At 38.6% G+C, this 144,179-nt stretch overlaps 5 protein-coding genes and 1 pseudogene across 10 annotated transcripts in view; 3 read left to right on the forward strand and 3 right to left on the reverse strand.

The window, feature by feature from the left end:
- Nucleotides 1–5,015: 5,015 nt before the first annotated feature.
- On the reverse strand, nucleotides 5,016–73,979 carry LOC127626406 (zinc finger ZZ-type and EF-hand domain-containing protein 1-like). Of its 3 annotated transcripts, XM_052102161.1 has the most exons (54): nucleotides 73,436–73,979; nucleotides 69,856–70,000; nucleotides 69,242–69,436; nucleotides 66,913–67,096; nucleotides 66,168–66,367; nucleotides 65,131–65,341; nucleotides 62,208–62,324; nucleotides 61,739–61,917; nucleotides 61,211–61,309; nucleotides 60,971–61,062; nucleotides 59,874–60,019; nucleotides 59,446–59,551; nucleotides 58,762–58,980; nucleotides 58,465–58,556; nucleotides 58,133–58,329; nucleotides 57,330–57,463; nucleotides 57,143–57,213; nucleotides 55,547–55,661; nucleotides 55,145–55,304; nucleotides 53,825–53,946; nucleotides 53,459–53,581; nucleotides 52,589–52,758; nucleotides 52,266–52,347; nucleotides 50,772–50,973; nucleotides 50,144–50,286; nucleotides 49,791–50,034; nucleotides 48,821–48,900; nucleotides 48,625–48,715; nucleotides 47,930–48,446; nucleotides 45,513–45,677; nucleotides 45,269–45,388; nucleotides 44,949–45,110; nucleotides 34,763–34,892; nucleotides 33,526–33,664; nucleotides 33,110–33,275; nucleotides 32,205–32,467; nucleotides 31,783–31,940; nucleotides 31,536–31,677; nucleotides 30,516–30,682; nucleotides 30,057–30,337; nucleotides 29,663–29,837; nucleotides 29,324–29,456; nucleotides 25,711–25,946; nucleotides 24,812–25,123; nucleotides 24,486–24,586; nucleotides 23,446–23,581; nucleotides 22,972–23,331; nucleotides 21,399–21,542; nucleotides 21,033–21,201; nucleotides 19,831–19,929; nucleotides 18,798–18,963; nucleotides 17,117–17,267; nucleotides 11,303–11,374; nucleotides 5,016–7,424 (listed from the first exon to the last, which is right to left on the reverse strand). In XM_052102161.1, exons 1-54 carry the CDS (start codon nucleotides 73,877–73,879, stop codon nucleotides 7,344–7,346), a joined length of 9,108 nt encoding a protein of 3,035 aa, XP_051958121.1. In that variant the 5' UTR covers nucleotides 73,880–73,979; the 3' UTR covers nucleotides 5,016–7,343. The 3 variants fall into 3 exon arrangements, with proteins under 3 accessions (XP_051958121.1, XP_051958108.1, XP_051958112.1); XM_052102148.1 differs by lacking the exons at nucleotides 66,913–67,096; nucleotides 69,242–69,436; nucleotides 69,856–70,000; nucleotides 73,436–73,979 and having other exon boundaries at nucleotides 58,465–58,535; nucleotides 66,168–66,359; XM_052102152.1 differs by lacking the exons at nucleotides 5,016–7,424; nucleotides 11,303–11,374; nucleotides 66,913–67,096; ... (1 more) ...; nucleotides 69,856–70,000; nucleotides 73,436–73,979 and having other exon boundaries at nucleotides 17,125–17,529; nucleotides 66,168–66,359.
- Nucleotides 73,980–80,727: 6,748 nt separating this feature from the next.
- Nucleotides 80,728–83,814, forward strand: LOC127624762 (uncharacterized; annotated as a pseudogene).
- A 5,034-nt stretch (nucleotides 83,815–88,848) lies between these two features.
- Nucleotides 88,849–90,910, forward strand: LOC127628848 (neuferricin). Its single transcript, XM_052105791.1, is given in 5 exon segments — nucleotides 88,849–89,252; nucleotides 89,329–89,469; nucleotides 90,103–90,251; nucleotides 90,253–90,290; nucleotides 90,392–90,910. Coding segments are annotated over 5 exon segments (801 nt in total). The 5' UTR covers nucleotides 88,849–88,957; the 3' UTR covers nucleotides 90,570–90,910.
- Nucleotides 90,911–90,941: 31 nt separating this feature from the next.
- On the reverse strand, nucleotides 90,942–119,640 carry ankfy1 (ankyrin repeat and FYVE domain containing 1). Of its 3 annotated transcripts, none has more exons than XM_052105781.1 (25): nucleotides 119,599–119,640; nucleotides 116,738–116,942; nucleotides 115,292–115,410; nucleotides 115,026–115,161; nucleotides 113,767–113,890; nucleotides 110,156–110,305; nucleotides 109,869–110,034; nucleotides 107,033–107,237; nucleotides 106,842–106,910; nucleotides 105,480–105,679; nucleotides 105,296–105,393; nucleotides 103,652–103,862; nucleotides 103,449–103,547; nucleotides 99,769–99,922; nucleotides 99,395–99,563; nucleotides 99,032–99,150; nucleotides 97,215–97,371; nucleotides 96,747–96,947; nucleotides 96,390–96,566; nucleotides 95,193–95,340; nucleotides 94,982–95,072; nucleotides 94,553–94,677; nucleotides 94,244–94,390; nucleotides 93,911–93,961; nucleotides 90,942–92,624 (listed from the first exon to the last, which is right to left on the reverse strand). In XM_052105781.1, the coding sequence occupies exons 1-25, from the start codon at nucleotides 119,606–119,608 to the stop codon at nucleotides 92,584–92,586; spliced, it is 3,372 nt and encodes a 1,123-aa protein (XP_051961741.1). In that variant the 5' UTR covers nucleotides 119,609–119,640; the 3' UTR covers nucleotides 90,942–92,583. The 3 variants fall into 3 exon arrangements, with proteins under 3 accessions (XP_051961741.1, XP_051961721.1, XP_051961732.1); XM_052105761.1 differs by having other exon boundaries at nucleotides 90,943–92,624; nucleotides 93,871–93,961; XM_052105772.1 differs by lacking the exon at nucleotides 119,599–119,640 and adding an exon at nucleotides 117,067–117,100 and having other exon boundaries at nucleotides 90,943–92,624; nucleotides 93,871–93,961.
- Nucleotides 119,641–120,710: 1,070 nt separating this feature from the next.
- Nucleotides 120,711–131,551, reverse strand: LOC127633453 (ubiquitin-conjugating enzyme E2 G1-like). Of its 2 annotated transcripts, none has more exons than XM_052112557.1 (6): nucleotides 131,393–131,551; nucleotides 129,410–129,512; nucleotides 129,041–129,138; nucleotides 128,019–128,197; nucleotides 126,881–127,006; nucleotides 120,711–122,409 (listed from the first exon to the last, which is right to left on the reverse strand). In XM_052112557.1, exons 1-5 carry the CDS (start codon nucleotides 131,436–131,438, stop codon nucleotides 126,920–126,922), a joined length of 513 nt encoding a protein of 170 aa, XP_051968517.1. In that variant the 5' UTR covers nucleotides 131,439–131,551; the 3' UTR covers nucleotides 120,711–122,409; nucleotides 126,881–126,919. The 2 variants fall into 2 exon arrangements, with proteins under 2 accessions (XP_051968517.1, XP_051968528.1); XM_052112568.1 differs by lacking the exon at nucleotides 131,393–131,551 and adding an exon at nucleotides 130,109–131,299.
- Nucleotides 131,552–134,262: 2,711 nt separating this feature from the next.
- The window catches only part of LOC127620621 (protein spinster homolog 3-like), a 28,074-nt gene continuing 18,157 nt past the window's right edge, over nucleotides 134,263–144,179 (forward strand). Inside the window, exon 1 of the mRNA XM_052093805.1 lies at nucleotides 134,263–134,417. The gene's annotated coding sequence lies outside the window, so the exon portion shown is untranslated. The remainder of the gene's footprint in view (nucleotides 134,418–144,179) is intronic.

Below are 144,179 nucleotides of genomic sequence, written 5' to 3' on the forward strand. Positions count from 1 at the left end.
ATGAGGTCATGTGACAACAATGCAGTGTACTGCAGTTTGAGATATTCATCAACTACACAGCACACATATTGTTTTCATATATTTTTTTTATTGTAGATTGTATACTAACACCAAGCAGTACATTAGTATTCCATTCTGAACCATAGACAGAGAGAGAGAGAAAACAGGGAAATTTGGTATTCATTCTCTCCATTATAGTTTTATGTCTAAAACTGTCATATTGCAACAATGAAATACAAAAAGATGAAGCCTGACTTCTCTTAGTTTGGCAGAAGGAAAAGTATTTCAACTGTGCCTTAGGCAGACTGAAATGCAGTGTATTGACAAATGGATTTCTCAGTTCATCACAATGAGGTGTCTCTGTGTGTGAGAAGCTCTTCTAAAGTGTGCTAGGAGATGAAAAAGGGGCAGCTGACTCCAGAGGAGCAGAACTTTCCCTCAGATCCACCTAATCTGGCCCTGCACTGGACTACAAGCTTTTCAATGGAGCTTGACATGAGAATAGAAAACAAAGGCAAATCCAGAAATCAAACCTGTGGATTTTTACATTAGTCCAATAGCTGATTTATTGCTATTAGCCAGCGCACACTCACTGCATTGCATTTCATTTTAAACACCTCTTTCTGCCTCTGTCTCACTTTGTCAGATGGACATTAAAAAGACATCAGGGCCCAGGCTATACTTACAACCACCAATACAGTATTTTGGACATTTGAAAAGGAAAGAAATGTGTACTAGGAGCAATTCTGTTGAGCTAGTTTCTAAGTGATCATGTGTAGTAACCTCTAAATCATTTGAGATTTTTTTCAATGTTTAAATACTTTCTCCAATACCAGCTTAATATGCACAGACAACTAAGTTAGACAATTAAGTTAGCCATTGGTTGTTGATGTCCTAAAAGTTTAAACAGCTCTGTGGTGCTATCAATGCTAAACATAGCTGTTTCTTTTACATCTCAACCTGACATAACAACATTGGCTCATGTGAGTTTTGATGTGAGGATTTGATGTGAGTGGCTTTTGGCCAATCAGTGGCAGAAGGGGGAAGTGTTCAGTAACCCTGTTTTGAAATTATATTTGTATTTTGATGTTAGGAAACACTAGAGGTGCATAAATTATACACTTTACCACATACATAAAAGTCTATTATTAGACCACAAAAGTACCTGAAGCCTTTTTCAAAACCTGCGCTTGGTCCAACATAAGATGTTGCACCACTTACACATCAAACAGAAATAAAAGTAAACATGATTTACTAAAGGTACATTGTACTGTTGATGGCAAGGTCAAAAAGCAGTTATACTCCCCAAAAAGGAATGCAATAAGACAACTGCACAATCAATTAAAGGATAAGATCTACCAAACATGTAATTCTGTCATCATTCTCTCCCCATAATCTCATGTTACTTTCTTTCTTATGCAGAACATGTGATGTTGGCTGAATTCAATTTAATGGCAGTACATAGAGACTCACTTTAATGCTTAATAAAAGGCATGCAGCTTGTGTGTCCTATAACAAGTCTTCTGAAGTCATACGATCACTTTGTATGATGAACACAGACTGTAATTTAGGTCACTATTCACATGCAAATCTCTAATTAATTAGAAATAAAGTAAACATAACCAGAACCCTTCTACCATGGTTAGCATAGCAATTCATAACGCAGTGGTCTGATAGACATTCTGTGGGTGGTACACTGGCGAGGAGAAAAGAGGCAATTTTTTTTTCTTTGGAGGAGGTTCTTCAGTGTGCTGAATAAACTGCTTTTGTGAGGAAACAGCTTGTCACTTTATGAACTGACCGTCTGTTATTCTTCAACATGTTTTACACTAAACAATCCTTTTGGACTGAACTGTGTGGAGTGTACTAAGATAAAATTGCTGTTTTATAAGAGAAGTCAAGGACAATTTTTGCGACAGGTAGGTGTCAGTTTATGACACTCCGCGATAATTTGAACGGTGTCCACAATTGGTAACTTACTGTTGATACACGCTAGTGAACCACTATCTAGTATGGTTAAAGCATGGAGATTGTTATCTATGCATAGAAGATCTCTGACATAAACACAATAGTGAAATCCATTATGGCAGCTATGTCAATAACATCAAACCTCATTGGTTCTTGTGTCATTGCGTCAAGACATTTGGTCACGAGAGATGCAAGAACCAATGAGGTTTGAAGTTATTGACGTGGCATTCATATTGGATTTCATAGGTATTTATGTACTTTATTTATGATTTGGTTTCATCATATTTTGGGTGAACTATTCCTTTTACCTTGTGCGTGCGTCCACGTGTTCAGAAGTGCGCCCGCATAGTTTTTTGGCTTTGCTATATTTAATGCATAATTTAAATGAATTTAAACTGACTGATCTCAGTTCAGGAGACTCTGTGCTGTCAGTAAATAGTTAAACTTTCGACGTACAGTCATGTGACCAAACAATATGGCGTCGATCACAGCGGAGCTTGTCTTTGGGAGAAACTGCAACAAAACTACATCTGGAAATAAAATTTACACATTGAAGGCTGTTTGAGTCAAAAAATTTGAGTCTCTAGTTTCATATGATATGTCATTTTTTAAATGCATTGCAAAACAGCACACTGTCAAACACAATGACCACGTGGACTGTATGCTCATTTTCATTTAAAATATCCTATATTCACTGTGCATTATCACATTGAGAATCAATGGATGTATAAAAAACCTGGAAATTTTGCTTTCAGAGGCTGTATACAGAGTTAGGATGACAATAAGGTGCATTTAAAACTGTTCTTATACCAGTGCAGACAGACAGCACACTGGAGGTTAAGTCATTCACTAAATAGGGAACAATAGCATTCAATCCAAACTTCCTATGAAAAGTTCAGTTTCAGGCTACAGAAGATGTTAGGACCACTCAACATGTTTGGCAGACATGGGACAATAGAATTTTTAATGCTAAGTTTTAACATGGTTGGCAGTGATTGGATGAAGCTTGCCATTACTTTGCATAAGAAATTACCATAAATAATTCATTTAATGTTGCAACAAAAACATGATAAACAATTTGATATATAAAATTAATCTTACATTAATGGTATAATTTGGTATAATTATAATTTTCACAATTTAGTCTAATTGTTCACATATGTGGACATACATTTTTAGGAAAACCATTTGGCATTGAAAGATGCACACAGGAGACATACTTGGGTCCCAGGAGGTTAAATATGAAGTGTGTCCTTTTTGCACTTCCTCGCATCATCAAACAGAATTGCAAAGAATAGTGGCTGTCTTTAAACAGGGTTATCAAACACTGCTCTCATTTTGCCATTAGTTGGACTGATATTTCCACCCCATACGTACACACCATTGGTTTTGCCCATGATGTTTACACTTTTCAATGGAAAGTTGTCACTGCATATTAAGATGTGATAGTATTTTACCGTCAAAAAAACTACACTTTTACTGCTGCATTAATGCAGTTAATCCTGAGTTCAACCTCTTATCCTGCATCACATAATAGAACAAATACATGAGTCATCTGCTTTGAAAGCCTCATTAATCCAAACTCATCTTCAGCCAACCTTTCCCTCTCAAAACGCTATCATCTGCAGATCGCCCTTGCTCCATTTTTTACTTTCCTCCTTTTTTTCTCCCCTTTTCCATATCTGATGTGTAGGTGTAAAGAACGAATTTTGCGCCATACCAGAGTCAAAGGCTATTTATACTTTATCAAACTCACAGTCTCATGTTCCCATTGGATGATTTCATCACCAGCCCCCTCTGCAGTCACAGTTGTAGGGTCTTATTGGTGCTGTCAAGCCCCGCAGGAAGGCAGGGAGCCGTGGCTGAGGAGAGGAGCAGGTGGGTGGGGGCTGTGATGGAGAGCTGAGTCACAGGGAATGTGGGGGATGTTACAGTTCAGAGAGCCTCTGAATCATCAACGTTTCCATCAGCACCCCCAACCACCCCCCCCCCCCCCCATTCTTCAATGGCATGTACTTCATTTAGTTTTTCTGTGAATGGAGAGAAAGATAGGGGGACAGAGAGAATGGGCTGACAGATTTATGGGGATTGAAAGAGAAATAATTGACAATTATGATTTTTGTCCTAACCCTGTAGCTCTACTTGAAGTTATCCATATTTATTAAGTGAGATGACTTATTTCTAATTCAAAAGGCAGGGTGTGGCTCTGTCACAGGACGACTATATAAGGTGAATGGTTATAATAAAATACAACAGATGGTTTACATTCTAGGAAGGAACAAATATTGCTGACATAGGAGGGACTATTTGTAGTACTAAAGGTAGGGTTGATGTGTTTGCCAAGTCAAAGCACAAACATATACTGTAGACGTGACATCTTGGGTACGATATTTGTTGTCTCTGTAATCAATTGAAATGGGACACTTGGGATGTTGTGTTACTTTTCAAATGGAAATGGGAAAGGACCTTCAAGTGTAAAACATTTTTTGTTTTGAGTCAAGTTTCAGAAAAGTTGGATTATGTGTAATTTAGTGTAACTCCTAGAAGCGTGCCACATTTGATGGCTCCAGGCTGCAAATTTAAGGAAGTTTTAGATTAATGGTTCCTTTCAGCAAAGGGAAAATGAACAAAGACCATCAAATAAAGAATAACAGATAAAGTGCAAATGTCTTGCAGAAACTTTAGGCTATGTTGGATAAAAACTCAATTTGATGACTTCTGTTTGACAGCAAGTCTCTGTAAATAAAACAAGGTTAAACAAGTTTAAATACCCAGGATGTTCTATTGTTTCAGCTTTAAAAGTTAAAGGGGGTATAATGTCTCATTTTGAATAACTTCAGTACTTTGTCAAATAAGTAATAGAAGGCAGTACAAGAATGTAGTACAAGTTGAAGCAGCACATCTGGAGTCTACACAAGTAGCCAGTAGATAAATAAGACATAACATGTTCTTTTACTGAACAGCCATTTTTCTTTAAATTAATTTAAATTGACTTTATGCAAATTAATAAAAAGCGAGTGAAACTCCCAGGCAAATTGATTTGCACATCTTGCTTTTTTAATTAAAAACAATTCAACAATCAACCCAAAGCAGTTTTGTTGTGACATGGCAAATAAATTCAAAAGGAGCTAAGTGTATTACAACAATATAGTGAATTCTTCTGACATTTCTTTAATGTGGAGGGGTGATATGAAAGATTATTTTCATATAAGTTATTTATGCAATTATGAATATTCACAGCTATGTACATTCATGTCAGATTCAAAGCAATATGAACTCTGAAACAGAAAAGAAATTCATAAAAATAAAATAGATAGAAAATGCTCCAAATTAAACTAGAATTTTCTTAAAAATGTAGTTGAAGAGACAATCTTTACAATGATATGAAGATTAAATTAAGATTGCTTCATTTTAACCATAGGCACATAGTTTGTTAATATCTGAGGCTTTAGAGAGACCAGACGTCTTCCTGGCAGACATTTTGAAACCTACCCAAACTGAGGTTGAGCAGGGACACCAAAAGTAGCCAGTGCTCCACACTAGTACTTGTGTAAACAAAAACGTTGAGGACTAAAGGATCTTGGTCTGTAGCTGGAGCCCATCTCTTCAATCAGAATATCAGATCTCTGGTTTATCTCGATTACATCACCACCATCAACCACCCCAATATAAGACCCCACAAACCACAACAACCAGTTGTTCTGGAAGATAAATATACATTTCTTTGTGTTAGATTCTTATTATTATTTTTTAAACAATAACAGGTTCTTTGGCATAAATATCCATCTTTCTTAACCCACTAAAATAAAGTGAAATTGAAATAAAAATGATTATATCATACCTGAAGAAAATCATAAATGGCTTCTACAATATTAAATAAAAAAAGAGAAACATTGGCTACATGGGGGAAAAAAAGAAATAAAATCTACTACTTATACATAAGCATTGATTAGAACTACAAACCAAAAATGGCAACAAATCTCTATTAGCCAATCATACGTTTTACTCAAGATCTACCCAAAACATCCCTGTAATAATAACAATAATAATAATAAATTATGTCTTTTAAAGCAACACAAGTTTCATACCTTCATCCATGTCACCACTGTTAAAATACTGATGCATGTCTATCTAACTCACTAGGAGGGAAACCGTTTCAGTGGATGAAGTTTATGATTATCAAGTTCTTTCAGGTCAATTCTGTTTTATTTAACTGCAGGAAATTACAGTATATAAAACGGCAACCGCTGATTTCACTCAAATATAAAGCTGCTTCAGTCATGGACATTATGGTTCATGAGACCGTGTTGCATGCAGCGAAACACAAAGTGAAACTACTCTACGTGGTGCTCTAAATTTGCTCTCATCGAACTGATTTAAAGGGATAGTTCCCCTGAAAATGAAAATTCTGACATAATTTACTTACTCCTAATGGACACTGAATCATTTATTTCTTCCGTGAAACACAAAAGTAGATGTTAGGCAGTATGTTAGTCTCAGTCACTCTGTCATTCTAAAAAACACTTTTCTTTGTGCTACAAGGAAGAAAGAAATCAACACGGATTTGTAAAAACGTAAGGATTAGCAAATGACAGAATATTTTTATTTTGAAATGTCCCTTTGATAAAATGACTCAGCATTCACATCAGCTCAATAGGCTGCAATCAGCCCACAGAGGGTGACTAGAGAGAAGGCCCCGTGGTTGGATAGATATTGATATATTGTGAGTAGTATATGTTGTTTATCTCTCGCTTGAAGTCTCAGGCCACTCTGATGGATGAAACTGCCCTGGCAGCTTTGTATTTTTAGGCGTTGTGTCCAGGGAGAGATGGTGGAAAGTGTGTGAGGCAGGGAGTGGTGACCTGCTTTCACTTTGATCGATTGTCTTACCAACGATGGCTTCTCCAAAAAAGAAAATGGAGCGGTGAGGAAAACGTGGAAAGCTTACAGATAAAAAGCAAACAAATTAGCACACCTCACAAAACTGCTCTCCTTGTTACAGCTGATGTAAAACAGGTAAGGTGAGCTGAAAAACATCCTTCATCTTAATTTCTTCCATAATCTTGTGACCAGAAGGTACTGTAGTTTCAACAGAAGGTAGCTCAACAAAGGCAGAAGTTTGCGATTAGGAAAGCCTTGTCTAATTATATGTGATGATTCAGAAAGAGTCCCATGGTATCCATAATTGGTACCAACACAACTGGGAGACGTCACTTTGCCCCTCGCTTTACGATTAAGGGGTGGGTTTACAGGTGGAGTTTCTGGAAGACAATATGTGAAGCTCTCCCGCCGCAACCATCAACCACAGAAGGCTGTTCCTGAGGGCCTCTGGCAGGATTCCCTTCCCTCATCTGCCTCTCTCTTTCATCCCTCTTTCAAGGGGACAGGTTGAGCTGCTTGGTGGATTTATTTGGGTAATTAATGGCCAGGCTGATGGCTGCGATGTTCTTCAGAGCCTGGGCAATAAAACAGGAGAGAGAAAGATATAAAGAAAAGTGAATGAGTACAGGATGGATAAGAGGGGAAGATATAAGGGAGCAGAGAGGTAGAAAAGGAAAAAGAGAGCGAGAGAGTGCCATTAAGCAAAACACTGTGGGCAATTTATCAAACTGTTTAACACATGTGGCCCTCAGAGCTCAGCAAAACACACCCACACGCATGCACGCTCACACAATTATCAAACTTTAAATACGGCTCTGTTGTGCCAATTAAAAAAAAGGCACATATACACATGAACATGTTGGTGAAACACAAAACATCTTACCTAAAAACAAAAAAATTACAGGCAGAACCTGTTTTTTTTAATGGCTAAAATGGTGATTACAGGGCATTAATCCCATCCTACACAACAAAATATGGCCCTTTCCTTCCACTCTACCGGAGATGAGGCTGTGCCACACCAAACAGGATAATGGGGTTAATTACTAAATGCAATAGAGTTACCTACAGCCCACACACAAACACACTCAGCCATACACACATACAGAGGTTTGTGATCAAAACGATGGTATGGTGCAGAACTCTTTATCAGGCCCACACAAAGTCTACGTCAACTCCGAAGGTTGTGCAAATTTCTACAGAAATCAAACGCATGTCATTTACAAAGTTCTGTATATCCAATGCACCACAGATTTTCATTTATCAAAGCTTGATTCTGTCATTTCTGTGCCATTAGTTTGACCGGTTTCCCCAAACATACACCCATCTGCCGAAGTTGGACAAACAGACAGTCCCACCGCAATCACACGCCTCTGGTTGAACCACTGTTGCTGTAGGGCTGGCTGGTATTCCCAAACAAACAGCAGTGTTTTGACCGAGCCAGAGGAGTTACTTTACTGAATTTACTCCGTTGCACTACTTTTGAGCATGATATTAATCTGTGTCTTATTCACTAACCACCCACAATCTAGTTTAAGCAGGCATGATTTATACTTGGTATATTAAAGTGTTTACACTTTTTGGGGAAAATCAACCTTAAAGTGGCTTATTTATATCTAGTTGTTTGTGCAAAATTATGCTGGGATAGAAGAAAATATTTGACCATAAAAAAAAATAACACATTTCGGCTAATTTGATTGTGCTTTCAGTCATTAAGTGTGTAGTACTCCGCTGTTTCACATTTTGAAATCTATTCTGCAGAATTCTTTAAAAAAAAAATCTTCTTCGCAGAAACGTGCTAAAAAGTCTGCAGATGTTTTGTAGGCCCGATATTTATTTAATCAAGCTGCACATGCATTTGTATCAATATTCTTTCTGTTCACCTTTGTTATGCGGTTACATTTGTTGCTTTGTGTTATAATAATATTTAGATAGAGCAGCCGTGTGATGAGAAGTACAAATATTTTTTCAACCGAAGGCAATTTTGCACTAATCCCATTATCCATAACTGACATGAACAAAGGTCAATCCCATTTATGCTTCAGACGACTCATGGAGAAAAGAGATAAGTACTTTCCCAAATTGATGCTCGCATTGCATTATGTTATTGCAACAGAAAGGAGGATCTCTACACAAACAAAGTGAAATACTGTATAAACAATACTGTTTAATAGTGAAACCAAAATACTCATCAAACTTTCATGAATTACCCATACACTTCACAATGGAGTGGAATAACTGTCAGTCAGCATGGTTTGTTATGAAAGCAAACCTATGCTTTAAACATCATAATAAATTATAGGATCTTCCAAGTCATTGTCACTCAAATATATGGTGGGACATTTGATGCAGCCATCCATTAGGTCTATACATAAAAATAAAATAAAAAAAATCACCTTTACACTAAAAACTGTGGAGTAGTTTACTGTGAATTAGCAGCTTTGTGGCACAAGTTAATGCAATACTAATCTGAGTCACATCTCACTACAATGTGTGGTCAACCAACACTACTGAAAACCCTTTGTGACTCCTGGCATACATGTACTCATTTGTAATGCATGAGATCTTAATATGGTAGACATTGTCTATCATGTGGAAATAAGTTTCATCACAAACTGCGAAACCTTTTGTAAATTGTATCTCAAAGTCTGTTAGCCTTCTTTTTCTATTCGTTGATTTACCGTGCGTTCAGACCAGAGGCGGCGAAGCGTAAAAATTTGCTCAGGCTGCCCTGCCAACAACGCTATTGAAAATTTGTGGACGCTCTGACGTATTTGAAATAGGCGGCAACGTCCGTTGAGAATGCTTGGTTTTGTGAACTTTATTTAAAGGGGCCACAAAACATCCAGACATGTCGACCGGTATCTTTTTGACGACATATCACAAGTAGCGTGATATCCTCATGAAATATTTTTATATATTATTATATAATCGAACCATAATATCCACTTCATCAACTCACCTGGCACACCAACAATTTCAGACACCTTTGTCCACGCATCGTTTTTGTATTTTAGTTATATCCCTGTAAGCAAACAGGGACAGGTCATATATTACGGGAAAACCCGCCACGGCAATAATCAGTTTCTCCTCCAATTTGTCTTCGGAACTATTGTTTGGTGGGAACCAAAGTTTACACGGTTGTAAACTCTAGACTTCGCTACAGCAGAGCACTTCTATATTCCAATAGGTTGCCGCCAAACCGCGTCAAAGCTCATTACCATAATGTTGGCTGCACTTGAACTTTCATCTGATGCCCACACAACCCAAGACAAGCCGCGCCGCTTCTCGCCGCTGAGACACACTGGCTGTCATAGAAAATGAATGACTTCGGGTCGATTTGACGCACTCGACGCCTCTGGTCTGAACGCACCATTATAGTCAATGTTATGTTTATTCACAATGGCATTTTTAGAAAGAATTCCTGGTTAGTTATCTGTATTTATAATTCTAAAATGTAATAGTTATAAATGATGTGCTCATCATCATCGTATGTATCTTTCCCCAGGTAGGCGATCCCAGATCCAGAGCACTCAACATTTTTATGTTCATTAGAGTGTAGCTTCATTCATTTTGTGTAATTTCATCACTTGTATTAGTCAGTTGTGTGCGTGTGAGGAGCGCTATTTAAATTATCCGCGTAGCTGCCGCCTATGTAGATCGTTTCAAGTCGCTGTCTTATGAGGCATCATTCTCCGGTAAGGATGCTGCCATAGACGACAGCTGCCTATGCAAGCAGGAGACAGTGTAGATCGTGCTTACTAGGGATGTGTACGTGCATGTGAATAATTTCACTTGCCTTTTCAGCAGATTCCTTCAATGTGAATTGCAAAGGATCAAAGCAATCTACCAACCTACTGATTTACCTTCATAGGCAGCTCACTAGGTTTTGGGGAAAAAAAATAGACTCCATTTTCAGCACTTACAAAATTTGCAATTAATCATGATTAACTATGAAATATTATGCGATTACTCACGATTTAAAAAAAAAAAAAAAAGTAATCATTTGATAGCACTAGTATTTATGCAAAAACAATTTTGCTGATAGTTCTTGGTAAAGAGATTTAAATCTCAATGAGAGTAACCTGGTTAAAAAAATAACAATTGCTCCATTTGCAAAACCTAGTGAGCTGCCTACAGGGACAGCATTTAAGGCATCATAGGGCTAACCGCCGCATGTTGAGAAAACTTGGGCCTCAAGCGGACAGTCCGTACAAACTGTACTGAAGGCGAAACTTACGTCACGCATACTGTGCACTTTCTGATCAGCAACATGAAAAACCAAAGTACACTTTGGTATTTATGAGGTATCTTCATGGTTAGGAAACCTTAAAAACCAGCTCCATAAGTAGGCAAAAAGACACTAGGTTTTGGAACAGAGCTAATATAGTTAATCTAATATGAAGATAACTAATATATACTCTCTGTTCGATTAAAGAGACTGTGGTAGTCTTACCTGTGCAGTGCGCCCTACTAGCTGTTCATTTGTAGTGAGAGCAAGGAGGTACTCCTGCAGAATGCCCTGGTCCTGATGGACAAATGAAAAGAAACAGCAGATTCATTATTAAACCACAACATACATTTGACCCATTTTGCCATTTGTAAAGGTCATTGACAGACTTTACAAAATGCTTAACTTATTCTATAGCTCTTGCCAGGAGCGTAATCTTTTACAAGAGGCTGGTTAGAGACACTATAAAGTTCAAGGCCAGTTAGGCTAAACAGTTATTCACCAAAGACTGGCTTACGCTCCTGTGGCTCAACATGAGCTGTTAATCTGGGGTCTGGAACAGCACAATACTGTTGATGACATGACTCTGAATCAAACCAGACACCATCTAAATGACATTTGCTTCTGGCATCTAATTTCTGCTTAAACCGCTTTCCGGAGGAAACAGTATTTACACTATTCCAGGTCATTCCCATTGATCAAAGTCTATACTGTTTAAGTAAGCATTGTTGTGTTATATAATGCTGTTATATTATCTGTGTGGTAAGGTTTGAGGGAATATAGTGGAACCTAGAAACTGCACAAAAACAAAATCTGAGAACATGTTCATGTCAAGGTAAACTTTGAAAACCTCTCAAAATGTTTTTTGAACAGATGGTTCAAAAAACAGTTAACACATTTAGTACACAGGTTCAATTACACAGATGACTTGGCTAATGCATAGTCATGCACTTATTGGCAAGAATTAGCCTTAGCGTGTTTAACCATTTGACCATGAACTCCAGATGGCACACATGACTGTGCACGCAAGTAATGCTTATGACAAAGGACAAACTGAACAAGTGTAGCACAATTGGTGTTTTTAGGTTAAACATTAAAAGGGAAGTTCTCATACAGATATCAATGTTCATTTTAGTTTCCCCTTTCTATTTCATTTTAAAGTAGATAGTTTGTGTAACAATGCCTGGTAGAAATGCACTAGTAAATGCAGGAAGCTGCAAGTAAAAACCTGTTTAATGAAGCGTTCAAGTCCTTATGGGTACTTTGTATATATGAGGTGCACCGTCAAGATCATTATGTACATAACATTATTACTAATAACAATTTGCTTCCACCATGATTCTTAAATCGAAATGCCAGAAGTTGTCGTGTCTGGGCACTCAAACAAACAGAGCAATGCTTTGATAGTGCCACAGTGCCACACTGTTTACACTTTTTAAAAAAAAACAAATAAAATATGGCAGATAAACAAAGATACAGTACATGCATGCCAATAGCCAGTTCAGCCTTGCTTGCCTTGTAAAACAAGTTAACCTCCCTTACTAAGAGCTCAGCTCTGATGATTTAAATGTTGAGGAGTTATTATAAATTAAAACTCCAATGTTAAATTGAACTGCATCTAGACATCTCAAAACACTTCTTGACAGAACTCACGAAAGGCTGCGGAGAGGCTGCAACCTTTTGAAAGGCTTGTTTTTGTCATGTCACAACACATTCTAAACCACTTCCTTTGTGAAGGAGTGGTTTTTATCATCCCTCACAAATGAGTGTTACTACACTACAGGAGAGGAAGAGAGAATGAGTCTGAACATCTTATCTGTTTTTTTCCCTTTCCGTCTTATTTCTGACTCTAACTGTGCAAGGGCAGATTATCTAAACATTAAAACTCTGTTGCAAATAAATGCCGTCCATCCCTCAATAGTTCAGTAGTCTGAACCAGGGTTAAAATTAAACAGGGCATGGGGCCAAAATGCCACAAAAAGTTAAATAAATGATCCAATGTTGGGGCAAAAATAATACAACAGAGAATTGATCTGTTATCTAACATTTGATATTTAATAATAGTCTATGATGCTTTGATAATAGCTTATGTAGTTATGGGTTTAGTATCGGTTTATTGCTTGAAGACATCATAGTGACTTTAGCTTTGAAACACAGTTTCTCAAATAATGCCAGAAATAGTTTTTACTTAATGTCATACAAAGTCCAGTAAACATAAAAAAGCTAAATTAATATTTGGTGTGACCACCTTTGCCTTTAAAACAGCATCAAATCTCCTTTGTACACCTGGACACAGTTTGTCTTGGTTGTTGGCAGATAAGATGTTCCAAGATTCTTGGAGAATTCACCACAGTTCTTCTATCTATTTAGGATGTCTGAATTGCTTCTGTCTCTTCATGTAATCCCAGACTGACTCATGACATCTGTGGTAGGTCTCCCTGTTCTTCTATTCTATTCTTTTCTCTTTACAAACGTAATGTTTGGGAGTCTAAAATATATATTTCCTGTTGATGCACTGAAGCTGAAGATATAAATAACCATCTTAAGACAAATGTTTTTGTGAAACATCTTTAGTGCCCAAGACTTTTGCACAGTAATGTATGTATTCACGTGAAAGGGACTTGTTGTTAAATGTGTAGCTAACATGAGGTGATTTGTAATAAATACAATCAGCTTTGAAAAACGCTAAATATAAAGAAAACCCTTCCAACAAGACCTACAATGACAGTAAAATGTAACACTTTGTATAATCTAACATAGTAACCGGCCAACTATTGAAAATGTATTCTAGCATAGCATTTATTGTGTTACTGTATGTGTTATGAGTGCATTATTTCTGTTGATACGACATAAAGCAACAACCATTTTTTGTAATAACCATAATTGTTTAGACTGAGAATGTATTTCAGTTAGTTGAAATTCAATTGAAATATTTGACATATATATATAGCATGTTGTTTTTATGTGACTAAATTATTAAATGGTCAAAAATGCCCCTAATTTACTTTGTAACAACATGAGGGTAGGTAAATGATGACAGAATTTCCATTTTTGGGTGAACTATCTACTGAAAATAATTTCCAGGGGGCTAATATTGCCCTTTAATATAAAGGTTCATTTCTGTCACTGGTCTGAACCCATTTTTAAAAAGTAAAATAAATAGACCACTCAACTGGTTGCAAGGAAATTGTCTGAACTCTTTATGGTCAGTTCTGAAAAGTGCAGTGGTTGTGGCGAGGGATTAAGGCTGACAGCCTCTTTATAATGAGCCTCAACAGTGCTGAGAGTCTATTGGTGTAATCACTCAACACTTCATCCATTTTCATGTCACTTCACCAGACTAATGCTCACTTAAACATATCCCATTCGAACACACACACAAACCACTTCACATTCTTGTCCAACTTGGCTGTTAAAGGATTATGACTCAGTGATGAAAGGGTATTGTCGTAAATATTTCCCTCCCTTTCACAGGCTAGCAGAGAGATGGAGAGCAGTCATTTACTCATCATGAAGGTTTTACCTGAAATGACTCTCTCTCTATATAACATACTTTACATGTTCACATTGTGTCTTGATTACAATGTGTTCTTGAGGAACATTTGGCTTACTTTGAATATAAACAAGCAGGTGTGTTAGTGCCCTCTTGTGCCCCCTTTTCTGACTTTCTCTACCACACACTCATATATATTCACATGCAAAAAAACTATAAAATAGGCCACAATCATAGCAGTGCTTCTGTCACAGACACTCATACACATAGATCCTGACATTTCAGATTGAATGAAGTCTGATGGTGTCCCTCGGATACCTCCTATATTATTTCTGGCCTCTTTACAACTATGTTGCCATTTAGAGAAGTTGAACTATGTTTCTCAAAACAAAATGATGCATTTCATTATTAATGAAGGGCAACCATCGAGATATTCTGCTGCATCCGAGTCACTCTGAAGACTGTTCTTTATCATGTCAGAACTCAGTACAGTTAACTTGTATGAAAGCTATGTGTTCTTATAATTCTAAACTAAGCAGGGATTGGCTAATAAATTCAGATGCGCTAAAGTCAAATGTGTGGATTTAAAGAGGTCATATCATAAGGAATTAAATGTAAAGGAAAAAAAGTTCAATAAACTATGGAAACATATTGGGATTTTCAGAACGTAAAACCTTCCTCTCAGCTGCCATTAATCAAAACCAAGCTACAAAAAAAAGGTTCAATTCATACTTTGAAAAAAAAAAAAAAGCTCAATATGGGTGCCCGACCAAATTAATTACGTTTACATCCATGGACTTTTTTTTCAAAAAGTTTTAGCCCATCAAAATTAAGCTGATGGAAACGCAAATATCACAAAGATTTCACAAGAGTCAACGTAATATTTTTCCGTTTAACTCTAGTGCATAAACTGTATGTCCATACTTCAAATGTCGTGAAAAGCTGGTTTGGTTTTTGTCGAGAAGATTGCCATTAACGCAAAAATGTAGTGTACACATGACTGTGTTAATCATGATGACAGTATACATCCTTGAAAGCCAATTTATTGTGCGTGATTATTGATTGATCTTAACGGCATAAAGATCTGATGCTGCAAACATGACAATCCAGGAGTGCCAACACTAATATCTCGTATTATGCACATCGACAAGTGCACGGAGAACAAATTAATGGCCACTGTTTGTGATTCATTTAATCGTGGTAGCCATAATAGACTGCAGTCATGGAATTAGCCTCTAATACAAAAAAACTTTTCTGTGCACAAAGATGTTTTAAATTAAAAATAAATACACACTACTAGGAGAGAAGCTTCAGTGTGCTTTACTGGAATTGTTTAGCTTACTTTATAAAAAATGCCGGCAAAATTCCCTGTTTTAAATTAAAATAATTAGCCTACCAAATGAATAAAGTATTGTTCTTTAGGCAAAAAAAGTCAGCTGAATGACATTCTCAGAATATTCTACACTTTTTTCAAGACTATAAACTATCAGAACTATTTGTCCAATGCTGAGTTCACTTTCAGAAAATGAGCTTTTGAACATTTTAAAACATTTAAATATTTTGAATTTAAACCTTTTTACCTGTAAATTGCATTGTCATCTCAAATTAATTTGAGATGACAATCAAGTTCAGTTGGTTGTTAAACGTTGCTTTACAAATGTGCGGGACATAATGATGATTCAAAATAGCCTATTGAATATCAGGAATGTATCATATATGTAAACCCTGATATTACACCGCATCAATTTTTCTTTAATAGCTGGGCACATGGCGTATACACATCGATGGATGGTCCTTATACGAAGACTGAAACAGGCGTTGCCCCAATATTCAGGACCAATATTACAGTCATATCAGAAGGGCAACTGCTCCTTTTTGATTGTAATTCCTCGTCTTCTGATTGCATTTAATTGTTAATTAAAATGACAGTAAGCCGGCTAATTTAAATGAATTTTCTTAATACTCTCCTCATTTTACCAAAACTTCAGAAGAATACAAATTAGGGACATCTGGGAGGTGAAAGGTACGCAATTATTGATATACACACATTTCTGTATGGAAACGGCTTAAGGGCAGATTTCTTTTGTGATAAACCAAAACTTATGCGATAAAGTGTTTTTTAAGGCATGACGTCATCACACACACCATTTTTATCGATAAAAGGCCATTTGAATGGAAACTAGTCTAATGCAATCAGAAAGAGAGAAAAGATTCTGCACGCCACGGCTCCAAAATTTGAAAAAAAATCTTTTTATTGTTCTCAACTAAAATATTTCAATTCATACTCCCTAAGCTGCAAAGCACTGTTATACACTTCACATGCAAAAAGGGCATTTACATAGAAGTCTTAAAGGCACAGCAGTAAGGGTCAGAGAGAGGGTGAATAATGGCCATGATCAATTCATTTATTACTGTTTTTTTTGAACAACTGATCAGAGGTAATGTGAAAAATCTGTGTAAGGTGAATGGTTTATCTGGATTGTTAATTCATAAATGTTCTGCTTAGAAGACATGCTTGAGTAAGGAAGAAGAGGACAGTCACTAACCATGGCCTTGGCTTCAGCAATGAAGAAGAGCTCGGTGAGAGCACGATGTAGGGGGAGGAGGACTGTGATGCTGGTGGGGTCCTGACTCAAGCCGCTTTCCATAGTGGTGAAGAGTTGCCATAGCGGCCGCAGAAGTGTAAGGTCACAACCCCTGCAAACAGACAGAAAAACACACAAGTGAGGTCATTGCCACTCTGAGCTTGGCATTATCATTACTCATATTTTAAGTATGTGGCCAGCTGTTCCGCCCTATAATGATCCTTATGCGATGAGCAGGTGGGCATTTGCATGGGCTGTTCCTCTGAAACCACAGGTCCAACTCTTTATTTCTCTCTCACACACTCGGTCTGTTGATGATGATGTAACTGTGTCCAAACACCATGGAAATCATGCAAATCACCCTGACATGTGACCTTGTTGCCATGGGAACAATCAAGGTAGAAAGCCATTGTCAGCTGTATTATGCAAAAGCTTTGTAAATCTGGATATGCTGCACTCACACAAAACACAATGACAAAAGGAGTAAAATGTAATATGAACCCTTTCAGAAGTGGTTTTGAGGAAAACCACCAATAAGATAATACACTACCCTATTGCTCTCTTATGGGAGAAGGCAATTTGCCATATGATCGCAATTTACACCATGAGTTTCACAAGGGATCAGTTCGGAATGGCATACTAGTCCACACCATTACCATTTATGCCGTTTATATGCATAGCAGAAATAGTAAGAGTAGTATTGTAATATGCAATTCCGATCACAGCTAGGGTCTCAACAATGTATTATTAATAGAATAGTTCACCCAAAAATTATAATTCTCTCATCATTTACTTATCGTTATGCCATCTCAAACTTTCTTCCACGGAACACAAACGAGGATATTTTGATGGAGATATGGTGTGAATATACCATACAACTCAAGCCAAAGGGGTTCAAACTTTCAAGCTCCAAAAAGCACATAAAGGCAGAATAAAAGTAATCCATATGACTCCAGTGGTTTAAACCATGTCTTCTGAAGCCATCAGATCAGTTTTGGGTGAGAAACAGGTAAAAATGTAACTCATTTTTCACTGTAAATCTTGCCATTGCAGTTTCCTTGGCATGTTCATGAGAGAAGATCAGTTAAAGTGTTAGGAAGAGTAATCATGCATCGATTGGATCATTTCAGAAGATATGGATTAAACCACTGGACTTGTTTGGATTACATTTATGCTGCTTTTATGTCCTTTTTTGATCTTCAAAGTTTGGACCCCTATTTAATTGATTTGTATGGATATATTCACATCATACTCCATCAAAATATCTTTCTTTGTGTTCCGTGGAAAAAAGAAATAAGTTTGAGACAGCATAAGTGTAAATGTTGAGAGAATGATCAATTTTGGGTAAACTACTACTTTAAAAGTATTGGTCTAGAATGAAGTATTTATAAAAGTTAAAAAATAGAGTGAGAGAGCAAGAGAGCGAGAGTACTTGAGGCTTGTTAAACTAGGCCAAGTTGCACCTGCAGTCCACAGAGTACAGAACTGACCTGACAGAACAAGGTTTCTAAAAGGAAGCTGCCACCTCATCTTTCTAGAACTGTGGAAAGGATGTAACCACTGCTGGAAAGTGACTGCATTTTTTTGCTTTTAATAAATATTGTCAACATTTTTTGAAGGACCTATCAGAAAAGAGACACACCATTGAGACGGACACTGCAGGAGTCTCAGTAGCAGGTGAATGGCTTTCAGCCGCTGATTTCCTGTTTGACGGCAGGCCACACCGACCTGCCACTCACAGATGTCAGACAATGGTAGGTGAGTGAGGGCTTGCTCATCAGCTAGCATCTGCTTCAAGATCTCAAATCCTGTGTGGGTTTAAAGAGATAAATGCATAAACATTGATCTAGCAAACATTAAAGACTCTGGATAGTGCTACAGTCACCCTTCACTTTCATTGTGTGGGGGAAAAAATGCAATAGAAGAGAAGGGTGACTGAGGCTGTTATTCTTTCTACCATCTCCTTTTGTGTTCCCAGGTAGAAATAATGTCATACAGATTTGGACTAACATGAGGGTGAGAAAATGATGACAACATTTTTATTTTGGGGAGAACTATCCCTTTAATGTCTACTGTGACTGCACCCTAATCCTGCATATGTTGGACTGCTTTCTCTGTATTGTTTACCTCTTCAAACCTCATCTATGAAAAAAAATAATGAGCTGGCAGAACCCATAAACTAGGCATTCCTTCTACGGCTGGGAAACCCATTTCATATTCCATTAAAGAATAATAATTTCAGAAGGTGCACAAGTCTATTATTTCTTTGATTAAATGTGGACGAGGCACAGTGAGTTCACAGCTACTCGTGACAGAGAACTGACAGCTGTGATCAATCACATGCTCAAAAAGCTTTCATAAGGTGGGCAACAGGGCTGAGGATTCCATAATGGATAAACATTACAGTTCACATGTAGTTTCAGTGCCGTCAAGATCCTTAAAAGACTAAATGAATGTAATTCCATCAAAATGTTGGTATGACTGCTGACATAAGAGACAAAAGGAAAAGGTCGAAACAATTGTTTTGATGGATTATTAGAGGGTAATCTTGATTATCTAGGAGACAGTGGCTAATAATGATGATGGCAAAAGTTGAAGATTAACTGTGGCTAGAAGACAGCAATGTTATTAAAAGTAATGTCAATAGGTAATAAATAAATGAATGGAAAAGGTACCAGTCTGGAAGCGTCCTCGATGTCCACCAGTCACAGTGAATTTGTAGCCCCATTCTGTGTTACTCATATCAGTTACAAACCTGTAGTAGAGGGTGTCCCCTTGAGGAGAGAAAGAGAAAATACTGGTCATATTTTGTTCATCCAGTAATTAAAAAGTTAAAAAAAAAAAATTATCCTATCATTTACTCACGCTAATGCCTTTCCAGATGGGTATGACTTTCTTACCTCTGAACACAAAGATTTTTAGAAGAATATTTCAGTTCTGTTGGTCCTCACAATGCAAGTGAATGGGTACCAACATTTTGAAGCTCCAAAAAGCACCTAAAGGCAGCATAAAAGTAATCCAAAATCCAATGGTTAAATCTATATCGTCAGAATCAATATTATAGGTGTGGGTGAGAAACAGATACATTTTAAATTCGGCATGGAATCAAAATGGACAATTCTTATTTTCTTATTGGATGTTGCTGTTTTTATTAAAAACGATTGATCCATGCACGGTATTAAAAAAACTTGCATTCAGATCTGCCAACACTCCGGTTTGCAACGCCCACTTTTCATAATCCAATCAACAACCGATGGATAAAATCAAGTCCCCACCCTACATTCTTTTCTTGTTCCATAAGCCGTTTCACTCTGAAATATGTCACAATATGGAAGTAAAGTCAGTCGTATCAAGCCAACTTAATTTACTTTTTTAAAAGAAATTCGCCTCCCTGCCCAGTAGGTGGCAATATGCACAAAGAATGTGAATCACCAAAAACAAAACAATGTGAAGAACAATGTGAAAGTGGAGACTGATAGTTTAAAAGAACTTGAATATTGATCTGTTTCTCACCACCACCTATCATATCGCTTCTGAAGACATGGATTTTACCACTGGAATCATATAGTTTACATTTATGCTGCCTTTATGTGCTTTTGGAGCTTCAAAATGTTGGCACCTATTCACTTGCATTGTAAGGACCTAAAGATATTTTTCAAAACATCTTTGTGTTCAGCAGAGGTACGAAAATCATACACATCTGGGAGTAAATGATGAGAGAATTTTCATTTTTGGGTGAACAATTAATTTGACCTAAACAGATCAATAATATGTACATCAGCTAAATCAAAACAAAACACAAATTTCTATTATAATTTATTGATAAACCATTGGCATAGACTCACACCCAAACATGTCTTTTTCTTCAAATTCTCACCTGGAATCTCAAAGTCTGTCCATTTCTGGTGTGAACCACTGAAAGTGTGCAGGTCCTGCAGGAAGTCACAGCTGCTGGCCATCAGGAGCTCATCACATCCTTCCTCTGTGTGACAGCACGAGTCAAACTTCACAGACAAGTAGATCGCTCCAGGGATGTGCACCTTATCCTGATGTAAGAAAAAATTTACAAATGGGAAAAGAGTGGTCCAGATTCCCATTTTAGTTATTTCAAGACAATTTGAAGTATAAAAAAAAACTGTAGCTTTAGAAGATAAATAAAATACCACTTTAAAGGACAGCATTATTGCCAATCATTTCTTTAATTTGGACACATCCAGGGATTTTGTGTAAAAATAATTCTTACCTCAAAGTTAGTGTTGTTGTCGTAGGGGTGTTTGGATTCGCGGACCTGCACAGCCATTCCAGGCTCTTCCATAAATTGACATGCTGTCAGCGACAGATTACCCAGCATGCTCTGGCTGCAGCCCCTCAGAACCTTCTGCAAGATCTGAGACCCAACAAATGAGGAAGCATTATACATGTGCTTATGTTCACATAAAATCTTAAGTGACACGCAGTCACCCAGTTTGAAAGCCACTTCAGCAACTTACAGTACGAAACCCAGCATACATGCTAATTAACATATCATACACAAAAAACAATGATAGTGAAGAAAAGAGATGAACCTTATGTCAAAAAGGTTGCTAACCCCTAGGGTTGGGCGATGTCCCCTAAATTGGCAGTTGACGATGTTGACAGTAAAACATCGCGATGGACGATGATATAGTCGGTGGGGTGGGGCGGGGGGGATTATATAATTTCATATAATTTTCAAAAATTATATGAAAAATTATAATTTCGTTATTTTACTAACCCAAGTAATGACTCGTCGGCGCTTTATTAGTAGGTTGCACGACACGTGAAGCATTTTTTTTTTTAGCTTTCACTTAAGAAGAGTTGTGCACTTTTTATTTTAATATATCTCTTTACATAAATAATATTTTCCACTTAAAAACTATAATTTCGTTAGTTTACTCACTGATGAGCAAAAGGTCGAGGCAGAAATGACCATGTACCTGCAGGAAATGGCCATTGATGGGGAAGAGGACCCGCTGACTTGGTGGAAAACGTCAGTGTATACAAGAGCTATGTGACAATGAGCAAGATTTTCTGAGACACTACAACTACTAATAATTAATTAATAAAGTCTATTTTCTTGTAGCCTACAACATAAAATATTTTAATCTAAATGTACAGTGTAAGACATGTAAAAAAAAGACAAGAAGCTAACAATGTCAAGATCAATATTTGTGTAGCCTGCCTGACACGGTATTTTAACACGTCACGTCTCTGGCATATACTACAGTATTTAAAATAGCATATATGCATTAGTTATATTCTCAATTTAATTTACAGAGCAATCCCTGCAAAGTTTTTAGGTTAACTATAGAAGAGACTAGGATTAGTGAGTCACACTAGCAAGACTCGCAAAAGGGGGCGTGGCATCACGATGGTGGCTCTACATCGTGATGTTGGTCAGCCATCACGATGGACGATGATATCGTCCAACGGCACAACCCTACTAACCCCTGTACAAATACATTGATACTAGAGGTCGACTGATAGTGGAATTTGATTATACCAATAACTAAAGTGGTGGAAAAGACTCATACCAGATTAAACAGTAGAGTAATTTTTATAATCAATTTATAGAATGTAAAAAAAAAAAAAAATTTAACCAATGCGTTCTAACTGTAGAAAACTCCAGCCCCGGCCACAGAGGAATATGGAGGAATTAGAATAATATATTATAATTAGATATATATCGGTCTACCTCTAATTAATATATTCTAACAATACAGTTCATACACTGAGACTTATAATACAGAGAGTTTACCTAATGATCTACAAATCCACACATTCTTTACTCTGCTCACCTTCTCCCACATTGGTCTTTCCTCTAGCTGCATGAGCATGTCCAGTATGTAGGCCATGTGAGAAGCACCACTCAGCTCCAGATCGTCCTCTCTGATGGGCTTGTCAGAGGGCCAGTCGGCAAGCAGAGTCGCCAGCACGTGACGTGCATACAGTATAGCAATGGCCTCATTCACCTTGAAAAGGTACTGTCGCACAGCCTTGTTACTACGCGCATCTAGCTCTTTGTGCAACAGAGCTGAGCTTTTCGTGCGCCGCTGTTTGGTGTAACTCAGCTGTATGTCACTCTCAGTGTTGGTGATGAGTTTCTGTGTGACAACGTTTGTCTCTTCTGTGGCTTGTTCACACCGGGTCGGTTTTGACTGAGGGTCAAAGAAGGTCAAGTGAATGATCATTAACTTTAGAAAGTACAATGGGAAGAGGTTTAATCTTAAACTTCATTTTATTTTGTGGTTTATCATTTATCTTAATCTTACCACATAAGGAACAATAATTATATCAGTATCTACAGCCTTGGCACTCCTCTCCTCAGAACGAGGTCCTTTAGATGGCTGCCACTTCTGTGCCAGTGTACGAATTGTCTCATCGGTTTTTATAGCATCACCATCAAACCTGGGAGATAATATGTTAGAGAAAAGGATTATGTGAGAGATCATAGTATTTAAAGTCTTTGAAGTTATTTTTACCCTCTTGTTGTGTTATGGTCATGGAAAAAAAAAAAAATTATGATTTATTTTTTAACTTAATCCAGTTGGAAAAAAAGTACTTTGTTTACATATGGTATCTAAAAACAAAACAAAAAATTGGACCATTTTCTTTACATTTTATTGGTTTTATTTCACTTTGTTCCACCTGCTGCATTCACCGGTCAAAAATTATCGGCCATTGGAAATGAATGGATTAGACTACAAACATCAGAAACATAGATGAGCACATATGTGGATGTGTGTTTGCACACACAATGTCCTCGGACATGTGCCCGCAAGTCTTTGTGCATCTTCTTTCCAGGTAAACTCTTTAAGGGATATTTTAAGATCATCTTATCATATTATGTTGTGCTTGGGCTTGTTTGAATCGAGATAGGGGGCTGTAAGACACGATATGTTATTGTCTAAGTTATATGTATGTTTCAGGAAGTTATAAGGAAAAACGTGACAAAAAGACACTCCAGTTTATTATATTTATTTGCGTCAGTGGGATTTTTATAAGCTAATGCTCACTGTAGTTTGGCTTCTGAGAAAACAATTGGCTAATTGAGTTTTACTAATTGAGACATTTCCAATGGTATAGAACACATGGCTATGTCATCTTTTTTATGTTTTTATAATTGTTGTAATAACACATTTGCTAATTATGAGATCAAAACAGTTCTAATTTGTCAGCCAATTAAAAATAATTATTTAAGAATTGGTAGGATCAGCTATAAGCATTCCATGAAATAAATCATATTCCATGAAATAAATGATAAAACTTGGCTATGTATGCAACTGGAATGAAGATTTAAAGAGTAACTCACCTCTTCTGTACCTCAAGGAAAAATGAGTCAGTCCTCTTCATTTGGAGCTCATACATGGCTCTCAAGATGTGCAATGGGGCATTGAGAGCATCATGGGTAATCTGGGAGCAAGACAAAAATCAATCATTCCCAGGGTCCAAAATTAACCATCATTAGTTTATCCAAGATTTCAAAAGGTTTTTTCCCTCCATAACAACACATTTGTGAAATACTCCTCATATTAAGCCACCGAAACAAAAATATGAAGGACAAGGCTCTCAAGTAAGTAATGTAGAGTGCTGATAAGGGTTCAAGACTAACAGAAGATGCAAGAGAAGAACTCTGACCTGGAAACAGATCTTGGTCTCCTCATCCAGTCCTTCCAGTGGATCAGGTCTGTTTAGATCAGCATCATCGCCACAGCAGCCAGAGTGATCAGAGTCATGCTCTTTTTCCTTCTCCCCAGCCAAATCTGTGTCTCCATCCTCTGCCATGGAGTGGATCTCTCGCTTGGAGGAGTACAGCATGATGGAGAGGATCTCCAGGTCTCGTAGAAGCCACATTTTGCTGAAGCCCGTGCCCTTGCTACACTTACGGACCAGAAGTTGCATTAGGCCTGAGCCTTGGATGGCTTCCTGGGCTTGATCCACACCATGCTTCTGCAAGAGACAGAGATCCTATTTACATCTAGTATTAACATCAGCATTGGGTGATCCGATCACAAGTGGTCAGGTAAGACAGATTGCCATTTAGCCCCGTTATAAGCACGCATCTCAAATGCATCCTGTGACCATTTGTGATCAGATTTGCATGATGACAAAGCACAAAAAACAAAGATGCACTCCCTAATTTTTTCGCTACTTGCTTAATAAATTAAATTAATGTACACTCACACGAGAAGAAGACTTATCACATCAGTCTTCGTGAAAAAGCTGCTTCATTCTATTTATGATGTTGGGTACACATTCAGTAGTGCCGCCATGTTGAATTCACATGACCAGCCAAATTATTCACTTTATCTTAATAATTCCTTGTAATTAAACAATTTTACTCATGAAATACATCAATCATGGCTGACTGTGAATATTGCTTTTCTACAATGTCATTGGTAACTGAAAACGTGTTTTTTTTGTGATACTAAATCTACGGCACTAAGTGTCAGCACAACATAAACACAAATATTACAGAGTGCAACTTTAATCTTTAACATATTTGCTATAACAGTTTATGTGTGTCTGGTGCAAACCTTGAGAGTTTTATAGAGTCCTTTAAGAGCCAGAGAAAGCGCCCAGGTGGCCTCCACAGCATCTTGGGCGCTGCTCTCCACCCCCACCTGCAGCAGGTGGCTCACGATGGAGGTGAAGTTCTTCAGGTAGCGGCTCAGGTGGGAGGAAGTTGGGGAAACAGCCTGACCATCAAAATGTCCCTCTGCATTACTGTTGCTGCTGCACTCATGTGCCTGGACTAACTGGTAGTCTTTCACTGAGAACAATAATGGTAGACATGGAAAGTTAAAGGAATGTTGCAGGTTCAATACAAGTTCAGCTCAATTGACAGCATTTGTGTAATAATGTTGATTCCCACAAAAATTCTTTAAAAAAAAATGCAAGTTGTAGGTCTAGTGTGGCACATACATTAAAAGTGAATTGGGCCAATTTTTGGAGGGTTTAAAGACAGAAATTTCAAGCTTATACATTTTTTAAAGCACTTACATTTTTCTGTTAAAAGTTGTGCATTATTTGGTAAAGTTGTTTAAATTATTAGTGTTTTTAGTGTTACATTGTCATGGTAACAAAGTTGTATTATTGGATATAATTTTACACAGAAAAGGTTAGTAAGCAATTTTATCACATTAAAACCATGTTAACATGCATATTGTTTAAGTCTTGTAGCTATAATTTTGAAATAGTGACTATTTTAACATTTATGGATTGGCCCAATTCACTTTCATTGCAAATGCCTCACTGAAACCCAGATTTTTATTTTTCAAGAAAAGGAGGGACGAGATGAAATACATTTTTGGGGTAATCAATATCATGCCACAAATGCTGTTGATTGAGTTAACCCGGAATATTCCTTTAATACACCTTTTTACTGTAATTGAGTGGCTATGGGTGTGTCCGAAATGTTAAAAATGCTGCCTTAAAAGCAATATCCAGAGGTAAGAAGGCATCAAGGAAAGTCCAAAGCGAATGTTTGTGTAACATCGTGTCTACTGAGATGCCTCCACATGTTTGATTTTTCAAAGCAGCATAGAATCTAAAAGGGGCCCATGAGAATCACATGAGAATGATTGTAACAGGTGTAACGATTCACTCATCTCACGATTCGGATCGGTTCACGATACTGAACTCATGGTGTGGTTTGGTTCTTTAAACTAAGCCTGAATCAAGAAAAGTTACAATTGAAAGTTTTCATTATTATTATCATTATTAAAGGCATGCAATATAGTTCCTTACCTTTAAAATTTAGCAAAAAGTACTTTTCTTAAAAGTGATAAATGATGGGACTAAAAATTAGCCCAGAACAGGGCAATGGTGACAACAAAAGGAAATACTAGCTAATAACTCTACTTAATGAAAATACTGAATTATGTTAGATACATATGTTGCTTACACATTGTCACTGATTACATGAAATTAAATAATATAATATTAAAATAATATTGTCTCTGAACACATTTAAATATTATAAATACTATATAATAAATATGAATTAGTATTACATTAATATGGCACTATTATTAAACCACAGTAAACTTTCATTTTCTCTCGCGCAGTTAGAGCACATCACGCTTGTGCTTCAAATGTTTACTCAAGCAGAAAAGGTTCAGATTTCTGCAGTTTCAGCCAAACTCATTTTACAAAACCTCTGGCTGCTAGTGTGCAATTATATTTTAAAGCTCCTTGTGTGCAATGAAGCGATTTTCTGATTTTGTAGGCATAGGATGTTGCGCATCTTGAATAGAAAAGATGCTAAAAATAAATGTAAAAAAATCCCATCTCCACAATGCGCTGCGCATAGTCACATTTTTTAACCATGATGTATCGTGCCACAATAAATTGTTACACCCTGTGGCAGGGCGGAGGGCGGGGCCGGGTCGTGATCCTACACACCCGGTCCCGTATTAGGCTAATCAATCATTTAGAAGATTAAATGAAAATAATTTTTTGCTCTGAAATGAGGAATGAAGTGAGGAACAAAGGATCTGTTGTGGCAAAGTATATTCAAAAATGTAATATAAACTCCCCGTCAAAAGTTTTGAAACACTTCTTAAAAGTCTTTTGATCTGAAGGCGTATGCTAAAATGTTTGAAATTAGTTTTGTAGACAAAAATATGACTGTGCCAACATATTACTTTATTTACTTATAAAACTAAAATGTAATTTAAAAACAAAAACGTTTTTGAAATTGATGACTTGGGACCAAATAATAAAGAAAAGCAGCCAATAAGTGCCCAACAAAGATGGGAACTCCTTCAATACAGTTTAAGAAGCATCCCAGGGTGATACCTCAAGAAGTTGGTTGAGAAAATGTCAAGAGTACATTTCTGCAAATTCTAGGCAAAGGGTGACTACTTGGAAGATGCTAAAATATAACACAGTTTTTAATTATTTTGGATTTTGTTTAGGTCACAACATAATTCCCATAGTTCCATTTATGCTATTCCATAGTTTTGATGACTTTACTATTATTCTAAAATGTTAAAAAAAAAATTATAATAAAGAATGAGTAAGCATTTCAAAACTTTTGACCGGTAGAATATTATTAGAATCTAGTTAATAATCAAGGCATGTTTTCCACTGAATAATCACAAGGAAGAATAATAAAGAATAATTTTCATTAATATGCACCAATCTACAATAAATAGTAATAAACTGCAATATTTGCCCACATATATTATTAAAATATGAAAAATACCAAGCTGAGACTTGTCAATATTTTTGAGCCATGATGAAAATGAATCACCTGAATCAGAGTTTTAAATCGATACACTTAAATGAAATCTGTAAATTAAAACTTCTCAAATCACTGAGATCACATTTTTCCCCATTCTGATGGTTGATGTGAACATTAACTGAAGCTCATGACCTAAATCTGCATGATTTTATGCTTTGCACTGCTGCCACACCATTGGCTGATTAGATAATAGCATGGATTGCTGGTGTCAGATGGGCTGGTTTGAGAATTTCTATAACTGCTGATCTCCTGGGATTTTCACACACAACAGTCTCTACAATTTACTCAGAATGGTGCAAAAAACTAAAAACATCCAGTGATGGGCAGTTCTGCAGATGGAAACACCTTGTTGATGAAAGACATCAACAGAGGATGGCCAGACTGGTTTGCACTGACAAAGTCTTTGGTAACTCAGATAACCGCTCTGTACAATTGTGGTGAGAAGATTATCTTCTCAGAGTGCTATTCTGAGATGCGGGTTGGTGCTGATTTGGCGGCACGAGGGGGACCTACACAATATTAGGCAGATGGTTTTAATGTTGTGGCTGATCAGTGTATATCAAATATATTGACAAGCCCTTCATTGTAACCATCATATATTTGCTTGGTTACTGTATCTCTAAAGCCTTGGAAGCAAGCCAGTTTACTAAAGCAGTACCTTTATACAAAAACACAGTTTGTTTAGTGACTGCGCTGTGAAGCAACAAAGCAGCTTCCTTCTGTTTCAGACACACCCTGTGCAAATTAAGGTGGCTATGAATGTTAGTGACTAATATGATTTCCGATTGTGCTGTTAAACGTCAAAGATTCACACAGCTTCGGGCTGCCAGAAGTGGTATTGTTACAGTTGAGAAAATGTGTGAATAGTGTGAAGACCCTGTTGACAGCTGCTCTCGCACCTGTTCTCCTTTTACGAGTCTTCACATCCACCACAGCAGCTCTGTTCTTCTCAGTGAAGTGTTTAAGCAAGATCATGCTGTGCCGTTCATTGGCGTTATCTATGAACACAGCCTGAGTCCCCATACATAGTACCTAATATGAGAAGAAACACATTTATCATAAGCAGCAGAATAAAAATGTCATAAGGGCTCTTACATCTTCAAATTGGGTTATTAGGATATGATTTTACCAGGAATTGTTTTAAAATAATACTACATATTACTACTGAAGATTTCATACCATAACTTTCCAAAGGCCTATATTAAGTGAGTTAGCATGTGCATTTGGCATCTTCATACCTCAGGGAAGCCCACGAGCACCAGCAGTGTGAAGAGATTGGTTCTCTTGAGTTGCTGAGGTAACTGTTGGATGCAGTGATCAGTAAACGCTGCCACAACCGCACACCACTGAGGACAAACGTTCAGGTTCCGCAAGATGTCTGCCACTGAGCAAGCCCAATCCAATCCAATACGGCTAACAAAACATAAAAACAGATGTAATAATAATCATCTGAAATCCAAAAATGGGATCAAGCACCATTACTCCAATGTGTCCCAAGCAGGTATGTTACCACTGCACCATAGTTACAAATATATGGTGTGCAATTGGTGATATACTGTATATTATTACATTTTTTGCATTACATGATGCCAATATAATGTTACACATTATGAAAACATTCTATTAAACTACCTGTCCAGACACACTGCACTCAGACTGAAGAGCAATTGAGTGGTCTTCCAACCCTGAACATCAAAAGTTGCTCCATCACCGAGGGTAAGTAAGTCAAATTTTTCGGTGAGTGCCTCAGCCACGGCTGCATCAGCCTCCGCAGGCGAGATCCTTAACAGAAGCTTTCCCAGAAGTCCCAGTGTCAGGTGGTACGTTTCATTTAGACAGCCGGCGTTGGAGATGACCACTCTGAACAGCAGTGGCAGGATAGGATGCAGGCTGGACAAAGAGAGTGTGCTGCCCTATAAGGGGTAAAGGTCACAGAACAAATGTGTGTATTAGCATATTCTGTATTACTATGGAAATGTGTTTAGGAAATGTGAAACTGTTTCATATTAATATTAGGTAACACACAAACTAAGCAATCTATAATATGAAAAGTTTACAATTACAAAGTAAACTGGAAGGTTTTGTTGTTACCTGTTTGGCCGCAGGCAACATGGCTGCCAACAATCCCAGAATTCTCTCTCTGGAGCATTCAGCAAACACATGTTCCTGTACGGGCCCTCTGGCAGTCTTCTCCTCTGTGTCTTTATATGCATCCATGTCCTCTGAGGTAAGAGATGTGATGGTGTCCCCACCTGACTCTGAGATAAATAAACAAAAAACAGTCAAATTTACAGCCCTTGTAAAATAGCCCATATATATATATATACACGACTTGTGGCTACTAGGGATGTGCAAAACATCATGGTTACTGATGGAGGGAACGAGACGTTGTGTCGATGAGTTGACACTAGGGGTCACCCTTGGGAACCCAGACATCTCTGATCTTTGAGAAAAGGCCAATGAGATTTGGCATGTGGAATTTACATGCCACTCCCCCAAACATACGGGTATAAAAAGAGAGCCGCTTGTAAACACACACTCAAGTTTCACACTGAGGAACCAAACCCGGCCATTTCAGCTGTTGGTCATGGTCCGGTTAAGGCCTCAGAATGACGTGAGAGTAAGCCGGACCAAACTCCAGGCACGGTTCACTGACAGAGAACGCCTGCAGGTCCCCTACCCTCTTGATAGAGGTGAAAAGACTATAAAAAAATAAAATAAAAGACGCATAAAAAGACTAAACCTAAAGTATTAGAGAAACGAAACGTCTTGCAGAGTGATTTACCATGCTGACTGTTATTCACTGTTTCAGTAAGTACAGCAACCTATCATCAAGCAAAACACTCCAAGAAGCTAGTCTCTGTAAACAAAACTAAAATATGACTGCGGGCTATGGTCAAATAATTTTTTTTGAGGTACTCTCTAAGCATGTCAACTATTTTGCATATTCACGAGCAGCCCATATATGGGAAGCAGGAGGCTAAGAGCATGGTAGTTATTCAAAATCTTTGACAAAATGAGGTGACAAATATCTCCTCTAAAAACCGTAGTGTCAATTGTTTAGGATTATTATTAGGTATTAACAGTCAATGATACCAGCACAGCTCTCACCTCTGACTCCAGGGGACAGTGTGACCTCACTAGACAACGAGGGTGTTTGACTAGCACTGGACGAGTCTGACGTATCCTGAGAGACCAGCTTCTTTTTCATCCTCTCATCACACTCTGCACCCAGTTCTTCCTTTTGGGGTTTCTTTTAAGAAGAACACAACAAGAATGAGATGTTATATTGATAGAACTTTAAAAAAAAATATATATGTGGTCTTAATGGGTTCAGAACTGATGTGCAGTGACTGACTGTGACTCTAGGTAGCAGTGGGGAGCAGCGAGCTGTGGTGCTGCTGGGCAGGGATGAGGTGTCTGTGCTGCTGATGTCCTGAGAGGAGCCAGGCGTTGCACTCTCTGTAGCTGATTCATTAGAGGAGAGCTGGGACAGCAAGGCTGAGGCTCGCAGACCTACACAAAGACACCGAGGACAGTTGATTAGATAAAGTTATAAGGAGTGAGAGAATTTGAAATATTGCACCATTTTCCAAGTATGATTTCAAGACACAAAATATATAACTTTTACTACTATTACTACAAAGCAGTTCATTTCTCATCTCTTCAAGGTTTGAATATACAACCTTTTTTACAAGCCCAGATCTGTAAACTCTCGAAAACACCACTCCCAAAAGGAATTAATGTGAACAGACACTACAAGTACCCGTATCTCCCAACCTTTTCCAGTTTGTCCCTTCAGCATGCACTCATTGATGAGGTCTGAGCAGTGGGTCTGCAGAGCGCTAGCATAACCGATAGTGATATCATCCAAAGGCTCTCCCTCATGCTCTTTCTCATTGACCAGCTCCGAGGTGAACAGGGCAAGTGCAGAAAACAGAAGCCAGGAGTAGTTGTGGATGTAGGGTTGGATCAGCCTGTGGCGGTCGCTGATGCGGATGGTGACCATTGGATAGACAGTGATACGGTGGGTGGGCAGATGACTAGAAAGAGGGAGAAGCAGAACAGAAAGGTCATTCAGTGACTTAGTTGCAACAAAACAGTAACTGCTGGACTCAGAAAGAATCTGCAGAATTTTCTGAGCTGATTTTAGGGGAAAATTTTCTGAATTCTGCTGAATGAATTTAGACATGTTCAATAATTTAGACATGTGTTCAACAGAGCTGAGAGTACTACACTTTAATTGGTAGCTGAAAGTATTATCAACTTATATCAATATTTAAGTCCTTTTTTACCATTAATTCTCCTCCCTGCACAGTAGGTGGCGATATGTATGAAGAATAAAACAAAAACAAAAGAAGAATGTGAAAATGGAGAGAAAGGTGTCAAAATTAAACAATGTATCTCAAACTCCTATACACCAAATTCAGAATACTGTACTGTGATGACCTCTTATTGTTTCATTCGGAGGCTAGGTAACATTTTTATTCTTCTTTCCCTAACAATTAATTCAGGTATCCAAACTTAGAATATACCACATCAGAGAATAAACAGAAATTTGATTGTTGCACAAAACTAGAGTGAATAGCTTTGGTTTGAAAATGTAATGTTTGTTGTTTAGTCACATTGTACTTGTGTGTGAACAGGCAATAAGTGCTAGCCGTGGTCTGCAGCTAGAGTTTTACCTGTCTGGGTACTTTTTAGCATTGTAACATCCAAAGCAGAGGTCAAAGTCTTCACAGACATTACAGTGGATCCTGCTGCCTACAATAAGGCCTTGACAGTGGTCACATGCATACTCCATGTTTACCATCTCATGGTCATCCTCATGGCCTTCTGGTTTAGCACCACCTGATCCGGGAGAACAGAGCTGGTAAATACAGTACATACTCTAACAGTTGAAGTATGTGAAAAATGTACTGCTGCACACTTCAAAGTCCTTGCAGTTAAGACTCTAATACAGAGTGTTTACTACAGAGTAATTATAGTGTCTAGCTTGAAAAGAAAAATATACATGAACTTTGTTTTCTTTACTATGAAAGTTCAAAAAAGATCATACACTGATAATGTTTTCTGTCTAGTTTTCTGAAAATCCACTCACTAAGGAAGCATGTTTTGCAGAGGTCCATGTCTGTACATTGCAGGCACCGGTAACGATGCCACGGTGCAATTCTTTCGCATCCGTCACAAGAAATCTCTACATTCAGCAGGTCGCAGTAACATGCAATGAACATGTGCATCTGCAAAGGGTAAATGTCAGTAAATTAGCACCAAAATAGTACAAAACAAGTGCATTTATGCTTGCATATGTGGTTCTGTTACAAACAATATAATGCAGTATGCAGTGTATATTTATGTTGTAGGCAGAGATTTAGCAGTATATTTTTTCAGTTAAAGTGAACGTGTCTGTGCCTGAGCAGAGAACATGAATTAGCAAACACTCTTTGCAACCAAGACTTTATTCACATGTAGCCTTTTCTGTTAAACTGGATTCTCTGAAGAAAGTTGACTTACAACATAATACTATGGTGCCTGCTAACTGTCTGAGACCAATATTTGTTTCAAATATTTGTTCTGGATGAACAAAGTGACGATCTATGTTTAGGCATTAATGTGGGTGCGGACATTTGCTAGTTTGCTGGGTGCAAACATTGAGTACAATCTGGTGTAAGAAGTCAGTTTAAACAATGGAAATAATGTGACCTCCGCCCGAACAATAATTGTTTTTAAACATGTTTATTTCTTTTCCCGTCCCCTTTTCTCCCCAATTCGGAATGCTCAATATGCTCCAAGTCCTTGTGGTGGCGTAGTGACTCGCCTCAATCCGGGTGGTGGAGGATGAATCTTAGTTGCCTCCGCGTCTGAGACCGTCAATCTGCGCATCTTATTATGTGGCTTGTTGAGTGCATTACCGAAGAGACCTAGTGCTTGTGGAGGCTTCATGCTTTTCTCTGCGGCATACACGCACAAGTCACCATGCACCCCACTGAGAGCGAGAACCACATTATGTCGACCACGAGTAGGTTACCCCAACATGACTCTACCGGGCCAACTGGTTGCTTAGGAAGCCTGACTGGAGTCACTCAGTATGCCCTGGATTCGAAGTAGTGACTCCAGGTTTGGTAGTCAGTGTCTTTACTTGCTGAGTTACCCAGGCCCCTATTTCTTTTTATTAAAGCTTTAAAAAACAATTATAAAAAAAAAAATCCAAGACTGAAATTAGATAATCTTTATGATCTACAGTATGATATCTTGTATGAGACTTTATTGTACTGGAAACATTAATTTGTAATGGAAGTGCTCTTTTAATACTGCTGTATATGTAGTTCTATCTGTACCTTTCTTTTCTCCTCCAGTGAGGCCTGGCCGATCTTGTCAAACCATTTCTCAAACATGCCATCCAAACATTCGTCCATCCACTCACAGTTCCTCTCGTAGTCTGCAATCTCATCCTCTTCTGTCCACTGACTACACCATCACAAAACAACCGCAGAGAAGATGACAGAAGAGAAGACCAGTCACATTAACCCACATTAACATTACTGACTGCAAGAGGCTGTGTTAAAGAGCTAGGGTTAAGGGTTAGGTTACCCAAAAATGAAAATTCACTCATCATTAACTTACCCTCATACCATCCCAGGTATATATGACTTTCTTCTGCTGAACACAAACAAAACATTTTAGAAGAATATCTCAGCTCTGTAGGTCCATCAAATGCAAGTGAATGATGACCAGAACTCCAAAAAGGAGATGAAGTGAGCAAAAAAGTAATCCATATCACTTAAGTGGTTTAATCAATGTTTTTGGTAGCAATCCAGTTGGACAGACCAAAATATAACTCCTTATTCCCTTACAGTAGTCTCCTTGGTGACCATAATTTCAAGATCAATTACACTCTGCACATGCGTCAAGCGCTAAGAAGTGTAATCGAGCTTGAAATCATGATAGTTCCTAGAGACTGCAATGGCAAGGTATACAGTGAAAAAGGAGTTCTATTTTTGTCTGTTCTCACCAAAACCACATTGATCGCTTCAGAAGACACTGATTAAACCACTGGAGCCTTATGGATTACTTTATGCTGACTTTTTCTCCTTTTTGTAGCTTTTGGAGTTCTGGTCACCATTCAGTTACATTGTATGAACCTACGGAGCTGAAATATTCTTCTAAAAGTCTTTGTTTGTGTTCAGCAGAAGAAAGAAATTCATACCCATCTGGGATGGCATGAGGGTAAGTAAATTATGAGAGATTAAACATTTTTGGGTGAACTATCCCTTTAAGCACTAGTGAATTATCGCCACGCTAGACAGATTGGTTGAGAGAATATCCTAACTGGTGATATGGGCTGAACTCTGAAGGTATATAAAGAGCCCTTCTACCTCTGCCTACAAGTTTAGCATAGCAATTGCAAAATGTGGCAGCCCCATAGATGTTCTATAGGCGGTACACTGGCAAGGAGACAAAGAGGCGCTCTGCCTCTTTTGCTTTCTTGCCTGATAAGGATAGGTCATTTTTCTTTTGAATGATATTCGCACTGTTTAGTTAATCTTATTTAGAGCAGCGAAGCTCTTCCACCATTCAATGGATTCGGATTACCTTATCATCTAAGATGGCAGCACGCATAGATGCAGCGGCCACTCTGGGTTTATAAAAACTGGTGCATCTGTTGTTATTGCTTGCACAAAGGATTCCTGGCGAACTGAATTTTATTTTTCTTTCTGCCCTGCAAAGTAAACAATTAAAATAAACCTGATTTTGATTTTGGAGTTCTTTATCGGTCCATGTATCATCCGATCATTCGATTATTCCATTTAATCTGGCAAACCAAAAACGAAATAACGAATCAATGTTTTGTTTTTCTGTTTTTCTGTATGAACCAAATATGAAAATTTTAGTTTGTTTGATTGCTTTCAGCTCGAAACGGGAAATATAATAAACAAGGAAACCAAAACGAAATAATGGGTCGAATATACGTTGTCTTTATTTTTCTTTATTTGTTTTCCTATTTCCCACGGTGGAATCAATTCTGTTTCGCGCATGCGCAGTGGATAGTTTCAAAGGAGTAGGTCGCTGAGCCCAAAAGCGTAGGGTTCGGTCCCAGTTGGTCAAACTTTCCAGTTCAAATGGCACTCGAACCATACATGTCTTTTATTGAGGACATGTTTATGAATGGAATGCCATATCATGAGATCTCAGTAAAGATGCAAGAAATGGGTGTCCAGCGTGGAAGCTCTGAGATCAGCATCCGGAGACTACTTGCCAAGCATAATATGCGGAGAAAAGGACACACTTCTAATTCAGACCTTGACATTGCTGTCTCTCGAGCAATAAATGAGGTAACGTTACGTGATATAAAAAAAGTAAAACATGTTGCATACTAAACTAGGGTGACCAACAGTCCTGTTTTCCCAGGACATGTCCTGTTTTCACGTCCTGTCCTGGCCGTCCTGGCTGTTTTTTATAAAGTGATGAAAATGTCCTGGTTTTCAAAAAACTGCTGGGAAAGATCAGCTCTACAGCCAAATATAGATGGGCAAACAAGGAGGATGAGGAAGAAAAACAGGATAAAGAGGAAGAAAACTAAAGATATAAATATATTTTGTTAGTTCGTTTTTGTAAGTTTGTGAGAGCTATTTTTGTTCAATTTGGAGGTATTTCTTTTAGTCATTTATTATTTATATATTTATTTTTCTAATACAGAAGAGACATTATTTCATTCATTATTTTTGAAACCTGTCATAATAAAACATGTTGAGTAACCTCTGAGAAGCCTATCTGAATTTGTGTCTTGTAATATAACAATTTTCTATCCATACAGAGGAGGCATAGCCTACTTTAAATGTATTGAAATTAATAAGGCATCTTTGAGTAAACTTCGAGTATCATTTGAGTATCTGTTTGCCGGGCCGAGTGTCCTGGTATTTGGTAATCAAAATATGGTCACCCATACTAGACCTATCACTAGTCTACGTGATATGCAGGTAGCCTATACGATATATACCCACAAGGAATGGTCAGATATTTTCGTATACCCACTTAAAATAGTGAGCTGATATGTAACAACATTGTTTTTTTGCAACAGAACAACAGAACTTTCACGCGTTCATTCATAAATTCACCCCGTCTGGGTTGCGAAGCACTGAACTGACGTTTTCGGCTTCGTGTATGTGTGTGTGTGTGTGTGTGTGTAGTAGTACTAGTAGTAGAAGAAGAAGAAGAAGTAGTAGTAGTAACAGTTCCTGGAAGCTTGCTCATTCAGCTGATACAGTACATAACCTCAGTTTGACAATGGTTTTGGACGATAAATGTGCTTGAGATGATGTGGACACTTTTTGTGTCCTCACTGTTAATAATATTCCATAATGAATGAGTGTTGGTGACATAACTGCACATAGGCCTATGTTCATTGTTACTGCTACTGATAAGCCTCAGCTTTCAATTATTGTTAATAATAGTTGCAACTTGCACTCTTAAATGTGCAATGAAAATTGCCAGCTGATAAAATCTGTGCTCCAGGGACCAGATTCATAAAACATCCAAGGCTTCATGTTGCGCCTAGTGCCATTTGAACTGGAAAGTTTGACCAACTGGGACCGAACCCTACGCTTTTGGCTCAGCGACCTACTCCTTTGAAACTATCCACTGCGCATGCGCGAAACAGAATTGATTCCACCGTGGGAAATAGGAAAACAAATAAAGAAAAATAAAGACAACGTATATTCGACCCATTATTTCGTTTTGGTTTCCTTGTTTATTATATTTCCCGTTTCGAGCTGAAAGCAATCAAACGAACTAAAATTTTCATATTTGGTTCATACAGAAAAACAGAAAAACAAAACATTGATTCGTTATTTCGTTTTTGGTTTGCCAGATTAAATGGAATAATCGAATGATACACGGACCTTTATCATTTTGGTGAATTTTATGTTTCACTAATGTGACATTTTCTCGGCTCGTCAGTAACACTTTAACTTATCGGTGATATCGATGGCTAGTGTTAACCATGCTGATATGTTGGCCGTTCCCTGCTAACTTAAATATCTCTCCAAACCGGTTTGTCTTTGTTTTTTGAACATTTGTGATACTCTGTGTCCCACAGTGCAATCCAGCAGGCAGTTCTTTTGAAGCAGTGGATATAATCATTCATATTTCTTTCCAGAAGCATTTTTTTCTTGAGATTGAATTGCCTTTCGGTTCTAACCAGGGGAATTGGGTTACTTATTTCTTGCCTTTTATGTCATCGTTAATTATCACACTACTATAGTTCTAGCATCCGGTTCTATCCAAGGGTGTTTATTAATCAAAGTGATCATGGCTCACAGCTCTATTGCCACCGGCTTCTGGCCATCCTGTAGATTTTGCAGTAGATGTTTTACTTCCTGATGACGATAACGTGGAATTGGATGATATTGCTGTTCAACCCAGGATGCATTTACTGGTTTCTCAGTGGCAGGAGGCTCTAGTGCAACAGTTACTCTTAGCGGGCAGTCCATGGCAGATTCCTCTTTAGGAAGGAGATGGAGGGCTGTGTTTGGCACCCAGCCCAGTTATGCTACTCCCAGATATAGTACAGATCAGGTGGTGCAGCTGTAAATACCTAAAAAAAACTGAGATCTAGGAATCCCAAAATGTTGAACCAAATCTTCAAAAGATCTCAACACTCCACTCTCATATAGGTCACCGAGTGTAGTAACCCCCCTCACAATCTACTCTGACAAGCAGAAAGGGGACTTATTAAAATATAATTTGGGGTTCAGCCATAAACTTGAGGCAACATTTAAATAAACGTCCGAATTAAACATTCTGGACACTTTTGTCCATACTGAGTGCAAATGCGAGATAACGGGGTGTAACTTAACTTCTCCAATTAGTTTGATAGAAAGGCTTAGCAAAAATTGTGGGATTGATCTTGCAAAATGTGATAGTCTTGAGCTTTCTTCAACATCTTTTGGATGATGGCAAGGCAGCCTCCACACTGAAAGTGTATGTATATATCTTTTCTTTCGAAAGTCCTCCTTCCTCAGTTCATTTTTCAGTCCAATGACTTGGCTACTTTCCAGCCACTTTCAGAATCGAATGACTTGTCCAGTATGTGCCTTAAGGCATTAAGTGGAGACTACCACCCAATTCAGGCAGTCAGATCAACTTTTTGTCTTCTATGGTGCTGTGAGGAAACAGATTGTCGCACTGTATCGTGGAGGTAATCACCATGCCATTCAAGAGGGACTATAAACCGTCATCCTGTCACTCTACTAGAGCTATATTTTCTTAATGGGCTGCCTTCAGAGATGTCTTTTGACAGATATCAGCACTGCTGCCACCTGGGCTTCTCCTGTGCTGCACAGTCTCTTGATTTTACATGGGTCATCAACTTGTGCTCAACACTGCCACTGGCAGTCAGTAGGAATTAAACAGAATGCTAGTTACATTTGTAACTGTGGTTCTCTTAAGTACCAGAGATCTTGGTCACTGGGATTGCACGAGAAAGGCGTACTGAAGTGGAGTGCTGAGCTATTGCAGTGTGTATATACCTTCAGAGCACAGCCAATTTCTCCACGTGAATTTGTTTGTATCAGGGATTAAAAACGAATTGTTTTTTATTTTGGTTCGTTCTGAGCAGAAACTGTATTTTTCATTCCGGTTCCAGCATTCTGGGCTTGCCTTAACTAAAATAAAATAATAAGCAATTACATTTTTTATTCCCATGTGGGGGAATCATCAGCAAAAAAATCCTAACAAGCAAAGTATACAGTAGCCTATATAAAATAACATATTTTCCAAAATTGTTTTCTTAAAATTAAATTAGATGGATTTTTGTCTTCTGGAATATTTTTTGGAAGACATTGTAAAGATTAGGTCATCTGCTGCAATTATGAAACAGCCGGCTCACTGAACATTCGTTTGAATGCCCAAGGAAACTGTTTTTATTTTATTATATATGTTAGAATTATTACTTTTTTGTACGTGTTGGTTCGGCTAGAGGCTGGAGCTTGTTTTGGGGAGGAACACACCTTTTGAACAGTATGTGGATGAATTTACACGTTCTTTGTGTTTATTCTGCCTATTGGCTGGAGTTTATTTTATATATTTTCTTCTGTTATGTTATTCTGTCTCAAAAAATGTGTATAGAAGCACCGGACTTGAGCAATCCAATGGCAAAGTTGGGGGCTCTCGTAGGCGTACCTGGACTTTTTGAGTTTAGAGGGATGGATGCTGGTTGGCGTCGTTGTGCACGGGGTTAATATGCACATTTTTCTTTTTTCTGTTTGTTTGGTTCTGGGGGAAGTTCGGGGTTTGATTGTTGCACTAATGTTGGAATGTGGTCTTTATAATCTTGTTTTTGACACACAATCTATTTTTTCTAATATGTCAAATGTTAATATGAGTGGATTATCTCTCTCCAAGTGGAATGTGAATGGGTTGGGGCACCCTATAAAAGAAGGAAGGTCATTTCTCTTTTTAAACATAAGAAATATGATATAGTGTTTCTTCAAAAAACGCATCTTTCCCCACAGGAAGCTGAAAAATTTGGCAAGATATGGGGTGGACATGTTTCCTTTAGTGCTGGCACAATTAAGAGCAGGGGAGTCATTACAATGATAATTAAGCATCTACAATTCAAATGTCTCAAACAGATTAAAGATAAATTAGGAAGTGTCATTATTGTTTTAGCAGAACCTCAGGAGCAAAGGTTGATTTTGGCTAATATTTACACACCAAACACAGATGATCAGGGCTTTTTTATAGATGTTTAAGGGAAGTTGCATCCCTTTAAGGGATGTTTAATGACATTAATAATACTTATAAAGAATTCTATCTTGATCTTTATAGTTCCACGTCTTTGTGGAACTATAAAGAATTTCTAAATATTAGAAACTTTGTGGAACCATTAGAATTCCCTAAACTGACAACAGAGCAAAAAAATTTTTGATGACGAAAAATGATTCTGAGATTACTTTAGAGGAGCTTGGCTAGGTAATTAAGGCCTTGCCTACAGGCATGGCTCTGGGGCCAGATGGCTTTGTTGCTGAATGTTTTAGACCTTATGATACAGAATTGGCTCCACTTTTGCTAGAAGTTTATACGGAATAATTAAAGAATGGAAAGCATCTGCCAACCAAGCCACAAGATCAGTCTGATACTTAAAAAGGACAAAGATCCAAGTGAGTGTAAAGCTACACCAATTTCCCTGATCCAGCTAGACGTTAAAATATTGTCCAAAATTCTGGCTAACTGATTGATTTATGGCATCTCTTTTGCATATAGATAAGGTGGGGTTTATTCAGAGCCACAGCTCTTCTGATAACATTAGTTTTTTCATCAATATCATGTGGTCAGTGGCAAATGATCACACTCTGGTCACTGCCATTCACTTGATGCTGAACAGGTGTTTGATATGGTAGAATGGGATTATCTTTTTTTTATTATTTATATGGATCGGGAATACTTTTATTGGATGGATTAAGTTACTTTATAGACGCCCAGTAGCAGCGGAACAAACAAATGGATTAATTTCAGATTATTTAAACCCAACCAGCAGGGTTGCCCTCTTTTCCAATTATTGTTCTGTCTTGCCCTGGAACCATTAGCAGCCACGATAAGAAGGGAAGATGATTTTCCAGGGGTGATGGTGGGAGGTGTGGCGCATAAGTTTTGCTTTACGCTGATGATATTTTATTATCCGTTTCGGACCCCACTAGATCTATGCCTTCCCTCCACTTTTTCTAAGTTCTCAGGATACATTGTCAATTGGTGTAAATCTGAAGCTTTAGCTCTGACAGCGTACTTCCCAGTAATGGCTTATCAGCCACACCTTTCAGTAGCCCAAACAGGGCATTATGTATTTGGGCATATTATTCCCAGCAAATCTAGACTCCTTAATAAAAAGGTTTTCAAGCAATGTGGGCAGGTGGGCTTCATTACATGTATCTATGATTGGGATAGGTTTAATGATTTAATTGTATTAAAATGAATTGTATTCCAAAATTTAACTACCTGCTCTCCATGTAAATGTCCCCCTCTCTTATTTCAAGCAATTTTATAGCATAGCGAAATCCTTCATTTGGAATGGTAAGCGTCCCAGATTAAATTTCAATAAATTACATAGGCCGATTGACAAAGGTGGGCTAGGTCTAGCCAATATTTTGTTTTATTATTATGCATTTGGACTTAGACATTTGGCTCATTGGTCTATTCCATCTGAGAGAGACCCTCTCTGATTTTATATTGAAAAGGAAGTTCTGGCTCCTATTTTACCATTGCAAAGCCTTTCTATCAAACTAACCAGAGAAGTTACACCCCATTATCTTGCAATATCACTCGGTGTGGACAAAAGAGTCCAGAGTGTTTAATTCTGACATTTATTTAAATGTTGCCTCGAACATATGGCTGAACCCCAAATTATGAATAAACAAGTTCACTTTTTGCTTGTCAGAGTGGATTGTGATGGGGCTTACTACACTCGGTGACCTAGATGAGAGTGGAGTGTGGATATCCTTTCAACGTTTAGTTAAACTTTTTGGGATTCCCAGATCTCAGTTCTATAAGTATTTACAGCTGCATCACCTGCTCTGTACTGTTTTTGGGAGTAGTTTACACCCCCCTAAAGCAGCAGATAGGGAGTGATGATTACTGCTTTTGGAAGAGATCATGAGGCACCAGTGTATTACTCCCTGCTAATTCAGAGTCCGGGGATGGAACTTCCACTTCTCTTAAGAGATTATTGGAGAAAGATCTAAATATGTCTTTTGGGGATGTGTTAAGATCCAAGAATTTTGGTTGAAGATTCAGAGTATGTATGAGGTATTGGGCTCTCAAATTTTAATTTGCCTCAGACTCTGTATTTTAGGTGATGGGGCGGTCATTAATGTGGAGAAAAAGGACGTAAAAAAAACTGGGTCATAACTAGCATTAAGATTGCCAGACAAATAATTTTAAGGGGTTGGAAATCAGTTGGCGTGCCCCTTTTCAGGAGTGGTGTTCGGAGATGGGCAGAGTGTCAGCTTTTGAAGAGGGGCATCCAGAAGACTGGGGAATTTAGACTTGTTTGTGGAGAAATGGGGCAAGTATCTGGCTTTTCTGGAGGGCTCTCGGGGAGGGACAGTGGAGAGAGGATTTTTCCTAGGTGTGGTTGAAATTTCATTCAATCACAAACGTAACATTTCAAACAAAATTATCTGTTGTGTTAGTGCAGGACCTCTGTTAGTTCAGCAGCAGATGTGTGTGTGCTTGTCATCTTGTCAACCTGCATGATGATATCAGACAGACACACTGAGGAAGAGCCGTGAAGTTCTCATGCTTGAGTATGTAATCGCTTTTTCAAGTTGTCTGATTGGATGGTTATTTATTTTTACATCTGCATGCAAGTTTAAACTTTTGTTCAGTACTGCAGTTGATTGAGAGGCATGACGCATCATTCAGGACAGTGTTTACACATCAAATGTGATGTGGTCACATGTGTTTTTGACTTTATCAGTATGTGTTTTTTGTTTTCCAATCACAAAATGTTTTGCACCCTGTTTATAACTATATTAAGCGCTGACCATTTGCGATCGGATCTTCCAAAACACATTTTATTTTCAGCTGTAAACAGGGTCTAAAATGACTGCAGCCAAAGCTAGCAAATAATATAGAACGACTTCCGGAGGAAGATGCACCCAGTCCGTTTTCCCAGTAAAACCCAGAGGAAAAAGGTGGATAGGATTTACACTTTAGTTTCATAAAAAAGAAGCAATTATCAGAATGGAATTTACCACTTATTAACTGGTTACCAACATTTAAAAATAAGTTTCAGTCCCTGGTTGGTATATTCTCTCAACCTATATGTCTGGCATGCTGATAATCCTCTAGTGCTTAAAACTGCTCTTGGCGGTCATCTGCAATTCACAGAACAGCTGTTACATATGTAACTAGTGTTTCTGTAATCAGGCTAAAGTCTACTTTAAGGTTTTTCAGAAAAGCCTCAATAAAAGTGTAGAGAATGCAAGTCACAAACTAAGCTCAAAAATGTACACATAAGATGTGCTCAATACATTTAAATTAAACAATGCTAACAGGAATAGTTCACCCAAAAATAAAGGTTTTGTCATAATTTACTAACCCTGGCGCATAATACACAAATGAGATTTGAGAGCTATGGCAGTGGGAAAGATTATGAGAAAAATAGAGCTTAAATTTTGGCCTGTTCCTCACATGTCCTAAAAACACTGAAACATCTTATATGATACTTTTACTGTGCTTTTTTTACCTTTTAGAAGCTTGGTTATATGGTTTACAATCCACTTCCCTTGTACAGAAAACAGAAGCTTGATTGTCTGCGTAAGATCTCTTTTTGTGTTTCACAGACTAGGCTAAAGAAAATAATGCAGGGTTGAAACAACATTGGGTGAGTAAATTATGACAAAATTACAAATTATTGGGTACACTATTAAAGTTAAGATTGTTGTTCTGAATAACCACACAAAGGTCGATAAACAGCATTTATATTCTCAGTGTGTGGGTTCTGATTGCCAAAGACCTTTCCCATACCTGATGGCAATGTCATGTACACTGATGTTCTCCTGAGACATGGTGAGCAGAAGATCAGGCAGCTTGATATCCAGAAACAGTGGCAAATCCTCTGCATCCCAGCTCATATCCAGCAAATGCAGCAGACAAGTCTGCACACATGACAGGGCAGGCAACAAGACCCTGATGACACAGAGAAGAAATGTCAAGAGAAAGGTGTTGACAGAAATAAGTCAACAGCCAAGTCAAAATGTTTAAAAAGATATAATAAAATGAAAAGATACACTAACTCTTACTGTAACAAAGCTATAATGTTTAAAAACAGGGGAAAGAGAACCAACTTCTCATTAAGTGTGTTGAAGCCTTGCACTGCCTCCACAAGCATGAGAACCAAGCGATGATACGAATGTCTGACCAATTCCCTCATCTCTTGCCCACTGCCCACCAACAGAGAAAAGTAACTGAGAAAGAAAAAAGTTATAATAATGATATTAAGACATTACTTCAGGCATCTATGACACCAGAAATTAACTAATATTATTTTTTTCTTGAATACCCTATATATCATATTAATGGGGGCCATACTTAGTGAAATCTTTCTGACAAGCCAAGAGTTCCTGGAGAAACAGAATACAGGGGGCCTGGAAGAGGTGCGGTTTGCCCAGTGTTAGTATACACTGCTGCACGATCTCTAGAACCTCACATACACTCAGAGCCTGAGCCTTCTTCAGAGCCAGAGTATGAAGAACACTGCATACACAGAGAGAGACACTTCAGTACAGCTGATTGTGGAAATGTATTTTTAAGGGATAGTAACACAAACATGGATGTGATTTGAAAGCTACGGCAGAGGGGAAGATTTTCATTGAATAACAACCTTAGTTTTGGTCTAAGTTATTGTATGGTTTCAGAATATGTGGAATATAGGGCACAAGTCATATGGACTTTTATAATATCTTCATAGTGCTTTTAAATAGCGATGAATGATTTGGATAAAAACATTTATTTACCTGAAGCTACATTGTTGCGCATTCAAACAAACGTGTTTGTGTTATTAATAAAATTACATTTGAGTTCGATTTGCCATCTCCCGCTTCCTCAATCCTTGAACCTGTTATAATGATTATTTTGAAAAATATTGCAATTTTAAGCTGTGATATGACTATTAACATTAAAAAGAAACAACCTTTGATATTTGAACTCAGCAGCCAAACAAACACACCCAGTCTACACGACTACAGTTGCCTTTCAGAAACCAATTAGTCCAATTAGCATTTTTATGATGAGGATTTGGTTGATGCCTCTGTGCACTGCCCCAATATAAAGTTTATCGTTCAAAGTCTTATCATTCAGTCTGTCTCTGGCACCTCTAGTTTCTACGAGATGTATGAGTACAGCCCTGTCTCTTCTTTGGTCCAAAGGCATGAGACTCCTGTCCTATTTAGACGATTGGCTGCCTGCTGACAATTGCCCCAATGAGACTACATGCTCATCACAACACCAGGATACTGCTAGAGCATAACCAAGAGCTGGACCTCACTATGAATGAAATGAAGAGTTGTCTGGTTCCAGTGCAGTCCATAACTTTCATTGGACTGACTCTGGATTCTCTGGCAAAATCTGCAAAATAGTCACATGTTTGGACAGTCAGTTTTCGTCATCTACTCCTCAGATTCAAACTGAGGGCAACATTCTTATGGTGTCTTTCTACAGCAAATGGGGGTGTTGACTGATGACTCCTCTGTGATACTATTGGGTTTACTCCATCTCAGGCCCTTTCAGAGGTGGAACAACAGTTTATGGTTGAACCCGGTGCACTTTTGTCCAGCAGACACTGTTATGTTGAACATCATCTCAGCTGCAGTTCTTCTGAAGTGACCTTGATGATCTCAGGTGGGTGACATTCCTCGTGACTGTGTTGGTATGTGTCATCCACTAGTGCTAAGCACCGCCTTTAGCAGTCAAGTGGAATTAAACATATCACTAGTTACGTATGTAACTGTGGTTCTGAGAATTCCAGATGACCACCAGAGTTCCTTGTCATTCGGAATGCGCGAGAAAGGGGTTCCGAGGCAGGGCACCAAGCTGCTGTGGATTTTATACTTGCGGCTCGGTCTGCGTCATGACTTTGTTGATAAATTTTTTGATCTATCTGGCTACCGCTGCGATTATCCCCTAGTGCTAAGCACCGCCTCTGGCAGTCATACCGAATTCACAGAACCAGTTTCTTACATAACAAGCGTTCACATTTGAGTCTTCTTGAAAAGAACCAGACTAAGTAAATAGAAAAATATTTACTTCACATTGTATCTGTTCACTGTGTACCTTTTTTGTCAACTTTATGATAGGTTCTTAACCCACTTTTCATAATTATTTTTTGGAAACCAATAATAAGTTAAGACATTTTTATGGAAATATATTGTTGTTTAATATGAACAGCAACAACTATTATTATTATTATTATTATTATAAAACAATAACATATTTATGCAATATTTGATTAACCTGCAGTCGGCATAGCTATGCAGGCCTTTATTTTGGTGGTACACTGGAGGAAGACATAAAGGAAGAGAAATGCTTTGAGTATGTGAACACTACAGAGAACAGCGCTGCGCACAGACAGTAAGCGCAGTGAGTAGCGCGTGCAGACTGTTTATGTATTTAATTAAATCGCAGACTTTGTAGTTTGATATTCGCAAATATCATATTGACTTTTATTTAGATTTATTGTTCAGCCCTACTTTTTCGCCATTTTGGGAGCTTGAAATCCCAGGTCCTCATTCACTTTTACTCTATGGAAAAAACCCAACAGGAAATGTTTAGGAAAAAAGCCAATTAGCACAAGAAAGAAAGTCGTACAGCTTTACAGTGACATGAGTAAATTATTAAATAATTTATTCATTTTGGGTGCACTATCCCTTAAGTTCTTAAGCCAAAATCTGTTGAATCATAGAAACATAAATATAAGCATTAACTCGTGTCATTAGATACTTGGTTCATACCTGCTTTCACTGATGACCATGTCCTTCACAAAGTAGAGGATGTGTTTGAGGATAGGGAAGCGCTCTTTAATTGGTAGCACCACGCGAGGCTCCTCCATTGATCGTAAGGAAAGGAGCCTCAGACGTCCCCGACTGAAGGGTGCTTTACGTGGGAAGACTAACGGGGACAAGGGCTCTCCAGTTTGGGACTGAAGACTTTCTGAAGAGCCTGTGGCACCCTGTGCACAGACACTGCTGGAACGTCTAGCATCTGCTGAAGCAGAGAACGCCTGGTCCTGTGCCCGTTCACACCGAGCAGTTCCTGGAGGAATCGCTGCTTCTGCTCCCTCGGGTGTCTGGGAGATTGAAGGAGAGGGACTGGGCTGGAAGTCTCCCTCTGATGTGGAAACTGATCGGAGAACAGGACCAGCACAAGCACCCTCTTCTGCTCTGAAGGGCTCTTGATCTGGAAGCGAAGAGCTTCCTCTACTGGGATTGAATCTGAAGAGGAACAAACTTCTACTGATGCAAATCTCAGCTGTAGAGAGAGAGAGAAAGAGAGAGACAAAAAAAACAAAATATAAATCAGGGTTTTTCCCCAACTGGAGATTTGCGAACACACTGGGGTTCTAAATGAACAATGTTATTTAAAAAAAAAGTTCACGCAGTATTTTTGATATGTATACTTTTGGAGTCTTTTAGGCAGAAAAGCTTACCAAGTGACTCCATAGTAACCTCATTCTGTCCTTCCTCTTTTTCCTCTTGTCCATTCAATTTATCCACAAGGTAGCGCTGTTTCATCTCCAACTACCAAACGGGTAAAAAAAAAAAAGAGGTAACAATTAAATTATTATAATTTTTTTTTTTAAACTACCATTTATTGTCAAAGCACGAATCATAAGCCAGACTCACCATCCATGTTTTGATGCCATCTGCCAGTGCGTAGACCTGCATGAGGTCATCACTAAGACTGCTCTGACCGCTTTTAGCAACTAATCCAGGGGAAAGGAACATTTTAAATTGGGTCAAAATTACACATTTTAAAGTTCATTTGAAAGATTAGATATGTGACTTCAATAAAGTGGGTGGATGAAATACAACATTACATGAACATTTGAATACTATGGCCACATAAAAACTTTAGATTTAACATGTCATGCATTTGGTAGATGATTTTATCCAAAGTAATTTACAGTGTATCCAACATATACAAAGTAAATACATTTAATCAGAGTTCCATTTGAATCGAACCCATGACTTTTGCATTGCAAGGGCCATGCTCTACCTGTTGAGCTACAGCAACATAAACTTAGTAAAGCTGCTGTCTTAGTCTAAGAACTTAAAAGTGCTGTAAGTGATTTTAGCCATTCTAACATTTTCACAAGCTGAGCTGTTGGAATAGCCACGCCACCTTTTCCAAACCCAGCACTCCAAAGAGACCAAATGAGCTTTTTACAGACCGACACGAGCAGAAACAGTTGTCAAATAAATAGTGCCCTCAACTGACAACTGTTATGAGCAACATGGCATAAAAATGGCATTATGCCTCAATAAAAGGCTGCAACTACAACACTACAAGAATGAACAAAATTATGGAAAGGCAGAAAGCGTCAAGAGACTGTGGCCTACAGACACATTTTTGTTTGCGAGTCTAGAGCTGTCACAGAGACCGATTAGATATCTCAGGACACTTAATCATTAATATATTTCAGGGAGTGGGACATTTTTTAGCATACCTTTACATAAAAATAAAATAAATTAATAAATTAAAATAGCTTACAGCTCCTTTAATTGTCCCTAAAGAGTTCAAGGGTTTTGGTGACTTGTCACTTATTGCACAGATGCAATAGCATCTCTTATATGAAATAGAGCCTTTATTTACCAAAGCTCCTAAGACTATGGTGAAATGCTGGTGTGTGATACACCATGGCTGCCCAGGTTGCATTCACAGCCTGGTCCACTTTGCATCCTCCAGCAATCTCGTTCCTGATTAGCTGCTTCTTGCATGTCATCATTAGAGTCCTCATAAGCTCTGCCCTGCCATCAGAAGAATCCTGGGAAAGATTCCAATGGGCAAACTCCATGAGGAACTCCACCAAATCATCTTTTAAAGGAGCTGACGCTTCCTGTGGAACATTAATATTACACGAAGCATAAATGTTATTAGAATAATTACAGATGCTTTCTTGGACTTAAACACACTCACATACAGCAAGTACACTTTTGTACCCTTACTTGTGCACTTTCCAGACTGGCCAATGCTAACTTTTCTCTGCCGGGAAAACCATTTAGTCCATGTCTGAACAGAGGCTTCCATAGAGGAGAGGACAGCACATGATTCATCAGGCCTGCAGGCAATTCCTTCACACCACGGATCTCTTAAAGAGGAAGACAAGATCATCAATGAAAATCTGTGTATGTTTACGCTGCTGCTACCAGAAAGACCAAAGGTGTTGTCTTAAATTGTAAGACTAGACAAATATAGTATGAGAAAAAAAAAATATATCAAGGTCCCTCCCTTACACTGTGTGCTGACCAGGCACAACAAATGTATCTATCAACACTAAAAGCGAAAATAATACATGATATGACACAATAAGTCATACAGTGACAGACAGTGGATGGAGCTACCCACTGCTACTTCACCTAAAAAAACAGCACCTATTGTTGTTTTATAGCATCATGTCTGGTAAGTGTCTCATAGTCTTTAGACAATTTTGTATCAGTATGCATGACAAAGCCCTTGCCTGTTTTTCAGCAATCATTTCACAAAAATAAATGATTTCTGGAAATGAAAATGTTCTGTGTTCTGGAGGAATGCCAACTGCCGAAAACAGACCCTGCGGGGTTTATGTACTCTTACCGTAAGGTGATTTCAAAGCCATGGTGCGTGAGGCCAGTCGGCCCATCAGCCTGGACACAAGGAGCTGCAGATCAGAAGTCCAGGAAACAGTAACGTCTGGCAGGCCGTATGCAGTCACTGTAAACTTGTAACCCCACTCACTATTACTGCTGTCTGAGTGGAACAGAAACTGAAGCTGGGGACCCGCTTTAAATGTCACTTTCTGAAAAGAAAACACTATTTATTATACATAAGACTTAACTGTATTATTCCTCAGGATATGGCAGCAGACTGAAACAGTTCATTTGAAAAGATAAACAGAAGACTAAAAGAATTTTAAACATAAAAACATTAAAATATTGAAATGTGTTTAAATAAGCAACAGATCTACAGTCCCAGCTTTAAATTTTACAGCAATAACCCATCAGGGGCCATACGTTACAGCAGTGGTTCTAAATTGTTTTGGTCATGCCCCTTTTGAAATAAGAAAACCTTCGCAACCCCACCACCCCATAATGTGATCGAAAAGTAATACAAAAAAAGTATTGTTTCCAGTTTATTTTAGAAAATACTTTTAAAGGATTAAGTGCATTTTTTTGTACTTTATTTCACAAAATATTACACATTTAAAAAAATACAATGAAATGCGAGATAATGGAAAAATAAATCCTTCATTGAAAAAAACTAAATCTTAATGAACTATTTGTCACTAAGACTACATTGTTCTGTTATTTTATGTACACTTTGTGTCACACAAACATTTTTATAAGGCCTATTTACTTGTAAAACATCCAAAAATACTAAGTGATACTGCTGCAGGAGCAATGTTAATATTTAGTAGCTCACACATTTCTGTCCATATCACTCATGTGCTACAGTATATTTAAATTCCTATGAATATGCGATAGTGATGTGTTAGGAACAAACTGAAATGTAAGTGTTAATTCACCTCTTCACCCATGCAAATCTGGCACGCACAAAAACGTCTTTGTTTATACAAGCGTAGCACAGTGACCGCACCTGACAGCACAGAAGTATAAATGCCTCAGGTGGATGAAAGCTGCGCGCAGAGGACGCAGGCACTGCAGTGCCAGGCAAATGTATAAACAAAGCTTTAGGGGAAAAAGGTGGAGGAAATTTTTTTTACACATTTGTTCTTGCGTGTATTGTGACTAATTTTTTGAATACATGAAAGTGAATGACATTTGAGAATGGAGCAATCTTACACGCACCCATTACAATACCGCCCCACACTTTGAGAACCACTGCATTACAGTGATTTTACCACAGGACTGCTTTAAAACGACAGTACTGATAAAAAATCCAATGTTTAAAGATTATGGTAACCAAGCTATGTAGCGCATTATTATAATGTGCAGTCAGAGATGTGCATTTATAGTCATTTTAAAACTGTTTCAAACATGACTCGTACATTCAGAATTTAGAGTTGGAACAATCTGTTTTATGAATATACAATATTTATAATAGACTAATATAAAAATGATTGCACTGTACCTTTGGCCATTTCTCTGTGCCGACCTTCATGTCGTATCGCACTTTTCCACCCCTGGCATCAGTGAATTCCAGATAGTCGTATCTATAACAATAACACACTCACATTAGTCAGAATAAAATACATAGATACGCGTCTTACTTCAAAATTTCCATTTAATTTTCTATTTAATGTATGTTTTTGCAGTGGTTGATCATTTCAACCAATCAGACACATGTCCATTGCTCACTACTGTATATGATTTATTACAAATTTGAATAACAGCTTTGCTGTGAGTTTGCTTGAGTCCTGCTATTGGCAGGTGGCAATAGAGTGTTCTTCACACCTTTTCTCTGTTTCACAGCGTTCATCAAACTCCACCTCGAAGGACATAGCCCCAGGACAGACAAAGATGGTGGTCTCATGTCTGCTATTCTCGTAGTTATGAGGGGACTCCATCTGCCATGACCTCAATACCACAGGCTGCTGTGTCTGCTGACAGCCCTCCATATCAACCTACAAACACACAAAACATAAACAAAACTCTCTTATTCTTTCATTTAATTATTGATGGCTTGATAATCTTACTTCAAGTCAACATTAAATCATTAAATCATATTTTTACTGGTCTTATTCAGAACCATGCATAACTGTTAAATGTTGGCCTCGTAAATCATTACTCAATATGTCCAGGCTGCTTGGCAGTTAAGTCAACAGTCACAAGATTTTGGACAGTTTTAACTCAGCCCCTTCAAGAGCCTGTCATTGTATAGAAACCTGGCTCCAGTCGAAGCTGCAAATGCAGAGAGGTGCATTTAATTTTTTTCCCAGTGGTGCTGTTTCCCTCCCAAAACCCTGTTTCATACACTTAACTACCTTGGTTACTTCCCACCCCCATTTCCTTTTTCAGAAGTTTATACATCAAAACACCAAATAGAAATGCGTTCAACGCACTTCAAAAGGACTTTGAAGGTGGGCTAAATAATGTGTTTTTATGTTGTGGTAATTTTATGTAAAATTAGGCTGGTCATGTGATCTCAACATGGTGTACATGAATGGATGCCCAGCACCATATGTAGAAAAACGGCAGCTTTTTCTCAAAGACTGATCTGACAAAAGACATCTCATGTGAATGTCAATTTTTATCAAAAATACTATTCCACTTTAATTTACTTTACCTGAACAAAATGCTTTACCACACATACAGCTGACTGACCTTAGAAAATATGTCCTCTGTGTCACTGGAGAGCTTCTTGAGTAGGTCTGACAGAGGAAAGAATCTCCTGAGCAGCACACAGTGAGGAATATCCAAAGCGCACAGCTCCAGCAGGAAGATTGTCTGCAACAGGACACCGTACATACACTCGGTCAAAACATATAACACCATGGATAAGGAACCACAGATAATGATATTTTTAATAACCGATAGAATCACCATAGAAAGTAAAGTTCCTCCCTACTAATAAACATTTTCTAACTAATCTGTTGTGTTTTTACAGAAACGCGAGCAGTTGAACAGGTATAGTACAGCTATCAGAGGATAAAGACACAGTTTGTAGTAGTATGAAAGAGGGTTTGCTACTAGCTGTCTGGTTGCCATGGCGAGGATGGATTTGCTCAGTTTGTCCATGATGTCAGCTCCAGAGAAGCGATTAATCAGAGAACTCAGTATGTCTCTGGTACCGGTCAGGAACTGTTCCACATCTACAAGCCAGGAGAAACAGCACACATTAATTAACACTGTCACAGACAATAATCAAATATCTCTCACGTTCAAATTGAACACCATTTATTCTGGATTACACCTCTACCTGTTTGAAAATTAACAATAGCTGACAATGCAATATTTTTTTTTTAATCCCCTTTTATTTGGAATGCCCAATTCCCACTACTTAGTAGGTCCTTGTGGTGGCACGGTTACTCACCTCAATCCAGTTGGTGGAGGACAAGTCTCAGTTGCCTCCGCTTCTGAGAGAGTCAATCCATGCATTTTATCACGTGGCTTGTTGTGCATGACACTGTAGAGACTCTCAGCATGTGGAGGCTCATGCTACTCTCCGCGATCCACACACAATTTACCATGCACCCCATTGAGAGAGAGAACCACTAATTGCAACCACGAGGAGGTTACTCCATGTGACTCCAACCTCCCTAGCAACCAGGCCAATTTGGTTGCTAAGGAGACCTGGCTTGAGTCAGACAATGCAATCTTAAAATTGGACTAAAATGCTTGGTTACTGGAACGTTAGATTACATAAATTTGTTGTTTTCCCAAAACCTTTTAACTATGAGGGAAAACATTAAGGAAAATAAAGAACTGGACTACATATTACACCTTTATGTTGACTGAAGATAAGATTTTTTTTCTTGAGTGAAGTGGAACCATTATAATAATATTCATAGGACATGTGCTGTCCCATATAGACTATGAAGAATGGGTTTAATCTCAGATCCTACTTCTGGTCAGGGGTCTCAGAGGCTAGCTGTGACAACCTCACTGAAAACATGAGTGGCTGTGTCTTCTCTAGCACATTTCATCCAGTATATCTGGTGCAATTACACATATGTTATTGGATACATTTAGCTATTAGTGTTGACAGTCTCAGTTAATGAGTTGTGTGTGAAGCAATTATGATGCATAAAAAGATAATCTCAAAAATTGCATACACGCTATATTATTTTATTCAATTAAAAATGTTGTGTTATGTTTTCTTAACTCTATTATGCAAATTAAGATCAACTGCAATGGACTGGTCCTCTGATTGAAACCATATCACTCATCATTTTTGCTCTTCAGATGACCAAACATAGAACACCACTAACAATTCAAACCAATGTTTCTGAGAAGTATTTTGAAGGGCTTTGTAAAACTAGACTGAAGAGACAAGTAAAGCACACTAACATTTAAGCAATATTTCCCTGGCTAGTTTAGCAGAGGTGGCTGTTCCTCCTTTAAGCTGCAGGAAGCACCAGGAGAGCAGGCTGCCCTGGAGAGCCCAGAACAGAGAGAGCAGGACCCTCCAAATGGACCCTCCACTGGAGTCCAACATCAACACCTCACACTGAAAGGAGCATTTTAACATGAATAAATATTAAGTTACTCTTCATAAAGCTAGACATGGGACAGCAAAACCTGTCACCATATAAGTCAAGTTATCAAATGTATTACAACACAGGGTGTCAGCTTACAGATGTTAGTGAAGTGTAAACATCTAAAGCATGTGTCAGATATTATGTGTCAGGTATGCGTGGACAGTCCATGTGACTAGATGAGGCTGGTGGCTGTCAACATGTGGGAACATACCTCACTAGAGGCCACGATAAGCAGAGTGTCCATGACGGTCAAGACAGGTGAGATGTTAAAGTCGGACGGGGCTCCTGTAGGCGGCAACAGGAGGAGACCTTTTGGGTCCTGATCACTGGAACCAAATTAGTAGAAGTTTGTGAGAGCAGAAAGTATAGGACAAGGTGGAGACAGAGGAGAGGAGAACAGAACAAGATAGGACAGGGTTTGGAATGGCATGGGAGTGAGAAAATTATGATAAAAACTGACATTTTTGGGACATAAGAGGAAAGGACAGGGACAGAGAAAAACAAGACAGGACCAGGACAGAATAGAAGAGGCTGGGAAAGGACAAGGACAGGATGTGGACAAAATAGAAGACAGGGAAGAGACTGAGTGGATACAGAAGAGAAGAGGACAGGACAGGATGGGGAAAGAATAGAGAGGATTGGAATGGGTTGGGTTACAGAATACAAGAGGCTGAGACAGAATGTGGACAGAATAGAAGAGGACAGGACAGCATTGGGGACAATAGGAGAGGACTGGAAAGGATTAGAACAGAAGAGGACATGACAGGGACAGAAGAGAAGAGAACAGAAAAATGAAGACCGTGGTGAAAAGGATGGGACAAAATAGGCTCAGAATAGAAGAGGATGGGAAAGGATAGCAACGGAATAGAAAAGGACAGGTCAGGGACAGAATAGAAAAGGACAGAACGTGGACCAAATGGAAGACAGGACAAGGTGGGGACAGAATAGAAGAGAACAGGACTAGATGGGGACAGAAGTGAAAAGGATGTGACTGAGTAGGGACAGAATAGAAGTGGGTAGGAATGGGTATGGAGAGAATAGAAGAATCAGAGTAAGGATGGGGACAGAATAGAAAAGGCAGAGACAGGATGGGGAAGAAAAGAAAAGGAAGGGGACAGGGTGGGAACAGAATAGAATAGGACAGGACAGAACAGAATGGGGATAAAATAAAGGAGGACAGGAAAGAAGGGGAACAGAATAGAAAAGTACAGGTCAGGGTGGGGACAGAAGTGAAAAGGATGGGAAAGAAAAGAAGAGAACACCACAAGATGAGGACAGAAGTGAAAAGGATGGGACAGAGTGGGCACAGAATAGAAGAGGAAGGGACAGTACGGGACAGAATAGAAGAGGATGGGAAAGGACTAGAACAAATTAGAAAAGGATGGGAGAGGGTGGGAACAGAATAGAAAAGGAAGGAAAAGGGTGGGGACAGAACAGAAGAGGACGAGACAAGATGGGGACAGAATAGAAGAGGACAGGAACAGAATAGAAAAGTACAGGACAGGGTGGAGACAGAATAGAAGAGGACAGGACAGCATGGGGACAAAAATGAAAATGATGGTACAGAGTGGGGGCTGAATAGAAAAGGATGGGGCAGGACAGGGACAGAATAGAAGAGGACTGGAAAGAATGGGGGAAAAAAATAGAAGATGACAGGATGGGGACAGAATAGAAAATGGCAGGATATAGTGGGGACAGAAAAAAAGAGGACGGGAAAGGATGGGAACAGAATAGAAAAGGACAGGACAGGTGGGGACAGAGGAGTAAAAGATCTGACTGGGTGGGTTTAGAGATAAGAGTTTAATACCTGAAGTAATTGCAGAGAGACTCAAATGTAAGTTTCACAGACTCTGGTTGATTTTCTTCTGTTATATTTTTCTAAAATAATTAACAATAAAAAAAAAAACGAATTAAAAAGACAAAGGAATTTATAAATTATATAATAAGCAAAAAAAGTTAATCTCAAAGCTCAACACACACACACACAGCCTTACCATCATGTGGAAAAGCTTATCTCTCCTGCTCTGTTTGTCAGGGAAGAAGATGGCAGCTCCACTGAGTATGGCTTTCACAGCTTTTTTCCTCAGAGCTTTCTCCACTGCAGTCTCTCCTTCAGGCCCATCCACCACTGCAGAACATATAACCAACATTTATATAGTATCAAACTATTGACACAAAGTACCGTTACAATCTACTTTTAGCCATGAATCTTTGCCTTAACATCATATCGACACACTAGGCGTAAATTAAAGGTACAGTTCACCCAAAAATGTAAATATATTTCTCTCAAACACTCATGAACATGCAACAGAGGTCAAGATTTTCACTGAAATATGACTTCCATTTCCGGTAGTTTCTAATCAAAACCTATTGTATGTCTTCTTGAGATTAGGAATATGATGCATGAGTAACATGGACTACTTTTATAATACTTTTGGGCCCTATTTAAGTTTAAAAAAAAGTCACTATCAACAGCCATTGCATTGAAAAGACGGACCGGCATTACAATTTTTCATTCTGTGTTCTGCAGAAGAAAGTCATATGGTTCAGGAAAAACATGAGGGCGAGTATAGAATGACATAATTTTTACTTTTGGGTGAACTATCCCTTTACTGTGCTGTTCTGTAATGTAATGAATGTGTTGAGCACTATGACCCTTATTTCAAGTATTTATATGTGACTCCAGCAACGCTCCAGGAACACAAAACGACCTGCACATGCAGCAGCGAGGCATTAAAAACAAACCACCACAGTGTTGTCATACGCTTGGCACAGTCATCATATGGAGGTATCTCACCTTGACACAAGTGACTGTAGAGCTTGCTGACAGCTTCTGCAGGGTCAACGTGTGTGCTGGCTGAGGCTAATGCTGATGCTGACGATGAGGTGGTGACGTCTGACAGCTGGGTTTCTGTCAAGCTAGCCAGCATTGGGAAGCAGTTCTGAAGCAGCTGAAGCAGCAGAACTTGAGTTTTTACTGCTTCCTCGCCCTCACTAAGAGTGTATGCACACACACACACACACAGACAGACAGACAGACAGACAGACAGGAGAGAACACATTACAACAAATACTGACCAGTCAAGTAATGTTATTCATGTTTTTCATTTTGTTTACAGCTTTACTCACACAGATCTGAGTTTGCGGTAAAAGTCCCAGAACAGAAGCAGATTAAGGTCACTGAAGTCCAGCAGGGACTTCTGCTTGGACAGAGACACATCCTGTAACATAGGCTCACAGTTTAAAAACCTCTCTATGGAGATGCTGGAAAATTTAGGATGGATGTGCCACCGAGTTCAAGAGAAACTTGTGGGAAAACAGGATTATGAATTAAAGAGTAATGTTTAAAGCAAGTCACAGTCTTGGTGTACCTGCTTCTAAATGTACTATATTCAGAATGAATAAAATAGGGCTTGGTGGATGTACCATGTCTCTGGTGAGCTGCTGGATGAAGTAAAGGGTTTTCTTCAAGAGTGTGAGGCCATTGACCAGATCAGAGACGCTCCCCTCTGCCTTAGGGTTCAGATCCTCCACATCCTCCAAACGCTCAGAGTCTGGACACAAATACCCACTGAAACTCACCTGCTGAACACCCAAACGCTCTGCTGTGTCCTGCCTTGCACACAGGAACTTCACCATCAAAAACTACAGACAGACACATAGAGATTGTTAATTATAGTAGCAAAAGAATGTCTATTGCATATAATTATAGTTTTGGAGTTGCCATATTTAAGTGCAACTCTTTAAGGTGATCTGTGTAAGTTGTTGATGCTAAAATACTTGCCCATGAAACACTATTCCAGGTTAATATGCAAAGACAACTAAAAAAATGAGCAGTTCATAAGTTGATTCCTCTTTCAAAACATTGCTTCTTGTTCGACTATCCCGACCAGCCCAACAAACAGTAGCAAAACTAGCACAAACAGTGCCATGAGTTTGGGGCGGGACTACAGTATCTGTTTGAAAGCAATAATTTGTACAATTCTTTTTGGAGCCGCTTGTGATGCAAAAATAACACACTTCACCTTTAAATGAGAGAGTGAGAGAAAAAGAGAGTGAGTGGAAGAGGACAGATAGACAAACAGAGAAATAGAAACAATGAATTCATACTTTTGACACTCGACATTGCTGCAGTTTGATCTCTACATCATTCCAGTCCTCCTCCACCTCAAACCAGCCAATCGGCTCCTCTTCACTCGTCTCTGGTATCCTTGTGCTACAATGGGTGTGAGAATGTAATACATGTGAGAATGTGTGTGGGGTACATAGTTAGATAATAGCTAGAGGTCAATTGAGGTGCATCCTCATTGAATTTACAGCCACCTTGCTTGCACAACACACATGCACTTACAAGACCGATATATACTCACATTCACTGGAAAATAAGAGGACAGTAGTCAGTAGCTAGTGAGCAACCATGTTTAATCTATTGCATTGTTAACTCTAGAGAAATAAATCAGTAGAACTAAAAATAAAAAATAAAACAATTCACAAACATTCTTTTCAAACAGACCAAATAAGACTTTGCCATTCAGTACCTGTCTTGGACAAATTCTTTGTAGTCTTTGTAGTCCCAGCTGTCATACTTTTTGAACCTTTTGAAGTGTTTATCGGCATCAAATGATTCACTGTCATTGTATGCAAATGCCAAGCCACATTTAGCACCAATCGCTCCTTTACGCACCTGGAATGGAAGAACACACCAGAGTCTGCTGAATATGCAAATAAATACAGATTTTCAAAACTACAATGTGCAGATCGATTCTGTTTATGTGTTTACAGTTGTGGTGTGGCCAACTGTAAAACTTGAAAACTAAATTAAAACTTCAAACATGAGCAAACCTCAAAGTATTAATACAATTACTTAAATACTATTACCAAATAGTTTGCTCCTTTTTATGGTACAAATTATTTTCTCTGTTAGAAATATGCGCATATCCTCATATGAGAACATTGAATTTTGGATTTCCTGTGCCATATACAGTTCATACAGTAATTCAAATGAATTTAAACAGGCTCTCCTCAAATCAGGAGACTCTAGGTTTTAAGCATTAAATTATCCAAGCCTGAAGTCACATGACAGTGAAATGCTTCTATATAAGCAGACCAAACAAAAAAGCTAATTAAGATTTTACATCTAAATCTGTTTCTATCAAAAGAGTAACATCTGTACTTTCATCTAATGTGACAATTTAAAAGTTTCAGTGATTTATCACAAGAAAGCACACTGAAAATCACGTTGTCCTCGTACAAGGACATTGGGACTTTATGAAAAACCAAAGACCCAGTGGGCGTGATCACCATTGGCTGCATCTGAAAGCTGCCTCAGGACCATGTAAACCGAGGTAGGATGAAAATAAGGGGCCATTCAAGCTGTTCTGAGATCAGTGCATGCATTCAAAACTCTGTAGCTACAAATCATAAAGGAAAATGATAATTGCATGCACGAATCTCACTGGATCTCAGGAGGAAAGCAAAGTTTTAAGTCTAAAGTTTTAAGAACATAATCTATATATATATATATATATATATATATATATATATATATATATATATATATATATATATATATATATATATATATAAAAAGCTGAAGTCTGCACTAAAGCTTCTCTCACAGAAAAGACAGACTCACCTTTATCTTGATCTGTGTGACCTGAAAGCAGCTCTGATCTTCAGTGGACAGAATCACACTGGCTTTCCTCTTTCCATTTTCTGTCAGGAAACCTGCAGGTCCACATTAAACACTCACTTTAAAAGTATCAACTTAGAATACCTTTTTTTCTGATCATTTCAAATACAAATACCACAAAGTAGCTCTAAAATTCTATTTAAAAACTGTACGAGGCAGAGTGTGAATGTATGGTGTGTGTACCATCTCCAGTGTTGGGTTCAGTAAGCATGTTTTCTGGGCCAGATTTCTCCTCTTTACTCTTGACATCACATGCCTGAAGATGAAGCTGCAGGGGTTTACCTACACACAAACAAACACACAGATTTACATGTATTCCAGTGCTGTAGGGCAAATGAAGCTAATCCCTGTTGTTCTACACAGAGGTGTGGGCTTTCATAAAAAACTTAGAGATGGCATTTGTTATTATTACTTCACCTCGCCCCAATTAGGCGTGACCTGTTGAGTTTCAAGCATCAAAGAAATCTGTCCTCACTTAAAACAAAATTCTGTGTGAAAATAAGTAAATCTGTCCTTGTCCATGTTTGCGGTTTACATACATAGTTACATTAGATGCACATGGAGCTGGAATTTGACCAATGAAATTTCATTCTGGGTGTACTTCACTACATTAAAGTATAGTTTACCTCCTGAACACTATGTGAAAGTAGTTTAAACTAAAATCAGACTTTTTTAAAGAAACAAATGCTATATAAAACGAATTTGTTTTACCATTACGGTAGAGCAGTCTTAACCGGACCGATGCCATAGAGGCCAGTAGAGAGGAAGCTCTGTATTCTGAGTCCAGATGCTCACAGATACCAGACAGAGAGATGAGAACTTTAGCCACGCTGCCTCTCGCCAGAGCAAATGCTAACAAAGTAAGCTCAGCCTCAGGAGACACACAGCAGCTAGAGAGAAAGAGAGAGCGTTAAAAGCACTTCCGATAAGCTTTCTCTACACAAAGGGGCAGAGTGTACAATTACATTCACATACAATTGCTGTAGTTATTCACTGATAGAAAACAGTTATCTATTAACACCAAGCTGACTTACATTGTAGAATTAAATCCAAAAGGAATTTGCTGCCATTGATGTCCCTGTCAGCATTGTTTTGACTTATTAATAAGAGATCTAAACATGTGCTAAGTTGAGCTGAGCTTATGTAAGCTCATCTAGTTGTGTTAAAGTTTGTTTCTTACTCAGCTATGCGCATTAAAAACCCATCCACTTCTTCTAGAATGTTTGCAGAGAAGAATTTGGGGAACTCAGTAGAAGACGGCGTTAAGGACAGGGGCGGCATGTGCTGTAAGGCTTTTCTAGAGAATGGAAAAAGTAAAAAAACCACAGTAAAACAAACTGACTTTCATCAAAACAACACTAACAAAAAAGTGCCATTGTATTACCATGATGATTTGGACATTGTAACATGGAAATTTCATATTTTTTGACATGTACAATAGTAATTAGAGGTAGACCGATTTCAGTTTAACCAATGAATCGGTGCCAATAGTTTCATTTTGGAACTATTAGTTATTGGAAAAAATGTATTCCAATAGTAGCTGATAGTTTTCTATATACAGAGTCTTGCAAAAGTATTCAGCCCCCTGACCAATTGTGTCATATTACTAAATTACAAATGGTAGACTGAAATGTAATTCTGTTTGATATTTTAAAACACTAGTACTCAAAATCAATTATTGTTAGGTGAAAAAGAATATTCAACCCCCTGTAATGTGGAAGCTGCCAGGTTACACCGATGAAAGAAATTGCCCTAACGAGGACACAATTATTTTATCATTTGAATCATTAATGTTGCAATCAAATTTTCTGGATAAAAAACCCATTGTTGAAGGATCATTGTTCAGGTTGTGAATCTGAAGGAAAATGAAGACCAAAGAGCATTCCACAAGATAAAGTAATACAAATACATAGATTAGGGAAAGGGTAATCTATGTAAAAATGCAAAATAATATCCAAATGTTTGGATATCCCAGTGAGCAGAGTTGGATCAATAATCAGGAAGTGGAAGCTGCATCACACCATCCAGGCACTGCCAAGAACAGACCATCTCTCAGAACTCAGTGCTCTAACAAAAAAGAGACTTGTGAGAGAAGCCACAGAGAGACCAACAATCACTTTGAAGGAGCTACAGAGTTCAGTGGTTGGGAGTGGAGTACTGGTGCACTATCCAACCATATCAAGAGCACTGCATAATGCTGGCCTGTATGGGAGCATTTCCACCAGCTTAGTTATACTGTAGGTATCTGCAAAATCCACTATCGGTTGACCTGTATGTACTGTATGTTTGAAGTTGTGTATATGAATGGTAGTTATTCAGTTCCATGATTTTATACAGACACTCATATGGCACCTCATAAGGGCCCACTTTGGACATTTTCACTTAGGGGTGTACTCACTTTTGTTGCCAGTGGTTTAGACATTAATGGCTGTTGAGTTATTTTGAGGGGACTGTAAATTTATACAGTTATACAAGCTGTACACTCACTACTTTACATTGCAGCAAAGTGTAATTTCTTCAGTGTTGTCATATGAAAAGATATAATCAAATATTTACAAAAATGTGAGGGGTGTACTCACTTTTGTGAGATACTGTATGTATTTATATATATATATATATATATATATACACACACATACTCACACACATATACATACACATACACACACTGGTGGCCAAAGGTTTGGAATAATGTATAGATTTTGATGTTTCAGAAGGAAATTGGTACATTAATGCACCAAAGTTGCATTCATCTGATCACAACATATATTCAGGACATTACTGATGTAAAAAACAGCACCATCACTATTTGAATTTTTTTTTTTTTTTATCAAATCTAGACAGGCCCCATTTCTAGCAGCCATCATTCCAACACCTTATCCTTGAGTAATCATGCTAAATTGCTAATTTGGTACTAGAATATCACTTGTCATTATATCAAACACAGTTGAAATCTATTTGGTTCATTAAATTAAGCTTAACATTGTCTTTGTGTTTGTTTTTTTAGTTGCCACAGTATGCAATAGACTGGCAAGTCTTAAGGTCAATATTAGGTCAAAAATGGCAAAAAAAGAAACAGTTTTCTCTAGAAACTCATCAGTCAATCATTGTTTTGAGCAATGCTTGAAATTGCCAAAAAAGGTTTCATACAAAGGTGTACACTACAGTCTTCAAAGACAAAGGACAACTGGCTCTAACAAGGACAGAAAGAGATGTGGAAGGACAGATGTACAACTTAACAAAGAGGATAAGTACATCAGAGTCTCTAGTTTGAGAAATAGATGCCTCACATGTCCTCAGCTGACAGCTTCATTGAATTCTACCTGCTCAACACCAGTTTCATGAACAACAGTAAAGAGAAGACTCAAAACTGAAACAGAAAAACAAAAAGAAAAGTTTAGAGTGGGCAAAGAAATACAGACATTGGACAACAGATCATTGGAAAAGAATGTTATGGATCTTAACCGCATTGAGTTTTGTGGGATCAGCTAGACTGTAAGGTATGTGAGAAGTGCCCGACAAGACAGCCACATCTATGGCATGTGCTACAGGAAGCATGGGGTGATATGTCACCTGAGTATCTGAATCTGACAGTTAGAATGCCAAGGATTTGCAAAGCTGCCATTGCTGCACGTGGAGGATTTTTTGATGAGAACTCTTTGAAGTAATTTACGTTTTTCAAATTGCAATAGTAATTTTTCACGTTATTAATGTCCTGACTATACATTGTGATCAGTTGAAAGCCACTTTGGTGAATAAAAGTACCAATTTCTTTCCATAAGAGAAAAATATGTACATTATTCCAAACTTTTGGCTGCCAGTGTATGTATGTATGTATATATATATATATATATATATATATATATATATATATATACACCATGTATGTATAAGTACCATGGTATTACCATCTGATATCATCACTGCACAATGGCACCACCACAATAATTAAACATTTTAAGGGAAAACAATGAATTATACATGTCAGTAACATAAAACAAAAAATGTGATTGTAGGCATGTCAACATTACAAAAAATACAATGGTATCACTGCCATGCTTTCATGAGAATCAACATTCATTAGTGATTTCTGATTGACTTACTGCGTGCTCTGTAGAACCGTCTGCGCAAGTACAGGGTTGGTTTCCATGGAAGTAGTGACCAAAGATGTGAGGAGTGACAGATACCATATAGCAGAGGCGTCGGATACAGAAACCTCTTTACTCTTGGTGATCTGGTAGCCAATTGTTTTTAGGCCATGAATACGTGTATCACAGCCATCACTTAGACAACGCTTAATGTTTATCTGAATATCTGAGAGAGAAAAAGAAGAGTTTTACCACTCAACATTCAAGTTTACAGGGGATCTCTGAATGTAAACATCCTCTGAATCAATTACGTGAACATAACACAAGTACATATTTAAAAAAAAAAAAAAAAAAAAGTGCAGTCCTTTGTTTATACTGTACATTATTCTTTACAGAATAATTCAAACTACAAAACATCACACAGAGACGTCAAACTATGCATGGCATTCTAAAGTTGAAGTGTGTAATTTCTGCACTACTAATGGCACTGAACATAATTGCAAAAATAATCAGTGCTACCAAACTGTGATTGTACTGGCAAAACAAGTAGTCCTGCTCTAAACTCATACCAATGATTGAGCCAAGAGTATTTGGTAACATATTACAAAAAGTTTCTATTCTTTAACATTTGTAAATGCATAAGGTATCACAAAAAACAATGAACAGTGGCATTTCACAGCATTTATTAAACTTAATGTTAATTTATCAAAATACTATTGCTTATTATTTATTCATATTAGTTCATAATGCATTAACTAATGTTAATGTATACAACTTTTAATGAGAAAAAAAATAAAAAAAAAGATTAATATATGTAGAAAAGAACATTAATAAATTCTGCAAAAGTATTGTTCATTGTTAGTTCATGTAACTAATGTAGTAGTTAATTAATGTTAACAAATACAACATTTTTGTAGTGTTACCGGGTATTTTAACAAAAAAAAAAAAAAATAACACACTTCACCTTTAAAAGAAATAATGAATTTAAGTTTTGTCAGTTTAGGTAACCTGTGTTTGAATAAGAAAATGTTGCTATATAAGGGTGTGCTCACAGGGATGGGTGATGTTGGCGTTATCCAGTAGCGGTACATATCCTGTGACGTTACTGGGGATCCTCACGTCCCTGATCTCCTGTAGGGAGCGCCGGTTCTTCCCTACAGCTATAGACACCAGCTGCGGCATGTAACTGTGGTCATTAGATGCGACTGCAATGGCCAGTCGTCTCAAAACTATATCTGGCTTCATTTTTAACCTGTGTAAGAGATCAGAGGAGCTGATTATTGTTGGGTGTTGTTCAACAAAAAAATTTATTAGTTTATTATTATCATGGGACATTTAAACAATAGTGACAGATTGATAAATCGGCAAGGCTGATTAATTATTTGGTCAATATATCGCTATTTTGAGATCTTGAGATTGTTGGCATCAGCAGATAACTGTGCTTGATAGGCTCGTTTAAAAGAAGTGATAATTTAGCCTAGCATCAGTTCCAGAATCATGGAAATTTTCAGTTTTCAATAAAAAAAAATATATTCTTTTTTTAAATAAGTGTTAATTTAAATTCAGCAATTTTGTGCATATCTTATTTGCTATTGTTAAATAATATAGGCATTATACTGGACATCGGCTACACTGTTTACTAGATATCTGCTAGTAAATAACTAATTAGTTATTAGCGAAGTTCATGGAATATGTGAAATGAAAAGTTATGCATTTGGAAATGCTGGCGTTTACACGCTTAAAACTAAGACTACATTTTAATTCCATTTCAGTGCACCAGTGAGATGAGCAGCTTGCCTTATCCAGTGTGAGCGAGCGCTGCCGTCCGACTGCCAGAAAGACACAGTCTCTCCGTTAGTTAGTTTGTGTGTATCGGCACTATTAGATGAAGCATCAATGAAGCTGTAGCACTGAGTGACCACTTTGACCTTATCCACGTCTGGGTCATGATTGAGCTCTGATCTGTACTGGATGTCTAAATCTGAGAGGAGAGTGAGAGAGCAGAAGATGAAGAGAAGAGGAACAGGGAAAGTGATTGTGGAGATTTAGGAACATCCTCTATATTTTAAACCATAGCAATTGGGCGGTTCCATTAAAGGTGAAGGATGTCATTTTTGCACCACCAGTGGCACCAAATGGATTGGTACAATCACTGGTTGTTTTCAAACAGCCTTACCAAACACTCCTTTTACCCTACCCCCATTGTTTGGACTAAAAAAGTTAGTCCGAACCAAAGTAACACATTGGTTAAAGGCCCCGGCATACTTCATACGAAAGTGAAGAACGAACGGGTGTGACATAATTTAGAACAAATCTGGCCAAAACAAAGGTGTTTTTAAGGAACATTCGGTGGTTCATAACAGCTCGCCAGGGCAAGAACTTCGTACCAGCTGCTAAACACCTTCTTACTGCCATTGGTCCACGTCATCGGTAGGTGTGACCTGAAGCTCCAACTTATTTGAGGCCGACAGCTAATTCACGTTTAGTCAGTTGGTGTAAACTTACCTACACCTGTACGATCGTTTGCATAGAGAAATTGTTTTTTGTTTAATTAGTATACAAAAGGAATCAAATCTAATCAAATACTCTTAAGTGCCCATTCACTTTGTTGTTTGATATGCGTCTTCACTCATGTGCCATCTGCAATAGAAAGTTATTCACAAATCTGTGAATGAGTTATTATATTCTTACCATGATTCCTTTGTCTGTATTCTGGACATTTACACTCTTTTATACACCAATCTTTGCAGTAGTATCAGTGTCATCATAAAATGCAATAACAGAGTGTAACTGATGCATATAATGGGATAGTGTTAGCGCCATGAATGCAGAATGTAAACATGACAAATTACACATTATCTACAGCATAAATATTACTTTTAATCATCATCAAGTTGTTAAAATGGCTTCTTTTACTGACATTATGTGAATTTTTTTATGTCACATTTGTAAAGGTTTTACATGTAGTCTTGTGCATCCTTGTATTTAAATGTTTGTCTAATAGTATTCCACAATGCTTTGGCCGATCTGAATGGTCACAAACAGTATGCTGCTGTTCTGCTGTTTCAAACTTCTTTTTGGCTCAGAAGATAGAATGAAGAAAAATGTATCTGCGAGTATGCCGGGGCCTGAAGTCATAAGTTGACAGGCCAAACTGCTCAAATAAACAATGTTTCAAAAGCACCAGTGTTCACATTCTTCGGGGAAATCAACCTATAAACAGCTTACTTTTAGGTGTCGATACACATTCAACTGGGATAGAAAGAATGTTAACGTCATCAAAACAATTGCACACTTCACATTAAAACTTTCTCACTGAAGTGAAAATAGATAATAATCAGCTAAATGTAATCATTAAAAAGATATAATGAAATATAAAAAAAAAAAAATGAACTTAAGAAGGCACCTTATATGGTGAGAATGTATAACCATAATTGCAAGAAAATGCATAAACTGGCCTCAAGGAAATGTCACTTTTCTTAAAAATGTGTGCAGAAAATTTAAATGATGATTATCCCTTCACCCAATTCCTTTCTACTATTATTTTCAAAATGTCTGGCTGACTGCCTTCTATTAACACAATATATTAATTATACAGTCACACCTCTGCAAACAACTCCACTCCAGATTTAAGTATTTTCCTTTTTAGTGGACATTACGTACTCCTGTCTTATCTCAATGTGCTCCTCAATGTTCTAAGCCTTTAGTTCCAAGTAACTCAAAAATACATTCTAACCACTGTTACACCAGTATATTTCCTTGTGACCTCTCTCAACATGATATCCATACTCCAGTTCAGATGCTTGTTCACATTATTTTAATCTAAACATTTTCAATGGCTGAACGAACAACAAAGTACACAACAGTACAAGCCATTGAATGGACTCTCAGCCTCATTTTCATCTACCCTAACTAAGGCCTTTTTTTCTAGGTGTTTTCATTCAAGATAACAGATTATATAGTAACATGAATTCAAAGTGCTACCAAGTGTTCTATCGGGGAATTAACTGCAATTTATATTGCCAGACCCTTGACTTTTCACTCTCAATGTCTCATTGCCTTAACAGAACCTAATGAATTGACTGTAACAAGCAGAGACAAGCATTATTAAGCATTAATTTGTTACCTTTCTCCTTCTGTAGCAGGTATTCCAGGAAGTCTTGCACTACAGATGACCTCATGGTGCAGATGCTGTTGTAGCCCTCCAGCACTGGGAATGGGATTGCAGTGCTTGGGATACGGTTCCTGTGCAAGAATTTCAGAATCTTGGAGGCATGTGCTCTGAGACGGTCCTTGGACTTCGAGAAGATATCCACAAATCCTGGAAAAGCATAAAGGGTTGGAGAGGACATTCAGGACAACAACAAAGTGAAAAACTGAGAGTAATCCTTAACTTTGCTTAACTTCTGGAACCAAATCCTCTGGATTGAGGAATTCAATGACTTTTCATTACCCTTTTCAAGATGGATACATATTTTACAAATCATTTTATATAGATCACACTTCAAAATAGCAATTTCTGGCCAATTAAATATTTTAGAACGTGACTAGAAAAATATGCCTTTTCCAGGCCTGGAAATAAAAAATTTAAACTTCCCTATTTCTTCCAGGTTTTCTAATAACGTGGGAACCCTGGTGATGGTACAATGTGAACAATAGTGGACATTTGCGCTTCAGTTTCCATTGCAAGAAATGTTACCCTCTAAATTAATTTTCAAGTTTTCAAGTTTGGTCCCCCACCTGGTGTCAGAGAGCATGCCTGGAGCTGCCTGATCACATGACTGAGTTCTCCCTGCAGATTGGCTCCAGTAGAGTTCTTCAGTGCCATGAGCATGTTCTCCACATCAACGATCCCATCACCTTCAGCATCAAACTGCCCAAATGCCTACACAACACAAATAGAAAAGTTGATCTATTCTGGCTGTGCATCCTGTGATACAAATATTAGTATATCGATTATACTAGGAGATAATCACACAAAAAGGAGAAGCAAAAAACAAAACAAAAGTAGGCTGCAACAAAGACAACAATTACGCTGATGTCCTCTCCAGACAGATCAATTGTCTATAAACAAAAACAGGCCAGCATGGCAGCATTTGAATAATTTGAAAAGCAAATGAAAGAGACACAAGGTTAAATCAGTGCAGTGTATTCCAGAAGCATGTAATGTAAGACAACACTGTGAGCAAATTACAGATAACACATTTATCCAAAATGATTAGCTCGGGACAGAATGCACATTTTAATAAATAATTAACTTTGCTAACAGATGAAAGGAAACCTTACTTGTTTTCTCTTTTAGATTCATATACAGTATGTTTGCTTAGGATTTAAAGGGATAGTTCACCCAAAAATGTAAATGATCTTGTCATTTACTCACCCTCATGGCATCCCAGATGTGTGACTTTCTTCTGCAGAACACTCAGATTTTTAGAAGAATATTTCAGCTCTGCAGGTCCTTACAATGCAAGTGAATGGTAACCAGAAATTGGAATCTCCAAAAAGCATATAAAGGCAGCATAAAAGTAATCCAGAAGACTCCAGTAGTTAAATCCATATATTAAGAACCGATATGATAGAAATAGAAACAGATCAATATTTAAGTCCTTTTTTAACTGTAAATCTCCACTTTCACCTTCACATTCTTCTTTTTTTTTTTTGGCAGTTCACATTCTTTGAGCATATCAATACCTGCTGCTCAGGGCTGGTCAAAAGTGGAGATTGAATTTTTAAAAAAGGGTCTGTTTCTTACCCACACCATTCATATCACTTCAAAAGATATGGATTTAATCACTGGTGTCTTATGGATTGCTTTTATGCTGCCTTTGTGATTTTTGAAGTTTCAAAGTTCTGGTCACCATTCACTTTCATTGTGAGGTCCAACAGAGCTGAGATATTCTTCTAAAAATCTTTTTGTGATCAGTAGAAGATATAAAAGTCATACACATCTGAGATGGCATGAGAGTAAATGATTAGAACATTTTCATTTTTGGGTGAACTATCCCTTTAAATCCATACCACAAATTAAATGAATGCTCTGGGTTCAATACAAGTTAAGCTAAACAAGTTAAGACAAAAATTTATTTTGACTAGTTCTTTCTTTAAAAAAAAAAAAAAAAAAAAAAGCACAAATCTGGATTCCAGAGTGCCACTTAAATGGAAGTGAATGGGGGCAATTTTCTACTGTTAAAATACTCACTTTTTCAAAAGAATAACCACAAGACAAAAACAATGTGTGTTAACATGATTTTTGTGTGATATGAATCACTTACAAACCTTTTCTGTGTAAAGTTATAGCCAATTTTACAACTTCGATACCATGACGATATAATGTCAACAAACCCTAAAACAACTGTAAAATTACTATTTAAACAACTTTACACAATACATCAATTTAAAAATAAGAATTAATGCAAGTGCTTTCATAATATTATAAGCTTCACATTTCTGTCTTTAAACCCTCCAAAAATTGGCCACGTTCACTTTCATTGACCCAATTCACTTCCGTTGTAAGGCCTCGCTATAACCTCAATTTGTATATTTTTTTAAAGTAAAAGAGATATGAGTCAAAATGTATTTTTGTAGTAATTAACATTGACAAAAATGCTTAAGATTTAGCTTAACTTGTATTGAACCCAGAACGTTTCTTTAAAATACAATAAAAGTTAAAGTGACGAAAGCCCTATACAAGGTTTTTATTATCTACTTTTGCTAAAAACTCTAAAACTGATTCAGACCTGACTTTGTTAAAAAATACATTTTCAAAAGTCATACATACAGTATGTTTATTCAATAGGAAACATTGTATTTTTCACATGTACAAACAGGAAGTCAATAGTCGGGTTCAGACAAACTTAATTGTAGAGCTGCTTTATGAAGTTATATTTGTTGTGCTTGGAAGAGAGCATCAAATAACATTTCCTGGGCTTTACATCTATTACACTCAATTTTACACAAGAAAGCAATCTACAGTGTCACAGAACAGGAAGGTCTCTTTTTGGCTGACATGATACTAGAACGTATATTGGTCAGTGCAGTGTTTCCCAACCTTTTTTCTGCCACGGCACACTTTTTAAATTCGTCTATGCAAAAAATGAAACAAAACCAAAAAAAGTCACATAGGTAGGCTATGCTTTGTGAGGTCACAGGTGGCAAAATCGCTAAATAGGTAATGAAAAAACAACAAATTTGCTTCTTTTCTAATTTGTAGATTTGTTCTTGCAATGCCATAACAAATTATAGGGATACAAACTAATGAGGGGCGAAAAAGGTAATCCAATCTCTAGTCCACAAAATAAATTCTGGGATATATTTTTAAAGAATAAGCTAAAAGCACCAATTCCAGCTATTTTATTGATTCAAGTTTATTCAAGTTTACAATTGTGCAGAATTAGCTGCAAAATGAAGAGTATTTTGGTGAGGCTCGTTTCTGTTTCACAAATTTGTTCAATTTTAGTGACCCCTTCTGAATATGTCACTAGGTGGCGACAAATGAGCATCTTATGTGCTATGAGTGAGTCAGTGAATCATTTTGAGTCGTTCATGGCCGAAATCTACCAAGAGACTTTATAGTGTTTAAGAATTAAAAGAACAAAGCAGATCTATAGTCTTCCTTCAGTCGGAGCATTATTTTTCATCCAAAAAGACAACAATAATAGTCTAATAATAGTGAGTTTCAATAACATCCTTCTCCTTTATTAAAACTTGCATGGCTACTGACTTCGGTTCAATGCGAGTCATGTGAGAGACCCTTAACGCATATAAATATCAGTCACTTTTGCACATTAATCACTGCTCTTCACAACCACAAAAGTGACCGATTATGGTTTCAAAACAGCGAATTTCTCTGAAAGTTGAGGAGATTGGATACCTGAAATAATTATATATATTTTTTCATACATTTATTTATTTTGTGTAATTTGACAATATTTCACAGCACACTAGTGTTGGGAAACACTGGGTCAGTGTAATAACACCCTGTTTAGATCTTGGAAAAAAGATAAATATACACTGTTTCAGGATGGTAGCACACTCTAGGTTGAGACACAGACAATAAGTAACCTGTATCAAATGTGTGATTCGCAGATAGAGATTAGACAACTCACTGACAGGGTCGTTACGCAATAAAAAGTCTGAACTGCCCCTAACAGGAACAGCAACCTAGGCTTGAGTGCCTTGCTTGAGGACTTCAATTGTGACAGTTTAGCCATCACCACAGATGGGGTTTGAACCCGTAACCTTTCAGGTACCTGCCCAGATATTTGAACCCCAAGACAAAACCACTCCACCACCTCATCAGTCAATTGAGAAGCAACATTACCTCTTCGCACTCATCTCTGGGTGCGTCTCTGCTCTCCAGCATCTCGCAGAACTGCTCCAGAGTGACGGACTCCTCTCCGCGGCCCTGCCGCTCCTCTAGCCAGCGCACCAGAGCGCTCTTGTTCCGCGCAAGCACCGATTCCGAAATGGCGACCCATGAGTCGCTCATTCGGGCCGCTGCCTCTCTCAACTTCACCTGCTCCAGCAGAGCTTCAGGGGTAGGGAGTCCGTAGCTCGGTGCCGGTGGGTTCGCGGATCCTCTTCCGCTTCTCACCGGGCCGGAGCCGCCGCCTGCAACAGCCGCTGTTGCATCACCACCACCGCTGCCGGCCCTGTTGCCTGTGGCCGCAGAGGCCGGGCTGCCCTCGGCGAACACGGGACTCTCCGTTTCTACATCCTCCTCATCGGCGCTTGCAGCGTCACAGCCGCTCTCCGCGTTCCCCATGCTGTTCTGCGGCCTTGGGCTGTCTTCCGATCGCCTTCAGCCCAGGTTTAAGGTTTAGTTTTAGTGTCAGGTTTTACCAGTTCAGGGTGCTTCTCCAGTCGGTGCGCTCCTTCGCTGTCACTACCGCATTGACGGGCTCCGCCAGCTGACGTCATGTTTGTCAGCAAAAAAAACGTTGGTCTCTTCCGGGAGCTCTGGAACGTTCGCTGCACTAAAAACACGCCCCCTAGTGTATTACATCCAGGATTTAAAATGACTTTTTTGTATCGAACTCGGAAGGACTGGAGGACATTGCGAGCTTTGAGATGTGCCGCGGTCTTCCTTTTTTTTTTTTTTTTTTGGTATCAAAATCACACAATAATCAAATACAGAATGACAATAACAATAACTGCAAGAAAATCAGTAAAAATAACAATAATAGCCTATTAATACAAAATATTACAAATAAATAAAATAAACAACAAAATAACACAACAATTAAGAACTATATACACAGGGGAATTATATTCAAAAACATATCTCTAATTACAAAATAAACACACAAATCCTTAAAAAGGATAATATTTCAAGGCTTTACAACAATATAGTCTTTTTTGCTTGAGTGTTCCTTACGCCCTCCAATGCTTTAAGATACTGACAAAGCTCAAACTTAAATTGTACACAACTAGGTGTACTTTTTAACTAAGGACATTTATGAATGTGATATTTCCCTAAAATAATAAACAAATTAAGAACAAAACAAATGTTCTTTTCTAAAGGCTTATCGTTAAAATAATAATAATAATAATAATTGTGTCCTCCAAAGTAATATCAGATCCATAAATCTCCATAAAAAATACCTTAAAATCACACCAGAACAATTTAGTGCAAATGCATAAAAAAAATAAAATAAAAAAAAGATGAAAAAATATTCTCTTCATTCAAATGACAAAACACACATTTTAAATCAATATCTTTCTTAAATCTTTTTATGAACTGATTTACTGGATAAATACAATGAATAATTTTAAATGAAATCCCTATCTTATTGATGACACTATCTGGAAACCATAAAAGCCTCCCCCCACTCAATGTCCTGGAAGCGTGAATTCCAGAAGATTTTAGCTGGGTGTATACCCTAAAAGACCGACAGATCTGTCTAAGGAAATTATTGTTGCATTTTTATCAACAATACTTATACCATCCAATTTTAAGTTAAGGTGAATTGTAACATTCGACAACAAAATCAACAACACGCAACAATTGAAGGAGTCCAGATGGTAAGGCAAAAAAAAAAAAAACGATTGCGTAATCCTTTGCAGATATTGGAAGAAATTCTCCATATTAAGTGTAAGTGACCATCATGTCGAAGCAACTGCGTCACCAATAAAATATCATTTCTAAACTAAAAAAAAAAAATAAGTGTTTTATTCTTATAGCCTATTTAATATCTTTATTATTCCAAATCAAACATTTGTGTGGAGAGAAATTGTGTTTGTATACCTGAAACCAGGATAACAGAGCTTGTCTATGAAAGTTAGACAATTTAATGGGGATTTTATTAATATCAGTATTGAAACTGAGAAACTTAAAACCATTCATTTTGTTAAAAACTAAATTTGGGATATAATACCACAATTTGTTATTTGATACAATTCTGAATCCATTTAATTTAAAAAATAATATTAGAAACTTCAAAGTCATTGCATTTAAAACACCTTGATGAAAAAGATTAATATACCTCTATTTAAGTAATATGGCCTTTTCCAAATATAATTATACATTTTCTTATTAACTTGCCTAATAATTAACTTGGGAGCATCTAAAACATTGCTGTATAAGCTAATCTTAACAACCCTTCAGCTTTTGATAGCAATACCAGTCAAAGATAAATCTCTAGCCTAATTAACCAATTCTTACATTTATTTTGTACTTTATCAATTAATAGAAGATAATTTAAATCAATTCTTTCCATTTTATTTCTTTGTCAGATAAACAAATACCCTGAAATGGATACTTTTTAATATGAAGACACAACTAATAGAAATAAGAAAGGAGCTGCAGGATCCTTGTTTTACACAATCGCAATCGCTATACATTGAACGAATCGCTGTGATAAAAGTATTAACAAAGCCAAAGAAACCAAGAGTCTCCATCAAGAATGCATGGTCCAAAGAGTCAAAGGCTTTATAATAATCAACAAATAATATATAACTTTCATCCTGAATTAAGAAATTATAATCAATTAGGTCCAAAACTAGACGAATATTATTTCCAATCTGCCATGAAACTGGCAGTAATCAATCATTTTATCCAGACCAAATTTCAACCTCTCTGCAAATATAGATGATAACAATTTAGCATAATTATTAATTAAAGATGGGCATCCAATTTTTCAATATTAAGTGGGTCTTTACCTGATTTTGAAATAAGGGTTATTAAACTTTGAATCATTGTAGGCAACATTTTCTCAGCTTCCAATATTTCCTGAAAAACACGTAAAAGTAACACAGAAAGATTTTCCTGAAAGGTTTTTTAATAAAATTCGGCAGTTAAACCATCATTACACGGTTAGTTATTCTTCAGTTTGGCAATATTTTTATGAATTTCATCCAATGTTATTTCCCTATCACAATTTTTTTGGTCTTGTAGAATTTATTTTAATATTATCAAAGAAAGATTTTGCATCTCCAATGCCTTCATCTTTTGTGTAGGCCTATAATTTTTTTATAAAAGCTTCTTACAAATTGAGAGATCTCGTTTAAATCTGTTGAAACTTTAGCATAAATGCCAAGTCTCTTTAAAGAGGACAATTCAGTATTTCTCAATTCCAAATTGAAAAAATATTTTGAGATCTTTTCTCCGTCTTCCAACCATTTACGCCTTGACCTCACAAATGCTCCTTTAGCTTTATTCTGTGCCGCGGTCTTCCTGTTGCGCAATAAACCGTGACAGCACATTTGAATCCAGTGAGAGAACTATTGGCATTATCACACCAGCGGCAGCGTTAATATCATCACACCAGTGCGGTTTTGCGGGACCAGTGACACGTTAAAAGAATAAAGTTTTCACCATGTTTATTTCTGTATTAAAATGATGCCACAAAAAAATAACAAATCGTGACGGAGTAGGCTATAACAACCCTAAGGTGCCCTCAGACTTTCGGCAGCTAACAGCGGGAAACTCTTGAGGGATAAACTAAACAAACGTTAAATGTCCATCGTTTGCCACCGTAGTACCGAGTGCTTGCCCACAAGTGCATCTTCGAGGTCAAGAATACATCCGGGTAATTTTCTACGTGCTCGGTCCTTTTATTATGATATTTAACAGGGGAAGAAGGGGAGCCAAGATGGCAGCGGTGTGAATAGTCACGTTATTTAAGCGTCCAAGTAGTTTAAATTTAACAAGATGAGATGTAAGTTTTGAGTAATGATCAATTTATGATTATTTCCATCGATTATTTTTGGCAATACTTTATTTTTGACTTGTTGCAATGGGCAAAAAAAGGAAGAATCAGTCCCTTCAAGAAAGCGCTATATTAGTTGGATACCTCGTGGAAGAAGAGAGCTGCATGGAGTCGGCCGACCTGGAGAATATTAATATTGAGACAGAAGTCGGTGCCTTTGAAGAGGTTTTTGCAAGGCCTGTTTCCTCTACTTACAATCCTTGACGCGATCCAGAAGCTAACTACTAAAGTGGATGAAACGCACGGCAAGGTTGCCGTTTCTTGCGAAAAAATCGACAAACTGTCTGAAAAGGTCTCCCAAATTAGTGAAGAAGTCAAGAGGCACGATGTCAAGATCATTCAACTTGAAAAGGGGAATAAGGATCTGCGAGCTGAAAACGTATGTCTAAAAGAAAACCTGGATGAAATGCAGTGGTACTCGCGTAGATGGAATCTCAAACTGCAAGGGGTCCAAGAACGTGATGGCGAAGATGCGAGAAGCGTGACGATCGACATCCTAAGAAAGATGATCCCTAGTATCCAAAACAAAATGGATGATGTAATTGATGTTGTACACCGCCTGGGGCCAAGGAGATCCGACGGAGCACCCCGAAATATCATCATGCGTTTTACCATGCGTACCTACAGAGACATGGTATGGCGGGCAGCAAAAGACTCTCGCTTTCTAAAGGATAACAAGCTTCGCATCAAGGAGGCGTTGATCAAGCAGGATGTGGATGCTAGAGCCAAATTATGGCCGCTTGTCAAGAAGGCTCGTGAGGATGGAAAGGTGGTTTCATGGAAGGGTCCCCATGCTTTTGTTGCTGGGAAAAGGCTTGAAATTAACCCCTGAGATGCAACTTCGAGGTGTAACAGCGTCCAAGTTTAATTCCCGAGATGTGAACTGATTTCTCTAATTCACAGTCTACATTCATGAAACACCTGCAATCGAACTTGACTCTTGATTTGCGCATGGACACTCGTTATTTGCGGTCTGCCTTCAGGGAGCAACGTTAAAGTTTGTTGTATTCTGCTTGTGGTTCCTACAGCTTAAGTAAGTTTTGTCCTCCCTTACAGTTGCACTTTTGCCTAAGACTCAAGATATATGTTGGCTTTAACTACCTCCGTGTTAGCTCACGTTTACAGCGGTAAGCAAAACCTTCTGTGTTCTTGTTATTGTTCTGGGTTTTATTCATATTATTCAAGTAATATTCCAAGTAATATTTTTTCTTGTACTTTTTCTATCTCTTTTCTTTTTTTTTCTTTTGTGTAAATTCAAGACGTGGAATTTAATTCTTTGAGTATTATTTCGTTAAACACTCGTGGCTTGAGAGATCTCACTAAAAGAAAGGCTCTATTCTTATACTGTAGAAGAACAAATGCTGACTTAATACTCTTACAAGAAACTCATTCATGTGAGAGTGATGGTCGTTTTTGGAAATCACAATGGGGGGATAAGGTATACTTTAGTCATGGATCTAACCATTCTGCTGGTGTTCTCATTTTGATCAACAAGTTTAATGGAGATATTGTTGAGTCTTTGGTTTCTACGGAAGGAAGATGGGTTATTCTTGTCACTAAACTTGATAATGCTACTTTTATAATATGTAATATTTATGGCCACAATTTAAGTTCTGCCAACAAGAGTCTTATTTCGTCATTACAGGGTAGAATTGAAGCTTTAAAAAATAAATATCAACAGGCATTTATTATTATTGCTGGAGACTTTAATGTTGTTTTAGATAATTCAGTTGACAGATTTCCTGCTAAAATGGGCCTCAGGATTCTAGTGATCCAAAGGTTGCCCAGGCTGGGATTGAGGTCAGGACAGGGCGGAAGTGGAGGGCTGCCGTGGCAGTGGACGACGCAGAGTCAAGGCCATGGCAAAGGGTGTTGGTGGGCTCAGTGGCACATGGGAGAGCTGGCCTGGGCAGCAGAAGAACTCCTCGCTATGACAAGGTAGAAGGGAAAGAGAGGAGGTCCCTGATCCTGGAGGAGGTGCGTGCAGGAGTTGAGGAGAAACGAGCTTGCCAGATGGCTGGGATGCGGCAACAGGGCGCCTGGACAAGATGGGAGCGAACAGTGGAGCGCAAAGTCACATGGACTGAGCTTTGGAAGGCTGAACCCTACAGGATAAAATTCCTGATCCAGGCGGCTCACGACGTGTTGCCAAGTCCATCCAACCTCTTCTCCTGGGGAAAGGTGGAGACACCAGCATGCCCCCTATGCCAGAGGAGAGGAACGTTGGAACACATCCTGAGCTGCTGTCCAAAAGCCCTGGGCGAAGGGCTTTACCGCTGGCGGCATGACCAGGTCCTAAAAGCCGTAGCGGATTCTATCTGCAGTGGAATTAGCCACAGCAAGAGCCTTCGCCCAGTGAAGACCACAGCCTTTGTCAGAGCTGGGAAGAAGTCAATACCAGCTGCCCGGGGCACCTCCTCTGGCCTGTTGGCAACGGCACGCGACTGGGAGCTGGCAGTTGATCTGGGCAAGCAGCTGAAGTTCCCTGAAGCAGTTGCCATAACAACATTAAGGCCTGACATTGTGCTCACCTCAGAGGCCTCCAAGCAGGTGATTCTCTTAGAGTTAACAGTGCCTTGGGAGGACCGTATGGAGGAGGCCAACGAAAGAAAGAGGGCAAAGTACTCCCAGCTTGTGGAGGGTTGCCGGAGCAATGGGTGGCGGGCGATATGCCAACCTGTCGAAGTGGGATGTCGAGGGTTTGTGGGCCATTCCCTTTGCAGGGCCTACAAAATGCTTGGCATCACAGGGGCGAGTCAGCGAAGGGCCATCAAGTTGGCCACTGATGCTGCAGAAGTAGCATCAAGGTGGCTGTGGATCAGGAGAGGAGAGGCATGGCGTGTAGGGTAGTAGCGCCACCTGGACATAAGCTGGGACTTGATCACCCCGGCTGGGTCAGCCTAGGGAGGGGGTCTGATTGTTGAAAGACCGAAACCCCCCGTGATCCTAGGTTACATCACTGAAGATATGTCCAGGTGCACCAGACGGTGTATCAAAAACCTTCTTTCTGGAACAACCAGTGACTACCAGGAACAGTCTGGTTGACCACCAAGTGCAGAATGGTGACAGCTGGAGAGACAGTGGACAGCTCGGAAAGACGGCATCGGGGCAGTGAGGGGTAGCATCCCAAGCTGCACCTTCTGAGAAGAAGGAACCCACAAAAGCTATGAATCAACCTACAGGAGATATACCCCTAGGGATTCCCGAGAGGGGGGGCGGAAGAGAATCCCACAGGACGGATCAAAGGATGACGACACATGGCAATGAAAATATGACGACGATAATGGAATGCATATGTGGCAAGATATGCAAGAACCGACATGGCCTCGTGGATCCACCAGGCCAAGATGAAGTGTATGCAGAAGGAGGTAGAGTCACAGCGACAGGAACTACGCCTGGTGAGACGCAGGAGGAGCCAGGCCCGAGTCACCCCACAGTGCCCGGAGCCTCCAGGTGATGCAATCACCTGACGCATACTAGAACATCAGAACATCGTCGGGTGAAGTGGCCCCAAGCTAGCAAGGAGAAGATGTGGCGCCAGTTTGACGGAGACGCAGATACCATCTTGGAGGCAACTGCCAAAGGGAGAGTTGATCGACGCCTCAAAACGATGACTACAATCATTATCAGCCTAGCTGCAGAGAGGTTTGGACTTGAGGAGAAGCGAGCAGCGAAGCCCCCTTATACCATGAACAACAGAGCAAGTAAAATTCATCAGCTCAGGCAGGAGGTGAAGAACTTGAGGCAGCAGTACAAGGCTGCAAGCTGAAGAGGAGAGGGGACCGCTATGGAGCTACGCAGCATAATCCGCAAAAAGCTGATGACCCTGAGGAGAGCGGAGTGGCATAGGAGGAGGAGGAAGGAGAGGTCCAGGAGGAGAGCTGCCTTTCTAGTGAACCCATTTGGATTTACAAAACAGCTGCTAGGACAGAAGCGTAGCGGCCAACTCACCTGCTCTAAAGCTGAGGTTGACCACCACCTCAAGCAATCCTACAGTGATGAGTACAGAGAGCAAGACCTAGGCCCCTGCAGGTTCCTGATCAATCCACCTGCACCGGCTACGGACTTTAATGGGAAAGAGCCAGGCTGGAAGGAGATCCAGGAGGTGGTTAGAAGGGCAAGGGCAAACTCCGCTCCAGGGCCCAGTGGAGTACCGTATAAGGTTTATAAGAACTGTCCAAGACTACTCCACAGACTCTGGAAGATCCTGAAGGTGATTTGGAGGAGGGGAAAGGTAGTAGACCAGTGGAGACAGGCAGAGGGTTTGTGGATCCCGAAGGAGGAGAAGTCTCAGAAGATCGAGCAGTTCAGGACCATCTCACTGCTGAGTGTTGAAGGAAAGATTTTCTTCAGCCTCATTTCCAGGCGACTGACAGACTACCTCCTGAAGAACTCCTACATCGATTCAGCAGTCCAGAAGGGAGGAATCCCAGAGGTATTTGGATGTCTGGAGCATACAGGTGTGGTCACTCAGCTTATCAGGGAAGCCAGGGAGAACAAGGGGGACCTGGCTGTGCTGTGGCTGGACCTCACAAATGCCTATGGATCCATACCCCATAAACTGGTCGAAGAGGCGCTGAATCGGCATTATACCCCGAAGAAGTTCAGAGACCTCATCCTGGACTACTATACCAACTTCCATATGAGAGTCTCCTCCGGAACAACAACCTCAGACTGGCACAAGCTTGAGAAGGAAATCATCACTGGCTGTACAATCTCAGTCATCCTTTTTGCACTCGCCATGAACATGCTGGTGAAATCTGCGGAGATGCAGTGCAGGGGGCCCCTCTCGAAGTCTGGAGTTAGACAGCCACCCATCCGAGCCTTCATGGATGACCTGACAGTGACCACAACATCTGTCCCAGGCTGCAGGTGGATCCTGAATGGCCTCCAGGAGCTGATGTCCTGTGCTCGCATGAACTTCAAGCCGGCTAAGTCAAGGTCCCTCGTGCTGAAGAAAGGGAAGGTCACTGACAAGTTCCACTTCTCACTTGGCACCACCAAGATACCATCACTGACAGAGGAACCTGTGAAGAGCCTGGGGAAGGTGTTCAATTGTAGCCTGAGGGATGCAGCTTCCACAAAAGCGACCAACCAAGACCTGGAGACCTGGCTGGCCGCGGTGGACAAGTCTGGCCTTCCTGGCAAGTTCAAGGCCTGGATTTACCAGCATGGCATCCTCCCTCGGATCCTCTGGCCCCTCCTGGTGTATGAAGTCCCCATTTCAACGGTGGAAGGCTTTGAGATGAGGATTAGCAGGTTTTTGCGCAGGTGGCTGGGACTGCCTCGAAGCCTGAGTAGCATTGCACTATATGGGCAGAACAACAAGCTGAAGCTTCCCATGAGCAGCCTGAGCGAGGAGTTCATGGTGTCGCGGTCCAGGGAGGTCTTACAGTATCGGGATTCTAGTGATCCAAAGGTTGCCCAGGCTGGGATTGAGGTCAGGACAGGGCGGAAGTGGAGGGCTGCCGTGGCAGTGGACGACGCAGAGTCAAGGCTACGGCAAAGGGTGTTGGTGGGCTCAGTGGCACATGGGAGAGCTGGCCTGGGCAGCAGAAGAACTCCTCGCTATGACAAGGTAGAAGGGAAAGAGAGGAGGTCCCTGATCCTGGAGGAGGTGCGTGCAGGAGTTGAGGAGAAACGAGCTTGCCAGATGGCTGGGATGCGGCAACAGGGCGCCTGGACAAGATGGGAGCGAACAGTGGAGCGCAAAGTCACATGGACTGAGCTTTGGAAGGCTGAACCCTACAGGATAAAATTCCTGATCCAGGCGGTCTACGACGTGTTGCCAAGTCCATCCAACCTCTTCTCCTGGGGAAAGGTGGAGACACCAGCATGCCCCCTATGCCAGAGGAGAGGAACGTTGGAACACATCCTGAGCTGCTGTCCAAAAGCCCTGGGCGAAGGGCGTTACCGCTGGCGGCATGACCAGGTCCTAAAAGCCGTAGCGGATTCTATCTGCAGTGGAATTAGCCACAGCAAGAGCCTTCGCCCAGTGAAGACCACAGCCTTTGTCAGAGCTGGGGAGAAGTCAATACCAGCTGCCTGGGGCACCTCCTCTGGCCTGTTGGCAACGGCACGCGACTGGGAGCTGGCAGTTGATCTGGGCAAGCAGCTGAAGTTCCCTGAAGCAGTTGCCATAACAACATTAAGGCCTGACATTGTGCTCACCTCAGAGGCCTCCAAGCAGGTGATTCTCTTAGAGTTAACAGTGCCTTGGGAGGACCGTATGGAGGAGGCCAATGAAAGAAAGAGGGCAAAGTACTCCCAGCTTGTGGAGGGTTGCCGGAGCAATGGGTGGCGGGCGATATGCCAACCTGTCGAAGTGGGATGTCGAGGGTTTGTGGGCCATTCCCTTTGCAGGGCCTACAAAATGCTTGGCATCACAGGGGCGAGTCAGCGAAGGGCCATCAAGTTGGCCACTGATGCTGCAGAAGTAGCATCAAGGTGGCTGTGGATCAGGAGAGGAGAGGCATGGCGTGTAGGGTAGTAGCGCCACCTGGACATAAGCTGGGACTTGATCACCCCGGCTGGGTCGCCTAGGGGAGGGGGGTCTGATTGTTGAAAGACCCGAAACCCCCCGTGATCCTAGGTTACATCACTGATGATATGTCCAGGTGCACCAGACGGTGTATCAAAAACCAAAGGCCTCAGTAATAACATTATTTGTAACTTGTGTGACCATCTCCATATTGCAGATGCATGGGGCTACTATCATCCAGATCATCTCCGAGGGAGAGAATAATACAAGCTTTTTCTTTTCACTCGAGAAAAGGAATTTTAAAAGGAAAAGCATTTTTGCTTTGCAAATTAAAAATTCTGTTTCAAAACACCCTGAAGAAATAGAGAATTTTGTCACAAATTTTTATAGAAACTTATACTCCTCTGATTTTCAAGCAAACCAAAGTGATTCATACCTACATCAAATTAAGAACTATATACCGCAAATTAGTGATGAATTTAAGTTATTATGTGAGGCGCCTGTTTCATTAATTGAAATTAGGGATGCAATGAAATCGATGAAAAAAGGGAAGTCGCCTGGTTGCGATGGCCTCACTTTAGAATTCTTTATACACTTCTGGGGAATTTTAGAGCAACCCTTTTTTTTAATGCTTCAAGAATGTATAAAATCTGGAGCGATGATTCCCACTATGAAACAAGGAGTGATATCTCTTATTCCCAAACCAGACAAAGATGTAACTTTAATTGATAATTGGCGCCCTATTACACTTTTAAATTTTGATTATAAATTATTTGCTTCTATGTTTGCTAAGAGATTAAAACAACATTTACATCACATCATTAATGAAACACAGACCGGCTTTATGAAAGGACGTCATATTAGCTGTAATACTCGTCTTGTTCTGGATCTTATTGATTACAAAGAAGAAATTGAGTCTGATGCAATCATCTTATTCCTTGACTTTTACAAGGCTTTCGACACTGTAGAGCACCAGTTCCTTATAAGCTCTTTAAGGGCCTTTGGATTCCCATCCAGTTTTATTAATGTTGTCCAAATGTTGTACAAAGATATTGATAGCTGTATAATTTTAAATTCACGTAACATCACCTAGGTTTCCTATTCTTCATGGTATAAGACAGGGTTGCCCTTTAAGCCCATTGTTATTTTTAATGGTTGTAGAAACATTATCCATTGATATTTTGCGTAATGATAACTTTTTTGGTCTTAGTGTCTTTAACAGAGAGATTCAGTATTTCACAATTAGCAGATGATACTACTTTATTCTTAAAAAATAAAGAGCAAGTTTCTCCAGTATTAACTACAATTAATGCCTTCTGTAATGCTTCTGGACTCAAACTTAATTTATCCAAGTGTGAAATTATGTGCTTATTTGACAATGTAGAATCTGAAATTGAAAATATACCAGTTAAAAATGAAGTGAAATATTTGGGGATTCATATAACGAAAAATTTAATTAGTAGACAGTTTCTGAATTTTTCTTCACGTTTGTCCAAAACTAAATTTATTTTTAATAGTTGGCTACAAAGAGATCTGTCAATTTTAGGCAGAGTCTTTTTATCCAAAGCAGAGGGATTATCCAGTTTGTGTACCCTTCCCTGTCTTTAGCTGTAGATAATCACACTTCCAAAAATATTGATAAAATTTTTCTTGATTTTGTTTGGAATAATAAATCTCACAAATTGAAGAAATATATTTTAGCAAACAAAAGAAGTGAGGGTGGTCTTGAAGTCCTGAACTTTGACGATACCAACAACACATTCAAAATTAATTGGTTGAAGAGATGCTTGCTTGGGTCAGACACTTTGTGGTATTTTATCCCAAATAACATATTTAAAAGGATAGGTGGCCTTTCCTTTTTGATGAAATGTAATTACTCCACTGGTAAATTACCCATTAAATTGGCTAGTTTTCATCAACAAGCTCTGTTAGCTTGGAAATTGGTTTACAACCACAACTTTTCCCCCCATAAAACCATCTTATGGAATAATTCAGATGTTAAAATTAGAAATAGATCATTCTTTCTTGAGAAATGGTTTAATAAAAACATAATTTTTATTGCAGATCTATTCAACTCTAATGGTGATTTGTTATCCTATGAGAGTTTTATGAATATCTACCAATATCCTGTCCAGTTTAAAGAATTTAATTCTGTTACAAAGGCTATTCCAAGTGGTTTAATATGTATGATGAAAGCTTCCCTTACCTATGAGGCATGTTCTAAACAATTATCTTTGTTATGTCTGGATGGTGTTTCACTTTCAAGTAAAGATTGTAATAATAAATTTATTCGTCAACTATCTCAATCTAGAAACCTATGTACTCCAAAAGGAAAATTCTTTTGGAATTCTATAATAGATAACATTCAGTGGAGGAAAACATGGTTACTTCCATTTAAATATTGTATACCCAATAAAATGAGAGAAGTGCATTTTAAAATTTTGCATAATATATACCCTTGTAACGCACATTTGTCCAAATACTGTGTGCACCTTCTGTAATAATGAAGTCGAAGACGTCTGTCATTTGTTTTTTTCTTGTAATGTTTCTTCAATTTTCTGGAATGATTTAAGTTCTTATTGTTTTTCTAAAGTTAATATGATCAGTAATCTTTGTTTAAAGGATGTAATTTGTCTTTTTGAAAACCCAAACAAATCTTTAGAGTCTACTGTTAACTTTCTTATCCTTGTGGCAAAATGTTACTTTCACAAGCAAAGGTTTCGTAAGAAAATTCCTACTTTTTAATGATTTCCTTTGTGAAGTCAAATATTTACTCAAATCACTAAGAACAATCGATAATAGAAAATGTACGTCTTTTCTGAAAAAATATGATGAGATCCTTCATGTACCATGAGTTATATCTCTGCCGTTTTATTTTTTATTTTATTTGTTTATTCATTTATTTTTATTTATTTATTTATTTATTTATTTTTGTCATTCTGTATCCTATGATTGTGCAAAATTGACTATGCTTAATACATGGTTTTTTGGAAAAAAGAGGAAAACATTTAAAGAGAAAGAGAAGAAAAAAAGATAGAAAAAACGGGAGGGGGGAAAAAGGAGAAAAAAGAAAAAAAAGAAAACAGATGTGACCGTCATGTAATTCTCATAATTTGTTAATATATTTTATATATATCATAATATTTATATTATGTGCACCCCCAACTTTTTTTTATGTATATTTTTTTTTATGTGTTTTGTTGTTGACTGTTACTTTTTACTGTACTGTTTTGAGCATTAATAATAAAAAAAAAAAACAGGGGAATAAATAGTCATAAATCAAGTAGCCTACACTTAAGCAATCATGTTTAGAAGACCATTCATGAAACAACCTACTGTATAATTTATATATAGGCCTACTATTTTTATTGTATATACTGCTGTGTATTCTATATTGTGTGTATTGTATACTGTAGCCTACATTGTATAGCCTATTCATATTTGTATATTGTGTTGTGTGTAATAATGTGTATATTAGATATGCAAATTGTGTTGTTTAAAATCTGATGTTTAATTGTAAACTGGTATGTCTCATCACTGTCATGACTACTATGTTGCTCGGAACTGCACCCAAGACTTTCACCCAATGTTGCACTTGTGTATATGGTTGAGTGACAATAAAGGGATTTGATTTGATCTAACATATTCCAACATAAATATATCCGCCATCTTTCTTTCAAACTATTTTATTTATTTTTTCAGATGTAGAGATGTCTTCTTAGCATTTTCTTTTTTTTATACTTTAGGGAAACTAATGAGTCATAAAAGATGGAAAATGGTCTAATGTTTGGCATATTTGACATACATCTTGCTTTATGTATATGATATTTCCCAAACAAGGCTAGCATTTTAATTGTATTGTCAATCGCCAATGAACCGGTATCACAATACAAAATGACCATAGCATCACTTATTTGAATAATTTTATGAAAAACATCGAAAATAATTAGGGATACATTAGACCAAAATGATTTTAAATAAAGAGGTATAAAACAGGTGTGAGATTGCTTCCTCTTTTCAAAAGCAACACTGTGGTGATAGATCTTCCTTAATTTTACCAATGAAGGCACTGCAGGGATAATATCGATTTCTTACTTTATAATGAATCTCTTTATCTTGGTTTGGAATTACATATTCATTCATGTCTAACCATAAATTCTGAATAGAAAGCAAAGGATAATCTTGCTTCCACTTCATAACAGCACTATAGAAGATACTATTATCTTTAGTTAAGATCTTTCTTAGGCCTATATATAAGTTGACAACAAAAATTAACGTTCCTTGCATTCTTGAGGATTGGAATCGAACTTCGGCATTGGATGATAATGTAGAAGAGCCCACGAGAAAGAACGTACATTGAGACACGGCCATTGAATAATTCATATTTTAATTCAAACATAGGCTAATTTGTTGCTGGTTTTCGAAGCTGCCCAGCTCCCATAACGGTTTTGTTTTTAGGCAAATTCAGAAAGCTAATTCACCATGGGTTCCTTCAAGACTTTCACGTTTTTTTATATATTCTAGAGCATAAATTACCCACAGTCAGTCGTACTTTAGCCTGTGAGTTTTGAAGCTATCGTGTCTTTTAAAAATGAATGTCGATAACCCACCGCTAAATAAGGACTACAACAGTCTTCAAATCCGTAATGCACATTGCTCGCATGCTCATGGTACTTGTAGTCGTTAATTAGCATTGTGATCGAAACGTGCGTTTAAAATAAAATATACACAGTGGTGATGTTTGAGGAATGACTGTGTACAATTGTTCTAGAAAAAAACGTAAAAAGTATTTTCAAATCATTTTAACCACACTAGGCTATCTTAAACTGACATTATAAAATCCCAAACTACGGCTCGAAAATGCGAACTGTCTTGTGGGTTTTTGAACTGCAACCTGAAAATTATATATAGCCTATATATATATATATATATATATATATATATATATATATATATATATATATATGTGTATATGTGTGTGTGTGTGTATGTGTGTGTGTGTGTGTGTGTGTGCGTGGTTTTTTTGACAGCGCATGCGCAACACGACTTCCGGCAACATTGTATTATGTGTTGTGTGTGGGGTGTCGGATTTTTATTTATTCAATGCTGACTACTTGATATTTTGCGCTTGCCTGTATACATTGTATGCGCAATGCTGAAATACTTTGTAGCTCTCCTTTCAATGGTCTTGGCTGTATGGACGGTGCCCGAGTGGCTCACATTCCCGATTTATGGCAATATCTTGAATGCATTAGATTCGTGGCTGCAGCAGCCGCTCAGTGATGTGTCATCTTCACCTGGTCGCATTCTGACCGAGGATGAACTGTCCTTATACAACGGAGCGCAGGGCAGTAAAGGACTGTACCTGGCGATTTTAGGACAGGTGTTTGACGTTGAAAAGGGGAGGAAACACTACGGCCCTGGCGGCGGTTACCATTTCTTTACAGGTTAATTCATGTCTGGCTAATTTGTGTTAGCTGTATGAAGATGCATGTGTGATCTCTGAAATGTGTGTTTGTTTAGGCAGAGATGCATCAAGGGCGTTTATCACAGGAGATTTCACTGAGGCTGGCTTATCTAGTGATGTCTCAGATTTCTCCGACTCTCAGATTGTGGCTCTTTATGATTGGCTAGCATTTTATCAGAAGGACTACACTCCAGTAGGTGGGTACCTCAACAGTGACACTCACGTTAAGAGGGATAGCTCGCTCAAAAATAAAAACAAATCTCTAATTTACTAAGATTTTTGGAAGAATATCCCAGCTCTGTAGGTCCTTTCAATGCAAGTGAATGGTGCCATAACTTGGAAGCTCCAAAAATAACAAAGGCAGCATAAAATAAATGTTTATGACTCCAATGGTTTAAAATGTGTTCTGAAGCAAATGCAATCACTTTGGGTGAGAAACGGTTCAACATTTCAATCCTTTTTTACTATAAATCTCCACTTTCAGAATGAGAAAGTGAAGATTTATTGTAAAAAAAATACTTTATCTGTTTCTCACCTACATTTATCATATTGCTTTTGAAGATATGGATTACTTTTATGCTGCCTTTAAGGTATTTTTGGAGTTTGAAAGGTCTGGTCAGCATTCACTTGCATTATATGGACCTACAGAGCTGAAATATTATTCTAAAAATCTTCATTTGTGTTCTATAGAAGAAAGAGTTTATAAAGTCATACACATTTGGTATGGCATGAGGATAATTTTTGAGTGAACTATCCCTTTAATGTACTTTACTGCACAAAATGTTACTCATATCAAGTTTTCTGTCTGTAATATGGACTCTGTGCTGCAGGTAAACTGATAGGCCGATTCTACACAGAGACTGGACAGCCCACAGATGCTCTGCGGCAGGTGGAGGCCTTCTTGTCGGAGGGTTTGAAAAGGAAGGCCCAAGCTCAGAGTGAGATGCAGCTTTACCCTGCCTGTAACTCAGAGTGGAGCTGAAGCCAGCGGGGGGAGAGTATGGTGCTCTACAATGAGGTAATTCTCCTGTATGTGCATTGTTTATAGAATATCATCTTATCATTAATGCATTTCATGGACAGAAATGGAACACAAGTTTTTCTTAAAATTTTCTGTAGTGGTGGCATTCACAGGGACTGGGTCGGTGTACCCAGAATGCTCTTCTCCCCTGGATCCGTCCACTCCCGATGTGTATGTATTCGACCATCCGATCCTGTGCACTCAGAGAACCGGAACCTGAGAGAGTACAAGGACTGTCCCCCTCATGCAGAGTCCTGCCGTATCACCAAAGGCTGAGCTTCAAGTCTTGATCACAGTCCAAGAGCTGATCTATCTGTTTTTCATTTTAAAGACTTTTAAAATGTGGTTTACCCTTTTTAGTTTGATTCATTCCAGCATTCAGCGATCATAATAAAAGGAATATTCTGGTTTCAATGCAAGCTAAGCTTAATTGACAGCATTTGTGGTATTATGTTGATTAACACAAACATGTATTTAATCCATTCTAATAGTTTTGGACCATTTAATGCTGCTGGTTATTTATATGGTTAGGTTTCCAAATGATTTTATATGTATGCTTTCTCTGATTTTAGTGGTTTACACCACTAATTACTCTGCAATTTGAAGCACATATAAAATGCATTTATGCCAGAAAAAATGCTTCATGAATTTTTCAGTTGTCCTTTATGTAAATTTGTCCTCCCTTTCGTGAAAAGGATACTAGAGGCTAAATATCTGAGCATACAGATATCATACAATGTGCAGAAAAGTTCAAACAGAGGCTAAATTTAAGGTTTGTCAAGTAGACAAAAAGCACAACCTGCATCAAGTACAAAACAGTTATAGTGGTCAAAAATATTATACATTTATCTGTACAATTTCACAATACCAATAACGGACTGTGGACTTTGCCCACCCCCCAAAAAAATCCTTCTGCTTTTGAAATATGATCAGAAATGTTAAAATAAAAAAAAGGAATTCATTTTGATAGAGTGCACCTGTTAAGCATAGACATGAAAAAGCATTTAAAATATGAAAGGTCAAAATAATGTTACATTTTGTGCACCAAGAAGACTTTTGAAAACTATGACCAAGCTAGCAGCTTCTCCATTGCCAACATTTAACTGGAATGTATCCTTTGGTGATTAGAAATTAATAACTCATGATTATGATACAATGATAACAAAAAGAACAGGCTACAAATTATGTTATGCATAGTAAGCACATCATGGTTAAGCACGTAAAACCTGTGTGGCTTAATAGACACAAGGAACAATTTTAGATTTCATGTCAAAACATGTTCATTTGAAGCATTTCAAAACTTTAAGTAGGCTATTATGTAAATGCTAATGGATCAGTCAAAATAAGGTCCACTGAACATGCAGGTTAATCATTAAGTCACATATCTAATCATATAACGCAACAAAAATCCAATCACGGCAAGGTCAATTTCTCCCTCTCTCTTGTAGTGCTTTGATTTGAACAACAGAAAAATATCAACTTCCTGTGTATTTCTGTACAGAAAGGTGAAAATGTGTGTAAAACACAAAGGCAAAATCCTGCAGTGTATGATTAAGGCTTCACACTAAAGGCTACCGTTTAAAGATCCCTTCATATCCAGCAGCATTCAATAATAATAATAATACAAAAAAATCCTCAAATTTCCTTGAAATGTTCAAACAATAGAGGTGTTGAATAAACCCCTGTAACCACAGGGCTAAATCAAAATGTAGAACAACAGTCAAGGGGTGGTGATGGCATGATTGCATGTGTAAATCAAGTACTTGTCCAATTCCAATGGAAAATGTGAAATAACACTTAAATAAGTCTCCATATAGCACATTTAGCCCTCTCTAAAACCTCTATGTCTCATCAGAGACACTTGTTCTTTCATAAGTGGAAAATGACAGTTGCCCTCCTGTATTATTTCAGCCTGGGTACAAGTTGAACTTCGATCTACAATTTAAATTTGTTTCTGAATTCCACTATTTTAATATGGATCCTCAACACATAATAGTTTGTTTCTAAAAAAGTACTGCTAGAACAAACACACATTGCTATGGTTGTATTTTTTGCTTTAACAAGAATGGAATGGTTTTGTTCAAGGGCTCATCCACCCTGAGTTAACTCCATTTCTTCATCCTCCTTGGTTAGTGCTAGGCCCAGCCTGAAGGTACATGCTTAGCTTGGCTGGTACCCGTCCTTTATCCTCCGGTGTGTTAGGACACAAAGCCCAATGTCAGCACATCAAAGCAGATGTCGCATACGCGCACAGGTTTGTTCAGGTCAAATTTGATGATGGGGATCTCTTTTATAGAGCACTTATGGCAGAGCAGACGCCCACAATGGCGGCTATGAGAGAAATCAAATAGACAACAATAAAGAAATGAGTTATTAGGTGGCACAATGGAAAGATGATGTCATAAATGGATGGAAGAGTAATGGTTTAATAAAGGAGAAAGCATGATCAGTTAGGGACCTGTTTATTAAAAATCTATATTGGGCAATTTGATCACAAGTGGTCAGGCGATATGTCCATATGAGAACTTGCCTTGTTTTTAGTGCTAAACAACGCAAGGTCTCATGTGAACAAGCTTCTCTCATTGTACTCCTGAAGACGAAAATGACAAGACTTTCCTTTCGTGTTATCACTAAAACACATCGTATTGCCTTCGTAAGGCTTGGAATATGACGTACAAGCCGCATGGACTACATTTTCAAGCTTTAAAGCCTTTATAACTGCCATTGTATTGAAAAGACGGACCGGGATATTTATCATGAATGTTTTTTGTGCGTGTGTTCTGCATAAGATAGAAAGTCATAGGGGTTTGGGATGGTATGAGCGAGAGTAAATTATGACAGAATTTCCATTTTTGGGTGAACTATTGGATACAGCATCATTCAAACGTAGTAGTTTTCAGGTTTTGATATCACTGAAGAAATGTATTATTCACAGTCAGCCATGATTACAGCTCAGTGGTAAAAGACGCTAGCTGCCACCCCTGGGGTTCGCCAGTTCGAATTCCAGGGGGTGCTGAGTGAATCCAGCCAAATTGGCCTGGTTGCTAGGGAGGGTAGTCACATGTGGTAACCTTCTCGTGGTTGCTATAATGTGGTTCGTTCTCAGTGGGGTGCATGGATGCTACGGTGGATGGCGTGAAGCCTGCACATACGCTACGTCTCCGTGGCAACGCACTCAACAAGTCACGTGATAAGATGCACTGATTGACGCTCTCAGACACGGAGGCAACTGGGATTCATCCTCCGCCACCCGGATTGAGGCGAATTACTACGCGACCACGAGGACTTAAAAAGCACATTGGGATTTGGCATTCCAAATTAGGAGGAAAAAAATAAACAAAACATGGCAGTCCCCATGAGGGGATGTTTCAAGTAGAATAACACAGCTTCTGTAAGATTACTGATTTGACTGGAGTCTTCATCTCATGTGAGTGGTCATGATTTTATCCATATGGTTCAAAATTAATATTAATTTTGTTTTAAGAGTAAAAAATATTTAAAGTTCACATTTATTACCAGTAAACAGGATCTTAGAGAAAGTAATCGCTAAACCACTATATTGAAGTTGGTTAAATACCAGTGATGTTTTCTAGTGGTGACTCCAAATTTGGTCATACATTCATAGCAGTTCGATCCATCACACCAAGGGGGCTCTTTGGACAGCATATCTGCAACATTCAAAATGTTAAACATAAGACTAGTTTACACAATCACTAAATACTTGAACAAAATGGAAACTATAAACATTTGTATATCTGTATATAGCATTTATACGCAAGTTATTCTGTTCTATTGTGCATTACTCCAAAGTTTTTATTTTTTATTTAGTGTATTTTATTTTATTATCGGTCTCATTGTTCTGTCCTATTTTCCCTGGAAGCTTCTGTCAACAAGACAAATTCCTTGAGTAAGTATACTTGGCAATAAAACATGAAGACTGTAGCTCTCACCTAGTAGACGGAATAGAAGCTGCTTGGTAGCAACTTGATAGTTGAAGATGTTGATGCTCTGGTTGTTAGTGACCCCGAGTCGAGCTCCGGCCCTTACAATGGCACGACACAGGTTGGCGTTTCCTTTCATGTAGGCCAACAGAAGCACTGCAGGGAGATTCATCAATGCATTAAATTTAAACATTTCACACAAGTGAAATCTCGCAAGCTATTCATGATTATATACCCTGTAACCAAAATGTCATTATTATTGATATGAAAAATTATGAATTTAGAAATGCCTATTCAAAGCAATCCAGCTCTACCAACCTGTGTTTCCCTCATTGTCAGGTTTATCCAATGGGTATTCAGGCATGCAATCCAAAAACAGCTCAAATATGGCTGCTGCATTCTCCTTCCCATACTGGCCTAGGACATGCATTGGAGATTGGCCTCTAAGGAAAGATGAAGGGACAGGGAAAAACAATTAATATCCTAATTATTTCAAGACTTTTCAAAAGATAGAGAAAAAGTAGTAAAAAGAGTAATTACACATATATCACATATAGGGCCTTATTCATGAAACAAGAATTGTGCATCTTCTTAGCACCAATACGTCATTGTCCCAATCACTTGAATGCAACAATTTATCCAAGAATGGATTTCGGAAGGATTTACACAGAAATTAGTTCTTAAATTTAATGGGCCATATTCATGAAACATTACAACGTGGAGTGACAGTGATATTTGGAGTCGGACCTGAGATTGTAGGCCTCTGCATCTATGTTGGACTCTGTGAGTAGAGCACGCACATTATTCAGACGCCCCTGCATCACTGCCAGATGAAGAGCTAGAGAAAAAATTATAATACAGATTTAGTCACCCAATAAATATTCTTTATAGAAGTAAATTAAGTAAACTACTGAGCTCTTTCTTTCACACTAAATCTGAGTTTTGCACAATTGCCTACCATTGTTTCCATTCTCATCGACAGCAGCGAAGTCAACGCTGTTCTCAATTAGTACGGAGCAGATAGTGGAAATATCCTGTTGTGCAGCAAGATGCAGTGTGGTCTGACGATGTTTGGTTAGCTCGTTTACTTTTGCACCAGCTAGGAGCTAAATACAGAAAACATAAGTTTAAACACAAAAGACTTTACCATAAAAGATACAAACTAACTCGTATGCAGCATAAAATGTTGAATCAAAGATGGATTTCAAATCAAGTGTGCAGCACTGACACAATGACCACGTTTGCATGCACTTAAGACAACAGTTGATTCCAGGGTTTTTGCAGAAAACGGCATTGTAAACATATGTAAATGAGAACAACGATTTCCTTGCACCGTAAAAAGGATCAACACACCTAGGTTTCTCTGAGAACACGGCTTATGTGGTTATGTAAATGCATGAGTGGCCTTCTACAGGTCTTTGAAGAGTGTGCGAACAAAAATCATAGGATGGAGCCCAACAACAAGTCAACAGAGGAAATAATTCAACATGTCTGGGAGTACAGTGTGAAAAGCATAGACACTGTAAATAATACCCATTTATTTTCACCAATGTACATATCGACTGTCCCTTACATTTACGGATATACGTGCTCAAACATTGGGGGAAACCCAGAGATTTATGTAAGAGGAAAACCCTTCTATTGCAGCGCAATTCCACTGCAGGTCGCGAAACAAAAGAAACAAAAACAGCAACAACTCTGAAATATCTGGAAATAAAGTGAAGCAATAGAGAATAGAATAGCAAAGTCTTTCTCAGATGCCATGTTTGTTATGGAAATTACGATGCTGTGGAGAAAGTTGCTTACTGATCGAGCCGCATGTATACGGAAGACAACGCCACTTATACAGTCAATGTGAACCCCATTTTCTCGCAATAAGCCACTTTCTGGTGTCCATGTAAACAGTCAATGTTGTAAGTTCTTATTAGCTATATCATGTCTAATTACACAGAGACATGATGACCAAAATTGCAATAAAAAAGGCAGCCAAGCTCAAGCCAAAATTACTGTATCTAAGAGTCAACTCTTAGAATAATGAGTATGAATTATGCACAAATGCATAAACTAAAAAAAAAAAAATCTGAAGTCATTAATACCCATTTGGCTGTATTGTTCATTTCACTAAATAACCCCTACTACTTTTTGTCTTCTTTACCAGGTTTCTGACGATGATCTCAGATCCTGCCTGCACGGCCAGGTGTAGAGGAGTGAGTTTGGCACTGTCCTGCACTCTGGAATTTACATTGGCCTGTACACTAATGAGAAAGAGCACACTCTCAATATCGGAGTTTTGCACAGCTAGATGCAGGAAGTTACGTCCTTTGTTGTCCACCTAAAGAAAGAGTGAGAGAGAGTGAGTCATTCGGAAAAGCAACAGCTTACTGTGTTTTACATGTATTGCTACAATTCCCATCCATATACCAAAACTCTTCATTTAACCAATTTTAACAAGCAGAGCTAGAAATATAGAAATGAGAATGTGTCCGACTCAAACATGAACATGCACACACACCTGTTCAGCAGCGCCAGACTCTCTCTTGAGGATGGCTTCGGCAGCCTTGTTGTTCTTGTGGGTCATGGCACAGGCGAACGGCGTCATGCCTTGTCGGTCTCGGATGTTCAGGCGGATCTCAGGGTGGGAGATGAGCAACTGGATGATGATGCTGTGCTGGTTGCTGATGGCAATGTGGATAGGAGCACGGCCCTCTGAATCCTGCATCCAGAAATATAGACATTGCAGATGTCATAGTATTTTAATCAGTGTGCATATGGAACATATCTACATAAATACATTAGCAGCCGTTAGATTATTCTGAAAACAAAGAAAGTCCAGAACCGGTTATGTAATATAAATTCATACATGTACATTTTTCATCTTAAGAAAAAAAAAGAAGAACTATACTGCCATGTGAAGGCAAAAAACATTAACAGTATAGAAAAGTGAAAGTATGCATCGGGTTCATGGTTCATCTGTATGGACCTGTGCATTCACATTGGCTCCAAACTCCAGAAGGCACTGTGTAACCTCCTCCAGACCCCAGCACGCAGCCAGATGCAGCGGGCTCTGGCCGTCTCTGGCCTCTTCATCTCCCTCACCGTTAGGGCCAGGCCTTCTGGGGCTGTTTACATCACAGCCACTGGAAACAAACACAAAGTTTGAGATGATCCCATTGCACAAGGCTACTGGGTCATCATATACTGTAAAATTCTGATCACAATAACAGGCTAATAGAAAGCAATGGTGAAAATGACACGTTCATTATGAATGAGATATGATTAAACGTCTTAAAATAGCCTTAGAATTGTATTGTAATCATAACAGTATTAAACATTGTCTTATTGTCATATTGAAAAATTAGATCACTTCTATTCAATGATTCAACAGTCACATACTTAACAATAATTTTGATATACAGTATATTCATTTAACAAAGCAAGAGGACTGGCTCCCTCTCAAGATTTTTTCCCTCCACAAACTAACATCTTAAGGAGCTTTCCTTGCCATAGTCATCTACGGTGTTCTTGCGTTACCATGGCGGGAACAAACTTCAGTACCCAATGGGCAATAGAGTTATCCTCAAACATCTGTGCCATTAAAATTGATGTGTGGTAATTTGCTATAAATATATAGACTTGAACTTACTTGCTCAGCAATATTCTCTACAAATTGTTGCTCCACCATGACAGTAGATGGCTTGAAAGAGAAAACTCACTGTAGAAGCGAAGTTCACACTAATCACACTATAGTGCCCCTTGGATGCAACGCATACTTGCGTTGTTTTATGAATAGCGTGCAATAGTCTGGCTCTGGATTCAGTTTGTCCATTGGCGAATTGATCTTTAACGATAACTTCTAAACCTTTAAAGACAGACCTACCGTGAGCTCCAAGGTTGTTCACGATCGTATATGCATCTGTTGAAGCCATAAGTTCGCATTATTTTAACTTAGTTTAAAAATCTTGTTTATTAGCTGCAGACTGGAGATCTCCAAATGGGGGCGTAATCTCTAAAATAGGGTGGGATTACGCCAAAAGGGGGTTGCGCTAACTCCAAAAGGGGGCATCAATTCCACTCACGGTTAATGTTAGGGAAAGGGTAAGGTTAGGGGTTTCCTACATCTTTAAAGGAGATTTGGAGCCCACGCCCCTTTTAGGAGCAATGCCTGCAGCTATACCCTTCTCAGAATTCCAAGAGAACAACTACACTATCCATGGTCCAGCAGAGAAATATCCACCAATCAGAAAACCGGGGCCATATATTGGAATATTTAGCAATATACGTATAATATTGTAAAATAGTTTTATTTCCATAGTTTCCGTCAAATTAAAGTTTGTAATGGTGTGATTCACCTTGAGCAGGTATGTTTGGTTCATTGCTTACAACTCTATTATGAAGCATTTTATGAAAAGTTTATGAGAAAAATAACTCTGGAACCCAGGTGGCAGAAAATGTGTGCGGGCACTGTTACATTCTATTACAATCTGTCACATTTTGGAATGCAACAACGCACAAAATTTAGCTTGCGTAGCTTGTAACATCTGCATTCATGTACTTGCATAGAGTATGTGTCGGCCATAAGACATTCAGGCATGACCTTCTGTAAAGCTGCTTTGAAACAATGTGTATTGTTAAAAGCAATGTACAAATAAAACTGAAAAAATTGTAAATGGACTACACTCTGATTTTTTATTTTCTGATTGTAATGAAAATATAAATCTGATGACATTTCATGTTATTTAAAAAAAAAAAAAAAAAAGCATGAGGAAATAAGGAGAGGTGTGCTGGTGGAGTGCAAACCTGCGTATAAGGAAGCAGGAAGTGACCTCATTGTTCTCATCAATGGCTCGGTGGAGAAGAGTCTGCTGACAGCCTCCAGGCCCGGAACTCCAACATGTTGCATCACAACCATGCCTGACCTAATCCAAACAATCAGTCAAAATCAACCTGTTATAAACCAGCATGACTAAACTAATTCTAAGTGTTTAAAGATCAGATGGACAAAGAGGACAGAAGAAGAAAAAAAATTATCCTATCATGTTGAGCAATAGTTCTTAAATTGAGTAAATGAATGTGAAAAACAATTAAATAATGACTAGGAAACCATGATACACCCCCACCAATATTTGTTTTAAAATATAAATAACAAACTGCAGTTTTCACCAGTGTAGACGCAATGTCCTCCAAACCGTTCTCCAGAGCTAGCCAGAGTGGAGGATCTCCCTTCTCATCCACCACTGACATGTCGGCTCCTCTTGTGCAGATGGCGTCCACCACCAGTGGGAGCTGGTTCCTGATGGCCAACTGCAGGGCCGTTCGCCCCTCCAGTGTCCTGGAAAAAAGAATAGGGGACTTGTGGAACAAGGATTTGTTTATTACTTCGATTTACTTGCGCTTTTTGTGACCAACACTAAAATGACAATAGACGAGTTGCAAGTTAATGTCATGGCTTCTGTATAGTAAGACTTCATAAACAAATACTCATACTAATTTAATATCAGTTCTAACAATACAACAGACACTGCGGCATGTAATACCTGATGTTGATGTCAGCCTGGTGCTCCAGCAGGAAGAGGGCACTCTTGCTGTCTTGTCTCTTGATAGCCATGTGCAGCAGAGTCTGTCCATCAGACATGGTGTCATTAATGGCTGCTCCAGACCCCAGGAGCTGTGCAGCAATAATGTGCATACCTGGCAATGCAAAGACGACGAAAGAAAAAACATTACACAGTTCTTAGCAATACCTGATTCTGAATAGTCAATTGCAGAGTTCTGGGATCCGCTTATTCCACAACGAGACTGCTTCTGAATTTACTTTTCTTTTTTTATAATTCCCAAATACTTTGGGATCTACATAAAATGAAGCTGTGAAAGTTTACAGTGCATCTGGACTGTGATGTGTAATTATTCTTCTCCTCTGTCAGGCGTGAACTGCAGTGCTGCTCTCGCGCGTCATTAGTTTAATATGATTTCATTTTACGTTAAATGAGATCAAACGACTATTCGACAATGAAAATTGTTCTCGTCATTTTTTTTTTCCGACGTTGTCGATAATGTCGACTAATCGTTTCAGCCCTAATGCAAATGATAATATGCTTTTAAACTAACCTGCTTTGGTTGCTTGTATAAATCCGGGTGTCTTGTCTTTCAGGTGCTTTATTAAGTTTGATGCGTTTCCTCCTTTGTCAGAAAAATGCGAAAGCACCATTAACAAATAGGTTTTTGCTAATCTATGATGTTTCCCTTTTCATCAGCCTCAAATACAAAGAATTTCCAAACCTGGCTTTTTCCACTTTTCTTTTCGACAAGATTCAGTTGAGACTCCGCAGCAGCTTTTCTTGTCGTCATCTTTTGCTTGTTGTGAGCGTTAAAAAAAGTTCCCAATGATGCATGGGTACCGGGTAGACCCGGTACCTTCAGAAATTCTGGTATCGTAAAAAATATTTTGTTTCAGTACCGACTTGGTACCGGAGTACCGGTATTCTTGACAACACATACATACATATATATACACACACACACACACACACACACACACACACACACACACACACACACACATACATATATGTACCGTCCATCAAAATGACCAAAATGATAAACTATTAAAAATTTGTTAGTACCAAGTATAATTAAACAGCATTAGTCTGGTCTAATAGTTTATATGGCCTAGTTTTGTTTAGCCTTTGGTATCTTTGGTGTTGTGTAAATGAAGCAGTACTTGGATAGTGTTGTGGGGGTAAAAGTTTTGATTATTTTAAGTCCTAAAATCACCAAATACAAACAAATTTATAGTAAAAAAGGACTTAAACATTGATCCGTTTCTCACCCACACCTATCATATCACTTCAGAAGATATGGATGTAACCACTTTTACAGTTGTGTGGATTACTTTCATGCTACCTTTGTGCTTTTTGAACCTTCAAAGATCTGGCCACCATTTACTTTCATTGTATAGACCAACACAGCTGAAATATTCTTCTAAAAATCTGTCTTTGTGTTTAGCAGAAGAAAAAGTCATACACATATGGGATGGCATGAGGGTGTGTAAATTATGAGAATTTTCATTTTTGGGTAAACTATCCCTTTACCTTAGTTGTTATTTAGAAAAGGCACATGCTGACTTCTGGTGTCTTCACATACAACGTGAAGAAAATGTTTGCCTTGCATTGCTAGCACGAGTTTGACCACTGGATTATAAATTTGTGTTTAAACTTGTGTTTAAACTCACATGAGTAACGCAAACCCGCGAGTATTCCCCCCATCTCTTCTGGAAAAGGACAGGAGGAGGGGCTTCTACAACTTGGTTCATAGTAAAGTACAGCCAATAGCTGGAATCGCGCATATTTTCAGAGCTTACCAGGTAGTCCAACTTCCTCACTCACTTTCCTCCAAGCGATGTATTTTTTCGTTCGGTCTCTGTACATGTATGACGTTGTGTCATACAATTCCAGGTGCCCACACACTGCTACAACATTTTTTTCATCCATTTTTCCAGATTTCTTCTGCTACTATGTCAGTACGGTCAGTGACATCCGGACAATCTAAACGCTGATAGGCTTTCGCGACAAAGCGTCACGCAAATTATTCGCTTGAGTGGAAAGATTTCTATGGAAGCATATGGGTAGCAATATTCAATTTGACATTTAATATGCAAAATGACAATGCAATCTGCATTTAAATTTACATTTTACATTACCATTCTAGCAACGTTTGGTGCAAAATAGCAGAAAAAAGCAGAAAAAAGATGGAAAATAGCAGAAAATAGAGTCTAAAAATCAAGTTTGACCTCTTTCAGCACCCATACCGTAAATACACGATTAGACGCGCATACTAAAAAAAGATGTGCGGCTGGCTTGACCGTGTATTTTCAACGCGCGGCCCACTTGACCGCAGTGTGTCAGAATCAGAATCAGAATCAGCTTTATTGCCAAGTATGCTTACACATACAAGGAATTTGTCTAGGTGACAGGAGCTTCCAGTCAACAACAATACAAACAATATCAAAAAAAAAAACAGCAGCAAGACATAGGTAATTAAAAACAAAAAAGAACACAAAATAAATAATTATACATATACGTACATACACTCACCTTCGGCGCCTGATAAGGCAGAAAATTCTCCCAGACGTTCCAACAACGTACTGGTTCTATCACCTACATACTCGTAATAATCTTCGGAAATACTACCGTTTCTCTGTTCACGCTCCACTTCATCTGCTAGTGAATTTAACGCTCATATTAGCTCTGCCGTCGCCATTTTTCCAACACCTCAAAACCATAGACTGTAAGCTCAAAACACGTAACATAGCCATTACATGTTATGTTTACCTGTTGCCGAGCCCCGCCTTGATGCAGTGATTGACAGGGCGGGAGGGGGCGGGGCAGGGGCGTGATCGGCTCGGAATGCATTTTCAATGTGCACATTGAATTTTGCTATATTCATTGCGGGACATTTAATGAAAAAGCAATCGCAAGTGTCTTGACTGTGAGTGTAAATGCAATTAAGAAAAATAACATTTGAATGATCATTTTGCCACAGTTTTTGCTTGAACATGTTACACATATCTAATCATTTCTGTAATACATTTTCATTTTCAGTTTGCAACTTATAAAGCATTTCAATAATGCATATTATAACGAGTGTATGAAATGGCAAATGTAAATTATGTAATTTCATTTTCATTTTGCACCAAACGTTGCTAGAATGGTAATGTAAAATGTAAATTTATATACAGAATGCATTGCCATTTTACATATTGCATTGTCATTTTGCATATTAAATGTCAAATTGAATATTGCTACCCATATGCTTCCATAGATTTCAACTCGTACTAATACGCGAAATTGCTTAATTCGCGTATTCGCATCTTTGCATTGGCTTTGTATATAAATCGCGCCGCATGAAACGCTTGCTTTGCGTTGTACGTGAATGCACCATTACTCCTCAAATTGCACTGTTGAACAAATTTCAGTACATTTCAAATTTTTTTGCTCTATCTTTGATAAGTTACATAAGTGAGAGTACAAAACTGAGACAACATCAACGTAAAGAAATTCCAGTAAAGCACATCATAATAGGAAATTGGATGAATTTGCTATGTGTCGGGGTCCTGATCCCCTCTGTCTGTCTTTATTTTGCAAGAATTATTTAAATAATCTGCTTAAGCAGCACGGTCAGTTAAAATGTTTAGTGTGGCTTCAGTGAATAAACTCACCAGTCCAGAGTGCAAGGCCCAGGACAGTCTGATCCATTGAATCTTTCAGATTGAAGTCTGGGATGATCTGCAGGTTGTTAGTGGCATGTAGAGCATTGGCTGTGAGAGATGGATGGAAACTGAGGTCATGAGTGGCAAGATAATGCATGTTTGCACAAATTCAAGATACCCCATCTGAATCCATGTAGTTGCACTATCCTCACCTTTCTGCTCTAATATAACTGACACCACGTCTGGGTGGTTGTGAATGATGGCCAGGTGGAGCGGGCTCTGTAGGAAAACACCCTGGCTCTTCTCATCTCCTTCAGGCAGGGCGCTGTGGGTCTGCAGGTTAGGATTTGCCCCCTGCTGGAGCAACTCTGCTGTCAACCCTGCCAGTCCACAGCGACACGCCGTATGGAGCGGGGCTTCACCCTACAATGGAAAAATTATTGTAATTATTAAAATCAGAAAGGTAAAGGGAAACAAAAGACCATTAAGAGAATGAGTAGTAAATAGACAGAGAGGGTGGAATGTAATAGAGAGTAAAAAAATTGGTCTCATTGATTTTAAAAGCATCAGTCTAATTCTGATAATTTATCATTTAATACTTGTAGACAAATATAAATTGTATTTACGTAGAAATCTCTTTACAAAATGGAAATTTGGATAGAATAATGAAGGAAAGGCAGAAAGTCAGTGCCCAGCATACATGGGAACTCCTTTAATACTGTTTAAAATGTATCACACTTGGGATACCTCAGTTGGCTGAATGCACAGAGCGATCTACAAATTGCCCAGACAGTGTAAAATGTACAAAATATTTTCAAACTAATTAGAAAATAAAATATATTTTGATGTTTTATTTTTCATTTATCACAGAGATAATGCAACAAATCTGGACAAATCTAAAACAGGATTAATTACTTTAACAGTGAAATTTATGAGATGCAGCTGGCTGTCAAACACATGTTGAGCTACACAGAACACATAAGCTGCACATAAGTTACACAAATATTTTCTCAGGCACTTATTGAGTCTAAATAGATGCAGAAATTATTTCAGTAGTACACCCAAATGACAATACTCTTCATGTGTTGTACTTCCTATAGTTTACTTCCCATGTTGTTTCTGCATCAAATAGCAATGTCAAATGTAAATCAAGTCAATCACTGAAACAACAGCGCCACCTTGAAGAAATAGCATGTATATTATGTATGTGTACACGCATATGGGATACAAATAAATCACCATTATTGCACAAAACAATTCAATGTAATATAGTATTTATTTGTATGAATATAGCACTAATATCTCTAGCAATATTCATATGTATAGTAGTATATATCCAGTGATAGTAAACTTATATAGATATGAAATAACCATACAAAAATAGAATAAAGGGACTCTAACAACCAAATACACTTTTGGTACTTTGTTACACAATTTATAGGTGATAGATTGAGGAATACTAAAGAGGTGTGGGCACAATAGAGTAGGGTGGTGATCTCCATAGTTAGTTCATCCTATCATCAGCCTGTGAGATTGCCAATACCCGATATTCAAACCTACGCAGACCAGTATTTGCGACGGTTGGATGCTAGGTGGTACTATGGGGTAATTTGTGTTGAAAAGGGTTAGGGTTAAGCCTACACAATAAAGCAAGAAACCTTGAACTTTATTTTTTATTTATTTTAACTAAAAACGTACTTTATTAATACCATTTCCCTCATTTTAGAGTACTAGTAAAGAATCACTAGGCGTGTCCAAAATTTTGCCTGGTAGTGTATTTTGAAGCATCAGTATCTGCTCATTTGTCATTCAATGACACCAAGTTCATTATTTCAAATCTAAGCTGAGAGACTCACCCATTTGTTGGTGTGATTCACTTTGGCTCCATGTGTGGCCAGGAAAATAGAGGCTGCTTCACTTCCTGCAATAGTTGCTCTCTGCATGAGGCAATTCCCTGCAGAGGAGATGGCGACATTAAGACAAATTAAGAAATGGAATAAGCCTCTACAGAGATGCCATTTAAAGAGATTGTTTTTGTACCATTGGAGTCTGGTGCATCAGGATTGCTCCCTCTCTGTATGAGCCGTGCTGCAAAGCTGTTCTCATCAAATGAGGTTCCATTTACAACAGGGGCCTCATCCTCAAAGGGGTTCACTGAGGGGTCAGAGGCCACAGTGATGTACTGCAATGCCAGCCACAATGCAGTGCTGCCTTCATGATCCTTCAGCACCAGGTCAAGCCTAATCCAGAAAGGGAGGTTTTTGTGTTAAACCAAGGATGACCTGGACTCTATCGTTATTGTTTGATATAAAATTTGTACTTTAAAATAAACTTGATCATTTCTGGAAATACTTGGTTAAGATAAAAAAAAAAAAAATCCTACATTGGCTAAGTTATATTGCAATTTTCTTATTTTATACTATTATTTCTCAACATCTGGGTTTATCAGATTTAAATGTATTTTACATTTACACTATGTTGACATTTTCCTGTGTGGTGCAGATTTTTGAGCATTTATTTTGCACATCTTTAACGAAAAGAACTTTGATTTGTCTAAATATGTTGCCTTGCTTTCTAATAATGAACATTATATTTGAATCGTGTAGGTGTTACTTTTTAGTTCAGTACATTTAAATGCTGAAAAATCGAACCGTGAACCGTACTCAAGTTTGGGGAAATTTTTATTTATTTATTGCCATATCACCCAGCCCTACTTGGACCAGCCATTTTTGTTTGTATGATTGGAGTTAAAAGCAGCACAATGTATGACACCATTCTTGTCTGATTTTATTGCTGATTGGAAATATGTAATTTGATCATAATCTGCACTAACCATTTAGGAGGTCAAGTCTTTCCCCATTCAGGTAGACATGACCTTTTGTTGTATACAAGTTGTAGCTTGTATGACTATAAAATATCTGCCCAGAGACATTACGAATATGACCACTGAACTGACATGACTTGCCTTAGTGTTTTTGATACTGCACAGTATACTATACAAAAATAGTATCCCAACTCAAACACATAATGCATCAATAAACTTTTCAAACAGTACTATGATGCATTGTAGTCACAAACTTATTACATTTAGTCCAAAGTGACAAGCAAACTTGTCACTTTGCATTTTTAATCCAACTCTTGGCATTCCGAACAAATAGTGAGTCAAGACAGATGTTAAAAATGGCAGTTTATATTTATACATTTGTTGGGACAAATTAAGTGCACTCCATTGTGATACAGTATAGTATCACACACATTGCACTCTGTTACATGTAACTACTGAATACAGTAATCATAATACAGAAATAGTACAAGAGGTAAGCCTAGTATGCTAATCCGAACCATAGCCTCCATCAAGTTCATCTTTTAGTAATAAAATATAACATGTTGGATTTTGCTTACTGTTTGCATTGCAGCAGCTGGTTGAAGACTGGCTCATTTCCAGACACCACAGCCTCATGTAATGGCGTTCTAAGAATTAGAATAAGTATATATATAAAAATTTAATATATGAATACTGTGAAGACAGTACTCTCCCAAGAACATGCAGAAGATACCTTTCACTTCATGTTTGTTTGAACTTGGTCACTTACCGTCCTTTGCTGTTTTGCATGTTTGGGTTGGCACCAGCTTTGAGAAGAGCCTCAGCAATGTGGGCCATTCCAGCCATAACCTCACCACTGTGTTTCTTAGGGCTGAAGGAACAGACTAGGTGCAGAGGCGTCTCTACTGCACCCACTGTTGCAGCATTTACCTGTGCTGAGTGTCGGATAAGAAAAGTGGAGGCAAATTCATCTCCTAAGAAGAGAAAGATACAGTAGAGAGGTTATTTAGACCATCAAAAAAAAAAAAAAAAATATCTACTTATATTTAATGCAAGTGATATGGAGGCAGCATAGATGATATTAAAATTTACATACATTTTTCAGTATTAGGCATACTTTATTTTGCTTTAAACCTGAAGTGTGCAACTTCGTATTCAGATGTGTATTAATCTGGGTAATTAATAGACTGGGTAAAAATATCGATTTTCTGATGCACCACCATCTTCATATGCATGATCTTGATATCGATTCTTAAGTCCCAAAATCGGGGGCCTGGATAGCTCAGTGGTAAGGAGGCTGGAGTTTGCGAGTTCTAATCCCCATGGAGTGACTCCAGCCAGGTCTCCTAAGCAACCAGATTGGCCTGGTTGCTAGGGAGGGTAGAGTCACATGGAGTAACCTCTTCGTGATCGCTACAATGTGGTTCGCTCTTGGTGGGGCACGTGGCGAGTTGTAGATTGTCGTGGTGGGTGGCGTGGGCCTCCAAACGTGCTATGTATCCGCGGTAATGCGCTCAACGAGCCACTTAAGATGCGCGGGTTGACTGTCTCAGACGCAGAGGCAGCTGAGATTTGTTCTCTGCCACCTGAATCGAGGCGAGTCACTACGCCACCACAAGGACTTAAAAGCACATTGGGAATTCCAAATTAAAACAATCCCAAAATTGTTCCTTTACTATAAGTTCACTATAAATTTCACACTATGCGACTTAAAATGTCTGCGACTAGCCACTCTCTGGTAAATGTTCAGATTTCACTAAACAGCTAATGAGTAGTATATTGCCGAAGAAGTTCAGTATCCTTTCACTGCATGTTGAGAGTTAAAGTTTGATTTGGCTCATTCAGTGTAATGTGTCTCCAAAGACAACATCCATTTGTCATTGAATTATGCCTCTTTTAATATCCTTTCTGTTCTTTGCATTCAATTGATGATCAAAAACAACAAAACATAAACATTTAATTCTGATCACGAATAGCAAGGTTTAGGTAAAGCCATTCAAGTCCTCTCTCGTTAATAACTTTTACAAATCAATGTAAATACTTGAAAATAGTATAAATTGTGCATTAAACAATAAAAATGTAACAAAATATATGCAATATATTTATTGATGGAATACATTATGAAAAACAAAATTTTTGCCCAATTAATGTTTTTGTAATGTTCCTAGTTACAAGGCCCCTGTATAATTAACAGCATTAGCTGGGAGAGAATTCCTTTAATATGTAAGAAAAATGGACATTATAACTGAAATAATCAAAAGCTTGTGAATCAGAATCCTGAAATCTGTATCAATACTAGGGTTGTAACGGTTCGGAAACATTGACGCTGCGGTTCACCTGAAGTTTAATGACGCATCTGGAGCAAAAGGTTTTGTGAAGAAAATAAAGTGTCAAATAGACAACCATTTGACAACCACCACTAATGCACCTGAATGGATCTGTAGATGGATATGCTGTACCTGTGTTTCATGTGGGTCAACTTGATGACTTCACAGGTTCTGCAAGTGTTGTGTGTAGTTGAAAATGGCAAGTGCAGAAAACAAGCCACTGATAGAGAAGCCCCCTGTGTTATTCAGGTCTTATGTCTGGAAAAACCTTTTACAACACACGCTGTGTTTGCAGACATTGCTCGACGTGAGTGTATTATACTGTTAATTACACTGAAATCAACAGGGAAAGATGCCGAAACTGCACACACACCCTTTCATTTTTAAGCAGGCACTAGGTGCCAATTCGGACAGGCATAAAACAATAACTCAAGTGATTGGGGTGTTCATTGCCAATGATATGTATCCCTACTCCAGTGATGAATATGTGTGATTTCAGAGTACGATTAAAACACTCGAGCCATGTCACAACACCTCTTGTATCCATTTTAATAGAAAAGTTCCTTCTATAGTGATGTACAGCTTCTTAATATTGAATATATGTGCAGTAGAGTTTGAAATACATTTTATGTTGATGTAGTGTAATAGTGCAGGTATTAAGTTAAAATGTTGATTAATTAGAGAAATTTCAAAATTTAATTAATTAGAATTAATTAAACGTGGTTTTACAACAGTATTTAGTATTACAACAGTGCTTTTTCTGAACATGGCAAATACCTAACCATAAAACCAAACCATGAGAAATTTGAACCGTTACACCCGTAATCATTACCCAGTCATAATAACAATGGATGCAGAGAATTCCACAAGCTGGTGCAAAACCTTGATAATCCAGGCTACTGAATCATGAATTGAAAATGTTGCAAAGAGCGTCTTGCACAAAAATATGACACTATTTGATTAGTTAACTAGAAATTATTTTAGAAATGTATTTCCTTGTTCAATAAAAAAATAAAAAATTGGACCCTACAGTATATAATAGTATTATATCGGAGTCTGCTGTGTGGTGCAGAAGAGCACTAGTAAGCGTTGCCATTGGCAAATAGCAAATGTCTTGCAATTAAACAGTCTGCTGCATTCATATGGTATATATGCATGTAGATGCACCCTCTGTGTTATTGTTGCAAAGCAAGACTGATTTAGTCAGGTTCCCAAAATAGGAAGAAAGAATTTCTTTGCATGGCTCCATTTTCCCCCTGCCCTAAAGACACTCATTACCTCTCTGGATGGCTTTGTGAAGAAGACTCCAGCCACTCTGGTCCACCATGTCTACATCGGCCTTGTTGTTAAACAATGTGGTGGCAATGCTCTCCAGCTTCTTGGACAAAGCCAAATCAAGTGCCAAGTCTCCATTATTGTCCACCTCATTCAGCTTTCCTGGTAACTTGGGGATGACATTGAAGAAAAAATGACCTTACTAGGCTTATCAGTTTAGGTTAAAAACAACCCTTTTAAAGCAGGAAAACATCTTTGATTCAGTTCTAGTTTTATTCCGTTCACTTTACCTGTGCGTCCATCTCTATTAGATAAAGGAATACCACATCTTCCCTTTCCACTTTAATAGCTTTGTGAAGGGGGTACTCTGTCTTGGACTTGATCATCTTATAGAGCATCTGAGAATCCATAGTACTGAAGTCCTCTTTCCGCAAGTCATCCTGTTTGAGAGAGGGTGGATAGGAAGTAAGAGATAATTTAATCTAATTTAAGAACTTTTCACTAGCATACCCCCATGTCTACAATCAAACACACTTAAATCCAGTCACATAATGCTTTCCTCCTATTAAAACAGCAGGTGACTACATATGCATCTACACATATCTCAATCTCCCATCGGTTTGTATCAAAAAGGTCTGCTGAGCCCATATTGATTTGTTTGATTCAGTCAGCAGATAATGCCTGTATACCCACCACAATGTTTCTATTATAACCCCAGCCATAAACATAAACTTGAGAATCAATCATTATGCTCTGCAGGAATTTATGAGAAGTCATAAAGGAGTCCCCAAACATTAATCAGAGCCTGCTGTTTAGTAACAGAGAGAGTGAAATGAAGGAAAGAGGTTTTCTACAAGCAAAGGCTCTATTTCAGTGTTTTAGTAATTCATCAACCAATAAATCCTGCAATAATAAAACTAGTTTTTTACACTTATCCAGCTGACACAATGCTAGAGTGTTGTTGGTGGTTGTGAGTTTCGCACTGCAGTTGCTAAAGTGTTCTGAGTGGTTTTAGCGTAGGGCTGGGTGATATGGCCATATCAATATTTATCATAATATCCATTTCATAACATTAATGGTGGAGGAAATGCATTCCATGTTTTTGTTAGATAACTTGTAATAAAAATAACATGTTTGTTTACACGTAAACTCCACAGGGTAAGCGACCTATCAGTTTGGAGTTTAAGAAGCAACTCAGTTTAGTACTGAATCCTACATAAGGTGTGTGGCTTCTTTTTGATAAAATGTTGCCAACTTAATCATCTTCAAAGGACTTTGACTCCACTGAAAGACTTTCTTGTGATGCTCCACACTCCAGCGCTGTAGGTGGCGGGAATGCAACATAAGCTTGATGCCAACACCAATAAACATCACAAGAAGAAGAAACACTATCTTGCCTGTGACAGAACTATGGATCATGAAAAACTATGTTTTGTTCTGTCTAATGGTGTTATTGTAGGAATTGTTTGGAGGTTTGAGGCATGTGACTAAGTCAGAGGAACTGAATACCAATGATATCAAAAAAGGAGAAGAGCCCTCGATCTATGGACTTTTCTCTGACCTGTATCTGCAGAACAACTTGATTTTTACAACTTGACTTCTTAACGACTGCATTCAGGTAGTTGAACAGAACACCATGTTTGGATGTTTCAAGAACTATCTGTACAGTTCACCTATCAGAACTCTGTACTTATGATATGATCCACAACTCATTTTTTGTTTCTGTCTTTTGCCTATGCAAATGAAGAGAATTTTGTCTTTAGTAAACTCTCTCAACTGATATAAACTTCAACTTTGAATCCTGGTCATCATCGTTCATACTGGTCTCTTTACTGGGTAAAACTGTATTACCTTACAACTGTGATTCAGTTATCCATGTATAACTTTGCCAAAATGCTTGCGTTTTTAGCTAAATATATCTGATCTGATTATCTAGATGTAGAACATCTAGATATGGTCTAAATTTAGAAAATTACACAAAGGTTTGTCGATATCAAGGATTTATTTTTCCAATAAATGTCAATAACGTTTTATTGTCCAGCCCTAGTTTAGGGCATTGCTATGTGGTTGCTAGGCAGCTAATTACTCCCCAAGTTGTTGATTTTTTCAATTCCAATTATTAAGAAAATCAAGAGCAAATCTCTCTCACAATCAGCCACACAATTTGAGGTAATCAAGCTCATAGTACAAACGGTGAAGGAGGGCTGGGGTTTGTTCAAATACTCAACCACAAGTATGGGCTATATAATGCTATGCTAGTCTTAGCAGGCTTAACTAATGATGGTTTAGTTTGGAACTGTAGTGAACTACTGGCAATTGAAACAAATGTCCAGAAATGAAGAAAAACATTTGCAATCTTCAATAAGACATTTAAGTAGAGCTGCAACTAATGATTATTTTCTGATCTGAAAAATAAACTTTTTATTTCCTGCATTTTATTCAAATGAAATTGTAAAAGGTGAGAATATCTGGCTCAATTTATGGTACTGAATTCTACTACACAATTTTATAATCTCAAAAAAATTTAAAACAAAGCCTGAATCATGAAAAGTTACGTTTTAATTTATTAATATTATTATTACTTTCAGGACATATGCAAAACAGTTCCTTTACTTGTAAAGCTTAACAAATAGTACAAGTCATTAAAGAGTAAAATGATCCATCAGGGATGGAGTTGGACAAACATCAGCTCAGAAGAGGGCAAAATGACACCAGAATAAAAAATGAATAATTCTGCCCAGCTGAAATAGACATAATTATGTTACTGATTACAAACATTTTAAGTATTTAAAATTCATATTGTAAGTTTTAAAAATTATAGTCACTCTTTATATGTTTCTAAATTATTCTTTTCTAAAAAATAACTTTTAATGGTAGAGTATACTTATCCAGTAAAAAAATGTTTAACACTGTATACATTCACAGGTGACATCAGACATTACATTTGGCATTATCAGAACTATCAAATATCAGGACCCTTAGCATTATTATACATTATATTTATAAAAGCTAGCGCCTTGCATGGCAGCTCTGCCACCATTGGTGTGTGAATGTGTGATTGGGACACAGTGTAAAGCGCTTTGGTAACCTCAAAGGTTAAAAAAAAAAGTGCTATATAAGTGCAGACCATTTACCATATTCAGCATAGAGTTTATAAAGTACAATCATCAACTTTACTCTTGCGCTAAAAAGTCTCATTCTAGATTTTCTTTTTTTCTAGACAACCTAAGCTCATTGTATTACATGCACTTACATGATGAGAAACGAAACAAAACACTTTAAAAGCTAGCAAACTTGGACCTCTGAGACATTGTGACATCTATGAAAGCTGCATAACCGATTACATTGAAACTGAAATCGTGCATGATGTTGCACACGTGTAATCAAATTGATTTGGCTCCCTTTCTCCATTGCAATCAGTTTGAATGACGTGGACGTGCTCTCATGCTCTGTAAAGTGTAACAGAGACACACAACAAATGATTTTTGCAAAATGGAAATACATGCCTGATTTTGAATTTATCAAATGTATACATTAAAAAACAAACAAAATAGCAGTAAAATGTAAGTTATGCGCTGGAAAGAAGTCTTAAGTGCATGAAATAACAAGTCCTCTTTCAATGCACCTGATGCAGCAACCAGTCTACATTACACTATAAGCTTATTATGATCTTCTTTGAAGCGTTTATAGTGCTCTCGTGCGATTGGCATCTTGGGTCATATTTTTCCCGCTTCAAATTGTCTCCGTCGTATTTCAAACGAGTTATCATGAAACACATTTTTCACAGGGCTCTAAAGTGACGTCGCTGACGAAGCTTCTCCGTGCTCAGCGCAGATATCCAACTAATCGATAATGAAATTGATTGTCGATGATTTTCAATACTGATTAGTTATTGACTTACCCAGTGACTGGCAATGATCTCTCCGCAATAGTTCATCAATGTTGTGGCGTTCAGCTCTTCGGCTGTCTGGTAGAACCTGATGCAGTTCCTCACGTTAACTGATGACATCACTCCTTTCTCACATCTACATTGGAATACAACATAGCTTTTGAGTTTACTTTGTGTTCTGTCAATTGTTACAAATTGCTACATCACCTCAGACAAAAACAAATTAAAACAAGTGCCTACGACACTGTCAGCCTCATCTGCAAGACTTATTTGAATCCTAAAGTACATTCTATAAATGTGTGTATGTTACACTGGACGATGTGTTATTCGTCTAGGACTTACACTGACAGCAAGTGGCTTGATTGCAGAATCAAGGCAAAGCAAAAGTCTTCAGTTACCAAAAAGCTTTCACTGTCAGCCATGATTATTTTTTTCTGAAATTAAGTGTTTGATAATAGGAGGGTTACGAAGATAGGATGAGTAGCATTCTGCTTGTCATGTCTGCACCCATGAGGTGACCCCACTCAATGCTAAATAAACCCACTTTTATTTATATAGTTTTCATCTAATGTGAGAGTGCATTTTAAAAATATTTTTTTTACTATTTATTAATGACTAAAACATATTTAATTAGAAAGAAAATTGATTTAGCATTTTATATTTTAATAACTAAAAATAAATCTATTGGACAAAACTGAGGTGATCAGTAGCATAAAGCACAAAAAGCTTGTTTGCAGGTCATTAAGAAGATGCTTTTAACTAAAATGACTTAAAAGCACCCAGACAGGTTTAAATGTCTGACTCACAATTGTACAACGATGATGGGGGATCTCACAAAAGCCTCTTTCAGATAAACACCAAGTACAACAGCAGATGCTTTCAGAGAGATGTCGATATCTTTTGATAGGCAGAACTCAATAATGGACCAGAGTGGCTCAAATTGATGGCATGACGCATTAGAACAGGCCCTCTACTCTTCTCTACCTCTACAGCCAATAATGTATATACATCGAGAGCAACAATTATACATCACCAAAAGTCATTGTGCTTCATATCAATCGATGCTGAGTGGCGCTTTAAAATCGAAATGATCTAAAATGTTGAGTGATCTAACTGATCGAAAAGAGCAGTTTCACAGGGCTTTTATTAGTATGCAGCAAGACATTTAATAACGGTGAATAACAATGAGATGTTAAGATGCAACATGTGGCTTATTAGTCATGAATCCATCCAGTAAATCATATATTTTATTCTTAACAGACTGTTCCCACCTTTCTCGTAGGAGATGAAGCTGGAAGCGGTTGGCTAACTTCATCAGTTCGATAAGGAAGCCATCGTTCTCGCTCAACTCAAGATCATCCGTATATGCCCAGCGCAGCATTGCCATGGCAACCTCTGGTTTAGCCTCTAAAAACAAAAATGCCAATACAAAAGAGAGGTTCAGTTTAGAGGGATTTGCATTTTGTTCAACCAAAACATAATCTAGATACACTACCTCTCGAATACAGGTTGTATGAAACAGAGAATTTACTGTTACCTGAGAGATCCAGTTCTGAGGTGGAGGCCAGGTTGACTAAACTCCAGATTTCACTCCGGGCAGCCAGCACGAATTTATGAGCACTGAGATTCTGTTCGCCAATCTTCACCTTTAGATCACTGAAAGAGAAAACTTTGTCATACTCATACTGGACTTACTCAACAGGTATTACATAGCTCGCTGTAAAATGTGCAGTCATCAGCTAGTGTATCATTTGATGTATTTGGTGTTATGTATTATTTATGGTCTTGGAGGGGAACAATCTGAGACAAAGGTCTTGGCCAAAATCACAGATGGGTCATTCTGTAACCTCATAAGCACACAGTGCAATAAAAGGAAATACAACTGTAATATTACTTCACATCTTTACAGACCCCATAGAAACAGTTAAGATACACTTAAACCCCTTAGAAGAAAAATGAAAATATATATCAAAACTTATATTGCTAGTTGCAGAAAGTCACAATCAACAACTTATTCCTATAACCAGGAAACCTCTTGAAAACTGGCAGAAGAAATTAAATTTGACTAAAAATTAAAAGAAATTAGGCTATTTTCTTTCATAAGAAAATTAGGCCTACTGTTTAAAACCAATGGGATTTATTTGCATGACGATTTAAACTCTCTCCCCGACCAAATTCTCAGTTTCCTACTAAAACATGAAGTTCGGGCAGGACATGGCGAACGGCTTGTGGATTTGTTTTTTTTATAAATAGCCAATAGGGTTTAATTTACATTGCAGTCTGGCAAAGCCACATACACACATACCCCCTTTCCACTGTGCAGACTCTCGTGCCAGAGCCAGTGTTCAGCCAGGGAAATTGTGAAGTGATATCAGTACTGAATTGACAAATGAAACGGAGAGTAGGTGCCTCGACATGCATTTTTGGAAGCTGATAACGAAGTTAATAAATAAGGTGATAACTTTCATTCGGAACTCACTTTTAAAGTGATTCTTAATAGAAATTCTGTTTGGAAGGACTCAACAGCATGCACTGTGCTACCTTCAAAGTGCCCTGCAAAGGCAACATATGCGGTGGTTAAAACACAGACAGGGACACTAAACAGATGTAAGGGAAGAATGTATTCTTGTTGCAGAAAGCCTTTGATTGGACAATATTCCTTAGCAACATTGTGAATTCAAGAATTTTCCTGCATCGTTTTAGCTGGAAGAGAGAGACTGCAGATTTTAAATGCTTAGGATATATCTGCTGAAAGCTAATTTTGTCAACATTATTACGCTATCATATAGAGGACCTTAAAACTACTAGACATTGGCTAAAAGTATCAGAATTTTAATTTTAGTTAAAACTTCTAACTTCAATTTCATGGGGTCTTTAACAGCCCTAAAACAGATTTATATATGCAATATATAGCTTCAAATTTTGATATGGAATCACCGATTCAGCAGTTTGTCACAGTTTGTCCATTTCTTCTAGAACTCACCTGTACTGATCTTGCTGGAAGAGGTCAGCCACGATCGCCAGCAGGCGGCTGATGAAGGACTCATTGGCCTGGGAGGCGGAGCCAGGGAGAGAGGCCTGGGCAGCCAGCATGGAGCACCGCCTCTCCGTCTCCACCAGCTTCTGTTGCATCTTCACATACTCCTGCCTGAGCAGAGCAAGGTGCTTCTGCAATTTCTGCACCTCCTCTGTTGACAGCGACAAGAAGAGAATAAGGAGACCGAAGTGTAGAGATTTGGAGAGGAAATTAGGATGGAGATAAGAGAAAATGGACAGATAAATGGATAAGATCAAACAGAGAAAAGTATCCACCTTTTTCCTGACTTCTCCATGGGTGGGGCCATTACAGCGAGAGATTTCCTCTCGGATGCTCCACACTTCCGCTTAGTTGTTGTTATGAGCTAGACTAACGTTACAGATGACTGCGAGCAGTAGAGGCTCTGGATGAATATGTGCTATTATAGGGGGTTTGTTATAACAACTACAGGTGGCATAAAAACTACTGGAAAATGAATATCACATCAATAAGCCCTCAATAAAGCTGCCAATACTGAAGCATTTGGAGTCAAACCAGGTGATGTTATCAGAGGTTGCATTAAACTAATTTTCTGTCACTTCCCTATTTTTAACACATTGACAGATAATGATCTCCGTCATTTTGGAAGATACAAAGATGAAAAATATTTAAACCAAGCTCCTTATTGATTTTTATTAATCATCTTTATGAGGTTCATATCTCATGCTGTGAGTCTATGTGAATGAAGTTGAAACAGAGTTCTTGTTGGCAAAGTGCGAGAGAAGGCGGCACTTGTTAATGCAGAAATAATTCATAAATCGGAAGTTTTTAAATGGAATCTGTGATGACACATACACCCTCTTTTCACGAACATGTCCTCTTTTTCGAACCTTAATAAAGCATCCGATCAGATTTCTAGATTCCCTAAATGCACAGGAATTGGAAGCAAATGTGTGTGATTGTGTTCTCATCTATTTGTGGTTGCCATCGAAACCTAATTTTCATACGCTGACATTGAGAAAGTGATTTTCTTTAAGTAAACACAGACTGTTCTTTGGTTTTTGATTGTTGTTAGTGATATTATAGTGCTTGGTAATGGGAATAAGTTGTGAAGCGGAAGTCTGTTGGATCTGCATTGGAAGAACGCACGAAGCATAATGGGTAATTTTGCTACATGTGAAAAAGGTGGATAGAATGAGAGGTAAAAGTGTTGGGCAAGAGGTGTGTGAGAAGGGAAAAAATATGAATCAAAACATTATGAAGCAAAAGGGTGAAGTAGTAGGAAATGCCATGAAAAAGGCAGTGACGCAAATACATATTTCACATGAACATAAAAAAAAGGCAAAAGATTGCATGAGGGTGAGATAAAGATGAGACATTTTTGAGTGAACTATCCCTTTAACATCTTCAGGAAAAACTCTGATTGCTGCCAAAACACCAAGTTGGAGCCTGGTGATTGGTCAAAACGTTACTCAATGACAAAACAGGTATTACAATTTTCAGCAAAGGCCTTGGGGATAGAAAGTCTGCCTTGATAAGTCATTGCAACCCATTAAGCCTGTTTGTAGTGCAAGATTAGCAAATTTTCAGTTTAATATTTGAGCCATTGGCATTTAGCCTCCATTCTAGAATTGTGTCCTGAGGAATCTATCCAAATAGGTCTCATAAACTATTTAAAAAGCTCATCCGCCAATCAGATGAGAGGAAACCATGTGAAGAAATGACCTGCTTATGCCATCCACAAGTATATACATAATTTTCACAATTAATTCATAGTGAAAATAACTTGTGATTTCAAGAATCAGGAAATTGAAGAAAGAAATATGGATGCAAAAATTTCACATGGTAACTAAAAGAGGTTTAAACCAAGATGCCATCGGTACTGCTACTTGAATGTATTGTTACTACAATAAAACTTAATCAGGCATTAGCTACAACTATTATCACCCGTTCAGACCGGACGCGTTTTCTCGTAACTCGAAAGCTTAAGTTCTTTATTAGTTGACGGACACTGCGTCTAAAATACGCAGCACCCTAAAACATGTTCGGTTTGAACGGCCCCTATAGCTTGTCGCAGCAATGGTATTTTGTTTGTGAGGGAAGCTCAGGGCAGATGTCACTGGTGATAAAAATGAGCTTTGAGATCAAAGTAACGGTTGCAACCGCCTGTTACGACGTAACTATGATGCAAAAATAAATTATACGAACAATACACTGGCAAAGACATGATTTTAAAAAGTACGTAATTCACATTCACTTATTAAATATACCTACATAAAAATATGTACCCAAAAACGTCAATACTCCAAGATACATTGGTCATGCACATTAGATCAACGCAATGGCAGTTTGAACAGCTAGCTGAATTTCCCACTGAAAGTGATAACCCATAATTCAACAAGGAAATTACTGTTCTGAGATCATTTCAGAAACCTAGTGATAAATAAGAACGCAGGGCGACAATTGATCCCCCAAAAAAATCTCACATCAACAATTCTCATCTCAACAATGCAATAAATGGCAGACATCGACCTACTAAAAACAAACCGCTTGAGTATTATAACTATAACATCGGAGCTTAAATCACCCAACGAATTATCACTACCACCACCCAGCCCACCAGCTGACTTGCAACTAACTAGCTAGCTAGACAAAAACAATCCAAGCATTAATGTGGTCAAATTCAAAGCGATGCCATATTTATCATCAAATTGCTGTGGTGATATCAAATAAATGCAGCATTAGAACTGTCTGTCGCATAGAGAAACAACCGCTTTCAGCATGAAAGAGAAAGGGCGTGAAAAATAAGAAAGAACCCATTCTCATACCTTCCGCCATGATTGTTCCGTGGCTCGTCGCCTAAAATCGCGAGAGATCGCGGGAGAAAGGTTTCGATTTGGGAGGAGCATGTCTGTAGAAGCAATCTTACCTCCTCTCAAGCTAACCCCTAGACACATTATTAATATTAAGCGTCTGTATCTATCTATATCTATCTATCATCTATCATCTATCTATCATCTATCATATATATATATATATATATATATATATATATATATATATACCTATACCTACACTACCGGTCAAAAGTTTTGAAACACTTGACTTAAATGTTTCTCATGATCTTAAAAATCTTTTGATCTGAAGGCGTATGCTTAAATTTTTTTAATTAGTTTTGTAGACAAAAAAAATTACTGTGCCACCATAAAAATGTATTTAATTATAAAATTACAGTTTTATTTCAAAACAAAAAGGTTTTGAAATTGATGACTTGGAATAAATAATAAAGAAAAGAAGCCAATAAGTGCCCAACATAGATGGAACTCCTTCAATCATATTTAAAAAGCATCCCAGGGTGATACCTCAAGAGCTGGTTGAGAAAATATCATGTGTACATGTCTGCAAATTCTAGGCAAAGGGTGACTACTTTGAAGTTGCTAAAATATAACAAAGTTTTCATTTATTTTGGATTTTGTCACAACATAATTCCCCATAGTTCCATTTAAGTTATTCTATAGTTTTGTTGACTTTACTATTATAAAATGTAAAATTATAATAAAGATTGAGTGTTTCAAAACTTTTGACCGTTAGTATATCTATCTATCTATATAAAGTTATTAGCGCTTTGTGAGTTTTTCAGACAAAAGTATATAATATGTAAAAATATGTACGTTTAATTGTAGGCCAAATGTGCCTGAGTGCTGGTGCACTATCTTTGCCATTCTGATAAACATTCGATTTACTTTCCACAAGTTTGTTTCAGACTTCTAAGGGATAAAGTGTTGCATGTAAATAAATGCCCTCTTTTGCACACAATCCCAGAACCCTTCTAAAAACGTCTAAATCTGTTGTATAAAGGTCTCAGTAGACCTAAATAGCAGCTGCACACTAGTTTGCCTTGATAGACTGGTGAAGTCAATTTGAAACAGAACTCAGCTTTTATTTAAAAAAAAAATTCCTACACTTAATGATGACCAATCAATATTTTCTCTTTACAAAATTGTAAATTCACTTTGTTATGAACATAAATGGAGAGTCATTAGACATCCGCGTGGGCAGCAACACTTTGAACATTCTTTAAGACGATTGAATTGCACACAGAAAGCACGCTCAAAAACAAGTATTGGAAAAAAAATATATTTTAGAAGAACTCACAAGAGGTGACAATTTCCATAACATGAAAAATATACATCGGTATTTTGTCTTTGTACATTAGGCAAAAGAACTGCAGTAGTCTGTCAGGGCCAGAATAAAATCAACAAGAGAATTAAAGATTGTGGGACGAGATAGAGTGGGATACAGGCGCGCAGCACACACACACACACACACACACACACACACACACACGCTAAATCTCTCAAACATGCACAGACACACAACTCTGTCTACATCCAAGAAACTGCTAGCGAGCAACCTACATTTAAAGGATGGTTAAGAACCCTATCAAAGACACCACACAAAAAGAAATGTCAAGCTCTAAAAAAAAAAAAATTTTTGAATCTGATCTGATGAAAGGGAGAAATCTATGCTTCCTTATAAAACATCATATGTGAATATCCAATTTTAACATGTCCACATACAAGTGGGTAAAGCAGAATTATTGCTACACCAAAACAAAATTCTAAATGCTGGTACAAGGGTTATGAGAAGAAAAAAAAAATCACCTCACACATTCACACAAGCTTAAGAGGATGTTGAGTTGTTTTCATGTTAACACGTCAATCCCGTTAGCTCCTCTTTGATGCAGGGCAAGTAACAAGCCAAGCAATTTAAATTGGAGGCACTTTTGAAAACCAAAAATAGAACAAACATGCACAGAAAAAAAAAACAAATGAAATCACATTTGATGGGTTTCCTTGCCACTGCCTCCCCGCAACAAAACAGAATAGGAAAAAGATGAGAACCTGACACTCAGAATGCAGTCATCCTCAATAACAGAGCTGTCTTTCAGCCAAAGCAAGAGAATTCCCCTTCCCTCCCACCCCATTTAAAAACCAAACCAGAGAAATACCTTCATGACCCCCTAATCAATTAGAAAATGAATGTGCTCTTCAGCTATTCATTTTACCTGAAGTGTCCCAAGTGAGAGCTTTCAAACATACTTGAGGAATTCTAATGATTGAGAAATGCAAAAGCAGACATTTGTTCAAACTGACAGGCGAGTATGTGAGGCCTCTCATACCTGTAACAGAACTGATGCACACTAGAAGATTTGAGGCAGTAGGAGGGGAGGGTGGAAGATGATCTATTCTCTTCAAAAACTTTACAGGATGTCACACTCTAACTACAGAACTTCTATTTTATTTGGTACTAAGTCTCGGTGGATGGATAGGAACAGTTATTATATATTATCCGGATTTTATGACTGTGCTATGTACAGTTCTTTACAATTTCTTCCTGAAAGTTGTATCAGTTCATAGACTTGGAAAAAAAGGAGAAAAGCATAATAATTGTAAAGTTTTTTTCTCTTTTTTTGTTGGCACTTGCTTGGCGTGTTCTGTCAGCATCTGTGATGGCCTTATGTTATATTGCAGCCTATTAATGCCAGCCTGTTACTGCTAACATTCAATGAAAACCAGTCCAGCAATAGGGTGGTAGAGTGCAAGAAAACAGTGCCATGTTGTTTCTCAACTGGAGACCTGTGAAAGATAAGAGAGATAAGAGTAGAGATATCAACAAATGTAAAACCAAACAAACACCATATCCATATACAAGTATAAGAGCTAACCAAATGTCAGGCTAATGAGATTTTCAAACATGTCAAGCTTTCAACAATTGATTACTCCAAAAGAACACATCACACAATGTTTAGTTATGCCATACAGTGCATCCAGAAAGTATTCACAGTGCTTCACTTTTTCCACATTTTGTTATGTTACAGCCTTAATCCAAAATGGATTAAATTCCTTATTTTCCTCAAAATTCTACAAACAATACCCCATAATGACAATGTGAAAGGAGTTTGTTTGAAATCTTTGCAAATGTTTTAAAAATAAAATTCACATGTACAAGTATTCACAGCCTTTGGCATGACACTCAAACCTGATCTCAGGTGCATCCTGTTTCCACTGATCATCCTTAAGACGTTTTCTACAACTTGATTGGAGTCCACCTGTGGTAAATTAAATTTACTGAACATGATTTGGAAAGGCACACACCTGTCTATATAAGGTCCCACAGTTAACAGTGCAGGTCAGAGCACAAACCAAGTCATGAAGTCCAAGGAATTGTCTGTAGACTGCCGAGACAGTATTGTATCGAGACACAGATCTGGGGAAGGGTACAGAAAAATGTCTGCAGCACTGAAGGTCCCAATGACCACAGTGGCCTCCAACATCCGTAAATGGAAGTTTGTAGCTACCAGGACTCTTCCTAGAGCTGGCCACCCAGCCAAATTGAGCGATTGGGGGAAAAGGGCCTTAGTCAGGGAGGTGACCAAGAACCCGATGATCACTCTGACAGAGCTCCAGCGTTTCTCTGTGGAGAGAGGAGAACCATCCCAATCAGGCCCGTATGGTAAAGTGGCCAGACGGAAGCCACTCCTCAGTAAAAGGCACATGACAGCCTGCCTGGAGTTTGCAAAAAGGACCACAAGAAACAAAATTCTCTGGTCTGATGAAACCTTTGGCCTGAATGGCAAGCATCATGTCATGTCATGTCATGTCATGTCTGGAGGAAACCAGGCACCGCTCATAACCTGGCCAATACCACCACTAAATTGAAGCATGGTGGTGGCAGCATCATGCTGTGGGGATGTTTTTCAGCGGCACTGAGAGACTAGTCAGGATCGAGGGAAAGATGAATGCAGCAATGTACAGAGACATCCTTGATGAAAACTTGCTTCAAAGCACTCTGGACCTCAGACTGGGGCGAAGGTTCATCTTCCAACAGGACAACAACCATAAGCACACAGCCAAGATAACAAAGGAGTGGCAACGGGACAACTCTGTGAATGTCCTTGAGTGGCCCAGCCAGAGCCCAGACATGAACCTGATTGAACATCTCTGGAGAGAGCTGAAAATGGCTGTGAACTGATGCTCCCCATCCAACATGATGAAGCTTGAGAGGTCCTGTAATGAAGAATGGGAGAAACTGCCCAAAAGTAGGTGTGCTAAGCTTGTAGCGTCATACACAAAAAGACTTGAGGCTGTAATTGGTGCCAAAGGTGCTTCAAAGTATTGAGCAAAGGCTGGGAACATGAGTACATGTGATTTTTTTTTTAATTTTTTTTTTTAATTTTATTATTTGTAATACATTTGCAAAGATTTCAAACAAACTACTTTCACATTGTTATTATGGGGTATTGTTTGTAGAATTGAGGAAAATAATCAATTTAATCAATTTTGGAATAATGCTGTGTTACGTCCCAGGGCGTAATTATTTATGTGATACATGGGCAATGATAATTGTATTGCTTCCTGTGTAGGTGTTGTCTGTATTGTGGCAGTGTTTTGTGGTGTTTTGCTCTCTCTCTCTCCTTCTCACTCTCTCTCCTCATTGCAAAGGTTAATGGACACCAGCCAACAATGGTTACCTTATGATTACTGCCTTGTTCTGATTGGTTTCTGGATGGAGAGCTTAAAGATAAAGCTGGAGAGTGAACTTGAGCGAGGCCTTTGTGGTGTCCAGGCTACTGAGACAGTTTTCTCCTGCCCCAGACAGTTAGCAATTGTGGTAATGTTGGTGTGTCATGTCAAGTGTTTCCTCAACTTAGTTGTAACCAATTGTGATTGTACAGCCTGTTGCTTATTGAAGTAACTGTGGTAAGTGTTAAATATCTGTTATTTGTTCTATATTGATACTCCCAGAGAATCCTAAGTTCATTGTTTATTCTTTTTGGTTCTTTTTGGAAGCCGTAGGGAGGAGGACGCCGTTTTTGTTATTGATCATGTTTTCTCCTGTTTTTGGTTTAGAGAGGAAGTAAGGGAAGAGTTTTGTTGTTGATTTAAAGTTTATTTGTAAAGGCTAGCAAGTACTCTTAAAAATAGTCAGAAGAAATTTATGTTTGTTGTTTTGGCCTGGTCCCCTCTTGAAGCCTTTAGAAGCTTCCCTTTTTCATGGGTGATCTTGTGAATAAATATGATTCTTTGATTGATTTAAGATTGGAGTGATCTTTGTGAGAGCTGGGACAGGAGAGGACACTCTTTAGCTGCCTGTTAGTTTTTTTGTTTTATTAATTTTGCCATTCCCATTATTACCTTGTCACCCCCTCCCAACCCTAGACTGGGAGGGACGTAACAGCTGTAACATAACAAAATGTGGAAAATTAATATGTTGCGAAACACTTGACTGAAATGTTTCTCATGATCTTAAAAATCTTTGATCTGAAGGCGTATGCTTAAATGATACGGGTCAGGAAAATCAGAATGGGGAAAAATGTGATCTCCGTGATTTTGACCACGGCATGATTGTTGGTGCCAGACAGGCTGGTTTAAGTATTTCTGTAACTGCTGATCTCCTGGGATTTTCACACAACAGTCTCTAGAATTTACTCAGAATGGTGACAAAAACAAAAAACGTCCAGTGAGTGGCAGTTCAATGGAAGGAATCTCCTTGTTGATAAGAAAGGTCAATTGAGAATGGGCTGGGCGATATGGCCAAAATTGTTATCACGATAATCTTTTTCATATTGTTTGATATCGATATTTATCACGATATACATTTACGCATTGCACTTTCTTTTTTTTATTTCTAAGTTGATAGAAGAAAAAAATTATTCTAAACAGTCACAATAGTCTCTACAAAACTGCACAGGGGTCCAGAGACGGCCATCTTTTACCAAAATATTTTATAGTTTATCAATTAAAAATTAATGTTAAAACATCATCTATTTGTGATCTGAAGCATATTTGGTTCATAGCATAGTGACATCAGTCCAGTTTGTTGGAATATTTTTGCATTAAAACATGAAATTTTTTTTATATTTCTTTAGATTCAGATACACAAGCATGTGGCATAGAAGCCCTTGTGACTGTGGAATGATGCTGAAAGTGGGTTCAGGGGTGTCCCTTCATGTTTATTTTTTTTTTAATGTAAAAAACATTTGTATATTTTCATTAAAGTGAGAGACTAGTCTACCAACTAGTAATTTTAGTCTTTCCTTATCCATTCCAGATATCTAATTAATTTTCACAAAATTAGAACAGAAATTGATTTGTTTATTATTAAAGGCTTGTAACATGCTGATTAATAAAGACACATTTAGAAGGAAAAAATGTTGTAGTCTAAAAGGTGCTTTGAAACCACGTTAACTCATGCAGCGCTTCATGTCTACACCATAGGCGGAAATCCGGTGTCTGACGTAGCCTAATCGTTAGCAAGGCAGCTAGCATTAGTAAATTCATCCAATCTGACCCTACGTTACAGCTGGCGCGTTGTGAGCTGCAAACTTATTCACTTTGTTCACTCTTAAATATGTACAGAAAAACATTTGTAACTTTGGTTTATGGTGACTGGATTCACAACTTTGAACTGCCACCTACACCGCACTGTCCTGTGCGCAATACCTGTGCCTTGTGCAATATGGCATGGTGCTTCTTGTCAAGTGCGCTACTGGCTTTAGAGTGTCAACTGCAATTGCCCATTAATGCACGAATGAGCTCAAACAGTGCTGCAAGTATTTTACAAAGGCCCTGAACTAGAGGGTGTACAGATCCCTCTTGTGGGCTGACTGTAGGCTAAGGCTAAGCAGACAATAGAGAGTCAGTACTGTAAACAAAAACACATTTTACACTGAACCTCCATTTCAAACACAGGCCTCATGAACTCCTAACAAGTTACCCATAACATTACTTTGACAGAACTCTACTCAGACTTACAAAAGCCCTATTTGTACAGGAGTTGTTGTCCATGGGCAATTTAGTAATTACCAGAGCTTCTTAGGGATTTTAATATCATCCAAATCAGCCATGTCAGTATTTTCCCCTTGACTTTTTATGGATTGTTTTTTCATATATTATGTTAAATATTACAGTGTCTATTACAGTATATTACACCTTCAATCTGCACAATGCCCTGAAAATAATACACTGTACAGTCATGTACAGTTAAAATTATACCAATCACAAGACTATGGCAGTGAAAGGAGGAGGTAAAAGTCCACTTGCTTACCCTGAATATATTGTGATGCTACAAGCTGCTGGATGAATATCACTCAAAGGCAGTCTCTTGGCTCTTTCTTACACAGCGGGCGACTTTCCTTTTGAATTCGCCGTGTCTGTCTTCCCTCCACTCTTTCTTAAATAATAAATAAAGAAACAACTTACAACACAAGCAAAGGGAATGCCTAACTTATGTCACACATTCATCAATGTGTAATGAGGCAAACAAAAACAGAACAGAGGAATCACATTAATTTAACTAGAATAATACAGATATTATATATTAAAGCTGAAGTATGTAATTTATGCGAAACTAGTCAAACAGAATTGCACAAATAAACAATGTTTTTAAAACACCCTCGCCTGCAGTTGTTCAAACAGTCAGATAGTCCCACCCCCAGCAAGGGCTAAAACTATTACTCAACAATATCGACTTCCACAAAAACATCCATTGTCAAATAATCGTATGATCTCATTGAATGTAACATGAGATCTTGTGGAACTCAAATAATTATGCGCAAGTTTATGATAGAGAGGAAGAAGACACAGTTGCGGTGTATTATTATACAAGACTAAATATCTTATGTTGCTTCTCAAGTAAATGTATCTTGTTTTAAGGTTTTTTTTTAGATATTTTTTAAATGGAAAACATTGAAAAATACACTTAACAATATCATTTTTTAGCAGTTAATTTTTTACCAAATTTACCAAACATTTACCAAAAATTGTCCTCCATTTTGTTAGTAAGAAGCATGTTTAATGCAACCTTTAAACTCAAGGCACGAGCTAAATGGTCGGTTAATTGCTAATGAATAATCATTGTAATAATCGCTCGAATAGTCTAATAATTTTTCGAATAATCGTTGGATTAGTCCATTTTCACAATAATTGTTAGTTGCAGCCCTACCCCCAAATCATGCCACTGGTTGAGTAACGTTATTGGGGCAGATCTAAATTGGTCTTAACATAAATTTTTATAGTGCCACAGAGACACAGTGTTTGTAGTTTGAGAAAGTTAACCTATTAAAGACTGAATTATAGTTGTCTCTGCATATTAAGCTGGGATAGAAGACAGTATTTTTAACACTGAAAAAGTTAGATACTTCAGATTTAAAACTTTTGGACACTTCAGTTAGCATTGGACTTACTGCTGCATCAACGTTGGCAGGGGAATCACCATTGGGGTCAGCTAGCATAGAGATGACACTAATCATGATAGTCTCTACAGTGTGGATAGGGAGCCAGCGTTCTTCTGGTTTCTCATAGCCATATTTATCTTCCCCCGGTTCATGTAATATTGAAATACAAACATCACCGTTCTTGTCAACTGCAAAGACAATACAAGACAGGTAATGAGAAAATAATGAATATCAGTGATTAGCTGTTTTACACAGGCAAGCCAATTAATTAGAAAGATTTTTTTCATTTGGCAGACACTTTTATCCAAAGCAACTTGCAGTGCCCTTATTACAGGAACAATCCCCCCAAAGTAAAATGGAGTAAAGTGCCTTCCTCAAGAACAGAATGGTGGCTGTGGGGATCGAACCGGCAACCTTCTGCTAACCAGATCTGTGTTTTAGCCCACTATGCCACCACCACTCCTATGATACATTTTAAATAATTGTATTTAATGCATTTAAACATAGTAACGTGTTAAACAGAGTTGAGAGTACTACACTGTTATTGGAGGATCAAATTAGCCAAAATTAAAAATAGAATAAGGGGCAGAGGACTTAAGTGTTTGAGCTTTTAGCCATGTTGAGCAGGCAACATATTTCTGAAAGACAGATTGGCAGGGGAAGAGTCATTCACATTTATGAATACAGCGCTACCTGAATTGTTGGGGTTAGGTATAGGGGTAAGGTTACATTTGGGATATAGTTTCTCCGACCAATTATGTAGAGCTTGCCTGATGAGAATTACTGGATTGTCCAATCAGGTATCGCTTTCCTCATGAATATTAATAACTATTCCTTGCCATCCTTCGTTTCAGAAATTTGCTTGCAGTCCAGAGATGAGCAAAAAAACAATTTACAAAAAAAAAAAAGAAAATCTCACAAAACTTTCTTGGGTTTAACAAATAAACGACTGCCATTCAGCATTCAATCATCAAATATAAACATGGGCAGAAATAAATAAATGAGATCACGTGGGGTGAACCCAAACTTACCATTTGGATGCCATATATCCGTTATGAACTTCATTTTGGGAGGTCTGAGAGGATAGTCTTTGGGAAAAGTAAGATGGGCTTTAAAAACACCACCCTCACTGTAAACAGACAATACAACATGCTTAATGTGATTTTCAAGAGAGATACTTTGATGGTACCCCCTTCGGGTGCAACTTACTGAAATATTCTGCAATTACAGTGCCAATTAGAACTCCCTTTTTTATAAACATATGGGCTTTGGCCCTAAAGATGCACATATTCAGGATATAACAACTGTATTAATAAGTTACAACACATTCTCAGACATCTGCTATCAAAGGATTGGAATTGTCAAATGTGGCATTTCATAACACAACAAAGTATACTTACTAGAGTGTATCAGGAGGACCGATTATTAACACTTCCCATCTGTAGAGGTCAATATCATCTATCAAACCAGCTGAGAATCCTTCCACAGGATTTTTATTCAGTTCTGACATGAAGAAAATGACAAAAGATACAAATCAGCCATTTTATATGAAAGATGGAAAAACAAACCGATCACCTCTATGTGGCATTTCAGGCTAACTGCTGCACTTGTGCTTTCAGGTGGGTATTGATAAAAGGAGCAATTGCCTTACTGCTGATTTGGGACTCCCTTATTGCTGAAGGTTTCCCTTCCACAATCATAATAATAGGTCCACTGATCACAATCTATAAAAGCCTTGAACTCACATATTTCAAACTTCTCAAATCATGTCTCTAACCAAACTCAATGTTACAGCACTGATTCATCAATTCCTCTAACTCACTAGATGGGCAGTTAAAATCTCACATCCAAGTTGAAAAACTATTGTGCCCACATTTTCCCTGGCTGCTATATCTACAATCCAATTTAAATGGATGTTTGGAGGTTTTTGTTCCCACACTCCTACTGAGGGTTCACCAAGTTTAGAACGAGAGTAATGAGTTCACCATGCTGGTCATGCTGAAAAGAGACAAGCAAAACAACACTTTCTCCTGAATCAGTCAATCAGGCAGAGGGCCACTGCATAACCTGACGCAATGACATGCCGAGGTGATGCTCACCCTGTAGACCCATGGAAAGAAATATGCAGGCTGCCTCTGCCTGTGTAAAATGAGTAATAGGAGGGATGGGGGTTGTTTCACGAGTTTGCTAAGTCTCCAAAGAGAAATCTGTCATGAATCATACCCAAAACATGCTCTTATATATACACACACCAAGTTTAAACTGAGAATGGGTGTAATCTACTTATTTTGACTACAAATTCACTTCGTTGGCTGTACTGCGCAAATGTGGCCCAGTGGAGAAATCCTTCTTTGGCTTGAGCTCACTAAAGATGACACACAGATCATGTTGCACAATCTGTGTGCTGGACAAAAAAAAGAGCAGAAAAAACAACTTTGTAACAACACATATAATAGGTGATCTTTTAAATCACCAATATCAAATCAACAAAACATAGGCCAACACTGTATATGTAAATCTACTGTACGAGTACAGTTGGGCTGGGGTCTAACTGTCTGTTAGCTATGCTAGAAAAACAAAAGGATTTGATCACCCCGCTGCGGATAGTTGGCACACAGTTTTACGCATATTAATCTCGCCTTTATTGTCTCACGACAACAATGTCTTGATTGATCACTAAAGGGCGGATAACAGAAATGGGTCCAATGACAGCGAGCTTTTCTACCATTAATGACACGATATGAAGGCTGCTGCTAACGTGCAAACTGCATCCGGACACAGATGTCAAAACACGGGCTAGCCGATTGCGAGCAGCCCGGCCGGATAACGCAGGATCAACAGCGGCGTGATAGGGACAAAACAGCCTGGCAATTCTACTATAACATCAGGGAAATTGGATCAATTATACTAATGTAAAAAAAAGTTCAACAGCTCCTACTTTTATAAGCCACAATAAATGGTACCAAAATAGCATTTAAAAGTAACAAGAGGCATTTTACTAGTCAGCGTACTGGGGAACGGAGGCTAAAGTAGCGGCTAACGAATGCTTGACAATACATGCAGCGAAAACCCAAGCGCTTTAGCTTGTTAGCAGCTAAAATAGCGGTAAACAGCTATGGGGCCGTTCAGACCAAACGCGTTGTTCCGCTAAAAATGCTAGTCGTAAGGAATAGAACAGCACACAAGTGTCTCAAGACGCGGCACAATTGTTAAAGACGTCCGTGTAGCTCATGTTTACATAAAAAAGCGCAGACAGACGCAAAAACGTGTTCGGTGTGAACGGCCCCTAGCTCCGATGCCACTGCTTTAGCAGGCTACATGTTCACCGGCGCTTCAAGCATTCGTTTATCGAGCTTCTTTGCCAACAGCCTTCAAAACATTACCTGCCAGCTGTCTCCTGAGTAACAGTGCTGACTGGGGCTCCGTCATGGTATTATAAATTATATTCTATGTCAACAGTCGTTTCCTTCACTAAGGTGAAGAATATTTTTGCGCTTTCTTGGGAGTCTATCTGTCTCTGCTCTAGTCCTTTTAGCTCAACATTCTGATCCGGTGCGCGCATGCTCTCTGCTGTTCGTGAGGCCGCGAGGAAAAAGCGCTCCAGGGTACTTAGGGGCGGAGGAGACTCGCATGTTCCAAACACATAAACTAATTACAAAAACAGCCGCGGCTTTCAATGGGTGGTCATATTCAGATAATGATAAGAGAGAAAGTAGAGCTATTTAAAGTGTATAGACATCTCTTTTTTCATTATAGTTCAAAATAGGGTAATGATAGACTAAATAAACCTCAAACATCTGGCGTGACAACAGTTTTACTTTTTATCTTTAATTACGAACAACGATAGGATTTATGTGCTGTTCAACAAAAGCAACCCCTGTTTAAACATTTATTGTTTGTTCTTAGTTCGAAGCAGCGTCAATGGCAATGTTTTTTCGTTGTAGGCTATGTTTAAGTGTTATTCCACCACTAGGCGATAGTAAAGAGTAATACAAATTATAAGCCAGATAAAAAGTTCCCTTTTAAAGGTGCACTCAGTAATTTTTTTCCTAAAGACATGAATTGTAATTTGACAACATATGTAGGAAATCATGATGACTCATATTAAAATGAAGAGTCCAGTCATATCAATAACCGTATAAAAGCTGTTTTATTCCACATGGAGTGGTTTCCGCACATGAGGGCTGCCATGTCAGAATCACATGACCAGCTGAATACTACTCAGTAACCATCCTGTTATTTGACCATTTCAATAATTGATTGAAGTTATCATGGCTGACTGTGAATACAAAATTTCTACAGTGGCATCTGAAACTGAAAAATATAGTGCAACAGTGCCCCTCCCACTTATTCAGTGTCAGGGTTCCGGAAGTATTTTTCCCATTAATTTCTTTCATAGACTTCAAAAAACAAAAACCTCCATTAAATAGTTGTGAAGCATGAACCAAACCAACCAGCTCCAAGGTAAATCGTAACATTACAGACTTTATTTTAAGGCAAAAATTTTTTGGAAAAGCCAACAAAAAGCCACAGGTACAAGTCTGTGTACTTGCCATCTTTCAAGGGGGCAAAAACTACAATCCCATGAAGTATTGCGAATAACATGATCGAATATAAAACTATGGCAATATATAAAACTATTAATTATAGGATGTTGATTATAAACAATATAGTTTATGTTTATTGTGAAGTATTCTGATATACACAAATATATAAGTGCAGGGAGACCGACTTATTGAGAGTGGGCTGTCACTTCTGGTTTTTCCTCATTTAAAAAGTTTTACTTCTAAAGAAATTAATAGTCATTTTGAAACATATGTATAAATTCATGACCACTCATGTGAGATGAAGAGTTCAGTCATATCAATAACCTTACAAAAGCTCTTTTATTCTACATAGAGCAGGGGCGTTTTATAGAGGCAGCCATGTTAGTATCACATGACCAGCTGAATACTACTCGCTATAACTGCCTTGGTAATGGACACTTTCATTCATGGATTTAATTAATCCTGGTTTACTGTGCAAAGTGAATTTTTACAATGGCATGGTAACTGAAAACTACTGTGTTTGAATAATACTGCACCCAGGCCGATAGGTGTCAGTGTAACCTAATGTAAGCCACTTCAGCATACTTCAAAAATCACTGATGCACCTTTAAATGTCTTTATTTTTGGTGTAACTTCTAATGGGGATTGTTATGCCATTTCACATGTAGAGTAAAGTTGACTGAAGTTCTGAGTAGTGACTATTTGCTTCATTCACAGTTTGGTTTCAACTCATCTTTGTTACTATGTTATAGATATTATTTAATTTCACATTTAATATCACACATATCATGATAAAATAAATTTATGGTTGAATTAAAGAGAACATGTTTGATAACATGCGCAGTTAAAAATGTATTCAAATGAATGCATCTGTGTTATATATTGGCTTTGTTTTTTAGAGAAGTTCTTGGACAGATGATTTCACAAGAATGACAGACTTGTGAATTTTCTGGACAGCAGAATACCACAGCATATGTGATACTCGTTGAGAAAAAACGTAACAGAATAAAATACAAAGATTATCCAAGTAAAGACAAGAAAGGCCCAATATAACTGGACAGAGACTCTCACTGCCAAGCTATTTCAGAATATAAGTGAACATGATCATGTGTGACCTGCTCCATTATTTTGAGCCACTTTGACCCGGATACATTTTTTGAGTTTTATGCACTAAAATGAAAAGGAAATTCTCAGCGAACATATAAATGATCACATCGTGGCAATTTATTGGAGTAGAAACATAATAATTATATGTTATAATAAACAATTGATCACATCGTGGCAATTTATTGGAGTAGAAACATAATAATTATATGTTATAATAAAAAATGCATAGCAAAATAACAATATGAAGTAATAATAATTATATAATTAGAAAGCAAAGACATCCCTTTGAACTTGTATAAAACTTTGGGTATAAAAGTCATTAGTTAAGTTAAGTTTTCCATTTTAATAATTCCCTCAATGGTGCTTATTTTCTGGGAACTTAGGTTCTCAGACTGCTGGTTTTCAGAGCCAGCTCACTGGAAAAGACAAACAACCTGGCAGATCTGATTAACAGATCAGAGTAAAGCAGTGTAGTGTAGAGAGAGCAAGGGGGCAAAAAGCTGCCGGTTTGTGGTTTATATTGCAACACTAGGAGGAACTATTTTGAGGCATGTGACCAGAGGAAAAAGGGACAGCACTTGATTTTAACTTAATAACCCTGCAGTGTTCTGTATACACAGGGGAATGTCCTTCTTAAAGCAGTGACAGCACAACAAATACAGCAAAAAAAGACGAGAAAGGAAAAAGGAGCAACAGAAAAAATAAAAGATGGATTAGAGTGAAACAGGATACTGGATCACATCAACCCAACAGTGTAAGCAACTTTCCAAATCATTGAAACTTTTTTAAGTAAAATTATATTCTATAAAAATATAGAATGGGTATAGTGTTGCATTTTATTCAGGAATAAAGAGAACATACATTCTCAATGTCTCATCTGGTTGCATTCAAAATTTATCCCAAGCTAAACAATCACATGGCATTGTACTGCTTTTGTAATACACAGCTATGCACTGTAGTATTAGGTTATATACGGTAGTATTCCATTATATAGGTTATATGTGTTGAACATATATTGAGTGTATTACAGTTCGGGACTTAGAATAAAGAATGGTATAAAAGTTATGGCTGGCTGTCGTCTCCATGATGAAGGTTATTGTTGTACCTATTAAACAACAGAACATGCACCACAATACACTGTGGCAGTCTGCTATAAGGAACTCAGTCCTGTGTACATCTATTGATAGCATTTTTAGTAACTTTTAGTGGGATCTTCTGTCCAGACTACCAAACAAAATAAGGACTCTTAGGTGTTATGTTCTCTTGACTGTTAAAAAAAATATGTGGAATGCCTGTTACTTTAATTTCTTTCATTAAGATTTCCAGTTAGGTAACAGGTAGTTGTACACTGTACTTCTTCTTCTCAGATGAGGAGAGAATGACTTTTCAGGTGCTGTTGTTCAAAGATGTTAGTTTCAATTACATGTTATTATTTTATATGTAAAGTGCATATTTTATAAACATGTATATATTTTATAAGAATGTAACATTTTATAGTTATACTCTAGACTGAAAAATAATATTGTCCTGCAAATAAAAGATGCTTTTCTAAAAGTCAATTGATCAAAGCCTAATTTTGATTTGTGTGATTCCTCTCTATAACATAAGTTTGTGTTGGTTGTGTTGGGGATGTAAAAGGGATGGCTCACCCAAAAATGAAAATTCTCTCATCATTTACTCACCATCATGCCGTCCCAGATGTCACGTGTATGACTTTTTTTTTCATAGGAGTTGCAAGTTTCGGCAGCCTGTTCGAGCCCATCTCCGTCATCACTGTAATGAGACACAGGTGTTACGTATCATTAATCACCAGGTGATGGCCCTGGTGATTAATGACTTCCTCTCTCCCCAATGGCAGCGACAGATGTGGTTGTCACGATCCCCTGTTGTCTGCCCCGTGTTTCTTGTGTCACCTCTCACAAACTACAGTTCCCATGATTCCCGGCCCTCATCACTCTCTCATTGTTTTCACCTGGTTGTCATTTAGTCTAATTACCTTGTGTATTTAAACCCTGTTTGTTTTCCATTCCCTTGTCGATCGTTGCTTGTTTGTGAAGGTTGTTAGTGCATGTTTATTCCTTGTATATTCTGGTCTGTGTTCCTGCCTGAGCCCGTTGTGGATGTTTTCCCCCTGTTTATATCTTTGGTTTTTCCATCGTGGATGTTTTATTTGTTCCAGTCTTGTTTGTCTTCACCTTTTACAATAAAACCGCATTTAGATCCCCACTCCTCATCTGCCCTCGTCTGCGTCCTCTTGCAATTCATAACAGCGGTTCTTCAGAACTACCGTCGCCATGTATTTCTGTGCCATATGGTTGAAACCCCTATTACAGAGCCAGCTTTGTGTCTCTTGAGCTTGGAGCAAATTCTGTTATGACAACTGAACCAGTGTGTGTAGCTTTGCTTGATGTACTGAATAAAATTTTGGCTCTGGGAGGGTCCTTCCTCCCACGCCTCCCGTATGATGTCAAGCACCCCGCGGGGCCGGTGTTCATACAGGAGCTTGAAGGGGGAAAATCTTGTGGAGGCTTGTGGGACCTCCCTGACTGCAAATAATAGGGGTTCCAGCCATTTGTCCCAATTTCTAGCATCCTGGTGTACGAATCATGTTTTTCAGGGTGCGATTAAACCATTCCACCAGCCCGTCAGTTTGCGGGTGATAAACGCTGGTGCGGATCGATTTAATCCCCAGCAAATCCCCAAAAAGTTTGCAAAGTGGTCGTGACATAAACGTCATGCCTTGGTCGGTGAGGATTTCTTACGGAATCCCCACCTGGGAGATAATTTTGAAGAGTGCCTCCGCAACACTGCGTGCTGAGATGTTGCTTGAAGGCACTGCTTCCGGATATCATGTCGCCTAATCCACCAATACTAAGACAAAGCGGTATCTGCATGCTGACCGCTCCAATGGCCTGAAGAGGTCCATACCAATTCTTTCGAAGGGGGCCTCGATAAACGGTAATGGGTGCAATGGCGCTCTTGGGGTGGCCGGTGGATTCACCAGCTGACATTCCCGGCATGCCGCACACAATCTACGTACATCCCCGTGTATGCCCGGCCAATAAAAGCAGGCCATTAAACAGTGTAATTTTCTCTCTTTTCCTAAGACCCACCATAGGATTATGGTGAGACACCTGGAAAAGTGTTTCCTGACGGCTCATTGGGACAAATGACTGGATTGTATTTTCATGGGTTTCAGTGTCACTCGATACAACCAGTCCCTGATAATTTAAAATTATGGACTGGAGTTCCGTACTTTTCAGTTTCCAGAAAGGCTATTACGTATCATTAATCACCAGTTGATGGCCCTTACAGCTTCATCTCTCCCCAGTGACAGACACATGACCACATCCCGCTCCACATAATACCAAAAAGTTAAGCTGTATATAAATTATACAATATGCAAGCTGTCAAGTGGCATTACAATTCAGTATTCAGTGTCCAGTCCTCTGTAAGGAGACAAGAATTCCACCAAAAAAAATCTAGTCATCATAAAATTGTTAACAAATATAATATTATTTATTAAGAATTGGAACCTTTGGGGAGTCGCGGATGCCATGTGAGGGTCGGACGTGTGAACAGCGAGCTCTGCGCACTTTGCTAATTTTTCATTCTTTTTGTGTCATGAACCGGTGAGATTCGATACACCCTGTTCCATAACTGTTCTGTGAGGTCAATATGTCAAAGAATGGAGACATTAAAAGACACTTACGTACTCAAGCTGATACCCCTGACAGGGCCGCAGACCAGGAACTCGGTTTGGAAGGTGCGGCGGGAGAGATTAAGCGTCAGCTGGCGAGCATGTTGGTGGTGCTGGTGAAAGTTGTAGCAGACTTGGAGGATCATGCTGTAATACATCAATCACTTCCTTGGAGATGAAATTCACTGAGTTGGTTACAAGAATGGGGGATGTTGCGAAATGTATTGATTATCTGGAGTCATCGGAGAGGGAATTAGATGCTAATCCACTAGCGACCAAAGTAGATTTGAAAAACTGGAAGACCTTGAGAATCGTAGCTGGCAAAACAACATCTAAATTGTTGGAATTCCTGAAAAAGAAGAAGGCAGATGGCAGAAATTCCTAGACGAGTCTACTTGATATAACAGGCCAAAAGCTGGAAATCTAGCAAGCTCACAGGAGACAGGCAATCTGTGGCAATCATCAATTCTGGCCAAATTTCGGAGATCATCCAATAAAGATCTCGTGTTATGTGAGGATAGGAGTTAAGGAAGGCTTTCTTGGAAGAACCACAGCATTTTCTTTTTGTGAAGTATACCCCAGACTGCGAATTGGACAAGCAAGAAACGTGATAGATTCAAGGAATTCAAGAAACTCTTACATCAATGGAAGATTGCTTTTGCACTGATGTTTGTGGCCAAATTGAGAATAGATCCTAAGGATGGCCACAAAATATTTACATGCCCACAACAAGCAATGTCTTCTCAAGAACAGGTAGCCAGACCACTCCTTCCCCCTGGTGAGGACCTGCAGGAAAATCCTTTGTTTCCATTTTTTCATTTGCCACTTGTCAATAAAAGAGCGATTTACTCATTCCCTGGGTCAGAAACTTCACCTCCACATCTGTACAGTGTTCACAGACCCGGCTGGCTGGTTCTGACAAGTCCAGAGGACACCTCAATAGGATATCCTCCTCAGTCACTAACCCACCCCCTACCGGGTATGCGGAGCAAGGTAAGTGGCTTGAGTTCTCTCTCAGGGCACATGCCTCAGTTTGCCTCCCGACGCAACAATACCTGCTCCCCAATGTAGCGAAGCCCCACCGGGTATGTAAAAAATGATCGTCCCTTTAGTGCCCCTTGTGCCGAGCTTGGATGCATGGCTTACGCTTTCCAACCTATCACGCTGGTTGGCCAGGACCATCCAACTCAGCTACGCGATTCAGTTCACCAGGCGTCTGTCCCGTTTCAGCGGTATCCACCCCACTTCGGTGCATAGCGAAAAAGCCAGGACCCTGCACACAGAAATCGCTACCCTTTTGCAAAAGGACGCTATACATCCTGTCCCTCCATCCGAGATGGAGAAGGGTTTCTACAGGACATACTTTATCGTACCCAAAATAAGGAGGTGGGTTGAGGCCAATCTTGGATCTGCGAGTTCTCAACCGGGCTCTGCACAAATTCCCGTTCAAGATGCTCACGCAAAAACACATTCTAACATGCATCCGGCATCAAGATTGGTTCGCAGCGGTAGACCTGAAGGACGTGTACTTTCATGTCTCGATCTTGCCCTGACAGCGACCCTTTCTATGATTTGCGTTTGAGGGCCGATCATACCTGTACAAAGTTCTCCCCTTCTGCCTGTCCCTGTCCCCTCGCATCTTCACAAAGGTCGCAGAGGCCGCCCTTGCCCCGCTAAGGGAACTGGACATCCGCATACTCAACTACCTCGACGACTGGCTGATCCTAGCTCACACTTAAGAGGCACTATGCGCCCACAGGGACCAGGTGCTCAGGAGCCTCAGCCACCTAGGGCTTCAGGTCAACTGGGAAAAGAGCAAGCTCTCCCCGGTTCAGAGCATCTCTTTTCTCAGCATGGAGTTAGACTCAGTCTCAGTGGTAGCGCTCCTCACAAATGAGCGCACGCAGTCGGTGCTGAATTGCCTCTTGTCATTCAAAATTGGTACTGTGTCCCTCTAAAACAGTTCCAGAGGCTCCTGGTGCATATGGCATCCTCAGCCGCGGTTGCACCGCTAGGGTTAATGCATATGAGACCGCTTCAGCACTGGCTTCAGACTCGAGTCGCGAGATGGGCATCGTGTGATCTTCACCCCCGTCTGCCGTCAGCTATTCAACCTCTGGACAGACCTCCTGCAGCAGGTGCAGGTATTCACCGAATTTAACCTCCCCCCAGTCTGGGCAGGATGTGGTCTCCACGGGGTCTTTTCCCCCTGAAAGAATAGGAGTTGGAAAAGAACGCCTTCCCTGATGCGTGTTATAGCGTTAAATGGCCCCAGTCGCATCTAACACTCTATGAGGAGGAACATAGAGAGTGAAAAGGCCGTTGCTGGTGCGGCCTGCTCCCATGTTTGCCATGTTGCTTGTACACCATGTTGCTTGTACACGCTACAGCTTGTTGCACCAGTATCAGCAGATCACGTAACATGGTTCAGTGTAGGTGGCGCTATTGAATAGGGACACCTTGTGTCACTACAATCGACACAACGTCGAGTGATGGACCGAAGGGGAACATCTAGGTTAGTAGTGTAACCCCCGTTCCTTGATGGAGGGAACGAGACATTGTGTCCCCCTTGTCAAAACACTCTACCAAGCCGCTATAATGGCTGAACCTTATTCTCGGCACCTCAGTGCAGAACCTGACTGAACAGATGCACGAACCCTGCCTTTTATACCTGTATGTCCGGGGGCGGGACATGCAAATTCTGTTTGCCAATTTGGTATTGGCCTTTTTCATATTCAGAGGTATCCGAGGATCCCGAAAGAAGCCCCTTGTGTCACTACAATCGACACAACTTCTCGTTCCCTCCATCAGGGAAAGGGGGGTTACACTAGTAACCTAAACGTTTTCTACCATTCCCTCAGAGAAATCTGCTGGTTGTGAAATTTTACCTCGGCCATTGATATTAATAATGCTTTTAAAGAATTCTATCTTGATCTCTATAGTTCCTTGTCTTCGTCTACTGATGAAGATATTTGAAAATTTGTGGAACCTTTAGAACTCCCTAAATTGACGACTGAGCAAAACAATTCTCTTGATTCTGAGATTACCTTGGAGGAGCTTGGCGAGGTAATTAATGCCTTACCTCCCGACAAGGCTCTGGGGCCAGATGGCTTTGTCGCTGAAGTTTTTAGATCTTCTGCTAAAGAACTGGCTCCAGTTTTTTTAGAAGTTTATACAAAATAATTAAAAGATGGAAAGCTTCCACCAACCACGGCACAAGCCCGGATCAGTCTGATTCTTAAAAAGGACAAAGATCCAAGTGAGTGTAAGAGTTACTGTCCAATTTCCCTGATCCAGCTTGGCATTAAAATTGTCAAAAATTTTGGCTAACCGATTAATTAAAGTTATTACATCTCTTATACATTTAAATTAGGTGGAGGATATTCGGGGCCGCAGCTTTTCTGATAACATTAGGAGTTTCATCAATATTATGTGGTCAGTGGCAAATGATCATGATCTGGTCGCTACCATCTCACTTCATGACGAAAAGGCATTTGATATGGTAGAATGGGATTATCTTTTTAAGATTTTGGAAATGTAGTTTGGAAGTACGTTTATTGGATAGATGGTGGTGGGCTAAAGCACATAATTGTTAATCAGAAGGTGGCTGGTTTGATCCCCACAGCCACCAACATTGTGTCCTTGATCAAGGCACTTAACTCCAGGTTGCTCTGGGGGATTGTACCTGTAATAAGTGCTATTATCCAATAAGCTTTGTATAAAAGTGTCTGCCAAATGTAAATGGATAGATTAAGTTGCTTTATAGACACCTGATAGTGGTGGTACAAACAAATGGATTTATTTCAGATTATTTTACTCTGGATAGGGGCACCGGGCAGGGTTGCCCTCTTTCCCCATTATTGTTCTGTCTTGCACTGGAAACATTAGCAGCCACAATAAACAGGGAAGATGATTTTTCTAGGGCTTCATTACATTTGTAAAGACCCTGTTCTATCCACTCCGTATGGGACTCAAACCAGCGTCTCCGGCATGGGAGGCAGGTGCACTAACAAGCAGGCTATAGGCTACAGCCTTTAGCATCAGTCAATAGTGCACCTCTTGAGGTCAGTAGAGTGAGGTTTATACACATTGACACCATTACACATTTATCGATGATTGGGAAGGTTAATGTTATTAAAATTAATTTTATTAATTTTTTTATTAATTAATTGTTTTATTTTAAAATTAAAATTATTAATTAATTTTTTATTTTATAAAATGTTAGAGTGAAAAAGGAAAGGAACACCATGCAAAAGTACCCCAAGAGATTTGAGTTCTCAGATAACTTTTGCCAAGGTCTTAGACCTTAATTGGCTTGTTAGGGCTATGGCTTGTTCACAATCATCATTTGAAAAGGCCAGGTGATGCACATTTCAAAGCTTTATACATACTCTGACTCCTCAAATCTTGTCCCAACAATCAGCAGCCATGGGCTCTGTTATATTTTATCTTGTAATAGTCACAGCAGAACAGACGAGAGCCACACACTAGAATCAACTTCACTTAAGTCTTTTTTTATTCCTCCTCTCTTCTCTTTTTTGCGTATCATACAGTCCCAGAGAGCTACGTCGCCCTCTACAGGTTACAACCGTAACTCAATACACAACATATTTCCCCTCTTGTTTAGGAGCTTACCAGGTAAAATCAAAATGACTACGTCGTCTCTTAAATCACTTAGACCTCGGTTGTAATATAATACAAACTTAAATGTTTATATATTTTTTTTTAACATTAGTTTTTTTTTTCCGGTAGTTGTAACCATTTAACAGTAGGCTATAACATGCAACCTTATGATGATCACACTTCTAACAGAAGCGTTAAACTTAAGTGAATTTAAAACAAACAAATTCACAAGCAAAACAACATTCAGATTATTGTTATTTTTTTCAGTGACATTTCAATGTCCTTTTTTTAGATTCCCCCAAAGACCATGAGAAAGATTGCTGTACGTAATCATTAAGCCATGCAGGCTTTTTCCTGACCCTGGCAGACATCCGCACATCACCGGAGGATTGTACAGGTGCCGATTCAGGTACCGAACAGAACTGTCAATGGTATCTTTTACCCTGTCAGGAACCAGTGAAAGATGAGTAGCGTTCCAAGTGCGTCCATCTTCCAGCACATACGCATTTGCACCAGCTCTCCGTACCACCCTGGCAGGTCTATGGAACTTTGACAGTCCTTTCTTGACATGGAAGGGTTTCCGTACTCTTACTAGGCTTCCCTCTTTGATCTTTGGTACTTGTGCACCTCTCCTCGCATCTGTGTAAAGTTTTGATGCATTTTGTTTAGAGATGACACGGTTGAGCAGTTGTTTTTCTGTCAGCAGAGTAGCTTTGCTTGCTGGACCGATGTTCACCTTTGTGCGCATTTTCCTATTGAACATGAGTTCATATGGTGACACTCCTGTTGTACTGTGTGGGGTTGCACGGTATGTAAGCAAGAAGTCCTGTATGAATGATTTCCACGGTTTCCTCTCCTGCTCAGCAGTAAGAAGAGTTTCTTTGAGAACGCGGTTCCAGCGTTCAATAGCTCCGTTTGCTTGTGGGTAATACAAAGACACTTTCCTGTGTATAATATCTCTCACTGCCAGAAATTCTGTGAACTCGCTGGAGGTAAACTGCGTCCCATTGTCACTAATGAGTTCTGTGGGGTTGCCGAAGCGGGCAAACACAGCAGACAGGAAGGTAGTGACCGCCGTGGTTGTGATTGAATGTGTAAAAGCCACCTCCGGCCACTTTGTATAATAATCAATCAGAGTCACTGCATAGCGGCAGTCCCAGTTCGCTGACTCAAACGGCCCGACTATGTCAATTCCTACTTTCTGCCATGGACCGTCTGGCAGTGGAACTGGCTGAAGTGGAGCATCATGCGTCTTAGCGCTCTTATCATTCATCTGGCAGGTCACACATGCACTAATGCTGTCCTGCACCAACATGTCCATGCCGGGCCACCAGTATAAGTCACGCAGCCTCTGCTTGGTGCGCACAACACCCTGGTGAGTTTCATGTGCCAGGTCCACCAGCTGTTTTCTCAGGGCCACAGGCACTAGCCGTCGTTGAGGGCCCCTGTATATTGTCACATCTTGAACTGAGAGTTCATCTCTAGTAGCGAAGTAGGGTTTGAGCACTGCAGGTAGAGACTTTGCTGTTTTAGGCCACCCCTTTTCATCTGTGCCCTGATGGCAGTAAGCTCTGGGCATGCTTCACATGCCACAGCGAAGTCCTTCACTGAGAGAGCTTTCAGTTCTGTATCCAGCAGAGCTACAAGTTCGGGTTCAGTCACTGCCTCCGCATTCTCTTCTGATGGTAGAGGCAGACGGGAGAGACAGTCAGCAGCATAGTTTTGTGCTCCTGCACGATACACCACGTCGTACGTGAAGCAAAGGAGTCTGGCTGACCACCGGGCAATACGCATTCCTGCGCGCCCAAGTCCTTTTGTGTGTAGCAGTGTAGTCAGAGCCTGGTGGTCTGTACGCAGTGTAAATCTTGTCCCCCATAAAACGTCCTCCACTTTTCCACAGCCCACACACAGGCTAACGCCTCCTTTTCCACAATGGAGTATTTTCGTTCGGCAGGGGTAAGTGAACGTGAGGCAAAAGCAACTGTGCACTCCGTGTTATCAGCATGCATTTGTGTCAGTATGGCCCCCAACCCATAATCCGAGGCATCTGTAGACACGATCGTAGTAAGGCTGGGGTCAAAGACGGATAGCGCTGAACTGGTTACAATGCGAGTCTTGACCGTGTCAAAGCTTGACTGTGCTGCTGCCGTCCACTGAAATATGTCGATCCACGCAGGCAGTCTCGCATGGGCT

The sequence above is a fragment of the Xyrauchen texanus genome, chromosome 3 (assembly GCF_025860055.1).
Source record: "Xyrauchen texanus isolate HMW12.3.18 chromosome 3, RBS_HiC_50CHRs, whole genome shotgun sequence".
NCBI lineage: Eukaryota > Metazoa > Chordata > Actinopteri > Cypriniformes > Catostomidae > Xyrauchen > Xyrauchen texanus.

Excerpts from the sequence above, each read along its gene's own strand:
- ankfy1 (XM_052105761.1), bottom strand. Across the intron at positions 110,306-113,766 it reads AGATCATTGCCAGTCACTGG|GATGACTTGCGGAAAGAGGA; the intron begins GTAAGTCAATAA and ends TCTCTCAAACAG. Across the intron at positions 99,923-103,448 it reads GGGCCTTGCACTCTGGACTG|GTATGCACATTATTGCTGCA; the intron begins GTGAGTTTATTC and ends TTGCATTGCCAG.
- LOC127633453 (XM_052112557.1), bottom strand. The coding sequence starts at position 131,438 with ATGACGGAGCCCCAGTCAGCACTGTTACTCAGGAGACAGCTGGCAG. Across the intron at positions 129,513-131,392 it reads ACTCAGGAGACAGCTGGCAG|AACTGAATAAAAATCCTGTG; the intron begins GTAATGTTTTGA and ends TCTTCATGTCAG. Across the intron at positions 127,007-128,018 it reads CTGCCAACGTTGATGCAGCA|AAAGAGTGGAGGGAAGACAG; the intron begins GTAAGTCCAATG and ends TTATTATTTAAG.
- LOC127626406 (XM_052102161.1), bottom strand. The coding sequence starts at position 73,879 with ATGGGGAACGCGGAGAGCGGCTGTGACGCTGCAAGCGCCGATGAGGAG. Across the intron at positions 48,901-49,790 it reads CCATAGTCTTAGGAGCTTTG|TTGCTAAAAGCGGTCAGAGC; the intron begins GTAAATAAAGGC and ends CCCCTGGATTAG. Across the intron at positions 45,678-47,929 it reads ATGGTCATCAGTGAAAGCAG|TGTTCTTCATACTCTGGCTC; the intron begins GTATGAACCAAG and ends CTGTGTATGCAG.